This window comes from Epinephelus fuscoguttatus, linkage group LG20 (assembly GCF_011397635.1).
Source record: "Epinephelus fuscoguttatus linkage group LG20, E.fuscoguttatus.final_Chr_v1".
Lineage (NCBI taxonomy): Eukaryota > Metazoa > Chordata > Actinopteri > Perciformes > Serranidae > Epinephelus > Epinephelus fuscoguttatus.
The window spans coordinates 34,395,928-34,533,739 of NC_064771.1; the positions used below are offsets into that span (position 1 = coordinate 34,395,928).

The 137,812-nt window shown below is 41.3% G+C and overlaps 5 protein-coding genes and 1 long non-coding RNA gene across 11 annotated transcripts; 4 read left to right on the forward strand and 2 right to left on the reverse strand.

Moving 5' to 3' along the window:
* Positions 1 to 12,914: 12,914 nt before the first annotated feature.
* Positions 12,915 to 17,898, forward strand: LOC125881041 (collagen alpha-1(XIV) chain-like). Its single transcript, XM_049563949.1, has 5 exons — positions 12,915 to 12,926; positions 14,802 to 14,966; positions 15,507 to 15,653; positions 17,366 to 17,679; positions 17,773 to 17,898. Exons 1-5 carry the CDS (start codon positions 12,920 to 12,922, stop codon positions 17,824 to 17,826), a joined length of 687 nt encoding a protein of 228 aa, XP_049419906.1. The 5' UTR covers positions 12,915 to 12,919; the 3' UTR covers positions 17,827 to 17,898.
* A 1,413-nt stretch (positions 17,899 to 19,311) lies between these two features.
* LOC125881039 (scavenger receptor cysteine-rich type 1 protein M130-like) lies at positions 19,312 to 40,906 on the forward strand. The gene is made up of 9 exons (XM_049563948.1): positions 19,312 to 19,492; positions 19,748 to 20,062; positions 20,156 to 20,255; positions 37,423 to 37,604; positions 38,762 to 39,043; positions 39,299 to 39,613; positions 39,707 to 39,991; positions 40,458 to 40,540; positions 40,663 to 40,906. Exons 1-9 carry the CDS (start codon positions 19,474 to 19,476, stop codon positions 40,780 to 40,782), a joined length of 1,701 nt encoding a protein of 566 aa, XP_049419905.1. The 5' UTR covers positions 19,312 to 19,473; the 3' UTR covers positions 40,783 to 40,906.
* A 2,990-nt stretch (positions 40,907 to 43,896) lies between these two features.
* Positions 43,897 to 83,141, forward strand: LOC125881296 (scavenger receptor cysteine-rich type 1 protein M130-like). The gene is made up of 12 exons (XM_049564383.1): positions 43,897 to 43,984; positions 46,571 to 46,603; positions 49,160 to 49,192; positions 50,175 to 50,324; positions 54,808 to 54,927; positions 71,690 to 71,854; positions 72,397 to 72,543; positions 77,301 to 77,350; positions 79,723 to 79,987; positions 80,081 to 80,365; positions 81,098 to 81,180; positions 81,303 to 83,141. The coding sequence occupies exons 1-12, from the start codon at positions 43,897 to 43,899 to the stop codon at positions 81,420 to 81,422; spliced, it is 1,539 nt and encodes a 512-aa protein (XP_049420340.1). The 3' UTR covers positions 81,423 to 83,141.
* LOC125881042 (uncharacterized) lies at positions 56,804 to 61,352 on the forward strand. Of its 2 annotated transcripts, none has more exons than XR_007448190.1 (4): positions 56,804 to 56,900; positions 58,913 to 59,062; positions 59,300 to 59,391; positions 60,829 to 61,352. It is a non-coding gene; the product is annotated as an uncharacterized LOC125881042 (long non-coding RNA). The 2 variants fall into 2 exon arrangements; XR_007448191.1 differs by lacking the exon at positions 56,804 to 56,900 and adding an exon at positions 57,230 to 57,599.
* A 1,859-nt stretch (positions 83,142 to 85,000) lies between the features above and the next one.
* LOC125881356 (SUN domain-containing protein 1-like) lies at positions 85,001 to 106,049 on the reverse strand. Of its 4 annotated transcripts, XM_049564488.1 has the most exons (23): positions 105,855 to 106,049; positions 104,884 to 105,051; positions 104,498 to 104,694; positions 103,489 to 103,515; positions 103,121 to 103,366; positions 101,576 to 101,668; positions 101,151 to 101,285; positions 100,506 to 100,586; positions 100,258 to 100,377; positions 99,954 to 100,052; positions 97,880 to 97,955; positions 95,712 to 95,764; positions 95,409 to 95,632; positions 93,727 to 93,978; positions 93,366 to 93,458; positions 92,273 to 92,340; positions 91,912 to 92,056; positions 91,526 to 91,819; positions 90,588 to 90,672; positions 90,252 to 90,367; positions 89,832 to 89,999; positions 89,662 to 89,754; positions 85,001 to 86,368 (listed from the first exon to the last, which is right to left on the reverse strand). In XM_049564488.1, exons 1-23 carry the CDS (start codon positions 105,905 to 105,907, stop codon positions 86,252 to 86,254), a joined length of 3,003 nt encoding a protein of 1,000 aa, XP_049420445.1. In that variant the 5' UTR covers positions 105,908 to 106,049; the 3' UTR covers positions 85,001 to 86,251. The 4 variants fall into 4 exon arrangements, with proteins under 4 accessions (XP_049420445.1, XP_049420446.1, XP_049420447.1 ...); XM_049564489.1 differs by lacking the exons at positions 101,151 to 101,285; positions 101,576 to 101,668; XM_049564490.1 differs by lacking the exons at positions 100,258 to 100,377; positions 101,151 to 101,285; positions 101,576 to 101,668.
* A 4,113-nt stretch (positions 106,050 to 110,162) lies between these two features.
* heatr1 (HEAT repeat containing 1) lies at positions 110,163 to 135,893 on the reverse strand. 2 transcript variants are annotated; one of them, XM_049564487.1, is made up of 45 exons: positions 135,803 to 135,893; positions 134,513 to 134,671; positions 134,207 to 134,423; positions 132,248 to 132,389; positions 131,996 to 132,097; positions 131,751 to 131,891; positions 131,296 to 131,507; positions 131,056 to 131,189; positions 130,837 to 130,924; positions 130,392 to 130,493; positions 129,955 to 130,072; positions 129,725 to 129,832; positions 128,650 to 128,748; positions 128,428 to 128,516; positions 128,108 to 128,304; positions 127,679 to 127,800; positions 126,530 to 126,745; positions 125,971 to 126,145; positions 125,741 to 125,889; positions 125,403 to 125,595; positions 125,145 to 125,317; positions 124,573 to 124,737; positions 124,229 to 124,471; positions 120,300 to 120,431; positions 120,054 to 120,157; positions 119,709 to 119,855; positions 119,470 to 119,588; positions 119,246 to 119,367; positions 118,192 to 118,320; positions 117,861 to 118,085; positions 117,465 to 117,594; positions 116,984 to 117,162; positions 116,751 to 116,803; positions 116,527 to 116,650; positions 115,310 to 115,450; positions 114,913 to 115,217; positions 114,662 to 114,812; positions 114,406 to 114,576; positions 113,937 to 114,071; positions 113,220 to 113,324; positions 112,959 to 113,121; positions 112,110 to 112,255; positions 111,707 to 111,865; positions 111,352 to 111,460; positions 110,163 to 110,388 (listed from the first exon to the last, which is right to left on the reverse strand). In XM_049564487.1, exons 2-45 carry the CDS (start codon positions 134,652 to 134,654, stop codon positions 110,300 to 110,302), a joined length of 6,465 nt encoding a protein of 2,154 aa, XP_049420444.1. In that variant the 5' UTR covers positions 134,655 to 134,671; positions 135,803 to 135,893; the 3' UTR covers positions 110,163 to 110,299. The 2 variants fall into 2 exon arrangements, with proteins under 2 accessions (XP_049420444.1, XP_049420443.1); XM_049564486.1 differs by having other exon boundaries at positions 128,650 to 128,751.
* Between the last annotated feature and the right edge of the window lie 1,919 nt (positions 135,894 to 137,812).

A 137,812-nucleotide genomic window follows, 5' to 3' on the forward strand; every position in this document is an offset into this window, starting at 1 on the left:
ACAATTTCATACACAAGTACACAAATCAGCTTCACTATAACTCACAACATTCACAGACAAACACTTGTCTTTATCTGGACACATTTTCCCCACAAATACAACATGCTAATGCTTTTAGCACAAGACTATGGCATTTTACATTGTATAAATTAGCCTAGCAGCTAGCAGACTTTTCCTCCACTCATAAGAAGCCAGGGACAACAGCAGCATTTTTCAAAATTCGACTGCATTACGGATCACAAGGTTCACCAGCAAAACAACCGTCTTATACTAAACATGTTTTCCAAACAAATACAACATGCTATCATTATTAGCAAAAGCCTATGGCATTTTACATTGTATAAATTAGCCTAGCAGCTAGCACAGATTTCCTTTGCTCACATTTCAGCCAGGATAAATCACACACAGTGTGTGGAGGCTTTATTGTCTTCTTTTTTTATCTGTGAAATTAAAGTAAATAAAAGCTTTGTTTCCACTGAGGAAAATGATTCATCTTACAGAAACAGACAGGAGGTCTGCGTTGCTGCGAGGTGCAGTAACATTTCTGGGGAGGTGCACATCAGGCTACGACATAGGCTCTAAGTCAATGCAGAGTTTACACCATATGTATGGTGTAGATTCAGTGTAGAAGTATAGCTCCCTCCAACAATGCTCATGACAATCCTCAGGCTCACACTAACTCATTATTCTTACAGTCAAAGTTATTAGAATTTTCTGATCTTGTGGATTTTCAAATTGCACAAAAAGTGTTTAAAGCAAGAAATAACCTGCTACCAGGAAATATTAAAAACTGTTTAGTGACCGAGAGCGGGATTATAATTTAAGGGGATTATGTAATTTCAAAACTCATAGTGTGCGTACAACCACAAAAAGTATTTGTATTTCAATATATGGAGTGAAGTTATGTAGCAGTTCAAACTCAAGCAGTGTCCAAACATATTCCAATTCAAAATCTATTAAAATAATTTTTTTCTGTAACTAACAATGTATTAATGTCAATAATTATATATTAATTTATGGGTATGTGGGTGTATACATATATATATATATATATACATATATATATGTGTGTGTGTGTGTGTGTGTGTGTGTGTGTGTGTGTGTGTGTGTATGTGTATATATATATATATATATATATGTATATATATTATACTTTGTATAGTAGTTCATTTGTTCACTTATTTAAATATAAAAAGACAGCAGGACAAGTTGACAAGTTTTTTCTGTAACTAACAATGTATTAATGTCAATAATTATATATTAATTTATGGGTATGTGGGTGTATACATATATATATATATATATATATATATGTGTGTGTGTGTGTGTGTGTGTGTGTGTGTGTGTGTGTGTGTGTGTATGTGTATATATATATATATATATGTATATATATTATACTTTGTATAGTAGTTCATTTGTTCACTTATTTAAATATAAAAAGACAGCAGGACAAGTTGATGAAGATATATATGTAAAATTAATATCTATATATATATTTTTATACTTGCAAGACACAGATAACTGGTAATTTATGTTATACACTGAGATAGGTTTTTGTAAGACAGATAGTTGGTAATTACTATAACATAAACATGGGTTATTTTTGGGTGACAAAGTTAAATGTAATAACAATGGTATATTCAGAAACATCTTGGATGAGGTTTATCTATATATGGAAGCTATTTAATTTCATTCAGTGACTTCTGGAGAATGGGCTGTATTTAATAAGTTGATACTGATGAGTAAATGAAAGTAACTATACACTGACAATTGCTTTTCATTATTTGTAAATACTATTTTCTTTCTGTCTGTCTGCTTGTTTCTTTGTTTTTCTTCTTTTTTTACATGTTTGAAATAAATATCAAATATCATTCACAACACCCAAATGACACTTATCATTAACACTAGGTGTGTCCAAACTACAGCCCGAAATTCTAGAAATATAATGGAATATGGCCCACACTTGAAACTTGTGCATGACTGTATTGTACTTCTTAGTTTTAATACTCATCCAAATGCAGTGTAATGATTCTCTGAAGAATTAACATCAGCATCTCTCCCTCCCAGATTTCTTCCGGAGTTTGGAAAAGGAAACTTTTCCTCTGATGAGATGTCACACAGAAAGAATGATGAGTCTGTTCGGCTCAACATATGTGAGCAAACACTTTCTCTGTTAACGCTGAACAAAAGCAGACTGAGAACCAAAATGACCGACAGCCATCTCTGTGATGTCTTTTGCATCTCAACCACAAGTTTATTCCTGACCTGCCAGCCATTCTCAAAGCGCAGCATCACTGCTCCCACTGAGTGCAATGCTGTTCCCATTTCAGGTGAGTTAAAAATATTTTACACAGTATTCATGTCTTAATAAGCAGGGGTAATACAAATAGCCTATCACTAATGCATAACATCACTTCTGTCACTACTCCACTTTAGCATACCTGAGAAGTGATACTGACTTTCTTGTCTACGCATGTTTCTTGTTAACACACGGAGTAAACATCACTGTGCACAGCGCACACACTGCGCAAAATCAGCTGATCGGAACTTTCCTTACGGTGAGGCAGATTCAATCGCTCCGTGGTCAAGTGACATTTGTCCGATTATTTGGCACAAGTGGCGTCAGATCAGCCACAGCAACTGGATTGTCAGCGCCGTGGCGGATTTAAATACCCAACACAGCTGATTCTCACTGGAGTAACTTACTAACAATTATGTGCATCCCAGATAATAAGCCCAATTCAGTCAATTAAAGTTGATAACATTTTCTAACAAACGTTAATTAGTGTGTTGATAAGCCCAATAACTTACATAACAAGCTTGAAATGTACCCATCCCATTTCCCCTTATTGTTCCTCCCCCTGTACAGGGCTGTGAAGGGCATCACCATCCTGACTAAGAACAAATTTGAGGCTGCTGTTATGAGAGTCAGCTGCAAAACCTTTTCCTGAATAAATAAATGAAAATCCATTAATGTAAAGCTGTGATGGAGGCTGTTTTTTTTTAAGCATATTCAACAATAAAGCATATTTGACCAACTTTTGATTGATTTTTCTAACTTAAATACACAAGAGGTGAGGCTATATACCTCACCTCTTGGCCCAGCCCTTCGTATATTTTTTCTGTATGTGGCCCAACAGTGGACTACTTTATCCCACAGGCAGAGCTCTGACCAGAATGACCAAACAGGGTTCATCAGCACACACGGTGGTGACACACAGCTGGTTGAAAATCAGCAAAGTTTCCCTTTGAGAGCCAAAAAGTCAGTAAGTTATTTAGTGGGCATGGTTTTTGATTGACATTCTGGCAGGCAGTAACAAAAAAATGGTCACTGTAAATGATAAATATCATTTAAATGTTTGGAATGATGAATGGTAGACTAATTAATCAAAACACTTAACCTATTTTTCATTTTTCATTTCATATCTATTTTTAATTCTTCTATTTTAAGCATTATCACTTCATTTTTTCAGTTATTTTATGTTTTACTCCCACCCTTAAGCCACCTTTCTTTAAATCATAAATGGAAATTTTGTGTTGTGAATAATTACTGTAACATGGAAGATGATGAAACACAGCTCTGTTTTCATTTTATCATGACTGTTTTAATCAAATGTGCTTGAAATAAATCTTTTATTTATTCACATGCATTCACATCACCCTTTTATCAATTTTTGTTACTTCAACCCCTCATAGACAGTAATTGTGAAATGAATAAACAGGAATGTAGTAAATGTATATGTGTTACGTATGAGAGGTGATAAAAATAAAGACAGCAGACTGGACTTGACAAACTTTAAAGGAAATGTACTCATCTCTCTGCCATCTTTTATCTTCTCATCAGTGGTTTCTCTCAGACAGGAAGCTGAAGCCAAACTAACAGATTATGTTTCCACTGCAGCCTCAGAGTGTACTCTGACTGTTGTGAAACAGTGTGAAACTGTATTTTTTTTATCTAATCAGAAGTGTCTATGATGTGGATCATACATTTTCTTCAACAGTTAAAATTCCAGTTTCCCCTTTTTTTTTAGTTATCCAAGCAGAGCAGAATTTTGACACAAATGCAGAAGTTGTGCAATGGTTCCCAATTCGTCGGTCGCAGTCTAAAAGTGAGTCGCAGTTCCATTGTGAATGGACCGTAAGTGACAGTTGGAAAGTTAGAAATAAACACACTTTATTTTGAGGTACAACAAATTTCCCAGTCATAGCTTTTATTTTTAAGTGCTGTTTCCTGCTCTACAGTGAGTGAATAATAGACAGCTACTTAATAGAGAAAGCAAACAACGTCCAAGGTACCCTGGGTGTGTTGGTTGTTGACATTCTGGGACGCCGTGTCAAGTGCCTGTTACATGTCTTTTTTTTTGTTTTTTTAATTACACTTTTTACAGGAAATGTACAGTTTGCATACAGTCTCTTTCAAAGTAAACGCACTACATTGGTACAACACTGCCAATTGAAGTTGTATTCCTTCAACAACAAAAGCACATGGTTGGGTTTAGGAAAAAAGAACAGGGTTTACAATCTTACAGGAAATGAACACCGGCCTCCTGGGTGGAAGGCGGTGGTTGTTGGTTTGTTGGTGTTGACATCGGGTGCTGGCAGGGAAAGGTAAAATAGTCGTAATAACCAATAAATAACAGGCAACTATTCAGTGATCTCTTTACAGCTTTATTAAGTATAATTAAACTGTGATGCTCTCGTGTCAACTGGATCATAATAACTCACGAGGAGGGGTTATAAGCAGTCATGGTAGCTTGGGTTGAATCTATATGTATTGCCACTGGATGGTGCCCATCTATGAGAAGGACGATGACGACCCCCCCCCCCCCCCCCCCCTTTATCTGTGGTTCATCAGTTCTGAGAAGTTGCTTAACAGTTGGCTGATGATGAGATAAAAGAGGAAATATATTTGGCAGAGAACAGAGTGCGACAGACAAGAAGAGACAGACGGTCTACCCGGACATGGATTCCCTGCTGATGGTGATGCTGTTGCTGTGGAGCTCAGGTAAGACTGTGTTTTTATGATGTGTCAAAGGTGCAAAACCTGAGTGTTAAAATACTGGATTAAAGTCACAGTTCTGCATTCGAAACAAACAATCCATCCATTTTGTGTAACTGCATTCATGTAGTTAAGTATTATAACTTGTAAAAAAAATTTATAGAGGTGTGATTTTGGAAGGTTATGTATTCTTAACATGTCGATGCCCTCCTACATAACTATCTCATTAAACTAAATCAGGCCTTTTACCTGTTGTTTAAGTATCATTCAAAGTTGGTTCTAATATTGGTATTTTATTTGATAACTTTGAATACTCTGAGTTATTTTAGAAGATAAAAGTCTGCTCTAATATTCCCCAGTTTGATGGGAGGGGGGGTTCTTACAAGCTGAATTGTGATGCTGTTCCCTGAGTTAGGCCAACTTCAACTTTATTATTTATCCCAAAACACATTTGGTTTGCTTGTCACCTTTAACACACGTGTCACAAACGTACTCTGATGAACAATAAACAGCGACAGTCAATAGGTGAGGAAATAAAAGCAAGAAAATATACACTATATTTAAAAACACACACACACACACACCCACACACACACACGTACTTGTTTTCAGTACTTTGTGTGGCCCATGATATTTGAGTTCTTTGAGAGTGCCACCACGTCCACTGGAGCTATAAGGGAGCAGAAAACAAACCAGGTGGGAGTAGACAGTACAAATCTCACTTCAGAAAGTTCAAAATAAGCTTCCCTCTGCTATAGTTGAAGGAACCGTCATTAATGTCCCCACAGAAAGGGTGTTTCACTAAGGTTTGGTACACACAAGGATACAAAGACAAGCTGGATACACACACACTCTTTAAATAGCACAGTTGTTCAGTCAACACACGGGATATCTCGGTGTTGAAGTTTGCTTTGTTACATTTACCCTTTAAGAACTGTACTGCAAAGCTAGTTCAACATACACTTTAAAGAAATAACTGCTACTACTCTGTATTTGGCTCCTCCCACAGTTATGTTCAGAGGTATGAAAATATGACCCAAGTTTTAATAAACCATAGTTTTCCTTTCCAAACTGGTTTTAGCTTTGCAAAGCAGTGGTACACACATGATTCCAGAGTGAGTTCATACAGTCATCTGTTTTTTTCTCTGAGATGAGCCTGAAAATGTTTGTTTAGTTCACAGCTCTGTTCCAATCAAAATGCTGCTTTACAGTTAGGTTTCTTCTCTGATTTTCTCCTCAGGACTCTGGGCTGAAGGAAAACGCAACTCAACAGGTAAACAGAAAACAAAGATAAATGAAGTGGATGGATGGGTCAACAAGGTGTCTGACTTTGACACCAGAGATGATTTTTCACATCCTGTTTTCTGCTAATCATAAATGTGTGTTTCTTTTCACCAAAGCACTTTCTTTTTTCTTTTTTTTTTTTTTAAATCCAAACCACCATCTTTCTCTTTGCTTAACCAAGTAGTTTTGACCATTTATTCCTGTCACTGAAGTTGTCTACAAGGGTTATTTAAATGCTAAAGATGTGTCCTTTTAGAGATTTGTGGGAAATGATGTCACATCGTACAAGAAAAATGTAAATGCACTCTGCTTTCTCCAGCTGTTTTGTGTTTGACAGGACAATTATTTTGCTCTAACCAATCAGCAGTGACTCGAATATGCGTCCCGTCAAGCTTTTACTCTGGGGGTGATATGCACAATTCCTTTGGTGTTTAGGATCTTGCCTGCAGTGTTTTTGTAGTTGTTTGATCAGGCTCTCAGGACAGCCTGTAAACAGAGCTTCACAGTAATCAAGAGAAGGTAAATAGTGTGAATAACTTTTCCCAGGTGTCCAAGGAGAGAAATGGTGTAACCTCGTCAGTGTCCTTATAAGTGGTGAAGGGCCACTTTACCAAATGTGTGCTTCAAAAGTTAAACAAATATAAAAAGATTTGTTCCCAGATTAGTGACGATGGAAGTAGAAGAGCTGTAAGATGTGAAATGAGGATCTTTCTGTTTTGTGATGACCAAAATCTCAATTTGTCCTGTTTTAAATGCAGAAAATAAATTAACAAGACAGCTGATAGCTGATCTGCTGAAGCAGAGATATAGAGCTGTGTGTCATCTGCAAAGAAATAAATTGATTCCATTACAGACAGAGAAGAATGGAGCCCAATACTAAACCTTGGAACAGACCTCAAGAAATACTTTTCTGCCATTTACCTTTCATCTAGTGCTGTTCTCAGGTCACATTTACATGTACAGTATTTTGGTTTATGGCCAAATACCTGGACTTTGTCATTAGTGCTAGGCAGTAAATGTGAGTATGCTAAAATGCTAAACTAAGACGGTGAACATTTTATTTTGTATATCTGCTACACATTAGCATGTTAGCATTGACATCATGTCAGTATGGTAGTATCACTGTGCTTGAATACAGCCTCACAGAGCTGCTAACATGGCTGTTAGTCTTACTTCTGTGTTTAATCTTCTTCTAATCTTTTGCAGAATGTATCCCACAATCCTTTGTTTTCCTTCAGGTGCTCACTGTGAAACCACAGCCAAGGCTGACATCGTGCTATTGGTGGACGGCTCCTGGAGCATTGGTCGCATAAAATTTAAACTCATCAGGTCTTTTCTTGCTAGACTAGTCAGCGTCTTCAATATCGGCCCAGACAGAGTCCAGATTGGTAATATTCTTACTTCTTCTTCTTCTGTTTATACTACCACTCTTTGCACTATGTTTGGACAATTATTATTAGTTTTTTTATTATCTCAAGATTTCACACCAATATGTAAAAATATTTAAATACAGGTACAGGTGCTATATTCAAGATTTTAATCGAAGCAAATGAAAGAAGCGACAAAATCTAAAGCATGAAAACTTGGGTGTTAAGTGATGAGTTGATCTATGAGCAATGTTGTACAGTAGCTGGTCTACCTATGTTATAGTTCATACCAGAATCAACTAGAGAAGAGCGGGGCACAATCTAAGGCTGCATTCAGACCTAGAGTCGTCTCCTTTGGTCTCAATCAGGGACTAATTTTCTCACAAAGTTGCATAATTCCCTAGAGCTGGTTCGTGTTCTCACGGCAGCATTTACAAGAGGACCAGATCAAATGCCTTGTGTGAGAAAGCTGCTCTTGATTGGTCAGAATTTCCATGTGGGAAAAATCCAGGAAGTAAAGCAAACGTTGAAGAAGAGTACACTTGCAAGATAAATGTGACACTTTCTAATATGACAATGGAGGGACAACTACGCAGGTTGATTTTAGCGCTGCTCATCGTGGACTATATTGCTGTCATTGTTCATTTTAGTCAAACCATACAGTTTGAAAACGAGGCGCGGCTCCAACTAGAAAACAATGTTTTGATGCACTGGATGTGCTGAATGTGCATATTAAGGCAGTACAGGAGGAGGTGCACATTAATAATCCTCCAGGACTGTAACATCAATCAGTTTTATTTATAAAGCCCAATATCACAAATCACAATTTGCCTCACAGGGCTTTACAGCATACAACATCCCTCTGTCCTTTGGACCCTCACAGCGGATAAGGAAAAACTCCCCCCAAAAAAAACCCTTTAACAGGGGAAAAAAAAACAAACAGTAGAAACCTCAGGAAGAGCAACTGAGGAGGGATCCCTCTTCCAGGACGGACAGACGTGCAATAGATGTTGTACAGAACAGATCAGCATAATAAATTAACAGTAATCCGTATGACACAATGAGACAGAGAGAGAGAGAGAGAGAGAGAGAGAGAGAGAGAGAGAGAGAGAGAGATGCAGGTAATGACAGTAGCTTACAGCAACATTAATGAAAGTAATAATATTATAGTTATAGTTCTGGCTACTGTGGTACAATATGTTGAAAGTATATATTAATATCTGGCAGTATACATGTGTGACAGTAATCATACGTGTATAAAAACAGTAGAAGTATGACTAATGACTAATGATGGCAGCAGCAGTAGGAGGCATCTGACAGGACCACAGCAGCAGCACAACCAGAAACGTCACACTATCCAGGCACCGCTGCAATACGAGTTAATCTGAGAGACAGTGGAGCACAAAGGCTCCAGAGAAGAAGCTGAGTTAGTGACATCCAGAATGGCCGGGTTAGCAAGATGCAATAATGGGATACGAGAGAGAGAGAGAGAGAGAGAGAGAGAGAGAGAGAGAGAGAGAGAGAGAGAGAGAGAGAGAAGGAGAGAAGGTGCCCGGTGTATTATAGGGGGTCCTCCGGCAGACTAGGCCTAAGTCAGCCTAACTAGGGGCTGGTACAGGGCAAGCCTGAGCCAGCCCTAACTATAAGCTTTATCAAAGAGGAAAGTCTTAAGTCTAGTCTTAAATGTGGAGACGGTGTCTGCCTCCCGGACCGTAACAGGAAGATGATTCCACAGGAGAGGAGCCTGATAGCTGAAGGCTCTGGCTCCTGATCTACTTTTGGAGACTTTAGGGACCACGAGTAACCCTGCGTTCTCAGAGCGCAGTGTTCTGGTGGGATAATATGGCACTATGAGCTCTCTAAGATATGACGGAGCCTGAACATTTAGAGCTTTATAAGTTAACAGTAAGATTTTAAATTCAATTCTGGATTTTACAGGGAGCCAGTGCAGAGAAGCTAAAACAGGAGAAATATGATCTTGTTTCTTAGTTCCTGTTAGTACACGTGCTGCTGCATTCTGAATTAGCTGGAGAGTTTTTAAGGACTTACTAGAGCTACCTGATAACAGAGAGTTACAGTAATCCAGCCTTGAGGTAACAAAAGCGTGGACCAATTTTTCTGCATCTTTTCGGGTCAGGATAGGCCTAATTTTCGCAATATTACGCAGATGAAAAAATGCAGTCCGTGAGGTTTTTTTTAAATGAGAATTAAAAGACAAATCTTGATCAAATATTACTCCGAGGTTTCTTACGGTAGTGGTAGAGGCCAGAGCAATGCCATCAAGAGAAACTATGTCATCAGATAAAGAGTCTCTGAGTTGTTTGGGGCCAAGAACAATAACTTCAGTTTTGTCTGAATTTAACATCAGGAAATTGGTGCTCATCCTGGTTTTTATGTCTTTAAGCTAGTTATGGAGTTTAGTTAATTGATTACTTTCTTCTGGCTTCATCGATAAATACAACTGAGTATCATCCGCATAACAATGGAAATTTATAGACTGATTTCTGATGATGTTGCCTAAAGGAAGCATATATAGAATAAATAGGATTGGTCCGAGCACAGAACCTTGCGGAACTCCAAAACAAACTTTAGTACGTAAGGATGATTCATTATGAACGTCAACAAACTGAAAACGATCAGATAAATAAGATTTAAACCAGCTTAGTGCAGAACCTTTTAGGCCAATTAAGTGATCCAGTCTCTGCAGTAGAATTTGATGGTCAATTGTGTCAAACGCCGCACTGAGATCTAATAAAACAAGTACAGAGACAAGTCTTTGTCTGAAGCAATCAGAAGGTCATTTGTAATTTTAACTAGAGCTGTCTCAGTGCTATGATGCACTCTAAATCCTGACTGAAATTCCTCAAATAAATTATTAGCATGGAGAAAATCACACAGCTGGTCTGCGACTACTTTCTCAAGGATCTTTGACAGAAAGGGAAGATTAGATATTGGTCTATAGTAGGCTAACACCTCTGGATCCAGGGTGGGCTTTTTTAGTAGAGGTTTAATTACAGCTACCTTAAAAGACTGTGGTACATAGCCTGTTAATAAGGATATATTGATCATATCTAATATATGAGTGTTAACTAAAGGTAAGACCTCCTTAAGTAGCCTAGTTGGGATGGGGTCTAAGAGACATGTTGATGATTTAGATGAAGAAATCAATGTGGTCAATTCTTGAAGAGAAATTGGGGAGAAGCAATCTAAATATATATTAGGTCTTACAGCTGTGTTTGAGGTTAGATAGGTACTATCTGAGGACAGGAGGTCATGAATTTTGCCTCTAATAGTTAGAATTTTGTCATTAAAAAAGCTCATAAAATCATTACTGCTAAGGGCTAAAGGAATACAAGGCTCAATAGAGCTTTGACTCTCAGTCAGCCTGGCTACAGTGCTGAAAAGCAACCTGGGGTTGTTCTTATTGTCTTCTATTAGAGCTGAGTAATAGTTTGCTCTAGCATTGCGGAGGCCCCTCTTATAAGTTTTGAGACTGTCTGCCCAGATTAAACGAGATTCTTCCAGTTTGGTTAAATCGCCAATTCCTTTCAAACTTTCACAATATTTGTTTTAACTTACGGGTTTGAGAGTTATACCAAGGAGCAAACTTTCTTTGCTTTGTTAACTTCTTTTTAAGAGGAGCTACAGAGTCGAGTGTTGTTCGCAGTGAGCCTACGGCGCTATTGACAAAATTATCAATTCCGGAGAGGTTAAAGTCGGTATGGGAAACCTCTGTTACTGAAGGACTTGGTATTGAATTTAACGATGGAGTAATCATTTCCTTAATTTTTGCGACAGCACTATCTGATAAACATCTAATATAGTAGCTGTTGCTGAGTGGCGTGTAATTGAGTAAAAAGAAATCAAAAGTAATCAAATAATGATCCAGTAGCGAGGGATTCTGTGGAAAGACTGTTAGGTTATCAATTTCAATTCCATATGTCAGAACTAGATCGAGGGTATGGTTAAAACAGTGAGTGGGTTCATATACACCCTGACTGAAGCCAATGGAGTCTAATAATGAGATAAACGCGGTAGCCAGGGAGTCATTATCAACGTCGACATGAATGTTAAAATCGCCTACAATAATAACTTTATCTGATTTAAGAACTAAACTGGATAAAAACTCTGAGAATTCAGATACAAATTCAGAATACGGGCCAGGAGCATGGTACACTATAACAAATAAAAGTGGCTGCAAGGTTTTCCAGGTCGGATGTAAAAGACTAAGAACGAGGCTTTCAAATGAATTATAATCTATCTTAGGTTTAGGACTGATTAACAGACTAGAGTTAAAAATGGCTGCAACTCCCCCTCCTCGGCCACTGCCTCGAGGAATGTGGGTATTATTATGACTGGGAGGAGTGCATTCTCGTGCATGCTCATGTTTAACCCCAACAATGTGTCATGTGACTGCAGTTGGTTCACATTCAGATCGGGAACACCTTCTCACCACAAACCAACCGCATCAGAGTTGTTTTGCTGGGTTCACACCTGCACAAACAAATCGCACTGAGGGGGCAAACGAACTTGAGTTCCATTGAACCAAACCAAACAGGGCAGGTGTGAAAGAATCCTAACAAAACTGAGCCAGATATTACATCAGTTTCACTTCCTTTCTTTCTTTGCTTTGTTTTTATTTTTGTTCTTAATTTTTTTTTAAATCTTCCAAACAACACAGACACACACACACACAAAAACACCTAACATCAATAACAAAAATGATGAAGTAAAACAATAATCATAAATCAAATAAGGAAAAGATGGGATGATAACATGAGTGGTCGAGCTGGTCGAGAATTTAGTCATTTGTTCCATCTGTACATTTGCAAATTTGTACAGGCATTTGAGAATTCATGATACATGTATATGTGTGTGAGTGTTGGGGGTAATGATGATGACAAGACAACAACAATAATAAACAAACATCACATTTATAAAACTATGGTTGCATAGTTGCATAGATTACTGACATTATTATTAGATGCTACAGTGTTCATCTTTCCTTAATTACTGCATTTTTCTGTCTGAACTTTGTTCCATTCACAATATTGTAATTTTGTAAAGAATACCTACTGTTATTATTGTTTTTGTCATCATCATTTTAAAAGAAGGGCTGGGTCAGCCTTTTTCACATTGCTGTGTGTTTTCTGCAGGTCTGGTTCAGTATAGTGGAGACCCAAAGACTGAGTGGCACCTGAACACCCACCAGACCAAATATTCCCTGCTGATGAACACATATAATCTGCCATACAAAGGAGGAAACACTATGACAGGTGATGTAACAGGATGTTGTCTAATCCATAGCAGCCTCACACTGTGTGGGACTGTGGGGTGGGACCAGAGGCTCCAGCTGAATATTAGCCCAAAATTGGAGTCAAATATATTTACTCTCTGTATTTGGGTCAATAAGTGAATGAGTATTTTGTACAATAAATAAATAAATACATCAAGCATTTACCAACTTGAAATGCTTATACACTTTAAGAAGTTGCCCGACAGCTCATTGGACGAAACAAGGGTAACTTGCACAATTTGCAAAGCCGAATTTAATTACCACAGAAGTAATTCATCTCTGCCGAGCAAAACACCCTGCTAAATTCACCTCTATGGGGCCTCGCCAGTCCACACTGCAGGAGTGTGGTGTTCGTGGGTGAATAACGAAATCTGTGAATGAAAATTAACCAATTCCTTGCTTAGGCCTACTTGGATAGCTAAAAAGTGCCGGCCAATTAGCATAGTAGAAGACGACAGATTTAGAGAAGTCATTCGTGTTGCATCGGGAGATACCTCTTATAATCTACCCTCGAGAGGAACCATCATGTCGAGACTACACACTTTGTATGAGGACACTTGCCAAGCTGGCACACACTGCACGCAAGTACTTGTCAACCCCTGCAACCACAGTGCCCTGTGAGAGGTTTATCTCACTCCCAGGCCACATCATTCAAAAGAAGCGGGCTTCTTTATCTTCTGATAATGTAAACAAACTGGTCTGCCTCAGTAACTGGCTGAGTGCAAAGAAGGTATGAGCTAAATTGTCTCTATGGAGTGAAAAATGTTCAACATTCTGGACTTTCAGCAGCATCTTTCCGTGTTCTTTTATGTATTTGCATTGACTCTTGTGCACCTTTTTAAAATTCAACTGGCACATGAAGATGGAACACATTTTGTTATTAAGAACATTTATATTATTGTTAGTTCCTATAAGAATTTTAATGGCCTTGATGGTTCTGGTATTCAACCTGCACTTTATCCTTTAGGCCTGGGTTTGTTATTATTTCTGTCAGCAGATACAAGAAACATGCCTTTCAAGCTGAGTCACTGTTGAAAAGTTGTACTTCACAGGAGAGAAACTGTGTTCAAAGTTTAAAGAAAGCTATTAAGATAATCTTTGAATTTAAATATACATTCTTTGTGTTTATTTTGTATTAACTTCATGATTTTGCATAAATAAATATCTGTTACAAGCTTCAGACTTAAGTAGAAAAATGTGATTAAACGCAATCTGTTGATAAATTAATCGTGATTAATTACAGAAAATTGTGTGATTAATTAGTTCATTTTTTTTAATCAATTGACAGTCCCAATGTATGTGTGTGTGTGTGTGTGTGTGTGTGTGTGATTGTTTACAACATATTTACCACATAGAAGTGTATAGTGTATATATTTTGAGCAATGTGTGAATGAAATCCCCACGACAGATTATACAAAAAAACAGTGTATTTGAAAATATTATTGACAAATCATCTTGAGAAAAGAGACTTCAGCTGAAGTTGTAAAAGAACATTTTCCTGTTTGTTATAATGATTACACTGATTGCAGTGATAAAACTTAAAAAAAAAACTTACAATGGGAAAAATGGGAGAAACCTCAGGAAGAGCAACTGAGGAGGGATCCCTCTTCCAGGACGGATGGATGTGCAGTAGATGTTATGTGTGCAAATGTAGAGTAATCCAATAGAAAAGTATGCAGTAATGTGAATTATAGCATAGTATTGTTGTACAATATTAAAAATGTTGGCATTATTATGCAAATAGTGATTATAATAATAATTACTTCGTTTTTACTGGAACAAGGGGCACCTGAACTGACTCCCCCAACTTCACAACACTATGGTTTTTGATCCCTCTTTTTTTACTGTCATACAGGACTTGCTCTGGACTACATCCTCCATATAAACTTTCAATCCAAAGTGGGAATGCGAGCAGACTCCCAAAAAATTGCTGTCTTGATCACTGATGGAAAATCCCAGGATGACATATTCCTTCCCTCACAGAACCTGAAGAACGCTGGAATCGAGATCTACGCTATTGGTGACTGACTCTCACTTTCAATAATGATGAAGCAGAACAGCCTCAGAAAAATTTGTAAAATGAGGATAAGCTCTGAAACTACAATACTTATATAAGTGACATCAATATAAACTGAATGTGGTACTTCATGTTTGTCAAAATAAAAATGTTAGCTAGATCATTCCTTAAAGTGTAAAAATGACAGCATTTATCATTTATATCAGTTCATGTCTTTATGTCATGAGCACCAAGTCAGGCTAATTCAGTCTTTGTGATTTGATTATAGTAGTGGACCAAATTGAACTAAAACCACCGGCTGTCCAAAAGAAATAAAGTCAAGTCACAATCATGGGACATGCTTTAGCAGATATGAGCAGTAATGTAAAGTCCATATGATTTGTAGTGAATGGAATGAAAAATGCTCAACCATCAGTCTGGTCTGTCAATTGTTTAGTTTAGGTGTTAGAAAACCACAATTTTATGACTTTGCCAGCCGAATGGTTTTCTTTGTTTTGAGTCCCCCTTTTCGACACAGTTATTAACACTATATTTTTCTCTCAGGAGTAAAGAATGCTGACAAGAATCAGCTGAGATCCATCGCCTCCGATCCTGATGAAATTCACATGTACATTGTAAAGGACTTCTCATCTCTAAAGGACATCGTTGACGGCTTCACCATCAACATCTGTAACAGCGCTAATAGCTTAGGTAGACTGTCATCAGTGAACAACATACATGTTAGCACTACAATGATCTGCTGGTATCAGAATCAAGGTATCACGTTTTTAAAGCTGTTAATCACCTGCCAATGTTTAGGACTCTTCCAGTTAGATGTACTTGTCTTCCAAATAGCTTTAATGTCCTTTATAGGGACTTGCCAATGAAGTCACTGCAGCCAACCTCAACAGATACACACCATCCTCAACTCTCCCCAGGGGAGAGTTAATTCCAGCAAAACCATTTGCCTTTCTGTTTCAGACATCATGAAAACCCGGTTTTGGCCTGTGTGTGGTCTCTGTAATGGTGACTGAGATATTCTGCTGCCTCTCAAGGTCCAACACATCTGAGAAAGGATGTTGTAAACTGACTGGATCAGGAACAAAGTAATCAGGGCAAAATAATCTCTCAATCAACAACTTGCTCCCAATGGGTCCATGTGTCCTGTTCCTTCATCCCTATGATCCATATGGCACATACTTCCTCCATCTATGCTTGAATCTCTTCTTGAATCATGTGACCTCTCTTCTTCCCTTTGACACCTTCTTAGCAAAGTCTCAGAACACTACCCATCCCGACGTCACTATTGCAGTGATACGACTCAAATTTTGTGGGAGTCCCAGCCACAGATGCAAGAAGTGGCTGATCTGGGTGTAGACTTTGCTAAGACGGGATCTGGATAACTTCAAGCAAAACTTTCCCGTCACCTTCTTCATCCTCCAGACCATGGACCTGGACATTCCAGGTTTAAAACTCAGCTGGGCCTGGATGACATGTCTCAAGATCTGAGAGGACCCACCTGCATTAAGGCACCAATATATTCACCGTCAAGTGATCCATGAAGACTCCTCAACACTCTACCTCTGCTGACTTGACAACCAGTTTCAGAGTCATGGCAAACAGAATCACTAACACAGTGATGATCCTCTTTTCAAGCTGATGCTGTGCTGATGTTGTCATTTCAAAGATTGCTCTGAGACTGAGCAATTGTAACAATCCAGAATCACTGATCTTGTCTGGAACATGATGTGAAACTATGTATCAACCAGCTTTTTCAGTATCGAGACATTGGTTTTTGCCACAGAGCAGGAGAAGTCTAATCTGAATATGTTGTAGCTTCATTTGTTATTCTACTGTGAACAGAGTCATGACGGGTTGTGACTACCTGATAAGGAAGAGCCACACCAGAACCAGGATCAGCAGGAACCAAACATCTTACATTTTAGAGGGAAAGATTGAAATGTACAATATGGATAAGAATGTTAATAAATTAAAAGTAGCACAATGAGTGTATCCAGACATAACTTAAGTATTCATGAAAAAGTAAACAGGATGAAAGGTTGCAACCACTACTATGAGAACATTTTACAAATTAAAATTCCACCCAGCTCTGGCTCCTTGACACATCCTTGACTTGCTGAGTCTCCAGATCATCTGGAACTTTGCTCGTTCCTGGTGCAAGAACAAACACCAAACACTTCATTTAGCTGATACACTGAACAGATTATCAGCAGCTCTTAAGATTTACCGCAAGCCCACCTCCTTTTAAGGTGGTAGATCTTGTTTCTGTTCATCAGGCATTGCTGTCGTCAACATGTCATTTTTCATGCTACCACAAGATGTGGTAGAGGTGTCAAAGTCAGGAATTTTGAAATATTATAATAACTGCTATGGTATGAACTTGTTCTCTCTGTCCATCTCAGTGTTTGCCAGGCTGGTGAATGGGACTGGTCTGTGTTCAGGACGACTGGAGGTGAAGTCTAACCAGTCTAACCAGTCGTGGTCCTCAGTGTGTGAAGATGACTTTGACCAGCAGGATGCAGAGGTGGTCTGTAGGAGCTGGGCTGTGGGGCTCCTTCAGTCCTCCAGGGGGCGCTCTATGGAGAACTGGAGGCTCCAATGTGGACCAAAGAGTTCCAGTGTGGAGGTAACGAGTCTGCTCTCCTGGACTGTAGAAGCTCAGACTCTGATAATAACACCTGCTCATCTGGCAAAGCTGTTGGACTCACCTGCTCAGGTAGAAGAGGAGCTGCAGATTTGATTTGGTTCATTTCTGTTGTAATGAAACTCACTTTGTTCTTTTACTGATGACTCTCTGGTTTCTGTTCAGACCCTGTCAGGTTGGTGGGAGGATCCAGTCGCTGTAGTGGAACGCTGGAGGTGAAACGAGGAGACTGGAGACCAGTGGATGGCTCTGACTGGACTCTGAGGTCAGCAGCTATAGCCTGTGAAGACTTGGACTGTGGCTATGCTGTGTCAACAGGAATAAGAAATGAGTCCATGTCCACATCTACATGGAAGATCAATCCTGACTGTATTCAGGCTGGATATACTCTGAGGGAGTGTGTCACATCAGGTTCCTCCTCTTCCATCCTGGAGCTCACCTGCTTAGGTAAACCTGTCTGTGACATCATCTATGACTTAGTTAGAATCTCTTTATGTGGTATGAAATGCAGAGACACAGAGGTCTGCTCAGCAACATGACAGATGTGAATTATATCAATATTTGTATTGAAATCATAAATGTTGATGATAACATCTTGTAGACAGTAAATTGTGTAATTGCTTGTGTATGTGACTTCCTCATTACAGTATGTCGCCCTCCATGTGACCTAAATGTAGAATACAGGCATTGTTTGAAATCTAGGCAATGACCTGACACCAGGCTCAGCTCAGTAGGTAGTGGGGAGTGATGATAATTAACTCCCAAGTAAAATCGCATTAAATTTAGAGTCTGATGAAGGAATCTGCCATGCAAGCATTGGCAGGACAAACTGCCATGTGGCCACTGCCCTGGAGGACACCTCGCCACAAGTAGGATATACTGTGTTGTGAGTGCTTTTATTGTGTGCCGAGGCCCTTGCTGCTGTTTCACAATTCCCCCTGCAAGGCACCTGTGACGACAAAGGAAATATACTTACTAATGAATGGAGATGGATAGATCTAGTCAGCAGTCCACCTGATATGCAGCAGCTGGGTAAGATGCTCAGCTTTGCATCGAAATAATTAAAAATCCTGCTCACCTGGCAGAGCTGTTGGACTCACCTGGGGTTCTTTTCATTATGTTAACGTCCCTCCTTGCTTCCTTCACTTCCTCCCAGTAAGTATGTGTGAGAGAGATGCAAATAACAGAAATGAAGATGGAGGAGTCAAAGCTGCCAAATGAGAAATCCTTGGTTCCACAGTGTCAGTCTTGAGTGGTGTCAGTTATTGAGCCACATGTGGAGGCGCAGCATTTATCCCTCATGATACTTAATAAAAGTGGACACACGGGATACACCTGTGTTTCCTCACTCTAACATCCTCCAGAGGCCTCCTAACTCCTTGTCTCCTCAAGTTGCATGCAAGGGATTCGAAGATCCTCCATGATGGGAAAGGGGGAGCGATTTGCAGGTCACAGGAAGAGAGAGGACGTGAAGTATAAGTTAGCACAATGAAAAGCATCCCTGATCAGGTAGAAGAGGAGCTGCAGCTGTGATTCTGCTTCATTTCTGTTCTAATGAAACTCACTTTGTTCTTTTACTGATGACCCTCTGGTTTCTGTTCAGAGCCTGTCAGGTTGGTGGGAGGATCCAGTCGCTGTGCAGGAACACTGGAGGTGAAACGAGGAGACTGGAGACCAGTGGATGGCTCTGACTGGACACTGAAGGAAGCAGCTGTCGTCTGCAGAGACTTGGACTGTGGCTCTGCTGTTTCAGCAGGAATAAAAAATGAGGCCTTGCGCAAATCTGCATGGAAGATCAGTCCTAGCTGTATTCAGGCTGGACATACCCTGAGGGAGTGTGTAACATCAGGTTCCTCTTCCTCCATCATGGAGATCACCTGCGTAGGTAAGCTGGTCTGTTACATCATCTATGACAGTAATCTTTCCAAGATATGCTTGTATCAAAAACCCTGTAGTTGATCATAAGATCTTCCAGGCTGCACTCTGATGAAACTGCTTGTGTATCAGACTTCCTGAACTAATGGTTTGGGAATATGTGAATCTGTACAGTGTCTGATGAGATGTATCATGTCTGTTTCATAGTATCAACAATCACAAATAAAGATCAGTTTTAAAATTTAAATTCTGTCCCTCCCTCCAGACTCTGTCAGGCTGGTGAATGGGACTAATCTATGTTCAGGACGACTGGAGGTGAAGTCTGACCAGTCTAACCAGTCGTGGTCCTCAGTGTGTGAAGATGACTTTGACCAGCAGGATGCAGAGGTGGTCTGTAGGGAGCTGGGCTGTGGGGCTCCTTCAGTCCTCCAGGGGGCGCTCTATGGAGAAGTGGAAGCTCCAATGTGGACCAAAGAGTTCCAGTGTGGAGGTAACGAGTCTGCTCTCCTGGACTGTAGAAGCTCAGGCTCAGATAGAAACACCTGCTCATCTGGCAAAGCTGTTGGACTCACCTGCTCAGGTAGAAGAGGAGCTGCAGATTTGATTTGGTTCATTTCTGTTGTAATGAAACTCACTTTGTTCTTTTACTGATGACTCTCTGCTTTCTGTTCAGATCCTGTCAGGTTGGTGGGAGGATCCAGTCGCTGTACTGGAACACTGGAGGTGAAACAAAGAGACTGGAGACCAGTGGATGGCTCTGACTGGACTCTGACGTCAGCAGTTGCCTTCTGTAGAAACCTGAACTGTGGCTCTGCTGTTTCAGCAGGAAGGAAAGAGGACTCCTCCAACAGACCTGCATGGAAGATCAACTTTGACTGTGTTCACTCTGGATCTGCTCTGAGAGAGTGTGTGACATTATTGTCCTGGTCTTCCTCCACCCTGGAGCTCACCTGTTCAGGTAAGCCCATCAGTGACATCTGGTGCTTCTGAAAGTCAAGGATGCTTCTTTGGTAGGACGGGTCCTTCCGAGTTGAGCCCTACAGAGGCTAGGCAAGATCCCTTGACTTTGAGATGCACCAATCATCTGTGACAGCGATCTTCCAGTGTCGTCCTTCCTCTGATCTGAACTGTAAAATTATCCAGGACAATAGCATCCTGATGGGTAGAGAAGTGGGCTTATTCCCTGATGCTTCAAACTGTGGCAATCTGCCCTTTAAGCAACCTCCTGTGGTTTTATGTGAAGGTGTTGATTTCATTTCAACCAGACAGGGGCATTAGGGAGAGAATGAGCAGGCTTTAATTCATCCCCTCACAGTGACTTTAGTTAACTGATGAGTGATTTTAGGTGATTTAACGTGACTGAAGTCTAAGGTTGATGGGAGCAGCTGTACTGATGTGTGTGTCTGTGAATGTGTTTCATCAGATCCAGCAGCTTTTATCATCAGACTGGTCATCCTGCCGCTGATTCTGCTGTTGTTCAACACTGTCATCTATTTCATCTTTAAGGTACCGTACATCTCTGTTGGTTAGAGGACTGGCTCAAACGAAGCTCTTAGCCTGTGTGTGTTGAACTGAAGAGAGGAGTGATGCAATAACTCATATCTGTGTGCTGTCATGTCTCCAGACCACCAGAGGGAAGAAGCCAGGCCACAGGAGAACATCGAGGTGGATTATTACAACCTCGGTGTTTCCAGAGCTGAAGGAGGATCGGCTGAAGAGGAAGGAGCCCAGGCAGAAGAGTAGGACCTCCAAAGAGCTCATCTCACATCTAATTAGATTTCTCACCTGCCAAACATCAACTCTGAATGGAACATTTCTTTTAAATCCTTGTCAAATGGCTAAAAGAATGAAAGCAGGAAGAGATAACTAAAGGTCTCTCCTCTCAGTCTCAAGTGATAATCCAACCAGGTTTTTGGAGCCCAGTTTCACAAGGAGTCAAGTCCATTTTGAACAATTCTGCACCTTGAGATTTCGTTCAGTGGCAGTGTAGTAAGTAGTCTGACCGTTATGTTGCAAGATGGAAAGTAAGTACATGGAGGTCAGGGTGGTGGATGGACATGCAGTGCATCAGACTTTCATGCAAGAGGACTTGTCACAGACCTACAATGAACATTTGCCTTTTAATAACCAAAACAATCTTTCCCATGCCTTCACCATCATTTATTTGCAATCACCACAATTTTTTCTAATCTTTAGCAAATTTATTGTGTCCCGATGGCCATTGGAGACATGGAGTCCAGGTGGGCCTTGTTGAGGTTGTAGAAGGTCACCTGTGCCCGATGTGGTGGAAACCAAAGAATCTGCTAGTGGACATCAGTGGTGAAAAAGACCATTTAGTTGAAGAAAGAGTCTTTTCAAGCTCAATCAGGAGACTCCAGAAACGCCAGCAGGACTGCAGCGTCTGTGGTCGCTGGGGCAAAAACTGTGTGGGTGGAGTTTGGGGTAGGCCCTGGAGAAGGACTTTCAGTCAAGGTTCTGACAGATAATCAGACAGCTCAGGAGAGGGAGGCAGAGCTTAGCCCAGGCTGTTTCCAGCTGAAGAGGAGAACTGTTGACTCAGACTGAGGACATTAGATAGATAGAGATAGATAGACAGATAGTGGAGGAAACACTTAAAGGAACTCCTGAACCAGACAGATATGCCTTCTATAGAGGAGGCAGAGCTTGAAGGATCATGGGAGGCCTTGTCCATTTCTGCACAAAGTCCTTTTTATCCAGTCTCTACATATCAGTCATTATTCATAACATGAGCTTGATTTGTAGTCTCATAATACATAATGCTTGTAATCAGTTGCGCTTTGGTTGGTTCAGTTATTGATCATTAATAGCCAGTTTGAGAGTGTTCCTCATTTATTATTAGACATGGTTATCTTTGTCAGTACAGCCTATGTTTGACCATGCATCATATCATGGCTCATCTTGTATTGTTAATAAATAAATAAATATCTACATACACCCCACAATGACTTGTTTGTGTACTTAAATCTTTTAATATCAGAGTCCCTTAAGTTTTATATTAACTTATAACTTAGTTATATTTGACTATGCATCACTGTTTCTTGTATTGTAAATAAATCTCTACGGAAGTGAAAAAGTGAAAAATGTCTATCGTAGTTTGTTCAGAATCAAAGGTAACAGTTCCAAATGGCTTGTTTTGTTTGACCTACAGTCCAAAACCCAAAAGATAATTAGATTACTGTGAAATGAAACTGAGAAAAGCAACAAATTATCCTACTGGAGAAGCTGGAATCATCAACACAGTTGATGGGTGAATTACCATTGCAGTTCCAGTGGTTTTGTAGCTATTATGGCACCGGTTTATTGTACTTTAACAATTCTGTCAATTAAGTTAGAGATATGTTAGAAATTTCTGATATCTCCAAACCCAGAAACACAAAACTGACATTAACATGTTTGTTTTTTACTTCGCTGCTCGTACAGCCTGAACACTATGACAAGAATCTGAGAGAAAACAAAAACTGTCACTTGTTTCTTGATTCATGAAGCTTAACTCTGCTCAATACCAGCTAATTTAGCAAAATATATTTTATTTCTAATCTCCTGTCATGTTTAACTTACATCAAAGGTGTTTGTGTACTGTGAACATAACAGCACAATAGGAATTAAAACTTGAATTTCTAATAATCACATACAATGTTTATGTGCAATCCTTATTTACACAAACGCTACGAGCAGTCAGAGGCAGGTGTAGATTTTGTTAATAACTACGAACAGATTGGAGCTACTAATATATTGATGCCAAAATATACAGAAATTCCTTCTGCTCACATTTTATCAATGAGACCCTCAGACTTTGTGGTGGTTTTGGGTCTCTGTCATTATTATGTATGTTTTTGGCTTTTTTTTTGTCTGTTTGTAGTTTTGTTTTGTCTGTTTTGTGTCTCTGTGAGGTCATTTTGATTATCCTTGTGTTTGTTTTGCCTGTTTTTTTTTCAGTTCCTTTGAATTATTCCCTATTTTGAATTATTTGTAATATGCAGAACTATTACAGAGAAGCAGTAGTTGGCAATGAAACAATTCTTCAACAATGCTCATTAAATATATGTAAGAAGAAAATTACATGCATCAACAATAAGAATATAAGACCTAAAATAGAGCAGAAGTTAAAATTTCCGGATAAAATCTAATTTGTTTATTTGTGGGAGACAGTAATTGGGAAATTATTAACCTGTAAAGAAGAATGCAGTAAATGTATATGTGTTATGAAAAGTTATTAATATATAGACAGTCAACTGGACTGACTTTAAAGGAGATGTATCATCATCATTTCTCTCTGACAGGAAGATGCAGCCAAACTAACAGATTAGGTTACCATGGGAACCACAGAGTGTGCTTTGATTGTTGCGAAACTCTTAATAATTTTTAATCTTATCACATAGAGGCATTTGAGACTTGTCAAACATTTTCTTCAACTTAACCCTTTAAATCCAGTTTTCAGCCATCCTTGCAGAGGGCCTACAGGCACAGAGTTCTGACACAAGCTGTAGAAATCGTGCACAGAGTGGTCTAAAGTACCTTAACCCTTTCAGTCTCAGACTAAAAACTGTATTGTATTACTTCCATTTATCAGCCTCTATAAAGTCTCTCATCAGCTTCATGTGTGGATGATTTGCACATACTGACAGCTACTCTCTGGATTTATAATGGATACACACACACATAGAATTTGGGTTTGCTTAGAAAGACAGTGATAAAATGCATTTCATAAATTATAAAAAATTATACTGTGAACTCAGAAATATGAGAAGGACAATGAAGAACTAATGGTCACATAAATTCAGTGAACTCACCCTTTAATCTGTGGTTCATCAGTTCTGAGAAGTTGCTCAACAGTTGGCTGATGATTAGACAAAAGAAGAGACATAATTAGCAGAGAACAGATGACAAGTGTGACAGACAAGAAGAGACAGACGGTCCACCTGGACATGGATCCCCTGCTGATGGTGCTGCTGTTGCTGTGGAGCTCAGGTAAGACTGTGTTTTTATGATGAATGTGTGAAAGGTGCAAAACTTGAGTGTTAAAATACTGGATTAAGTCACAGTTCTGTATTTCAAACAAAAACTCCATCCATTTTCTGTAACTGCTTATCCTCTTTAAGGTCGCAAGTGTCCTGGATCCAATTCCAGATGACTTAGGGCAAGAGACAGGGTGCATTCAAAACCTCAGTGTAAAAAGTTGAATTAAACTACTGTATGTTGTAAAGTCTTGAAGGCTGCATTTTCAAATGCATCTCTGCTCTCATCTATAACTGCTTGAATATAATGGATCAGGGGCCTCATTTATAAAGCTTGCTTATGCACAAAACAGAGCTTGAAAGTGGCGTACGCCACTTACCACACAAAGGTTGTGATTGATAAAAATAAACTTGGCGGGAGAATGTGCGCACCTGTAAGCAAACTCTGAGTCATGCGTGCGCACATTTTGGTAGACACTGGGAAGTGGCGACACAGACGGCGAGGTGGAGAAGTGGAGTCAGATTTTTATTGATGTCTCACACAAATTTAATGTCACGCTATATCCACTTTAGATAAACATTATCATTGAAATTAAATCCAGCAGCCTTATTTTGCACTTGGAGTGAGTGATAATTATTTCATAAAAACGTTGTAAAATCCAACTCAAATCCTGAATTGAAATTCTTTCTAAATACGTATTTAATCCACACTGCCTCTAACGTGTCATTGTCCACTCTGTGAGCGCAGGAGGGGGAGAGGATGGCGCGACTGCATGGAATATATTTTTTTATTTAGCTAAATATTTCTAGTGCATTTATCATGTCTCGAAATACAGCCATTAAGCACAACCGTTACACTCATTTCATCAGCCCTACTTAGACATGTGCTGTTCATGACAAAACCGGCTTGAAGAAACGTGCACGTCCTCCTTTTTGCCTCCACCTATAATAAATGTGAGTCTTTATGTCGCACATCAATGTCAAACATCCTTAAATTTAAAAGCAACACATTAACTACATGCTGGTAATGGAGCAGAAATATTTGGTCTACCTTTAGATCACACCACCTTTTTTTTTGTTCTGTCACTGTCGGTGCAGTCCCACAGACACAGCTGACAGCATCAGCAGCGTTGATGTGTTGCCACTTTTTTTCGCTTTCTTTTATTAGTGATCTCACTGCTGTGGCCACCAAATAAAATCTTTCTTCACTCCTCCACCTCCCGTTAAAGGGTCTCTTGCTCAATCTCGGAGAAATTCCGTTTTTTGGTTCGTTTCTCACCCGTCGCCATGACTCACAACGAGAGAACACTGGCATGCCGGCTTATTTATATGCAGATCGCATTCATGAAGTGATTTGCATGACCATTTATGGTTGAACTAGGGCATGTCGAGGGCGGAATATGAGGCGGATCTGGGTGCGCACAACTCCAGGAGGTCTGTGATTTATACAGAGAACACTGCGTGCAAGTGTGCGTGCGCACGGTGTTATAAATCAGATTATTTTTTGGCGCACGCCATTTTCATCTTTTGGGGGCACGTCAACTTTTAGTATGAATCCTAAGCACTCTTTTATAAATGAGGCCCCAGGCCTTTAAGTATTATCTGAGTATCATTCAAAGTTGGTTAAAAAGTATTGCTGTTTTATTTTGTAAGTTTGAATACCCTTAATTGTCATTGTAGCAGATAAAAGTCTGATCTAATATTCTCCAGTTTAATGTTTTTTTTTATTTTTTCCTTATAAATTAAATTTTGATGCACTTTTCTGAGTGAAGCAAATTTTAACTTTATTAATTATTCCAATAGACATTTGGTTTGCATTTAGGCTTTAATGCATGTGTCACAAACATACTCTGATGAATGATAAACAGCAACAACCAATAAGTAGTATAAGTAGTATAGTTAAAAATGAATACACACACTCTCGTTGTCAGTACTTCGTGTGGCCCATTATCTTTGAGGTCTCTGTGAGGACCACCACTTCCACTGGAGCTATGACGGAGCAAAAAAACAAATCAGGTGGTAATAGAGCGTGAGAATCTCTATTACTCATACAGAGGGTTTTTTTTTCTTTTTTTTAATTGCTTTCGTTGTGGAGACAAGACAAACTGTCCTCACAAGTAAAAACAACAAGGTTTGGGCCACACAAGGCTACAAAGACAAGAACAAAGATACACTCTTTCAGTACCACAAGGGTTTAGTAATGTTATCACACAGGATTTCTGGATTTAAAATTTGGCTGTTGTACTGCATTATCTTTATGAGAGCTGGTCTGTAGATTTACTCTGTATGGACATTTGGAAGATTTAAAATGTCTACATTAAAACAAATCCAAATAAGGAAATTACAACACACACTGAGACATGTTTTATTTGTATACATTTATTGTGTTGTCACACACTGAAAACATTTCATTAGTGTTTTAAAGACACAGTTCTGTTACTTTTCCGATTGTGCTGCTACCACTATGGTGGTCACATGTATGAAAAAACTCAAATCAATATGCTGCTTCATATTCATGTTTCTTCTGAAGGAAAACACAAATCAACTGGTAAACAGAGACCATTAACACTTTTCATGCCATGTATTATTTTCCAGCCACCGCCAGCATTTTTGATCATACTCACTAATTTTTCAAGACCCACAAAATAATTTCTTTTATGAATATGTAAACTGTATATCCATGACACTAAAGAAGAGGCCTTCTAGTTTTTTTTTTTTTTTTTTATCAACACTTGAATTTCTTTATTCTCATCAAAAAAAACAAACATTTCGGACAAAAAGTTGAGAAAATTTTGAACAAAGAGTAATTTTCAGGATAAAACCAATTTCACATTTATATTCTTTTGTTTTTTCTCATGTCCTTACGTCAGTTTGAACTGTATAAATGAAAGTAATAGTAATAATAATGAAAACAATATTCTCTTTGAGGTGTAGCAGCGGAACACACCACGTTCAGTGATCGCTCAGTGTTCTATTGTCTCTGTCTCCTCTGTGGGTGTCTTGTCCTTGTGTCACTGTCACCATCATGGACATCCCGTTTCCCACCAAACTCGCTTTGCTTCTTCGTCCAAATCGGATTCAGAATATTGATCAAAACAGGAAATGTCAGAGTCTGAGTCCATCAACATCTCCACGGCTTGCACAACAAAAAGAAAAGAAAGAAAGTCAGATTAAATATTCCTGCCACAACAATTTTAAGACCTTTGAGGTCTTTGGGGATCACATGATTATACATGAACGCGCAGCGGACCTTGTAAACAATGGGCTGAGATCAACACAGAGAGAGGGGGTGTACAAGTCATGCTATACTCCAGATGAAATTACACTCTAGTTCTTCACATAGCAATTTTTAATTCCTTCAATCTAGAAATGATGAATTTCGCTTATTGCTCCTTTAAAAATCAAGTTTCCCCATTTTTCTTAGCTATCCAAGCAGAGCAGCTACAAGCACAGAATTTTGACACAAATGCAGAAATTATGCAATGGTTCCCAACTGGTGGGTCGCAGTCCAAAAGTGGGTCGCAGGTCCATTCTAAATGGACTGCAAGTGACACGCAAAGTTGGAAATAAACACACTTTATTTTGAGGTACAACAAATTTCCCAGTCATAGCTTTTATTTTGAAGTGCTGTTTCCTGCTCTACAGCGAGTGAATAACAGACAGCTACTTAATAGAGACAGCAAACTCCAGATACAATGTCCAAGGTACCCTGGGTGTGCTGGTTGTTGACATTCTGGGACACTGTGTCAAGTTCTGCCTGTTACATGTCTCTTTTTTTTTTAATTACACTTTTTACAGGAAATGTACAGTTTGCATACAGTCTCTTTCAAAGTAAACGCACTACATTGGTACAACACTGCCAATTGAAGTTTTATTCCTTCAACAACAAAAGCACATGGTTGGGTTTAGGAAAAAAGAACAGGGTTTACAATCTTACAGGAAGTGAACACCGGCCTCCTGGGTGGAAGGCGGTGGTTGTTGATTTGTTGGTGCTGACATCGGGTGTTGGTAGGGAAGGGTAAAATAGTCGTAATAACCAATAAATAACAGGCAACTGTTCAGTGATCTCTTTTCAGCTTTATTAAGTATAATTAAACTGTGATGTTCTCGTGTCAACTGGATCATAATAACTCACGAGGAGGGGTTATAAACAGTCATGGTAGCTTGGGTTGAATCTATATGTTAAAAAATAACTTATTAAGCTGGCTGACTCTGAATTAAGCTTTTGATCCCCTTTTGTTGAAATTGTAAATATTGTATATGTGTACTGTGAACTCACAGAATTATGAGAAGGACATTGACTAAGAACCAATGGTCACATAAATTCAGTGACCTGCTCCGCCACGTACTCTGATGAACAATAAACAGCGACAATCAATAGGCGAGGAAATAAAAGCAAGAAAATATACACTATATTTAAAAACAAACACACACACACACACACACACACACACACACACACACACACACACACACACACACACACTTGTTTTAAGTACTTTGTGTGGTCCATGATATTTGAGTTCTTTGAGAGGGCCACCACATCCACTGGAGCTATAAGGGAGCAGAAAACAAACCAGGTGGAAGTAGACAGTACAAATCTCACTTCAGAAAGTTCAAAATAAGCTTCTCTCTGCTATAGTTGAAGGGACCGTCATTAATGTCCCCACAGAAAGGGTGTTTCACTAAGGTTTGGTCCACACAAGGATACAAAGACAAGCTGCATACACACACACTCTTTAAATAGCACAGTTGTTCAGTGATGTCATCACACGGGATATCTCAGTGTTGAAGTTTGCTTTGTTACATTTACCCTTTAAGAACTGTACTGCAAAGCTAGTTCAACATACACTTTAAAGAAATAACTGTTACTACTCTGTATTTGGCTCCTCCCACAGTTATGTTCAGAGGTATGAAAATATAACCCAAGTTTTAATAAACCATAGTTTTCCTTTCCAAACTGGTTTTAGCTTTGCAAGGCAGTGGTACACACATGATTCCAGAGTGAGTTCATACAGTCATCTGTTTTTGTCTCTGAGATGAGCCTGAAAACGTTTGTTTAGTTCACAGCTCTGCTCCAATCAAAATGCTGCTTTACAGTTAGGTTTCTTCTCTGATTTTCTCCTCAGGACTCTGGGCTGAAGGAAAACGCAACTCAACAGGTAAACAGAAAACAAAGATAAATGAAGTGGATGGATGGGTCAACAAGGTGTCTCCAGCTGTTTTGTGTTTGACAGGACAATTATTTTGTTCTAACCAATCAGCAGTGACTCGAATATGCATCCCGTCAAGCTTTTACTCTGGGGGTGATATGCACAATTCCTTTAGTGTTTAGGATCTTGCCTGCAGTGTTTTTGTAGTTGTTTGATCAGGCTCTCAGGACAGCCTGTAAACAGAGCTTCACAGTAATCAAGAGAAGGTAAATAGTGTGAATAACTTTTCCCAGGTGTCCAAGGAGAGAAATGGTGTAACCTCGTCAGTGTCCTTATAAGTGGTGAAGGGCCACTTTACCAAATGTGTGCTTCAAAAGTTAAGCAAATATAAAAAGATTTGTTCCCAGATTAGCAACCATGGAAGTAGAAGAGCTGTAAGATGTGAAATGAGGATCTTTCTGTTTTATGATGACCAAAATCTCAATTTGTCCTGTTTTAAATGCAGAATAAATTAACAAGACAGCTGATAGCTGATCTGCTGAAGCAGAGATATAGAGCTGTGTGTCATCTGCAAAGAAATAAACTGATTTCATTACAGACAGAGAAGAATGCCCAATACTAAACCTTGGAACAGACCTCAAGAAATACTTTTCTGCCATTTACTTTTCATCTAGTGCTGTTCTCAGGTCACATTTACATGTACAGTATTTTGGTTTATGGCCAATTACCTGGACTTTGTCATTAGTGCTAGGCAGTAAATGTGAGTATGCTAAAATGCTAAACAAAGACGGTGAACATTTTATTTTGTATATCTGCTACACATTAGCATGTTAGCATTGTCATCATGTCAGTATGGTAGTATCACTGTGCTTGAATACAGCCTCTCAGAGCTGCTAACATGGCTGTTAGTCTTACGTCTATGTTTAATCTTCTTCTAATCTTTTGCAGAATGTATCCCACAATCCTTTGTTTTCCTCCAGGTGCTCACTGTGAAACCACAGCCAAGGCTGACATCGTGCTATTGGTGGACGGCTCCTACAGCATTGGTCTCCACAATTTTAATTTCTTAAGGTCTTTTCTTGCTAGACTAGTCAGCGTCTTCAATATCAGTCCAGACAGAGTCCAGATTGGTAATATTCTTACTTTTTCTTCTTCTGTTTATACTACCACTCTTTGCACTATGTTTGGACAATTATTATTAGTTTTTTTATTATCTCAAGATTTCACACCAATATGTAAAAATATTTAAATACAGGTACAGGTGCTATATTCAAGATTTTAATCGAAGCAAATGAAAGAAGTGACAAAATCTAAAACATGAAAACTTGGATGTTAAGTGATGAGTTGATCTACAAGCAGTATTTTAATGTTGTACAGTAGCTGGTCTACTTATGTAATAGTTCATACCAGAATCAACTAGAGAAGAGCGGGGCACAATCTAAGGCTGCATTCAGCCCTAGAGTCGTCTCCTTTGGTCTCAATCAGAGACTAATTTTCTCACAAAGTTGTATAATTGCCTAGAGTTGGTTCGTGTTCTCACGGCAGCATTTACAAGTGGACCAGATCAAATGCCTTGTGTGAGAAAGCTGCTCTTGATTGGTCAGAATTTCCATGTGGGAAAAATCCAGGAAGTAAAGCAAACGTTGAAGAAGAGTACACTTGCAAGATAAATGTGACACTTTCTAATGTCACAATGGAGGGACAACTACGCAGGTTGATTTTAGCGCTGCTCATCGTGGACTATATTGCTGTCATTGTTCATTTTAGTCAAAGCATACAGTTTGAAAACGAGGCGCGGCTCCAACTAGAAAACAATGTTTTGATGCATTGGATGTGCTGAATGTGCATATTAAGGCAGTACAGGAGGAGGTGCACATTAATAATCCTCCAGGACTGTAACATGCTCATGTTTAACCCAAACAATGAGTCATGTGACTGCAGTTGGTTCACATTCAGGTCGGAACACCTTCTCACCACAATTCAACCGCACCAGAGTTCGTTTATAACCAGACCGAGACCACCTCTTCAGGAAGGTCTTGGTCCAGTTGTTTTGCTTGGGTTCACCCCTGCACAAACAAATCGCACTGAGGTGGCAAACAAACTTGAGTTCCATTGAACCAAACCAAACAGGGCAGGTGTGAAAGAATCCTAACGAAACTGAGTCAGATATTACATCAGTTTCACTTCCTTTCTTTCTTTGCTTTGTTTTTATTTTTGTTCTTAATTTTTTTTTTAAATCTTCCAAACAACACAGACACACACACACAAAAACACCTAACATCAACAACAAAAATGATGAAGCAAAGCAATAATCATAAATCAAATAAGGAAAAGATGGGATGATAACATGAGTGGTTGAGCTGGTCGAGAATTTAGTCATTTGTTCCATCTGTACATTTGCAAATTTGTACAGGCATTTGAGAGTTCATGATACATGTATGTGTGTGTGAGTGCTGGGGGTAATGATGATAACAAGACAACAACAATAATAAACAAACATCACATTTATAAAACTATGGTTGCATATTTTGATTACTGACGTTATTATTAGATGCTACAGTGTTCATCTTTCCTTAATTACTGCATTTTTCTGTCTGAACTTTGTTTCATTCACAATATTGTAATTTTGTAAAGAATACCTACTGTTATTATTGTTTTTGTCATCATCATTTTAAAAGAAGGGCTGGGTCAGCCTTTTTCACATTGCTGTGTGTTTTCTGCAGGTCTGGTTCAGTATAGTCGAGACCCAAGGACTGAGTGGCACCTGAACGCCCACCAGACCAAATATTCCCTGCTGAGGCACACATATCGTCTGCCATACAAAGGAGGAAGCACTAGGACAGGTGATGTAACAGGATGTTGTCTAATCCATAGCAGCCTCACACTGTGTGGGACTGTGGGGTGGGACCAGAGGCTCCAGCTGAATATTAGCCCAAAATTGGAGTCAAATATATTTACTCTCTGTATTTGGGTCAATGAGTGAATGAGTATTTTGTACAATAAATAAATAAATACGTCAAGCATTTACCAACTTGAAATGCTTATACACTTTAAGAAGTTGCCTGACAGCTCATTGGACGAAACGACAGTAACTTGCACAATTTGCAAAGCCGAATTTAATTACCACAGAAGTAATTCATCTCTGCCGTATCACCTTAGAGCAAAACACCCTGCTAAATTCACCTCTATGGGGCCTCGCCAGTCCACACTGCAGGAGTGTGGTGTTCGTGGGTGAATAATGAAACCTGTGAATGAAAATTAACCAATTCCTTGCTTAGGCCTATTTGGATAGCTAAAAAGTGCCGGCCAATTAGCATAGTAGAAGATGACAGATTTAGAGAAGTCATTCGCGCTGCATTGGGAGATACCTCTTATAATCTACCCTCGAGAGGAACCATCATGTCAAGACTGCGCACTTTGTATGAGGACACTTGCCAAGCTGGCACACACTGCACGCAAGTACCTGTCAACCCCTGCAACCACAGTGCCCTGTGAGAGGTTTATCTCACTCTCAGGCCACATTATTCAAAGGAAGCGAGCTTCTTTATCTTCTGATAATGTAAACAAACTGGTCTGCCTCAGTAACTGGCTGAGTGCAAAGAAGGTATGAGCCAAATTGTCTCTATGGAGTGAAAAATGTTCAACATTCTGGACTTTCAGCAGCATCTTTCCGTGTTCTTTTATATATTTGCATTGACTCTTGTGCACCTTTTTAAAATTCAACTGGCACATGAAGATGGAACACATTTTGTTATTAAGAACATTTATATTATTGTTAGTTCCTATAAGAATTTTAATGGCCTTGATGGTTCTGGTATTCAACCTGCACTTTAACCTTTAGGCCTGGGTTTGTTATTATTTCTGTCAGCAGATACAAGAAACATGCCTTTCAAGCTGAGTCACTGTTGAAAAGTTGTACTTCACAGGAGAGAAACTGTGTTCAAAGTTTAAAAAAAGCTATTAAGATAATCTTTGAATTTAAATATACATTCTTTGTGTTTAATTTGTATTAACTTCATGATTTTGCATAAATAAATATCTGTTACAAGCTTCAGACTTAAGTAGAAAAATGTGATTAAACGCAATCAATCTATTGATAAATTAATCGTGATTAATTACAGAAAATTGTGTGATTAATTAGTTCATTTTTTTTAATCAATTGACAGTCCCAATGTGTGTGTGTGTGTGTGTGTGTGTGTGTGTGTGTGTGTGTGTGTGATTGTTTACAACATATTTACCACATAGAAGTGTATAGTGTATATTTTGAGCAATGTGTGAATGAAATCTTCCCCCCACAACAGATTATACAAAAAAACAGTGTATTTGAAAATATTATTGACAAATCATCTTGAGAAAAGAGACTTCAGCTGAAGTTGTAAAAGAACATTTTCCTGTTTGTTATAATGATTACACTGATTGCAGTGATAAAACTTTAAAAAAAAAACTTACAATGGGAAAAATGGGAGAAACCTCAGGAAGAGCAACTGAGGAGGGATCCCTCTTCCAGGACGGACAGATGTGCAGTAGATGTTATGTGTGCAAATGTAGAGTAATCCAATAGAAAAGTATGCAGTAATGTGAATTATAGCATAGTATTGTTGTACAATATTAAAAATGTTGGCATTATTATGCAAATTGTGATTATACTAATAATTACTTCGTTTTTACTGGAACAAGGGGCACCTGAACTGACTCCCCCAACTTCACAACACTATGGTTTTTGATCCCTCTTTTTTTACTGTCATACAGGACGGGCTCTGGACTATATCCTCCTTAAAAACTTTAAATCTAATGTGGGAATGCGAGCAGACTCCCAAAAAATTGCTGTTTTGATCACTGATGGAAAGTCCCAGGATGACATATTCCTTCCCTCACAGAACCTGAAGAACGCTGGAATCGAGATCTACGCTATTGGTGACTGACTCTCACTTTCAATAATGATGATGCTGAACAGCATCAGAAAAATTTGTAAAATGAGGATAAGCTCTGAAACTACAATACTTATATAAGTGACATCAATATAAACTGAATGTGGTACTTCATGTTTGTCAAAATAAAAATGTTAGCTAGATCATTCCTTAAAGTGTAAAAATGACAGCATTTATCATTTATATCAGTTCATGTCTTTATGTCATGAGCACCAGGTCAGGCTAATTTCAGTCTTTGTGATTTGATTATAGTAGTGGACCAAATTGAACTAAAGCCACCGGCTGTCCAAAAGAAATAAAGTCAAGTTACAATCATGGGACATGCTTTAGCAGATATGAGCAGTAATGTAAAGTCCATATGATTTGTAGTGAATGGAATGAAAAATGCTCAACCATCAGTCTGGTCTGTCAATTGTTTAGTTTAGGTGTTAGAAAACCACAATTTTATGACTTTGCCAGCCGAATGGTTTTCTTTGTTTTGAGTCCCGTTTTTTAAACACAGTTATTAACACTATTTTTTTCTCTCAGGAGTAAAGGATGCCAACAAAAATGAGCTGAGATCCATCGCCTCCGATCCTGACAAAATTCACACGTACATTGTAAAGGACTTCTCATCTCTAAAGGACATCGTTGACGGCCTCACCATCAACATCTGTAACAGCGCTAATAGCTTAGGTAGACTGTCATCATTGAACAACATACATGTTAGCACTACAATGATCTGCTGGTATCAGAATCAAGGTATCACGTTTTTAAAGCTGTTAATCACCTCCCAGTGTTTAGGACTCTTCCAGTTAGATGTACTTGTCTTCCAAATAGCTTTAATGTCCTTTATAGGGACTTGCCAATGAAGTCACTGCAGCCAACCTTAACAGATACACACCATCCTCAACTCTCCCCAGGGGAGAGTTAATTCCAGCAAAACCATTTGCCTTTCTGTTTCAGACATCATGAAAACCAGGTTTTGGCCTGTGTGTGGTCTCTGTAATGGTGACTGAGATATTCTGCTGCCTCTCAAGGTCCAACACATCTGAGGTTGGATGTTGTAAACTGACTGGATCAGGAACAAAGTAATCAGGGCAAAATAATCTCTCAATCAACAACTTGCTCCCAATGGGTCCATGTGTCCTGTTCCTTCATCCCTATGATCCATATGGCACATACTTCCTCCACCTGTGCTTGAATCTCTTCTTGAATCATGTGACCTCTCTTCTTCCCTTTGACACCTTCTTAGCAAAGTCTCAGAACACTACCCATCCCGACGTCACTATTGCAGTGATACGACTCAAATTTTGTGGGAGTCCCAGCCACAGATGCAAGAAGTGGCTGATCTGGGTGTAGACTTTGCTAAGACGGGATCTGGATAACTTCAAGCAAAACTTTCCCGTCACCTTCTTCATCCTCCAGACCATGGACCTGGACATTCCAGGTTTAAAACTCAGCTGGGCCTGGATGACATGTCTCAAGATCTGAGAGGACCCACCTGCATTAAGGCACCAATATATTCACCGTCAAGTGATCCATGAAGACTCCTCAACACCCTACCTCTGCTGACTTGACAACCAGGTTCAGAGTCATGGCAAACAGAATCACTAACACAGTGATGATCCTCTTTTCAAGCTGATGCTGTGCTGATGTTGTCATTTCAAAGATTACTCTGAGACTGAGCAATTGTAACAATCCAGAATCACTGATCTTGTCTGGAACATGATGTGAAACTATGTATCAACCAGCTTTTTCAGTATCGAGACATTGGTTTTTGCCACAGAGCAGGAGAAGTCTAATCTGAATATGTTGTAGCTTCATTTGTTATTCTACTGTGAACAGAGTCATGACGGGTTGTGACTACCTGATAAGGAAGAGCCACGCCAGAACCAGGATCAGCAGGAACCAAACATCTTACGTTTTAGAGGGAAAGATTGAAATGTACAATATGGATAAGAATGTTAATAAATTAAAAGTAGCACAATGAGTGTATCCAGACATAACTTAAGTATTCATGAAAAAGTAAACAGGATGAAAGGTTGCAACCACTACTATGAGAACATTTTACAAATTAAAATTCCACCCAGCTCTGGCTCCTTGACACATCCTTGACTTGCTGAGTCTCCAGATCATCTGGAACTTTGCTCGTTCCTGGTGCAAGAACAAACACCAAACACTTCATTTAGCTGATACACTGAACAGATTATCAGCAGCTCTTAAGATTTACAAGCCCACCTCCTTTTAAGGTGGTAGATCTTGTTTCTGTTCATCAGGCATTGCTGTCGTCAACATGTCATTTTTCATGCTACCACAAGATGTGGTAGAGGTGTCAAAGTCAGGAATTTTGAAATATTATAATAACTGCTATGGTATGAACTTGTTCTCTCTGTCCATCTCAGTGTTTGCCAGGCTGGTGAATGGGACTGGTCTGTGTTCAGGACGACTGGAGGTGAAGTCGAACCAGTCGTGGTCCTCAGTGTGTGAAGATGACTTTGACCAGCAGGATGCAGAGGTGGTCTGTAGGGAGCTGGGCTGTGGGGCTCCTTCAGTCCTCCAGGGGGCGCTCTATGGAGAACTGGAGGCTCCAATGTGGACCAAAGAGTTCCAGTGTGGAGGTAACGAGTCTGCTCTCCTGGACTGTAGAAGCTCAGACTCTGATAATAACACCTGTTCATCTGGCAAAGCTATTGGACTCACCTGCTCAGGTAGAAGAGGAGCTGCAGATTTGATTTGGTTCATTTCTGTTGTAATGAAACTCACTTTGTTCTTTTACTGATGACTCTCTGCTTTCTGTTCAGATCCTGTCAGGTTGGTGGGAGGATCCAGTCGCTGTACTGGAACACTGGAGGTGAAACAAGGAGACTGGAGACCAGTGGATGGCTCTGACTGGACTCTGAGGTCAGCAGCTATAGCCTGTGAAGACTTGGACTGTGGCTATGCTGTGTCAACAGGAATAAGAAATGAGTCCATGTCCACACCTACATGGAATATCAATCCTGACTGTATTCAGGCTGGATATACTCTGAGGGAGTGTGTCACATCAGGTTCCTCCTCTTCCATCCTGGAGCTCACCTGCTTAGGTAAACCTGTCTGTGACATCATCTATGACTTAGTTAGAATCTCTTTATGTGGTATGAAATGCAGAGACACAGAGGTCTGCTCAGCAACATGACAGATGTGAATTATATCAATATTTGTATTGAAATCATAAATGTTGATGATAACATCTTGTAGAAAGTACGAATTGTGTAATTGCTTGTGTATGTGACTTCCTCATTACAGTATGTCGCCCTCCATGTGACCTGAATGTAGAATACAGGCATTGTTTGAAATCTAGGCAATGACCTGACACCAGGCTCAGCTCAGTAGGTAGTGGGGAGCGATGATAATTAACTCCCAAGTAAAATCGCATTAAATTTAGAGTCTGATGAAGGAATCTGCCATGCAAGCATTGGCAGGACAAACTGCCATGTGGCCATTGCCCTGGAGGACACCTCGCCACAAGTAGGATATACTGTGTTGTGAGTGCTTTTATTGGGTGCCGAGGCCCTTGCTGCTGTTTCACAATTCCCCCTGCAAGGCACCTGTGACGACAAAGGAAATATACTTACTAATGAATGGAGATGGATAGATCTAGTCAGCAGTCCACCTGATATGCAGCAGCTGGGTAAGATGCTCAGCTTTGCATCGAATAATTAAAAATCCTGCTCACCTGGCAGAGCTGTTGGACTCACCTGGGGTTCTTTTCATTATGTTAACGTCCCTCCTTGCTTCCTTCACTTCCTCCCAGTAAGTATGTGTGAGAGAGATGCAAATAACAGAAATGAAGATGGAGGAGTCAAAGCTGCCAAATGAGAAATCCTTGGTTCCACGGTATCAGTCTTGAGTGGTGTCAGTTATTGAGCCACATGTGGAGGTGCAGCATTTATCCCTCATGATACTTAATAAAAGTGGACACACGGGATACACCTGTGTTTCCTCACTCTAACATCCTCCAGAGGCCTCCTAACTCCTTGTCTCCTCAAGTTGCATGCAAGGGATTCGAAGATCCTCCATGATGGGAAAGGGGGAGCGATTTGCAGGTCACAGGAAGAGAGAGGACGTGAATTATAAGTTAGCACAATGAAAAGCATCCCTGATCAGGTAGAAGAGGAGCTGCAGCTGTGATTCTGCTTAATTTCTGTTCTAATGAAACTCACTTTATCCCTTTACTGATGACCCTCTGGTTTCTGTTCAGAGCCTGTCAGGTTGGTGGGAGGATCCAGTCGCTGTGCAGGAACACTGGAGGTGAAACGAGGAGACTGGAGACCAGTGGATGGCTCTGACTGGACTCTGAAGGAAGCAGCTGTCGTCTGCAGAGACTTGGACTGTGGCTCTGCTGTTTCAGCAGGAATAAGAAATGAGGCCTTGCTCAAATCTGCATGGAAGATCAGTCCTAGCTGTATTCAGGCTGGACATACCCTGAGGGAGTGTGTAACATCAGGTTCCTCTTCCTCCATCATGGAGATCACCTGCGTAGGTAAGCTGGTCTGTTACATCATCTATGACAGTAATCTTTCCAAGATATGCTTGTATCAAAAACCCTGTAGTTGATCATAAGATCTTCCAGGCTGCACTCTGATGAAACTGCTTGTGTATCAGACTTCCTGAACTAATGGTTTGGGAATATGTGAATCTGTACAGTGTCTGATGAGATGTATCATGTCTGTTTCATAGTATCAATAATCACAAATAAAGATCAGTTTTAAAATTTAAATTCTGTCCCTCCCTCCAGACTCTGTCAGGCTGGTGAATGGGACTAATCTATGTTCAGGACGACTGGAGGTGAAGTCTGACCAGTCTAACCAGTCGTGGTCCTCAGTGTGTGAAGATGACTTTGACCAGCAGGATGCAGAGGTGGTCTGTAGGGAGCTGGGCTGTGGGGCTCCTTCAGTCCTCCAGGGGGCGCTCTATGGAGAAGTGGAAGCTCCAATGTGGACCAAAGAGTTCCAGTGTGGAGGTAATGAGTCTGCTCTCCTGGACTGTAGAAGCTCAGACTCTGATAGAAACACCTGCTCATCTGGCAAAGCTGTTGGACTCACCTGCTCAGGTAGAAGAGGAGCTGCAGATTTGATTTGGTTCATTTCTGTTGTAATGAAACTCACTTTGTTCTTTTACTGATGACTCTCTGGTTTCTGTTCAGATCCTGTCAGGTTGGTGGGAGGATCCAGTCGCTGTAGTGGAACACTGGAGGTGAAACAAAGAGACTGGAGACCAGTGGATGGCTCTGACTGGACTCTGACGTCAGCAGTTGCCTTCTGTAGAAACCTGAACTGTGGCTCTGCTGTTTCAGCAGGAAGGAAAGAGGACTCCTCCAACAGACCTGCATGGAAGATCAACTTTGACTGTGTTCACTCTGGATCTGCTCTGAGAGAGTGTGTGACATTATTGTCCTGGTCTTCCTCCACCCTGGAGCTCACCTGTTCAGGTAAGCCCATCAGTGACATCTGGTGCTTCTGAAAGTCAAGGATGCTTCTTTGGTAGGACGGGTCCTTCTGAGTTGAGCCCTACAGAGGCTAGGCAAGATCCCTTGACTTTGAGATGCACCAATCATCTGTGACAGCGATCTTCCAGTGTCGTCCTTCCTCTGATCTGAACTGTAAAATTATCCAGGACAATAGCATCCTGATGGGTAGAGAAGTGGGCTTATTCCCTGATGCTTCAAACTGTGGCAATCTGCCCCTTTAAGCAACCTCCTGTGGTTTTATGTGAAGGTGTTGATTTCATTTCAACCAGACAGGGGCATTAGGGAGAGAATGAGCAGGCTTTAATTCATCCCCTCACAGTGACTTTAGTTAACTGATGAGTGATTTTAGGTGATTTAACGTGACTGAAGTCTAAGGTTGATGGGAGCAGCTGTACTGATGTGTGTGTCTGTGAATGTGTTTCATCAGATCCAGCAGCTTTTATCATCAGACTGGTCATCCTGCCGCTGATTCTGCTGTTGTTCAACACTGTCATCTATTTCATCTTTAAGGTACCGTACACATCTCTGTTGGTTAGAGGACTGGCTCAAACGAAGCTCTTAGCCTGTGTGTGTTGAACTGAAGAGAGGAGTGATGCAATAACTCATATCTGTGTGCTGTCATGTCTCGCCAGACCACCAGAGGGAAGAAGCCAGGCCAACAGGAGAACATCGAGGTGGATTATTACAACCTCGGTGTTTCCAGAGCTGAAGGAGGATCGGCTGAAGAGGAAGGAGCCCAGGCAGAAGAGTAGGACCTCCAAAGAGCTCATCTCACATCTAATTAGATTTCTCACCTGCCAAACATCAACTCTGAATGGAACATTTCTTTTAAATCCTTGTCAAATGGCTAAAAGAATGAAAGCAGGAAGAGATAACTAAAGGTCTCTCCTCTCAGTCTCAAGTGATAATCCAACCAGGTTTTGGAGCCCAGTTTCACAAGGAGTCAAGTCCATTTTGAACAATTCTGCACCTTGAGATTTCGTTCAGTGGCAGTGTAGTAAGTAGTCTGACCGTTATGTTGCAAGATGGAAAGTAAGTACATGGAGGTCAGGGTGGTGGATGGACATGCAGTGCATCAGACTTTCATGCAAGAGGACTTGTCACAGACCTACAATGAACATTTGCCTTTTTAATAACCAAAACAATCTTTCCCATGCCTTCACCATCATTTATTTGCAATCACCACAATTTTTTTCTAATCTTTAGCAAATTTATTGTGTCCCGATGGCCATTGGAGACATGGAGTCCAGGTGGGCCTTGTTGAGGTTGTGCGTAGAAGGTCACCTGTGCCCGATGTGGTGGAAACCAAAGAATCTGCTAGTGGACATCAGTGGTGAAAAAGACCATTTAGTTGAAGAAAGAGTCTTTTCAAGCTCAATCAGGAGACTCCAGAAACACCAGCAGGACTGCGGCGTCTGTGGTCGCTGGGGCAAAAACTGTGTGGGTGGAGTTTGGGGTAGGCCCTGGAGAAGGACTTTCAGTCAAGGTTCTGACAGATAATCAGACAGCTCAGGAGAGGGAGGCAGAGCTTAGCCCAGGCTGTTTCCAGCTGAAGAGGAGAACTGTTGACTCAGACTGAGGACATTAGATAGATAGAGATAGATAGACAGATAGTGGAGGAAACACTTAAAGGAACTCCTGAACCAGACAGATATGCCTTCTATAGAGGAGGCAGAGCTTGAAGGATCATGGGAGGCCTTGTCCATTTCTGCACAAAGTCCTTTTATCCAGTCTCTACATATCAGTCATTATTCATAACATGAGCTTGATTTGTAGTCTCATAATACATAATGCTTGTAATCAGTTGCGCTTTGGTTGGTTCAGTTATTGATCACTAATAGCCAGTTTGAGAGTGTTCCTCATTTATTATTAGACATGGTTATCTTTGTCAGTACAGCCTATGTTTGACCATGCATCATATCATGGCTCATCTTGTATTGTTAATAAATAAATAAATATCTACATACACCCCACAATGACTTGTTTGTGTACTTAAATCTTTTAATATCAGAGTCCCTTAAGTTTTATATTAACTTATAACTTAGTTATATTTGACTATGCATCATAGTTTCTTGTATTGTAAATAAATCTCTACGGAAGTGAAAAAGTGAAAAATGTCTATCGTAGTTTGTTCAGAATCTAAGGTAACAGTTCCAAATGGCTTGTTTTGTTTGACCTACAGTCCAAAACCCAAAAGATAATTAGATTACTGTGAAATGAAACTGAGAAAAGCAACAAATTATCCTACTGGAGAAGCTGGAATCATCAACACAGTTGATGGGTGAATTACCATTGCAGTTCCAGTGGTTTTGTAGCTATTATGGCACCGGTTTATTGATACTTTAACAATTCTGTCAATTAAGTTAGAGATATGTTAGAAATTTCTGATATCTCCAAACCCAGAAACACAAAACTGACATTAACATGTTTGTTTTTTACTTCGTTGCTCGTACAGCCTGAACACTATGACAAGAATCTGAGAGAAAAACAAAAACTGTCACTTGTTTCTTGATTCATGAAGCTTAACTCTGCTCAATACCAGCTAATTTAGCAAAATATATTTTATTTCTAATCTCCTGTCATGTTTAACTTACATCAAAGGTGTTTGTGTACTATGAACATAACAGCACAATAGGAATTAAAACTTGAATTTCTAATAATCACATACAATGTTTATGTGCAATCCTTATTTACACAAATGCTACGAGCAGTCAGAGGCAGGTGTAGATTTTGTTAATAACTACGAACAGATTGGAGCTACTAATATATTGATGAATGCCAAAATATACAGAAATTCCTTCTGCTCACATTTTATCAATGAGACCTGCAGACTTTGTGGTGGTTTTGGGTCTCTGTCATTATTATGTATCTTTTTGGCTTTTTTTGTCTGTTTGTAGTTGTTTTGTGTCTCTGTGAGGTCATTTTGATTATCCTTGTGTTTGTTTTGCCTGTTTTTTTTTTCAGTTCCTTTGAATTATTCCCTATTTTGAATTATTTGTAATATGCAGAACTATTACAGAGAAGCAGTAGTTGGCAATGAAACAATTCTTCAACAATGCTCATTAAATATATGTAAGAAGAAAATTACGCGCATCAACAATAAGAATCTAAGACCTAAAATAGAGCAGAAGTTAAAATTTCCAGATAAAATCTAATTTGTTTATTTGTGGGAGACAGTAATTGGGAAATTATTAACCTGTAAAGAAGAATGCAGTAAATGTATATGTGTTATGAAAAGTTATTAATATATAGACAGTCAACTGGACTGACTTTAAAGGAGATGTATCATCATCATTTCTCTCTGACAGGAAGATGCAGCCAAACTAACAGATTAGGTTACCATGGGAACCACAGAGTGTGCTTTGACTGTTGCGAAACTCTTAATAATTTTTAATCTTATCACATAGAGGCATCCAGTTTTCAGCCATCCTTGCAGAGGGCCTACAGGCACAGAGTTCTGACACAAGCTGTAGAAATCGTGCACAGAGTGGTCTAAAGTACCTTAACCCTTTCAGTCTCAGACTAAAAACTGTATTGTATTACTTCCATTTATCAGCCTCTATAAAGTCTCTCATCAGCTTCATGTGTGGATGATTTGCACATACTGACAGCTACTCTCTGGATTTAAAATGGATACACACACACATAGAATTTGGGTTTGCTTTGAAAGACAGTGATAAAATGCATTTCATAAATTATAAAAATTTATACTGTGAACTCAGAAATATGAGAAGGACAATGAAGAACTAATGGTCACATAAATTCAGTGAACTCACCCTTTAATCTGTGGTTTATCAGTTCTGTGAAGTTGCTCAACAGTTGGCTGATGATTCGACAAAAGAAGAGACATAAATAGCAGAGAACAGATGACGAGTCCAACAGACAAGAAGAGACAGACGGTCCACCTGGACATGGATCCCCTGCTGATGGTGCTGCTGTTGCTGTGGAGCTCAGGTAAGACTGTGTTTTTATGATGAATGTGTGAAAGATGCAAAACCTGAGTGTTACAATATTGAATTAGAGTCACAGTTCTGTATTTGAAACAAAAACTCCATCCATTTTCTGTAACTGCTTATCTTCTTTAAGGTCGCAAGTGTCCTGGATCCAATTCCAGATGACTTAGGGCAAGAGACAGGGTGCATTCAAAACCTCAGTGTAAAAAGTTTAATTAAACTACTGTATGTTGTAAAGTCTTGAAGGCTGCATTTTCAAATGCATCTCTGCTCTCATCTATAACTGCTTGAATATAATGGATCGGGGGCCTCATTTATAAAGCTTGCTTACGCACAAAACAGAGCTTGAAAGTGGCGTACGCCACTTACCACGCAAAGGTTGTGATTGATAAAAATAAACTTGGCGGGAGAATGTGCGCACCTGTAAGCAAACTCTGAGTCATGCGTGCCCACATTTTGGAGACACTGGGAAGTGACGACACAGACGGCGAGGTGGAGAAGTGGAGTCAGATTTTTATTGATGTCTCACACAAATTTAATGTCACGCTATATCCATCTTAGATCCACGTTATCACTGAAATTAAATCTAGCAGCCTTATTTTGCGCTTGGAGTGAGTGATAATTGTTTCATAAATACGTTGTAAAATCCAACTCAAATCCTGAATTGAAATTCTTTCTAAATACGTATTTAATCCGCACTGCCTCTAACGTCTCGTTGTCCACTCTGTGAGCGCAGGAGGGGGAGAGGATGGCGCGACTGCATGGAATATATTTATTTATTTAGCTAAATATTTCCAGTGCATTCATCATGTCTCGAAATACAGCCATTAAGCACAACCGTTACACTCATTTCATCAGCCCTACTTAGACATGTGCTGTTCATGGCAAAACCGGCATGAAGAAACGTGTTCGCCTATTACACTTTCATCTTTGAATTATATTTCAAATTACACGTTGTATTTTGGGACAGGGATACCACTGGTTCATGCTGTAATTCAGGCCGGGTGTCTGATCAGACTAATTGCATTAAACATATAAATACTGCGGTGACCCTCGTGTGCAATTGTGCAAGATGGCACTGGCACATACTCCTTTCTGCCTCCACCTTTCATGAATGTGATTCTTTATGTCGCACATCAATGTCAAACATCCTCAAATTTAAAAGCAACACATTAACTACATGTTGGTAAAGGAGCAGAAATATTTGGTCTACCTTTAGATTAGACCACCTTTTTTTTTGTTCTGTCACTGTCGTGCAGTCCCACAGACACAGCTGACAGCATCAGCAGCGTTGATGTGTTGCCACTTTTTTTCGCTTTCTTTTATTAGTGATCCCGCTGCTGTGAACACTCGCATGCCGGCTTATTTATATGCAGATCGCATTCATGAAGTGATTTGCATGACCATTTATGGTTGAACTAGGGCGTGTAAAGGGCGGAATATGAGGCGGATCTGGGTGCGCACAACTCCTGGAGGTCTGTGATTTATAAAGAGAACACTGCGTGCAAGTGTGCATGCGCACGGTTTTATAAATCAGATTATTTTTTGGCGCACGCCATTTTCAGCTTTTGGGGGCACGTCAACTTTTAGTATGAATCCTAAGCACTCTTTCATAAATGAGGCCCCAGGCCTTTAAGTATTATCTGAGTATCATTCAAAGTTGGTTAAAAAGTATTGCTGTTTTATTTTGTAAGTTTGAATACCCTTAATTGTCATTGTAGCAGATAAAAGTCTGATCTAATATTCTCCAGTTTAATGGTTTTTTTTATTTTTTCCTTATAAATTGAATTTTGATGCACTTTTCTGAGTTAAGCAAATTTTAACTTTATTAATTATCCCAGTAGACATTTGGTTTGCATTTAGGCTTTAATGCATGTGTCACAAACATACTCTGATGAATGATAAACAGCAACAACCAATAAGTAGTATAAGTAGTATAGTTAAAAATGAATACACACACTCTCGTTGTCAGTGCTTTGTGTGGCCCATTATCTTTGAGGTCTCTGTGAGGACCACCACTTCCACTGGAGCTATAATGGAGCAAAAAAACAAATCAGGTGGTAACAGAGTGTGAGAATCTCTATTACTCATTCAGAGTTTTTTTTTTTTTTCTTTTTTTTTTTTTTACTGCTTTCGTTGTGGAGACAAGACAAACTGTCCTCACAAGTAAAAACAAGGTTTGGGCCACACAAGGCTACAAAGACAAGAACAAAGATACACTCTTTCAGTACCACAAGGGTTTAGTAATGTTATCACACAGGATTTCTGGATTTAAAATTTGCTGTTGTACTGCATTATCTTTATAAGAGCTGGTCAGTAGATTTACTCTGTATGGACATTTGGAAGATTTAAAATGTCTACATTAAAACAAATCCAAATAAGGAAAATACAACACACACTGAGACATGTTTTATTTGTATACATTTATTGTGTTGTCACACACTGAAAACATTTCATTAGTGTTTTAAAGACACAGTTCTGTTACTTTTCCGATTGTGCTGCTACCACTATGGTGGTCACATGTATGAAAAAACTCAAATCAATATGCTGCTTCATATTCATGTTTCTTCTCTGATTTTCTCCTCAGGACTCCAGGCTGAAGGAAAACACAAATCAACTGGTAAACAGAGACCATTAACACTTTCCATGCCAGAGTATTATTTTCCAGCCACCGCCAGCATTTTTGATCATACTCACTAATTTTTCAAAACCCACAAAATAATTTCTTTTATGAATATGTAAACTGTATATCCATGACACTAAAGAAGAGGCCTTCTAGTTTTTTTTTTTTTTTTATCAACACTTGAATTTCTTTATTCTCATCAAAAAAAACAAACATTTCGGACAAAAAGTTGAGAAAATTTTGAACAAAGAGTAATTTTCAGGATAAAACCAATTTCACATTTATATTCTTTTGTTTTTTCTCATGTCCTTAGGTCAGTTTGAACTGTATAAATGAAAGTAATAGTAATAATAATGAAAACAATATTCTCTTTGAGGTGTAGCAGCGGAACACACCACGTTCAGTGATCGCTCAGTGTTCTATTGTCTCTGTCTCCTCTGTGGTTGTCTTGTCCTTGTGTCACTGTCACCATCATGGACATCCCGTTTCGTCCCACCAAACTCGTTTGCTTCTTCGTCCAAATCGGATTCAGAATATTGATCAAAACAGGAAATGTCAGAGTCTGAGTTCATCAACATCTCCACGGCTTGCACAACAAAAAGAAAAGAAAGAAAGTCAGATTAAATATTCCTGCCACAACAATTTTAAGACCTTTGAGGTCTTTGGGGATTCACATGATTATACATGAACGCGCAGCCGGACCGGCTTGTAAACAATGGGCTGGAGATCAACACAGAGAGAGGGTGTGTGAAGTCATGCTATACTCCAGATGAAATTACACCTCTAGTTCTTCACATAGCAATTTTTTAATTCCTTCAATCTAGAAATGATGAATTTCGCTTATTGCTCCTTTAAAAATCAAGTTTCCCCATTTTTCTTAGCTATCCAAGCAGAGCAGCTACAAGCACAGAATTTTGACACAAATGCAGAAATTATGCAATGGTTCCCAACTGGTGGGTCGCAGTCCAAGTGGGTCGAGGTCCATTCTAAATGGACTGCAAGTGACACGCAGTTGGAAATAAACACACTTTATTTTGAGGTACAACAAATTTCCCAGTCATAGCTTTTATTTTGAAGTGCTGTTTCCTGCTCTACAGCGAGTGAATAACAGACAGCTACTTAATAGAGACAGCAAACTCCAGATACAACGTCCAAGGTACCCTGGGTGTGCTGGTTGTTGACATTCTGGGACACTGTGTCAAGTTCTGCCTGTTACATGTCTCTTTTTTTTTTAATTACACTTTTTACAGGAAATGTACAGTTTGCATACAGTCTCTTTCAAAGTAAACGCACTACATTGGTACAACACTGCCAATTGAAGTTTTATTCCTTCAACAACAAAAGCACATGGTTGGGTTTAGGAAAAAAGAACAGGGTTTACAATCTTACAGGAAGTGAACACCGGCCTCCTGGGTGGAAGGCGGTGGTTGTTGATTTGTTGGTGCTGACATCGGGTGTTGGCAGGGAAGGGTAAAATAGTCGTAATAACCAATAAATAACAGGCAACTGTTCAGTGATCTCTTTTCAGCTTTATTAAGTATAATTAAAATGTGATGCTCTCGTGTCAACTGGATCATAATAACTCACGAGGAGGGGTTATAAACAGTCATGGTAGCTTGGGTTGAATCTATATGCTAAAAAATAACTTATTAAGCTGGCTGACTCTGAAGTAAGCTTTTGATCCCCTTTTGTTGAAATTGTAAATATTGTATATGTGTACTGTGAACTCACAGAAGTATGAGAAGGACATTGACTAAGAACCAATGGTCACATGAATTCAGTGACCTGCTCCGCCACGTACTCTGATGAACAATAAACAGCGACAATCAATAGGCAAGGAAATAAAAGCAAGAAAATATACACTATATTTAAACACACACACACACACACACACACACACACACAAACACTTGTTTTCAGTACTTTGTGTGGCCCATGATATTTGAGTTCTTTGAGAGGGCCACCACGTCCACTGGAGCTATAAGGGAGCAGAAAACAAACCAGGTGGAAGTAGACAGGGCGAATCTCACTTCAGAAAGTTCAAAATAAGCTTCCCTCTGCTATAGTTGAAGGGACCGTCATTAATGTCCCCACAGAAAGGGTGTTTCACTAAGGTTTGGTCCACACAAGGATACAAAGACAAGCTGCATACACACACACTCTTTAAATAGCACAGTTGTTCAGTGATGTCATCACACGGGATATCTCGGTGTTGAAGTTTGCTTTGTTACATTTACCCTTTAAGAACTGTACTGCAAAGCTAGTTCAACATACACTTTAAAGAAATAACTGCTACTACTCTGTATTTGGCTCCTCCCACAGTTATGTTCAGAGGTATGAAAATATGACCCAAGTTTTAATAAACCATAGTTTTCCTTTCCAAACTGGTTTTAGTTTTGCAAAGCAGTGGTACACACATGATTCCAGAGTGAGTTCATACAGTTATCTGTTTTTTTCTCTGAGATGAGCCTGAAAATGTTTGTTTAGTTCACAGCTCTGCTCCAATCAAAATGCTGCTTTACAGTTAGGTTTCTTCTCTGATTTTCTCCTCAGGACTCTGGGCTGAAGGAAAACGCAACTCAACAGGTAAACAGAAAACAAAGATAATGAAGTGGATGGATGGGTCAACAAGGTGTCTCCAGCTGTTTTGTGTTTGACAGGACAATTATTTTGCTCTAACCAATCAGCAGTGACTCGAATATGCATCCCGTCAAGCTTTTACTCTGGGGGTGATATGCACAATTCCTTTAGTGTTTAGGATCTTGCCTGCAGTGTTTTTGTAGTTGTTTGATCAGGCTCTCAGGACAGCCTGTAAACAGAGCTTCACAGTAATCAAGAGAAGGTAAATAGTGTGAATAACGTTTCCCAGGTGTCCAAGGAGAGAAATGGTGTAACCTCGTCAGTGTCCTTATAAGTGGTGAAGGGCCACTTTACCAAATGTGTGCTTCAAAAGTTAAACAAATATAAAAAGATTTGTTCCCAGATTAGTGACTATGGAAGTAGAAGAGCTGTAAGATGTGAAATGAGGATCTTTCTCTTGTCCTGTTTTATGATGACCAAAATCTCAATTTGTCCCATTTTAAATGCAGAAATAAATTAACAAGACAGCTGATAGCTGATCTGCTGAAGCAGAGATATAGAGCTGTGTGTCATCTGCAAAGAAATAAACTGATTCCATTACAGACAGAGAAGAATGGAGCCCAATACTAAACCTTGGAACAGACCTCAAGAAATACTTTTCTGCCATTTACTTTTCATCTAGTGCTGTTCTCAGGTCACATTTACATGTACAGTATTTTGGTTTATGGCCAAATACCTGGACTTTGTCATTAGTGCTAGGCAGTAAATGTGAGTATGCTAAAATGCTAAACTAAGACGGTGAACATTTTATTTTGTATATCTGCTACACATTAGCATGTTAGCATTGACATCATGTCAGTATGGTAGTATCACTGTGCTTGAATACAGCCTCTCAGAGCTGCTAACATGGCTGTTAGTCTTACGTCTATGTTTAATCTTCTTCTAATCTTTTGCAGAATGTATCCCACAACCCTTTGTTTTCCTTCAGGTGCTCACTGTGAAACCACAGCCAAGGCTGACATCATGTTATTGGTGGACGGCTCCGGGAGCATTGGTCTCCACAGTTTTAATTTCTTAAGGTCTTTTCTTGCTAGACTAGTCAGCGTCTTCAATATCGGCCCAGACAGAGTCCAGATTGGTAATATTCTTACTTTTTCTTCTTCTGTTTATACTACCACTCTTTGCACTATGTTTGGACAACTATTATTAGTTTTATTATCTCAAGATTTCACACCATAATGTAAAAATATTTAAATACAGGTACAAGTGCTGTATTCAAGATCTTAATCAAAGCAAATGAAAGAAATGACAAAATCTAAAACATGAAAACTTGGGTGTTAAAGGGCCAGTGTGTAAAATGGGTTGACAACAGTGACATCAGTGGTCAAATTCTAGATTGCAGGGCTTACTCGCTCACCCCTCCCGTCGGGTAAATGACGGTGGCCTCGTATGACCAAAAGCCTTGCGCAGACATGAGTTTTTCAGGAGTAGGTCTATCTAGCGACGAGGTGAATATTTATTTAGAAATCTAAACCATGTTAGGATATTGTAATGAATCACTCACGAGCAGGAGACCAGAGTAGCATTCGGGGAAAAGGCCCGTTTATTTGAGCACTCCAAAAACTCCGGTAACACTCCAGGGGGTGGCACGTAAAAGACTCCATCCCAAACTCTGACTCTTCTAGCGTAACACACACACTTCATACACACATACTCACTTACAGTACCCAGCGGGGCAGCCCTCCCCTCTTTGCTCCACCAATCTCCAGCCCGCACACTGACTGACAGCTTACCATCCTCACCACTGCAGTAAATGTTTGGTTATAATGTCAATGTTCTGTGAGTTAATGGCATGTTTGGGATTGAATGAGTATAGGTAGGGGGGAGGGGGGTGCGGGTGTGACGGGGAAGAGGGCTGTGTGAGTGCGCTTGCTGGTGTGTGTATGAGCGAGCTGGAGGAGAGAGCAGCAATGCACAGTTGGAGTTACAGCTAAGTTGATGTTTGTTGGTTGTTTTGGCGTTGTTACGGCCAACAGTAACCTGTACTGTTCAGTAATAAACGGTGGTTTTAGCTGTACTGAATCCAATCAGCAGGGTACATAGGAGTAACGTTACTGCTATCCTATTGTCTGTTATTGACATAAGACTAAAATTTTCAGTACGTCCTGCGCCGTGATCTGCGGAGGGATACACCAGTGAGCAGGCACAGGCACAGACGTAGCCTATAAACAAAACTCAGCTGTTTATTTAGCCTAGCAATATCTCCGGACTATAGTAGCTGCAATGGACGACTTTGAATGCGATTTTGAAGAGTTTCTTGTCGCGGACACAGACCCAGAGCCATACCTGTTTGAGCAGGAGCATACAGATGAGGAACTGCAGCTGCTGCTACTCGCGTCCATTCTCACCCACACCCGTTCACACTGTGCGGAATTGGAACACAACAACACGAAATTCCGCACCGCGTCTGTACCGCACCTGTGTGTATGGTTTAAACGCGGAAAAGCGCTGTGTGAATATTCCACAAATTCGTCCCGCATTTCCGCATCACGGCAGTGAGAATGAACCTTAACAATAGAAATTTACAGAGTGATTTCTAATGATGTTACCTAAAGGAAGCATATATAGAGTAAATAGGATTGGTCCGAGCACAGAACCTTGTGGAACTCCAAAACAAACTTTAGTACGTAAGGATGATTCATCATGAACATGAACAAACTGAAAACAATCAGCTAAATAAGATTTAAACCAGCTTAGTGCATAACCTTTGAGGCCAATTAAGTGATCCAGTCTCTGTAGCAGAATTTGATGGTCAATTGTGTCAAACGCCGCACTAAGATCTAATAAAACAAGTACAGAGACAAGTCCTTTGTCTGAAGCAATCAGAAGGTCATTTGTAATTTTAACTAGTGCTGTCTCAGTGCTATGATGCACTCTAAATCCTGACTGAAATTCCTCAGATAAATTATTATCATGGAGAAAATCACACAGCTGGTCTGTGACTACTTTCTCAAGGATCTTTGACATAAAGGGAAGATTAGATATTGGTCTATAGTTGGCTAACACCTCTGGATCCAGGGTGGGCTTTTTTAGGAGAGGTTTAATTACAGCTACCTTAAAAGACTGTGGTACATACGTAGCCTGTTAATAAGAATATATTGATCATATCATATCATATCATATCTCAGGTGTGAAAGAATCCTAACACAACTGAGTCAGATATTACATCAGTTTCACTTCCTTTTTCTTTGCTTCGTTTTTATTTTTGTTATTAATTCTTTTTAAATCTTCCAAACAACGCACACAAACAAAAAACACTTAACGTCAACAACAAAAATTATGAAGCAAAATAATAATCATAAATCAAATAAGGAAAAGATAGGATGATAACATGAGCGGTCAAGCTGGCTTTATGTAAGAATTTAGTCATTTGTTCCATCTGGTCATTTGCAAATTTGTACAGGCATTTGAGAGTTCAAGATACATGTATACAGTACAGGCCAAAAGTTTGGACACACCTTCTCATTCAATGCGTTTTCTTTATTTTCATGACTATTTACATTGTAGATTCTCACTGAAGGCATCAAAACTATGAATGAACACATGTGGAGTTATGTACTTAACAAAAAAAGGTAAAATAACTGAAAACATGTTTTATATTCTAGTTTCTTCAAAATAGCCACCCTTTGCTCTGATTACTGCTTTGCACACTCTTGGCATTCTCTCCATGAGCTTCAAGAGCTAGTCACCTGAAATGGTTTCCACTTCACAGGTGTGCCTTATCAGAGTTAATTAGTGGAATTTCTTGCTTTATCAATGGGGTTGGGACCATCAGTTGTGTTGTGCAGAAGTCAGGTTAATACACAGCCGACAGCCCTATTGGACAACTGTTAAAATTCATATTATGGCAAGAACCAATCAGCTAACTAAAGAAAAACCAGTGGCCATCATTACTTTAAGAAATGAAGGTCAGTCAGTCCGGAAAATTGCAAAAACTTTAAATGTGTCCCCAAGCGGAGTCGCAAAAACCATCAAGCGCTACAACGAAACTGGCACACATGAGGACCGACCCAGGAAAGGAAGACCAAGAGTCACCTCTGCTTCTGAGGATAAGTTCATCCGAGTCACCAGCCTCAGAAATCGCAAGTTAACAGCAGCTCAGATCAGAGATCAGAGACCACAGCCTGGAGGTGTGTTTGGGGTCATTGTCCTGTTGAAAAATAAATGATCGTCCAACTAAACGCAAACCGGATGGGATGGCATGTCGCTGCAGGATGCTGTGGTAGCCATGCTGGTTCAGTGTGCCTTCAATTTTGAATAAATCCCCAACAGTGTCACCAGCAAAACACCCCCACACCATCACACCTCCTCCTCCATGCTTCACAGTGGAACCAGGCATGTGGAATCCATCCGTTCACCTTTTCTGCGTCTCACAAAGACACGGCGGTTGGAACCAAAGATCTCAAATTTGGACTCATCAGACCAAAGCACAGATTTCCACTGGTCTAATGTCCATTCCTTGTGTTTCTTGGCCCAAACAAATCTCTTCTTCTTGTTGCCTCTCCTTAGCAGTGGTTTCCTAGCAGCTATTTGACCGTGAAGGCCTGATTGGCGCAGTCTCCTCTTAACACTTGTTCTAGAGATGGGTCTGCTGCTAGAACTCTGTGTGGCATTCATCTGCTCTCTGATCTGAGCTGCTGTTAACTTGCGATTTCTGAGGCTGGTGACTCGGATGAACTTATCCTCAGAAGCAGAGGTGACTCTTGGTCTTCCTTTCCTGGGTCGGTCCTCATGTGTGCCAGTTTCGTTGTAGCGCTTGATGGTTTTTGCGACTCCACTTGGGGACACATTTAAAGTTTTTGCAATTTTCCGGACTGACTGACCTTCATTTCTTAAAGTAATGATGGCCACTGGTTTTTCTTTAGTTAGCTGATTGGTTCTTGCCATAATATGAATTTTAACAGTTGTCCAATAGGGCTGTCGGCTGTGTATTAACCTGACTTCTGCACAACACAACTGATGGTCCCAACCCCATTGATAAAGCAAGAAATTCCACTAATTAACCCTGATAAGGCACACCTGTGAAGTGGAAACCATTTCAGGTGACTACCTCTTGAAGCTCATGGAGAGAATGCCAAGAGTGTGCAAAGCAGTAATCAGAGCAAAGGGTGGTTATTTTGAAGAAACTAGAATATAAAACATGTTTTCAGTTATTTCACCTTTTTTTGTTAAGTACATAACTCCACATGTGTTCATTCATAGTTTTGATGCCTTCAGTGAGAATCTACAATGTAAATAGTCATGAAAATAAAGAAAACGCATTGAATGAGAAGGTGTGCCCAAACTTTTGGCCTGTACTGTATGTGTGTGAGTGTTGGGGGTAATGATGATGACAAGACAACAACAATAATAAACAAACATCACATTTATAAAACTATGGTTGCATATTTTGATTACTGACATTATTATTAGATGATACAGTGTTCATCTTTCCTTAATTACTGCATGTTTCTTTTTTTTTTTGTAAAGAATACCTACTGTTATTATTGTTGTTGTTGTCATCATCATTTTAAAAGAAGGGCTGGGTCAGTCTTTTTCACATTGCTGTGTGTTTTCTGCAGGTCTGGTTCAGTACAGTGAAGACCCAAAGACTAAGTGGCACCTGAACACCCACCAGACCAAATATTCCCTGCTGATGAACACATACAATCTGCCATACAAAGGAGGAGGCACTATGACAGGTGATGTAAGAGGATGTCTAATCCATAGCAGCCTCACACTGTGAGGGACTTTGGGGTGGGACCAGAGGCTCCAGCTGAATATTAGCCCAAAATTGGAGTCAAATATATTTACTCTGTATTTGGGTCAATAAATGAATAAATACATTAAGCATTTATTAGGCTATATAAATGCTTAACCAACTTTAAATGCTTATATATATATAAATTTTATTTTATTTTATTTTATTTATTTTTTTTTTTTTAAGCAATATCACACGAGAGGGAGTGATGTTGTACTGTATATCATCACGGCTGTGATTCGGTCATAGGCACGAGGCAGCAGGCAATTACAGCCGTGACGATATACAGTGCAACATCACGACCTCAAGTGCTTAAACAGCAATGCTGAGTACGGAAATGTTAACAAAAGGTGATAAAATAAATTATTTAATTATGTTACGTAGCTCTGCGGAAAAAAAAAAAACAGTTCCCCCAGTCTGTTGCCAGGCAACGCAGCACACATGCCAGGAACTCACAAGCTACTTTGTATTTACATTGATCTGCAACTGTGTAACTTCGTCCAGTTCGGCTGATGAAATGTTGGCAAACCTGGATGTTGGCACGGCTGGATTCAGCTTCCACTCTCCCTCATCCTCATCAGTAATAATAATATCCATCTTCTTGGTGTAACGCTATAGTGTCAGTTTGCGAGTGTGACAGTTGGTTAATTAACCGTTGTGTTTATATTTATAACACCTGTGAGCGGAGTGATTTTACTGTTACATGTCCCAGTGATGTACTCTATATCAGCACTCATGGAATGCCTCTCGTCCAATCAAATTACTCGGTCGGAACTAACTGTTGTATATATATATATATATATATATATATATATATATATATATATATATTTAATTACCACAGAAGTAATTCGTCTCTGGCATGTCACCTTAGAACAAAACACCCCGCTGCATTGGGAGATACCTCTTATAATCTACCCTCGAGAGGAACCATCATGTCAAGACTGCGTTACTTTGTATGAGGACACTTGCCAAGCTGGCACACACTGCACGCAAGTACCTGTCAACCCCTGCAACCACAGTGCCCTGTGAGAGGTTTATCTCACTCTCAGGCCACATTATTCAAAAGAAGCGAGCTTCTTTATCTTCTGATAATGTAAACAAACTGGTCTGCCTCAGTAACTGGCTGAGTGCAAAGAAGGTATGAGCTAAATTGTCTCTATGGAGTGAAAAATGTTCAACATTCTGGACTTTCAGCAGCATCTTTCCGTGTTCTTTTATATATTTTGTTGGGAATCAACATATATTTACCTCACACGGTGGCACCAAATATGTTGGGGTTAAATTGGCTATCGGAAATAATTAATAATTATGATTAATAATTATGTTAAATAATGTGACTTAAATAACATTAAATCACCTCGTGGGGCACCATTCCCGTAAAGGGAAAAATGATAGCCAGTTAAAGATATCAGTCTCATAAAATAGGCTAAGCTATTAATTTGGAGTTTGATTAATAATTAAATTAATGACAACAACCAAAATTAACGGTAATGCCTGAAGGATTTTGGAGCCCCGTACACTGAAAAAAATGACTTTTTGGTGCACTAAACTCTATTAGAGTAACTGTCATAATTTCTACCTTGTATTTTAAGTGAGAACTAGAGTTTCTTTGGTAAAATTAAACATTTTATTAATGTAATACATGAATTATGGGGAAAGAGTAAGTTTTATTTTGGTTTTCCTCATACTATTTAAATGTTTAATAGTTGTATGTACATAAACCTAGAAATACTAAATAAACCTTACTCTAAAAGTATAGCATCTTTTGAATTTTGGCACGCATGCACGACGCACACGCACAGTACTCTCCACCAAAATACACAACAGGACGGTCAGAAGAAAGCCTCCGGACATTGTTAACGTTACGGGATCGCAGAGCAAGGTGTAACACGCACGACAGTCATTTTGCAGGTAAGTTATTACCTTTCTCTTTTAAATTTGTGATAATATATGGGTCCGCGTGTATTTTGATAGTGAAGTAGTGTTGCAAGGTAGCCTTTACTGGTACCAACGGTAGACCGCGGTACTAAAACACGTCGGTACATATGATATAATGTTGGAGTAACGTTACTGTAGTACTACGGTAGTACTACGGTAATGTTACCTCACGGAACCACTACTGTGGGATGAGTCCAATTGCAAGAGGGTGAGTGTCCATGCGCCATTGGCGCCGCTGCAGTGGTTTGTATCCAGTGACATTACAGATATTAGCTGAGCTATTGAGTATCTTTAAAGTCCATTCTCACTGAGGGCGAATATCCGCGCGGATTATTCTCGCAGAAAAATATTAAAGTTGATTTCATGGGTTCTTATGGAAGTTTGCACACCGGGGCGGAACTTTCGTGCAGTGAAAAACGTTTCCGCCCAGACTTTGACCCCCTGTGGAATTCGCCAGCGGAACTACAGAGCTGGGCCAATGAAATTGTTTGTTTATAGTTGCGCAGACCGGGAGAGTCCGAAATCCAGTCAGGCAGGACAGTATGGGGGAAAGGTTGATAACTTCACAGCACCCCGTCCTTTTTGATAAAAGACAGGATGATTTTATGAACAGTGAATTAAAGGACAACGTCTGGCAGTCCATTGTCCAGCTTGGTGGCTGCGGTGAGAGTGGTAAGTGCTAAAGAAAGTTGATGTTGACGCTTGTTAAACGTTAGCTAGCTAGCTCGCTGCTGCTGCTGCTCTCGTCCATGTTCATCCGCACCCGTTCACACTGCACGGACTTGGAACACAACAACGTGGAATTCCGCATCGCGTCCGTACCGCGCCTGTGTGTATGGTTTGCGCGAGGAAAAGCGCTGCGCGAATATTCCGCAAATCCGCATTTCCATATCACGGCAGTGAGAATGAACCAGCAGTGAAAGTTATTATTAATTTATTTTTACTCGTAGGCTATATTTGTTCATGCTACAGTGATTTGTTTTCCAGAGAGCTCTACGTGAGAGCATTTTACTGGCATTTGCGACTAAAAATAGTTTTGTGCGAGCAAAAGAAATCATTCAGGAGCACGATGTGCGGGTACAGATTTCAACCAGCAGCAGAAACGAAAGGCGAATCCTGCCGGTTGTGGGTTGAACAGGGGTCACAGACACGGACAGGAATACGTATTACAGAGGAGAGGAATACAGAGGAGAAACGAGCCGTTCACATTTCTCTCTTTGTGGCAGGTAACAATCCACAAACCTTGCAGCACTTCAGCGATTGTTCTTTACTTGTCAGGCGAGGAGGGTGGCTGGTTGATTTTTGGTTGATTTTTATTTTATTTATTTATTTTATTTTGATCCCCCCTATGTTAATCACTTATTGATGCTGTTTTTGAAGTATGAATAAGTCAATAAGTAATTTATTCCATTGAAATATCATTGATGTATTATAGAAAAGTGATTTATCTTTTATAAATGACAAAAGGCACATCTGCCTCATTTTTGCCCAATTTTGGTACCGTGACAACACTACATTGAAGTAACGTTAATTTAACTAGCAACAGGTCAGAGGCCTGTGAATTAATGTTAACTGTTATGCATTGAGAGTGATGGAGAGATACAGATGAATGAGAAAAGTTGTTTAAGTGTAAATAAAAACACCCCAGAATAAGCGGGCGATGGTGAGTAGCAGCTAGTTAGCATGGCTAGCATCGTTAGCATGGCTGTGCCATTTGGTGTTGTGCGGACCGATACTTTACATACCAAACGTGTCCGTTTTAGTATCGATACTCATAATAAAATGTCTATATTTTCACCAGTCTAAAATTGTAAGCCAAATAAATGTTTGTTTGCGTTGATCATTGTTTAAAAAAAGCATTTGCTTGTTCATTCCACCATTGGTATCTACAGGGTTGAAAACGCCCTATACAGAATTTACCCTCCCTTCAGACTATTTGGCTAATTATTGATGTACTTATGAATCTTTTGTCCATTCACATCAAGGAGGAATTCAGGAGAATAACTACAATTCCCCTGGAGCAAACCTTCATGTGCAAACTTGACCACTACACACCAAAACTTATTACACTGATGAAAGCCAAGGGAGGTGTCGTGGGGACCAAGATGAGGCTGTTCCTGGACAGACTGAGTCAGGTGTGCTTGTTTTGCTTGTTCATATTTTTTACAAGGAGATGGACCTACTTTTTCTCTCACTCACACACACATATACATGTATACAGCACAAACCTCACACTTGGTAGACTCAATGCCCCTGCATGCTCTGGCTCCATGCACGTAAATCGCAAGAGCTAACATATGCACTTGTGTCTTCATTTGACAGTTCATTGTGTATGTATAATGGTTATGTTCATGTTCTTAATCTGTTCACAGAAACAGAGCATTGGGATGAGATGTGAAACTGTTACCCGCAGCCTTATACTGTACCTTGGCGAGAAAGAAGAGGAACTTTTGAAGACTGCTTGGTATAGCATGATTTAATAATTTTAAAATAATTTTTACTGACACGGGTTAAGAATTTAATGTTATTTAAAGTTACAATGTGTAATTTACGTGGTTGTTTATTCGCAAATATCAACTATTGCTTTCATAAATATATATTTACTAAAGTGTAATGCAATTCACATACAAATGGAAGCTTTCTCATAGGCTTAGAATGATTTCTCTATATATACACAGGCAGGGCGCGGTCTGCTGGAGGATGCCCTCTCGCGACGCCATATTTTAATACAGTGGCCGAAAGGGATATACGCGCTTCGCCTTTCGCGTTTACCTTGAACTTGCCATCACTGGAGATGGAGAAGGTGAAGTTCAATCCTGGGTGCTTCTGCGTGAACCTGCTTTGTACTTTGATGATTCTGTCGCACTTTAAATGGAGGACAACACATATGTTTTGCCCCGTAAGAGGGAAACCACGCCACCAAATAAAAGAAGAAGATCAGATTAGCGAGGACGGGACAAAACGTGAGTGAATATCAGCGTTGCTTATTCCAGGTGGAAAAAACTCCTGTGGAAGAACACTCTGGAGACGTGTATTATATTATATTATAATCGTACCAACCTATATTTGCTGCACTGTGCCGTGACTATCACATAAAACATGGTATTTTAGCATTACTGTGCTAATGTTTGCTCATGTTACCAAAACAATTGGAAATAAAACACTCCTAACATAACGTTATATCTCACAAATAACCTATATGTCACTGCTAAGCTATAACATATTGTAGCGTCCACCAGGACGTGTGGAAAGGATGACGCAGCAACAATTTATTACTGAACAGTACAGGTTACTGTTGGCCGTAACTACGCCAAAACAACCAACAAACAAGAACTTAGCTGTAACTCAAACTGTGCACTCCTGCTCTCTCCTCCAGCTCGCTCATACACACACCAGCACCCACACTCACACAGTTCTCATCCCCGTCACACTCGCACTCTGCCCCCCTACCTATACTCATTCAATCCCAAACATGCCATTAACTCACAGAACATTGACATTATAACAGAACATTTACTGCAGGGTCGCTACAATATCGTAGCATGGTTTAGATTCCTAAATAAATATTCACCTCATCGTTAGATAGGCCTACTCCTGAAAAACACGTGGATGATGCCATCTCTGTCTGCGTAAGGCTTTTTGTCCTACGAGGCCACCGTCACTTACCCGACGGGAGGGGTGAGCGCAAGTGAGCACTGCAATCTAGAATTTGACCGCTGATGTCACTGTTACTCACCATTTTTACACACTGAGGCATTAATGTTCAAGTTAAGAGGAAAGCAGACAAAGGAAGAGATATTCTTGTGTTCATTCTTCCCTGATAATGAAGTAATTTTTAATGATTCATGCAATTCTATTATTTGTTTCTCAACAATTCTTTTTTGTTGTACATTGTATGCAGGAGGACAGCTGGAGTGATGTCAGTCACCACATCCTCAAATTACTCGTCGTCCATGGTGCTGATGACGATCCAGTCGATGTATCCATCCTTGTTGAAGGCCTGTGACTATTATTGACTAGTACTGACTGTGAAAGCTTGCTCACTGCTCATGGGACTGATTTATGCCCTGAACTGGCATACCCTCCCACTTTGCGCTACACTTTTGAAGTCTTTCAAAAACTCTTGCTGGAGCTGGGTGGAGTTAAACTGTCCCCAAAAGTAAACACCTTGAAGTTGAAGTTGCTTTCCTAAATGCATGTCATGACTTTGTCATCCTAGAGGAGAAAAATGTAACATTATGCTTGGACCCTTGTTGAGGATGTAGCATGATTTATTTATTATTTATTTCCAGTACAACAGCTCTACCATAAATTCTACTTTTATGAAGCATCTACATATTGACATTGTCATAAAGGTGATAATTTGACTTTATGTTTATTACTGAAGTTGTGGTGGATGGTGCTGGTCTACTGGAGTGCATTATATTGACAGTGTTCCTAATATTTTGCCCCCTTATGTATGTTAATGGAGTGGCCAAAATATTAGGAACACTTGTCAATATAATGCACTCCAGTAGACCAGCACCATCCACTACATTTTCAATAATAAATATAATTATCACCTTTCTGACAATGTCAACAACTTAAAATGTTTTTCTTTTAAAAGGCTTAGTTAAAGTATGGTAGATTGTATGGCAGAGCTGTTGTATTGGATTGCATTACATTGCACAGATGCACTAATACTAAGTAGTGTATATTGGATGCAGTGTATGCTGTGTAATACTGTCTGTTCGTTCTTTGATGCCAGTCATGCCAATGTTAAATTTATGGCTGCCCCATAAAAGATTGGGCAATTCAATCCACAAGTGGACTTACGTTGACAGTACTTGTTTGTTGAACTGTTTAAAATGTTATTAAAAAATAAACGGTTTAATTGTATTCTAATTTAGTTGTGTGATATGTGATATATATTATATACAGTATATATATATATTAAATAAAGTATTGGTTAAATTTATTTGATAACATTTATCAAAAGAAAATTGGTAACAATTACATAATTTTAGTGAGTAATATAACTTAATGCAACCAAGTAAATTAAAATGTCAAGCACAAGAAAATAATTCAAATCTACGTATTTACTTCATAACAGTAAATACTACAGATATATAAAATTTACTTAAAATTTTGAGGAAAATGATGTTCCTGCCTGTGAAAAAACAAGTATACTTTACTTAATTTGTTGAAATAAATATAACTTAAAACTTGGATATAATTAAGTAACATTTACTTAATATCTTCACAACTGTTATGTTTTGTGGTAAGTAAAATTTACTTGATACTGGCAAGTGAGTGTTACTTGATATTGCAGCATTAAATTTTACTTAAAGCATTTGCGTGCAAATACTTACAATAGATTTTTTAAGTACATCTTATGAGTTATTTTTTTCAGTGTAGCGAGGCGTAGTACTGTTGACATTCATTCATATTTGTGCAATATTAATATCAGCATACATTTTTGGTTCACACCAAAAATCTTTGATTCCATTCTTGGACTACCCAAAAGCCTTTACATTCACCACTAGTCTGCTACAGCAGTAGACATTCAGCTGTACTTACAAACAAATACATTGTGGTGAGAATTATTTTATTCACAAAGACAAAGAAATTTGAAAGATATTGTGTAACTGACCACCACTATCTTAAGCCTCATAGTGTTACCCTAGAGTTGCCATTGCTGCTAGCTTTTCAAGTTGACCTACCCTGTAGAAACTTGTAAGATTTTGGTTCAGCATTTGAATACCACGTATTCAATGCAGTCTGGTCAAGCTGTCAAACTTTGCAGTTGATTCTATTGTTCCTATTTTCCTTTGATATTCATCACAGCATGCCGTCGGCCCTGTGACACAGAGAGTTTATGTGAGAACTGGCTCTTACTGCCAAGCATTTCAGCCTAAGTAAAGATAGAGCATAACAGCCACAGTGTGCTACCAGCCCTGTGAAGTTTTGTACCTCGCTGTTACGATCTAAGTTCCAGCTTGAGTTAATTTTAAGAAACAACTCTCTAACTGATACTGCCACGCATTTAGTTAGTGCATGTTGTTATCTTTGCAGGTAAATTTACTGTTGTAAATTCCTGTTCCTAATCTTTTGTGCCTGTTTGTATTGTAGCGACCCCTCCTCCATGCTACCCCCACAGTGAAGAACAGCACATTCTTTGTTAGGCTAGTGTACTCACAAGTTACACTCAAGAGGTGTCTGCCAACACCACCGCCAACTTAACATTTGACTTGTGCTAGGACAACCTGCTTTAGCCTTATTCTTTTAAGACCTAACAATGGAGAACTCCTGTTTAGAACAGTTTATTCATTCCATCGCACAGAGCCTAACCTCTGGCCTACCAGAACTCATCACCAGATTGAGTTTTGGGGAATGCAGGGACGAGATAAACTCTCTACTCAGCGATCCAAACAACTGCGATCAACATATTGATGATTATTTGAGAGAGACTGACAACTGTCTAGTTGACCTGCCCCAGGCAACCGAAAGGGAGAAGATTAAACTTTTGTGGAAGACCAGCTCCAAAGCTGTCCACAAGTTTATTCAGTGCCAGCATCCCAGTGTCAGAAGTAACTACAGAAAGCTCTGTCAAGCACTGAAAGAAGAATTTTCTGCCACTGCTGACGAGATTGATTCTATGGTTGCAGCTCTCCAAATTAAACATTCACATCTTGAGAATCCTAGGGAATATTATCAATCAATCAATCAGTTTTATTTATAAAGCCCAATATCACAAATCACAATTTGCCTCACAGGGCTTTACAGCATACGACATCCCTCTGTCCTTAGGACCGTCGCAGCGGATAAGGAAGATGCAGGTAATGACAGTAGCTTACAACAACGTTATTGAAAGTAATAATATTATAGTTATAGTTCTGGCTACTGTGGTACAATATGTTGAAAGTATATATTAATATCTGGCAGTATACATGTGTGACAATAGTCATATGTGTATAATAACAGTAGAAGTATGACTAATGATGGCAGCAGCAGCAGCAGGAGGCATCTGGCGGGACCACGGCAGCAGCACAACCACACACGTCACGCTGTCCAGGCACCGCTGTGATATGAGTTAATCTGAGAGACAGTGGAGCACAAAGGCTCCGGAGAAGAAGCCGAGTTAGTGACATCCAGAATGGCCGAGTTAGCAAGATGCAGTAATAGGATACGAGAGAGAGAGAGAGAGAGAGAAGAAGAAGAAGAAGAGAAGGTGCCCGGTGTATTATAGGGGGGTCCTCCGGCAGACTAGGCCTAAGTCAGCCTAACTAGGGGCTGGTACAGGGCAAGCCTGAGCCAGCCCTAACTATAAGCTTTATCAAAGAGGAAAGTCTTAAGTCTAGTCTTAAATGTGGAGACGGTGTCTGCCTCCCGGACCGTAACAGGAAGATGATTCCACCGGAGAGGAGCCTGATAGCTGAAGGCTCTGGCTCCTGATCTACTTTTGGAGACTTTAGGGACCACGAGTAACCCTGCGTTCTCAGAGCGCAGTGGTCTGGTGGGATAATATGGCACTATGAGCTCTCTAAGATATGACGGAGCTTGACCATTTAGAGCTTTATAAGTTAACATTAGGATTTTAAAATCAATTCTGTATTTTACATGGAGCCAGTGCAGAGAAGCTAAACAGTAGAAATATGAAAGTACATGTGATGCTGCATACTGAATTAGATGGAGAGTTTTTAATGACTTACTAGAGCTATCTGATAATAGAGTTACAGTAATCCAGCCTTGAGATAACAAAAGCGTGGACCAATTTTTCTGCATCTTTTCGGGTCAGGATAGGCCTAATTTTCGCAATATTACGCAGATGAAAAAATGCAGTCCGTGAGGTTTGTTTTAAATGAGACAAATCTTGATCAAATGTTACTCCGAGGTTTCTTACGGTAGTGGTAAAGGCCAGAGCAATGCCATCTAGAGAAACTATGTCATCAGATAAAGAGTCTCTGAGTTGTTTGGGGCCAAGAACAATAACTTAAGTTTTATCTGAATTTAACATCAGGAAATTGGTGCTCGTCCAAGTTTTTATGTCTTTAAGGCAGTTATGGAGTTTAGTTAATTGATTACTTTCTTCTGGCTTCATCGATAAATACAACTGAGTATCATCCGCATAACAATGGAAATTTATAGAGTGATTTCTAATGATGTTACCTAAAGGAAGCATATATAAAGTAAATAGGATTGGTCCGAGCACAGAACCTTGTGGAACTCCAAAACAAACTTTAGTACATAAGGATGATTCATTATGAACGTCAAACTGAAAACAATCAGATAAATAAGATTTAAACCAGCTTAGTGCAGAACCTTTTAGGCCAATTAAGTGATCCAGTCTCTGCAGTAGAATTTGATGGTCAATTGTGTCAAACGCACTAAGATCTAATAAAACAAGTACAGAGACGAGTCCTTTGTCTGAAGCAATCAGAAGGTCATTTGTAATTTTAACTAGTGCTGTCTCAGTGCTATGATGCACTCTAAATCCTGACTGAAATTCCTCAAATAAATTCTTATCATGGAGAAAATCACACAGCTGGTCTGCGACTACTTTCTCAAGGATCTTTGACATAAAGGGAAGATTAGATATTAGTCTATAGTTGGCTAACACCTCTGGATCCAGGGTGGGCTTTTTTAGTAGAGGTTTAATTACAGCTACCTTAAAAGACTGTGGTACACAGCCTGTTAATAAGGATATATTGATCATATCTAATATATGAGTGTTAACTAAAGGAAAGACCTCCTTAAGTAGCCTAGTTGGGATGGGGTCTAAGAGACACGTTGATGATTTCGATGAAGAAATCACTGCAGTCAATTCTTGAAGAGAATTTGGGGAGAAGCAATCTAAATATATATTAGGTTTTACAGCTGTGTTTGAGGTTAGATAGGTACTATCTGAGGACAGGAGGTCATGAATTTTGCCTCTAATAGTTAGAATTTTGTCATTAAAAAAGTTCATAAAATCATTACTGCTAAGGGCTAAAGGAATACAAGGCTCAATAGAGCGTTGACTCTCAGTCAGCCTGGCTACAGTGCTGAAAAGAAACCTGGGGTTATTCTTGTTTTCTTCTATTAATGCTGAGTAATAGTTTGCTCTGGCATTGCGGAGGCCCCTCTTATACGTTTTGAGACTGTCTGCCCAGATTAAACGAGATTCTTCCAGTTTGGTTAATCGCCAATTCCTTTCAAATTTTCACGATATTTGTTTTAACTTACAACCGTTTGAGACACACATACTTTCAGGGCAAGAATGCACCAGGCTTAGAAGAGAACCCAAGCTTCAAGTCCTTGTTCTTGCGTAACCTGCATCCTTGTGTACACACTCACGTTGTACTCATGACATGTAATAGTATCCCATCCATGTGTGGCAATACACACGTACAAGTGGGGTTGGTACAATGGTTAGATTTATAAACAACCCAATGAAAGCCAGACAACGCCACCCTGGGAATTTCGCCCAGGAAATAGTTATAGTACCAATACAAGGCACACAGGTTAGTTTTACTTGAGGCAGGAGACGTGGTTCTGGTTAAAATACAATATGCTTTATTACAAAAGTTATTAAAAATACCTAATAAAAATACCATGCATACAGGGATGTGAAGGGAAGGGAGGACACTAACAGGGCTGGAGCTTACCAGTGGAGGGGAATGGGGCAATGAGGAGGCAAGAGGGATGCCAGGAAAAGGAGCACCTCAGTCACTCGTGTCACTCACGCACGCAAACACACAACGGGGAAACCAAATGAAAACCGGGGGTTGCACAGCACACAAAAGGGGACACCACCACCAGGGCACCAAGACCACCACCGTAAGCTTCCAGCACCTGAAAGGAGAGGGGAAACGATTATTGGGGTGAACTCAAATAATCAAATCACCAATAAACAAAAATAAATACAAAGCTTTTAACAAAGGGGCAGCGACCAAGTTTACAACTTAACCAAATTAACAAAATAATTTAGCTGCCATAAATATTTAAAAACAATTTAACAAGAACAATGTACACAAAATAATCAGAATTATTCAAACAGAATATAAACAGCACTTGATCAAAATAAAGTTAACATGACATCAGATAACCAAAACAAAAATAATTGAAACTAATCAATTGAGTGCACCTCCAGTGGTGACAAAAGGAGCAAATGGGAAGCCAATGAACAAAAATGAGAAAATAAGGGAGTTAACCCCGCAGCTCACACACATAAAATATGGGCTCAGGGAAAATGGGCTGCGAACGTCAGCATATACAGTTTGTTTGTTTTAGCTGCATGAGCCTCCTATCAACGCCAGCATAGTTGACACCTGCAGAAGCAAGGCAGGAAAGCCACAGCCCAGAGGCAAGGCACGACAAATGGCAGTGTACACAAATTAGTGCAAAGCAGCAGCAAAGCACAGCAAGACAGGAGCAAAGCAAAGCAGACCCAAGCAAAGCAGCAGTGGTTCCCAGTCAGCAGCGTCACATGGCCCACCTGTCAGTGTCTGCCATAAATAAAAACAAATAAACTAAATTAATATAAAAGACAAACTAAATGTTAAGGGTGAGAGCAGAGAGACAGGTTGACATGCGCTGTACATACCGATCAGGCTGCATCAGACCGCATGCGGGAGAGGAGAGGAGAGCTTCACGCTCAGATGGCTGCAGTTGCAATCCGCGGCCGCCAATAAGCCACGTGCGCCGGAACGGAGATTCCCCGTGAGCGGTTACGTCGGCACGGTGTCCGACAATCCGACGTCTGAAACCAAACATAGCGACCAATATAATAACGTGCCGAATCAGGCGAAATCAGGTACCAAAGCAAGACAGCTACTGCCACATTACCTGCACCAGCAACGGTGGGAAGGAAGAAGTGAGGCGACCAGGAAGTGGGTGGGCCTCAGAGCCAAAGAGCGAGAGGGCGACAAGATGGGCACTGCCCTCCGGTGCTGATTGGTTAATGTGCTGAGGGGAGAGCAAGGTGGCACACTCGTCATGAGAGCAGGGATGATGCATCTCATCCTGCTACACATGCATGAGCTCAGGAAGTTGACATAGGTAGCTTGGGAAACTGCCGTCCGTTCCAAAACCACGGGGATACCAACCGAACCTGTCAGTTCAAATCCTGCAGTGTCACACAGAGCTTCTGCCCCAAAACACCACCCTCACAACAGCTCGAAGGGGGGTGTGAAAAGACCGCAGGGAGACAAGAAGCGTAACTGCTATGTCCCCCAACTGCGTCGAGATGGCCATTCACAGAACAGAAGCTGTAGAAGGCCATACTCTGAGATTCTGGCCCAGAACTATGACCTGCCAAGTGACCAGTCAGATGATGAGCACAGCATCTCTGACATGTCTGACCGCAGTTCAGACGACAGTCAGAATTTTTCAGACAGTGACAGCGCCTCTGAATGCCTCTCTGCCTCTAGCTACCGGGAGCGTTACAGCCCTGAGCCACCAGCTAAGCACAGGCACTCCAGAGCCCGCTCCTTGTTTAGTCCACCCCTGTAATGATAGTAATGCAAATGCTAATCCAAAGTACCTTGTTTCTTGCAGTTAGGTAGACTCGAGTTGCCAGCAACAGCAGCAATCTCAGTAATTCTAAACTATAATAGCCAGACACCCTGCTATTAGTTTAGGTAGCCTAAATTCTGATTGGACTGAGACACCACTGTCCAACTTTGCAGGTACACTTGGATTGTTTTTGTAAATTCTTGTCAGTTACACCCCTAGTTTCAAAACACTAGGTTAGGACACCACGTTATGACTTCACACACAGTCATACACATGCCCTTATCATTGTAGGTGACACCCTCTCTCCATCTCACCTAACACCTTCTCATAACTAACATTCCTGTTCTCACTAACATCTACTGAGAAACACAAGTTAGTTATTTTACTCCATGCCAGTGTCATTGTTGTTTATCTGGAGTTGTTCTGTAACCTGAAGGTTTTGTTTTGTACTTAGAGACTATTCTTGCTTAGCCGAGATAGATAGTACCAACAAATGCCCAGCTGGTTAACAAACTGCCCAGATGTTACAATGTGAATGGACTAACAAATGAACTTTTCAACTGTGGACTGAAGATGTGTTTGCCCTCAGGATCACACATCAAGTGCAATCCTCTGACCAAAGGGGGGATGTTGGGATTCACAGGAATCCCACCTGCATGGGTTCCTCCGAGCCGCCGGAGGACGCTGTTCTCTGCGGGACTGGCAATGATGGGCGAGGAAAATCCCTCCAGCCAGGTGAAGCAGGCGAAGGGCGACCTCTGGTGTGATCATGAAGAACTGTAGCTTGTGACTTGTCCTTTCTTCGCTCTTTCAAGCGATGGTCAGTTCTAACAGCTAATGCTATCACAGCATCAAGATCCTCAGGCAAATCGAGTGGAATCAACAAATCTTGGATAGGATCAGAGAGTCCTTTGATAAATGCATCATACAGTGCCGTGGAATTCCATCCACTATCAGTGGATAATGTGCGGAAGCGGATGGCATAATCTGAGACAGAGTCCATACCTTGCCTGATGCTGCTCAGCTCCCGTGCCGTTTCTCTGCCTGACGTGGTGGGGTCAAAAACCCTTCTCAAAGTCTCTATGAACTGGTCCAGTGATTGACAGATCGGTGAGGCATGGGACCATTCTGCCATTGCCCACGCCCTCGCTCTCCCATTGAGATAGGAGATCATGAACGCCACCTTGGATTTTTCTGTGGGGAAGGCTGATGGCAATTGTTCATAATGCATTTCACAGTTCACTGTGAATGAGGGGCATTCCCCAGACTCACCGGAGAATTTTTCGGGTGAAGCAAGGCGAGGAGCCGGGGCGTGGGGAACCGGAACCGGTGGTGCTTCGGCAGCCGCCAGAGAAGGCATGGCTGAGGAGTCTTTGGTCAGGTGAGTGAGCATCTGATGAATCTGATTAGACAGGAGATTCACCTGGGCCGTCATGGCGGACTTGAAATCCTCTTGACAATTAGCCAGCTCTTTCACGCCGCGTTGCAGGGCGGACAACTGATCCTCCTGCTGATTGAGGCGGGCGCCTTGGGAGCGAATGGCTGCCATCAGGTGGTCTGAGTCAGCTGGGTTCATGCTGGCCAGTTCGTTCTGTCACGACCGAACAAAAGGACCTGAACCCAAATGCACAACTCGACAGACAAAAAAATCAAAGTTTATTTAACACAAAATGAAAATCACTCTCGAAAGAGGAAAACCTACACTAAAGCTAAGAACAAAAAAAGATCTAGGAAATAAATGTCACAAACTGGCTCAGAGTATGTGACAATTAGGGAGTCCACACAAAAGATTTACTTAAAACAAGCCAAATTTATTAAACTAAAATTAACTTAATAATCAATGGAGTGTGTAGATCAGCAAAGTCAGTCATGAAAGCCATGCATGGGTGAGTGTCAAGTGTTCTGTGGAGGTGTTGAAGGTGCAAACCAAAACCAAAGATGCTCAGTGGATGTAAGCTGAAAGGAAGGGAGAGACCAAGTGAACAGATTAGGCAGCTTTTATAGCTTGGAAGCCCAGGTGAGCCTAATCAAGGTAACGACCCTCCCATGTCAGCCAGCTGCCTGACGAGACTGGCTGAAACATTCTCAAAGACAGTGGGAGGGGCGTCACATAGACTAAGAAACAAACAGAAAATCACTCTGAGGCTGAACTATCACTATGAAAAAACAAAACAGAAAACAAACATGAACAAAGTATCAAAATAACAAGACCTGACAATGGCAATGGCAAAATGGCATGGATACGACGCTGGTTCTCTGACACGAAGGACAAGACGAACTGGCACAGGACAAAGGGAGACACAGACAATATATACACACAGGGTAAGGGCACAGGTGGAAACAATCAGGGGCGGGGCAGACAATCAGACCAGCGGGAAAACACACAGGGGAAGGAGCAAGTTGCCTGAAACGAGAGGAGAGTTAACTTTCAAAATAAAACAGGAAATCACGAGACAACATAGACACAAGACAAACTGATTAAATTAACTTAACGTTTCTTGGTTATGACAGTGTGTGTGTGTGTGTGTGTGTGTGTGTGTGTGTGTGTGTGTGATTGTTTACAACATATTTACCACATAGAGAAGTATATAGTGTATATTTTGAGCAATGTGTGAATGAAATCTTCCCCCAAACAGATTATACAAAAAAACAGTGTATTTGAAAATATTATTGACAAATCATCTTCAGAAAAGAGACTTCAGCTGAAGTTGTAAAAGAACATTTTCCTGTTTGTTATAATGATTATACTGATTGCAGTGATATTAGGGTTACCATGAAAAATGAGATGATGATGATGATAATATTATTGTTGTTAGTATCATATTGATAATGTTATTGTAATACTTCAATTCAATTTTCAATTCTATTTACAAAGCTCATTTTCCCAAATCACATTTTGTCTCAGAGGGTTTTACAGCATATGACATCCCTCTGTACATGGACCCTAACGGGGGATAAGGAAAAATTCCCCCCAGAAAAACTTACAATGGGAAAAATGGGAGAAACCTCGGGAAGAGCAACTGAGGAGGGATCCCTCTTCCAGGACAGACAGATGTGCAGTAGATGTTATGTGTGCAAATGTAGAGCAATCCAATAGAAAAGTATGCAGTAATGTGAATTATAGCATAGTATTGTTGTACAATATTAAAAATGTTGGCATTATTATGCAAATAGTGATTATACTAATAATTACTTCGTTTTTACTGGAACAAGGGGCACCTGAACTGACTCCCCCAACTTCACAACACTATGGTTTCTGATCCCTCTTTTTTTTTACTGTCATACAGGACGGGCTCTGGACTATATCCTCCTTAAAAACTTTCAATCCAATGTGGGAATGCGAGCAGACTCCCAAAAAATTGCTGTCTTGATCACTGATGGAGAGTCCCAGGATGACACATTCCTTCCCTCACAGAACTTGAAGAACGCTGGAATCGAGGTCTACGCTATTGGTGACTGACTCTGAGTTTGAATAATGATGAAGCAGAACAGCATCAGAAAAATTTGTAAAATAAGGATAAGCTCTGAAACTACAATACTTATATAAGTGACATCAATATAAACTGAATGTGGTACTTCATGTTTGTCAAAATAAAAATGTTAGCTAGATCATTCCTTAAAGTGTAAAAATGACAGCATTTATCATTTATATCAGTTCATTTCTTTATGTCATGAGCACCAGGTCAGCCTAATTTCAGTCTTTGTGATTTGATTATAGTAGTGGACCAAATTGAACTAAAGCCACCAGCTGTCCAAAAGAAATAAAGTCAAGTTACAATCATGGGACATGCTTTAGCAGATATGAGCAGTAATGTAAAGTCCATATGATTTGTAGTGAATGGAATGAAAAATGCTCAACCATCAGTCTGGTCTGTCAATTGTTTAGTTTAGGTGTTAGAAAACCACAATTTTATTACTTTGCCAGCCGAATGGTTTTCTTTGTTTTGAGTCCCGTTTTTTCGACACAGTTATTAACACTATATTTTTCTCTCAGGATTAAACGATGCTGACAAGAATGAACTGAGATCCATCGCCTCCGATCCTGATGAAATTCACATGTACATTGTAAAGGACTTCTCATCTCTAAAGGACATCGTTGACGGCCTCACCATCAGCATCTGTAACAGCGCTAATAGCTTAGGTAGACTGTCATCATTGAACAACATACATGTTAGCACTACACTGATCTGCTGGTATCAGAATCAAGGTATCATGTTTTTCAATCAATTTTATTTATACAGCCCAATATCACAAATCACAATTTGCCTCACAGGGCTTTACAGCATACGACATCCCTCTGTCCTTATGAACCTCGCAGCGGATAAGGAAAAACTCCCCAAAAAAAACCCTTTAACAGGGAAAAAAACGGTAGAAACCTCAGGAAGAGCAACTGAGGAGGGATCCCTCTTCCAGGACGGACAGACGTGCAATAGATGTCGTACAGAACAGATCAGCATAACAAATTAACAGTAATCCACATGACACAATGAGACAGAGAGAGAGAGATGCAGGTAATGACAGTAGCTTACAACAACATTATTGAAAGTAATAATATTATAGTTATAGTTCTGGCTACTGTAGTACAATATGTTGAAAGTATATATTAATATCTGGCAGTATACATGTGTGACAATAGTCGTGTATAGTAACAGTAGAAGTATGACTAATGACTAATGATGGCAGCAGCAGCAGCAGGAGGCATCTGGCAGGACCACGGCAGCAGCACAACCACACACGTCACGCTGTCCAGTCAAAACAGAGATATGAGTTAATCTGAGACAGTGGATCACAAAGGCTCTGGAGAAGCCGAGTTAGTGACATCCAGAATGGCCGAGTTAGCAAGATGCAGTAATAGAATACGAGAGAGAGAGAGAGAGAGAGAGAGAGAAGAAGAAGAGAAGGTGCCCGGTGTATTATAGGGGGGTCCTCCGGCAGACTAGGCCTAAGTCAGCCTAACTAGGGGCTGGTACAGGGCAAGCCTGAGCCAGCCCTAACTATAAGCTTTATCAAAGAGGAAAGTCTTAAGTCTAGTCTTAAATGTGAAGGCGGTGTCTGCCTCCCGGACCGTAACAGGAAGATGATTCCACAGGAGAGGAGCCTGATAGCTAAAGGCTCTGGCTCCTGATCTACTTTTGGAGACTTTAGGGACCACGAGTAACCCTGCGTTCTCAGAGCACAGTGTTCTGGTGGGATAATAAGGCACTATGAGCTCTCTAAGATATGACGGAGCTTGACCATTTAGAGCTTTATAAGTTAACAGTAGGATTTTAAATTCAATTCTGGATTTTACAGGGAGCCAGTGCAGAGAAGCTAAAACAGGAGAAATATGATCTCCTTTCTTAGTTCCTGTTAGTACATGTGCTGCTGCATTCTGAATTAGCTGGAGAGTTTTTAAGGACTTACTAGAGCTACCTGATAACAGAGAGTTACAGTAATCCAGCCTAGAGGTAACAAAAGCGTGGACCAATTTTTCTGCATCTTTTTTGGTCAGGATAGGCCTAATTTTCGCAATATTACGCAGATGAAAAAATGCAGTCCGTGAGGTTTGTTTTCAATGAGAATTAAAAGACAAATCTTGATCAAATATTACTCCGAGGTTTCTTACGGTAGTGGTAGAGGCCAGAGCAATGCCATCAAGAGAAACTATGTCATCAGATAAAGAGTCTCTGAGTTGTTTGGGGCCAAGAACAATAACTTCAGTTTTGTCTGAATTTAACATCAGGAAATTGGTGCTCATCCAAGTTTTTATGTCCTTTAGGCAATTATGGAGTTTAGTTAATTGATTACTTTCTTCTGGCTTCATCGATAAATACAACTGAGTATCATCCGCATAACAATGGAAATTTATAGAGTGATTTCTAATGATGTTACCTAAAGGAAGCATATATAGAGTAAATAGGATTGGTCCAAGCACAGAACCTTGCGGAACTCCAAAACAAACTTTAGTACGTAATGATGATTCATTATGAATGTGAACAAACTGAAACGATCAGATAAATAAGATTTAAACCAGCTTAGTGCAGAACCTTTAGGCCAATTATGATCCAGTCTCTGCAGTAGAATTTGATGGTCAATTGTGTCAAACGCCGCACTAAGATCTAATAAAACAAGTACAGAGACAAGTCCTTTGTCCAAGCAATCAGAAGGTCATTTGTAATTTTAACTAGTGCTGTCTCAGTGCTATGATGCACTCTAAATCCTGACTGAAATTCCTCAAATAAATTATTATCATGGAGAAAATCACACAGCTGGTCTGCGACTACTTTCTCAAGGATCTTTGACATAAAGGGAAGATTAGATATTGGTCTATAGTTGGCTAACACCTCTGGATCCAGGGTGGGCTTTTTAGTAGAGGTTTAATTACAGCTACCTTAAAAGACTGTGGTACATAGCCTGTTAATAAGTATATATTGATCATATCTAATATATGAGTGTTAACTAAAGGAAAGACCTCCTTAAGTAGCCTAGTTGGGATGGGGTCTAAGAGACACGTTGATGATTTAGATGAAGAAATCACTACAGTCAATTCTTGAAGAGAAATCGGGAGAAGCAATCTAAATATATATTAGGTCTTACAGCTGTGTTTGAGGTTAGATAGGTACTATCTGAGGACAGGAGGTCATGAATTTTGCCTCTAATAGTTAGAATTTTGTCATTAAAAAAGCTCATAAAATCATTACTGCTAAGGGCTAAAGGAATACAAGGCTCAATAGAGCTTTGACTTTCAGTCAGCCTGGCTACAGTGCTGAAAAGAAACCTGGGGTTGTTCTTATTGTCTTCTATTAATGCTGAGTAATAGTTTGCTCTGGCATTGCGGAGGCCCCTCTTATAAGTTTTGAGACTGTCTGTCCAGATTAAACGAGATTCTTCCAGTTTGGTTAATCGCCAATTCCTTTCAAACCTTCGCGATATTTGTTTTAACTTACGGGTTTGAGAGTTATACCAAGGAGCGAATTTTCTTTGCTTTTTTAACTTCTTTTTAAGAGGAGCTACAGAGTCAAGTGTTGTTCGCAGCGAGCCTACGGCGCTATCGACAAAATGATCAAAGTCGGTACGGGAAACCTCTGTTACTGAGGGACTTGGTATTGAATTTAATGACGGAGTAATCTTTTCCTTAAATTTTGCGACAGCACTATCTGATAAACATCTAGTATAGTAACTGTTGCTGAGTGGCGTGTGATCGAGTAAAAAGAAATCAAAAGTAATCAGATAATGATCCGATAGCGAGAGATTCTGTGGAAAGACTTTTAGGTTAAAGCTGTTAATCACCTGCCAATGTTTAGGACTCTTCCAGTTAGATGTACTTGTCTTCCAAATAGCTTTAATGTCCTTTATAGGAACTTGCCAATGAAGTCACTGCAGCCAACCTTAACAGACACACACCATCCTCAACTCTCCCCAGGGGAGAGTTAATTCCAGCAAAACCATTTGCCTTTCTGTTTCAGATATCATGAAAACCCGGTTTTGGCCTGTGTGTGGTCTCTGTAATGGTGACTGAGATATTCTGCTGCCTCTCAAGGTCCAACACATCTGAGAAAGGATGTTGTAAACTGACTGGACAGGAACAAAGTAATCAGGGCAAAATAATCTCTCAATCAACAACTTGCTCCCAATGGGTCCATGTGTCCTGTTCCTTCATCCCTATGATCCATATGGCACATACTTCCTCCATCTGTGCTTGAATCTCTTCTTGAATCATGTGGCCTCTCTGCTTCCCTTTGACACCTTCTTAGCAAAGTCTCAGAACACTACCCATCCCAACGTCACTATTGAAGTGATACGACTCAAATTTTGTGGTAGTCCCAGCCACTGATGCTGTTTGAGTACCGCCTTGTCCTTGAGGGTGTAGACTTTGCTAAGATGGGATCTGGATACCTTCAAGCAAAACTTTCCCGTCACCTTCTTCATCCTCCAGACAATGGACCTGGACATTCCAGGTTTAAAACTCAGCTGGGCCTGGATGACATGTCTCAAGATCCTAAAGGACCCATCTGCATTAAGGCACCAATATATTCACCGTCAAGTGATCCATGAAGACTCCTCAACACTCTACCTCTGCTGACTTGACAACCAGGTTCAGAGTCATGGCAAACAGAATCACTTACGCAGTGATGATCCCCTTTTCAAGCTGATGCTGTGCAGATGTTGTCATTTCAAAGATTGCTCTGAGACTGAGCAATTGTAACAATCCAGAATCACTGATCTTGTCTGGAACATGATGTGAAACTATGTATCTACCAGCTTTTTCAGTATCGAGACATTGGTTTTTGCCACAGAACAGGAGAAGTCTAATCTGAATATGTTGTAGCTTCATTTGTTATTCTACTGTGATCAGAGTTATGACGGGTTGTGACTACCTGATAAGGAAGAGCCACGCCAGAACCAGGATCAGCAGGAACCAAACATCTTACGTTTTAGAGGGAAAGACTGAAATGTGCAATATGGAAAAGAATGTTAATAAATTAAAAGTAGCACAATGAGTGTATCCAGACATAACTTAAGTATTCATGAAAAAGTAAACAGGATGAAAGGTTGCAACCACTACTATGAGAACATTTTACAAATTAAAATTCCACCCAACTCTGGCTCCTTGACACATCCTTGACTTGCTGAGTCTCCAGATCATCTGGAACTTTGCTCGTTGTTCCTGGTGCAAGAACAAACACCAAACACTTCATTTAGCTGATACACTGAACAGATTATCAGCAGCTCTTAAGATTTACCGCAAGCCCACCTCCTTTTAAGGTGGTAGATCTTGTTTCTGTTCATCAGGCATTGCTGTCGTCAACATGTCATTTTTCATGCTACCACAAGATGTGGTAGAGGTGTCAAAGTCAGGAATTTTGAAATACTATAATAGCTGCTATGGTATGAACTTGTTCTCTCTGTCCATCTCAGTGTTTGCCAGGCTGGTGAATGGGACTGGTCTGTGTTCAGGACGACTGGAGGTGAAGTCTAACCAGTCTAACCAGTTGTGGTCCTCAGTGTGTGAAGATGACTTTGACCAGCAGGATGCAGAGGTGGTCTGTAGGGAGCTGGGCTGTGGGGCTCCTTCAGTCCTCCAGGGGGCGCTCTATGGAGAAGTGGAGGCCCCAATGTGGACCAAAGAGTTCCAGTGTGGAGGTAACGAGTCTGCTCTCCTGGATTGTAGAAGCTCAGACTCTGATAATAACACCTGCTCATCTGGCAAAGCTGTTGGACTCACCTGCTCAGGTAGAAGAGGAGCTGCAGATTTGATTTGGTTCATTTCTGTTGTAATGAAACTCACTTTGTTCTTTTACTGATGACTTTCTGGTTTCTGTTCAGATCCTGTCAGGTTAGTGGGAGGATCCAGTCGCTGTAGTGGAACACTGGAGGTGAAACGAGGAGACTGGAGACCAGTGGATGGCTCTGACTGGACACTGACGTCAGCAGCTAAAGCCTGTGAAGACTTGGACTGTGGCTATGCTGTGTCAACAGGAATAAGAAATGAGTCCATGCGCACATCTACATGGAAGATCAATCCTGACTGTATTCAGGCTGGATATACTCTGAGGGAGTGTGTCACATCAGGTTCCTCCTCTTCCATCCTGGAGCTCACCTGCTTAGGTAAGCCTGTCTGTGACATCATCTATGACTTAGTTAGAATCTCTTTATGTGGTATGAATGACACAGAGGTCTGCTCAGCAACATGACAGATGTGAATTAATATTTGTATTGAAATCATAAATGTTGATGATAACATCTTGTAGAAAGTACGAATTGTGTAATTGCTTGTGTATGTGACTTCCTCATTACAGTATGTCGCCCTCCATGTGACCTGAATGTAGAATACAGGCATTGTTTGAAATCTAAGCTCTGACCTGACACCAGGCTCAGCTCAGTAGGTAGTGGGGAGTGATGATAATTAACTCCCAAGTAAAATCGCATTAAATTTAGAGTCTGATGAAGGAATCTGCCATGCAAGCATTGGCAGGACAAACTGCCATGTGGCCATTGCCCTGGAGGACACCTCGCCACAAGTAGGATATACTGTGTTGTGAGTGCTTTTATTGTGTGCCGAGGCCCTTGCTGCTGTTTCACAATTCCCCCTGCAAGGCACCTGTGACGACAAAGGAAATATACTTACTAATGAATGGAGATGGATAGATCTAGTCAGCAGTCCACCTGATATGCAGTAGCTGTGTAAGATGCTCAGCTTTGCATCAAATAATTAAAAATCCTGCTCACCTGGCAGAGCTGTTGGACTCACCTGGGGTTCTTTTCATTATGTTAACATCCCTCCTTGCTTCCTTCACTTCCTCCCAGTAAGTATGTGTGAGAGAGATGCAAATAACAGAAATGAAGATGGAGGAGTCAAAGCTGCCAAATGAGAAATCCTTGGTTCCACAGTGTCAGTCTTGAGTGGTGTCAGTTATTGAGCCACATGTGGAGGTGCAGCATTTATCCCTCATGACACTTAATAAAAGTGGACACACGGGATACACCTGTGTTTCCTCACTCTAACATCCTCCGGAGGCCTCCTAACTCCTTGTCTCCTCAAGTTGCATGAAAGGGATTCAAAGATCCTCCATGATGGGAAAGGGGGAGCGATTTGCAGGTCACAGGAAGAGAGAGGACGTGAATTATAAGTTAGCACAATGAAAAGCATCCCTGATCAGGTAGAAGAGGAGCTGCAGCTGTGATTCTGCTTAATTTCTGTTCTAATGAAACTCACTTTATCCCTTTACTGATGACCCTCTGGTTTCTGTTCAGAGCCTGTCAGGTTGGTGGGAGGATCCAGTCGCTGTGCAGGAACACTGGAGGTGAAACGAGGAGACTGGAGACCAGTGGATGGCTCTGACTGGACTCTGAAGGAAGCAGCTGTCGTCTGCAGAGACTTGGACTGTGGCTCTGCTTTTTCAGCAGGAATAAGAAATGAGGCCTTGCGCAAATCTGCATGGAAGATCAGTCCTAGCTGTATTCAGGCTGGACATACCCTGAGGGAGTGTGTAACATCAGGTTCCTCTTCCTCCATCATGGAGATCACCTGCGTAGGTAAGCTGGTCTGTTACATCATCTATGACAGTAATCTTCCAAGATATGCTTGTATCAAAAACCCTGTAGTTGATCATAAGATCTTCCAGGCTGCACTCTGATGAAACTGCTTGTGTATCAGACTTCCTGAACTAATGGTTTGGGAATATGTGAATCTGTACAGTGTCTGATGAGATGTATCATGTCTGTTTCATAGTATCAATAATCACAAATAAAGATCAGTTTTAAAATTTAAATTCTCTCTCTCCCTCCAGACTCTGTCAGGCTGGTGAACGGGACTAATCTGTGTTCAGGACGACTGGAGGTGAAGTCTAACCAGTCTAACCAGTCGTGGTCCTCAGTGTGTGAAGATGACTTTGACCAGCAGGATGCAGAGGTGGTCTGTAGGGAGCTGGGCTGTGGGGCTCCTTCAGTCCTCCAGGGGGCGCTCTATGGAGAAGTGGAGGCTCCAATGTGGACCAAAGAGTTCCAGTGTGGAGGTAATGAGTCTGCTCTCCTGGACTGTAGAAGCTCAGGCTCAGATGGAAACACCTGCTCATCTGGTAAAGCTGTTGGACTCACCTGCTCAGGTAGAAGAGGAGCTGCAGATTTGATTTGGTTCATTTCTGTTGTAATGAAACTCACTTTGTTCTTTTACTGATGACTTTCTGGTTTCTGTTCAGATCCTGTCAGGTTGGTGGGAGGATCCAGTCGCTGTAGTGGAACACTGGAGGTGAAACGAGGAGACTGGAGACCAGTGGATGGCTCTGACTGGACTCTGACGTCAGCAGTTGCCTTCTGTAGAAACCTGAACTGTGGCTCTGCTGTTTCAGCAGGAAGGAGAGAGGACTCCTCCAACAGATCTGCATGGAAGATCAACTTTGACTGTGTTCACTCTGGATCTGCTCTGGGAGAGTGTGGAACATTATTGTCCTGGTCTTCCTCCACCCTGGAGCTCACCTGTTCAGGTAAGCCCATCAGTGACATCTGTTGCTTCTCAAAGTCAAGGATGCTTCTTTGGAAGGATGGGTCCTTCCGAGTCGAGTCCTACAGAGGCTAGGCAAGATCCCTCCTAGCATTCAGTGAACACACATTGGAACAGGCTAGTGAATGCCAAGATATGCATCACTGAAGAAGGTCTGTCTTCAATTCTGGCAAATTACTTGCAAAGAACTGTGGGTAGTTTATGCCCACTGAGGATACACACATGTATCCTTGAAAACTCTCTGAAGGAAAGATTCAGTCACTGGGAGAATTCAAAGGATCCTCAACATTGGAACAGTCCTTCAGCCAGATTCGATAGCCTCCTTAAATTCAGCCATTTAAGGAACCTTCCTTGACTTTGAGATGCACCAATCATCTGTGACAGCGATCTTCCAGTGTCGTCCTTCCTCTGATCTGAACTGTAAAATTATCCAGGACAATAGCATCCTGATGGGTAGAGAAGTGGGCTTATTCCCTGATGCTTCAAACTGTGGCAATCTGCCCCTTTAAGCAACCTCCTGTGGTTTTATGTGAAGGTGTTGATTTCATTTCAACCAGACAGGGGCATAAGGGAGAGAATGAGCAGGCTTTAATTCATCCCCTCACAGTGACTTTCGTTAACTGATGAGTGATTTTAGGTGATTTAACGTGACTGAAGTCTAAGGTTGATGGGAGCAGCTGTACTGATGTGTGTGTCTGTGAATGTGTTTCATCAGATCCAGCAGCTTTTATCATCAGACTGGTCGTCCTGCCGCTGATTCTGCTGTTGTTCAACACTGTCATCTATTTCATCTTTAAGGTACCGTACACATCTCTGTTGATTAGAGGACTGGCTCAAACGAAGCTCTTAGCCTGTGTGTGTTGAACTGAAGAGAGGAGTGATGCAATAACTCATATCTGTGTGCTGTCATGTCTCTCCAGACCACCAGAGGGAAGAAGCCAGGCCCACAGGAGAACATCGAGGTGGATTATTACAACCTCGGTGTTTCCAGAGCTGAAGGAGGATCGGCTGAAGAGGAAGGAGCCCAGGCAGAAGAGTAGGACCTCCAAAGAGCTCATCTCACATCTAATTAGATTTCTCACCTGCCAAACATCAACTCTGAATGGAACATTTCTTTTAAATCCTTGTCAAATGGCTAAAAGAATGAAAGCAGGAAGAGATAACTAAAGGTCTCTCCTCTCAGTCTCAAGTGATAATCCAACCAGGTTTTTGGAGCCCAGTTTCACAAGGAGTCAAGTCCATTTTGAACAATTCTGCACCTTGAGATTTCGTTCAGTGGCAGTGTAGTAAGTAGTCTGACCGTTATGTTGCAAGATGGAAAGTAAGTACATGGAGGTCAGGGTGGTGGATGGACATGTAGTGCATCAGACTTTCATGCAAGAGGACTTGTCACAGACCTACAATGAACATTTGCCTTTTTAATAACAAAACAATCTTTCCCATGCCTTCACCATCATTTATTTGCCATCACCACAACTTTTTTTCTAATCTTTAGCAAATTTATTGTGTCCCGATGGCCATTGGAGACATGGAGTCCAGGTGGGCCTTGTTGAGGTTGTGCGTAGAAGGTCACCTGTGCCCGATGTGGTGGAAACCAAAGAATCTGCTAGTGGACATCAGTGGTGAAAAAGACCATTTAGTTGAAGAAAGAGTCCTTTCGAGCTCAATCAGGAGACTCTAGAAACGCCAGCAGGACTGCGGCGTCTGTGGTCGCTGGGGTGAAAACTGTGTGTGTGGAGTTTGGGGTAGGCCCTGGAGAAGGACTTTCAGTCAAGCTTCTGACAGATAATCAGACAACTCAGGAGAGGGAGGCAGAGCTTAGCCCAGGCTGTTTCAAGCTGAAGAGAACTGTTGACTCAAAATGAGGACATTGTCAGATAGTGGAGGAAACACATGAAGGAACTCCTGAACCAGACAGATATGCCTTCTATAGAGGAGGCAGAGCTTGAAGGATCATGGGAGGCCTTGTCCATTTCTCTGGCAGAAGTCACGGAGGTAGTCGAAAACCTCCAGTGTGGCAAAACTCCAGAGGTGGATGAGATTCACCTTGAGATGATGAGGGCTCTGGACACTGTTGAGCTGTCTTAGAGTGCTTTCACACCCAACCCATTAGGTTTGTTTAAAACAAACCTTGGTGGGTTTGTCTTGGTTCAGCAGTTGTTAACTGATCCCAGACCGAGGCCACTTGAAAAGAAGGGTCTCGATCCGCCTCCATGGGGAGTCTGGGTCAGTTTGTCATTGATTTTACATTGTTTGATGGTAGATATGTGATTTTACCAAGAAGCTAAAACACCAGTAAATCATTCAGAAGGAAGCAATTATAATATAAGATCTGTATAATATTCAAATCATTTGGTCACCATGGTAACCTGCCAGCAACTAAGTGCAAGGATTTCCCCTATCAATCAGACAATTTGAGCAGTTCAAACTGCAGTGTGTTGTGCTTGAATCCTCCGTGTACTTGGGTAGTTCAGAAAGTCCTGAACATTCGGTACAAAGTCCTTTTCATCTAGTCTCTACATATCAGTCATTATTCATAACATGAGCTCGATTTGTAGTCTAATAATACATAATGCTTGTAATCAGTTGCCCATCAAGTCTATATGCGCTTTGGTTGGTTCAGTTATTGATCATTAATAGTCAATTTGAGTGTGTTTCTCATTTATTATTAGACATAGTTGTCCTTGTCAGTACAGCCAATGTTCGACCATGCATCATAGCTCATCTTGTATTGTAAACAAATAAAATATCTACATATACCCCCCACAAGTTGTTTTGACTTATTTGTGTGCGTAAATCTTTTTATATCACAGTCCCTGAAGTTTCCAAGAACTAGGAGAGCAACTTAGGTCAGATATAAAGGTTATGCTGCTGTGACTATTGTGTTTTTAATCTTGTTGATTAACAAATTAAATTGGGTCTGGACTGATCAGATCAGCTAACCAATCAATAAACAGATTCTAATCAAAGGGTTGTTGCTATCCGGTAAAATACTTTGCAAAGGATTCGGCCGAGGTTCTTATCCTCTCTGGGATGCATTTAAGTGACCAAAACGATCTCCCCAATAGTGGACTTCTTATTAATTTTGGAGTCACAGGATGGAGAGCGGACGAGTGAAGACGAGAAGAAGCAGAATTAACTGTATAGACACGTACCTCAAACATCCCAACAACTGTTGGGTGGATTGCCACAACACGTCCTCATACATTGGTTCGTATGATGTCCTAAAAAAATGGACACACCACAGTTTATATGATAAACTACAAATAAGCACCCCACAAATGATGTGGCGTACTCAACCTCAAGTTAGGTAAGTTTAGGATAAAGAACATGGTGACGACGTACCTTAAAATTAATTACACGGTATCAATCAAAGGTCTCCCGGGGTAAAGTCCTGTGTTTTGTGATCCATCCGCCAGGTTTAGTCAAAGTCTTGAGACGAAAATGCTTATTAGTTTTCGTCACATCTTAGTCATTTATATTCTTCATGTTTTTTGTCAACAAAAATTCAAAACATTTGTCAACTACTAGTCATGATGTTTTCCATATGTTTTCAACATCAGTTTGGTATATCTGCTTAACAGTTTCTCAAAATACTCAACTGAGAAGCAGACAGAGGGGTCTACAGTCTGTGTTTGAAGGATATATCCAGGATGTCAAACTGACTCAGCAGCAACAACAGGTTAAAAAGACAAAGATAGTTAGAAGCTAAAGCCGAACTATAGGCTACAGATCACAGTGTAAAAGTGAACCACCACATCACTGCTGATCGCCACACAAGACAATGAATATAAAGGGAAACTTTGCTGATATTGAACCAGCTGTGTGGCATCACAGGGTGTGCAGATGAACTGTGTTTGGCTTCCATGTGATGACACAAAGCTGGTTGAATATGAGGAAAGTTTCCCTGCTTCCCTTCACTGGTTCCTGTACAGCAGGGTCGGCCTTTGTTTCACTGTTATAATCATTAAAAAGCCAAAGCAGCATGTGTATACATTCAGTAGGCTATATCTTCAGTAGCTAGCTAGCTAACCCTACACTTTCCAGGGTTTGATTTTGGTTTTGGAACAGGGAAGAAACGTATATCCTTTTCCAGCCTTTCCAGGTAACGAGTATCATTACTACACGACGTGCCCCAGGCACAACATTTAACTCGAAATCCACAAAACCAGCCTGAAAATGAAGGAACGACTGCATCAGAGTCAATGAAGCACAGCTGTGTCTGAGCCGGCCTGATGCTACGTTATGATTGGCCAGTCTACATCGAGTCTGGGGCGAGACTTGTTGAAGGCTCAATTTTGTTTGCCAAGTGGAAGATAAGTAGCCGTAGGAACTTCCGGATACCTCCGACCCAGAATTGAAAATTTTCCATTTACATGCGTTTGTTTCTTCTCAGCTGCTCATACAGCCTGAATATGATGGAAATCCAAGAGAAAAAATTAAAAACTATCACTTGTTTCTTGATTCATGGCCACAGATTTACAGTTTTGTTTTTTCCCCCCAGATGATCCTGCTAACAAACAAGCTGAACCAAAAACAGAACTTCCATGGAAAAAATAAACTTCTGAAATAAAATCCTGGTAAATATAAATCTCAGTTCAGACAGCAGCTCTCACACTTTAATAAAAACTTCAAATTTCACATCTTTATTACATCCAGCTTGAAATCACATACAAAAGCACAAAAATATGTATTATGTAAAAATAAAGTGGTCCCAACACATTTTACAAGTCTTTCATAAAAAAAACAAAAAAACCAATTACCTTTCATTAAGTCAGTGAGGCTTCAGCGCAGGTGAGCCAATTAGTGCAAAAATATTTGAATTTAGTTTGAGTAGTAATTTTTTTTTACTTCCCTTTTTAACTTCTCATCAGAGCAGTGAATAATTTGTCCTTTTTTTGTAAAGGCTGTATCATTATCATTCAGTACTCCAGCTCTGAGCAGGAGTCATTATGAAAACCCTGCCTGGTGGTGCATTCAAAGACACGGCATTAAATTCAACTTCAAATGTTGCAGTGTACTTGAACGCAACAGACATTAAAAAGACAGGTTCACATATAACAAACCAAGACAAAACTCCCATGCAAGTATGTAGATTTGGAAGTTTTGTGGTGGTAACTGTTCGTCCCGTTCATCCGCTCCTCAGACTGCTTCAGTGGAAATGATGGGGGATAAAAATCCACCATCCTCCTCCTCCTGCCTGAAAATGACTTCAAAGGTTCAGAGTTCCTCCAAATTCAGATGGAAATTCTGTCTTTGTGTTACTGTTCATCAAACTTGGCTCAGCAAGGAAACAATAAATGTGGAAACAGAGACTTTGGAAGATTCCCCATTCATCTATCTCACAGGTGAAGCTTAAAATCAAAGCTTGAGAAGGGGATCCCTTCCACCACCAGTAAAGACAGGAAAAACAATTACAGCATCCACAACAGAACACATACACGAGGCCATCTGAGTAACGTATTAAGACGGACTTCACTACCTGCTCACATCTGCACTAATGCATTTAAATAATGTGACAGATAAAAGAAAAACGGTCTAAAACATGAAGGACCTTTAACACAACAAAAACTCAAAACACTTATATAAAAATATTAACCATTGACAGAAAAAAATATACATCACACAGAAGCTGTGAGTGTGTCCTCTTTCCACAGGAAACTGACGACACTCAGAGATCACGTTTGGCCTGGAGGGGACGAAGGAAGTGAGCGTCTCATTGAGTTTACAGTCACTGTGGAGTCTCAGGCACAGTTAGCAGCGAGTTAGCTGGGAGGTGACTGTGTGAAAAACAACAAGTCAATGTGTCTCTGCCATCTCTCCAAACTCTTTGTGTATTAAATAATGGGACTGAGTGTCTGCAGCGTCCTCAGGCGTCTGCTGGTGTCCCGTGCACTCTGAAGCGGTACATGCAGGTGTACTCCTGGTGCCCCCAGTTGGACAACACTTTGACCTCGATGATCTGGAAGAGTTGGTCATTCTCCTCCTGTCCGGGACAACACAGGATGTGAAAGAGAAAGAGCTGGGTGTCGTCAGCGTGTTGGCACACTTTCAGTTCAAGTTTAAATCATGTGAAGACATTTTAAAAAACATAAATTAGCAGAAAACTTTAATTAAAAGCCAAATCCCAACTAAATGTCGAGCTCCTTTTACTCGCTGGGCATGGCTGAAAATGTTGACAAATAAACGCAGGTCTCAATTAAGCCCCATTTCCACCAAGCAGATCTGGTACTAAAAGGTGGAGCTAGAAACCCTGCAGTCTGATTGGTCAGTAGAGGACGCTCACTCTGGTTTTATGTAACCTCTGTTCATACATCAGTAAACTACAACTATAAAATGAAAGAGAAAAAAATAACTTCATTCACTGGGCCGACTGCCAGCAACTTTTAAGGTGGAACGTTAACTTGTAATGTTACTCAATGCATGAGTTGATGACGTGAATCCATCAGCACACATTAAATTTCACTGTGACAACTTTGACCATCACTTTAGTTTTTATATGACACACACTTTTAGTAATAACTTTAAAAATATAGAAAAAGAGAGACTCTCACTGCAGCCTGTTCTATTTTGTTCTGAAAATGTGGGCGTGCAGCCTCGTTCTGTGGACGATAAACCTCAGCGCACTACAGGAAGGAATTACATGTTACCAATGTCCACCATCTTAAATGCGAGAGTGTTGTAAGTTTGCACTGTTCACCAGCATCGGCCTCTAACAGGTCCGACACTGGGAAGTGCACAACTTTCAGTCAAAAAGTTGAAAAAGGCCTGTAAGAAAAATAAAAATCAAAGTGCTGCCTGGGGTGGTGTCGGTGCTGAGCTGAGGCAAGATGCTGGTGGACGGTGCACCTCCAAAACATTCCATAACTCCATTTTAAACAGCGGACCTCAGCAACATATCAAACCAAGTTCCATATTGCTGTTTTCCAAGCTACTGTAGCTGCAGTCCGGTTGCTATGGTTATGGATTAACATTGAATCTGACTATTAAACACACTCCCAATCTCCGTTTAAGAAAGAACAGGGTGTAAACTAACTGGAGGGAGGCTTTTAATCTCTGTCTCGCTTGTAGTGCCCGTCCCATTTTGACGCCTGACCAAAATATACACCAGCCGACTTCAGTGATTGAAAACGGGCTATTAAGTGAAGTTTTCTGAGGCAGAAAGAGTTGAAAGATACTTGACACAAATACAGTGTTGCGAACAAGAGCTGTGTGAACCTCAGCATGTCCACAATCCTGGGTCGCTGCTGTGAACAGCATATTTTTGTGACAGTGAAGTTTTGGACGCAAGGGCACAAAAATCAGGGTGAAAATCATCCGATACTGATCTAATTTAAAAGGCTGTTTTGTTTTGTTTTTTTAAAGTAAGTAAGTAAGTAAGTAAGTCGGACCTGCTCCCAGTGAGAGTGGGACTCCGCCAGGGCTGCCCTTTGTCACCGGTTCTGTTCATAACTTTCATGGACAGAATTTCTAGGCACAGCCGAGTGGTGGAGGATGTCAGGTTCGGTGATGGGAGGATCTCGTCCCTGCTTTTTGCGGATGACGTGGTCCTCCTAGCTCCATCGAACAGTGACCTCCAGCTCTTGCTGGGAGGGTTCGCAGCCAAGTGTGAAGCGGCTGGGATGAGAATCAGCACCTCCAAGTCTGAGGCCATGGTCCTCAGCCAGAAAAGGGTGGATTGCCCACTCCAGGTCGGGGGGGAGGTCCTTCCTCAGGTGGAGGAGTTTAAGTATCTCGGGATCTTGTTCACGAGTGAGGGTAGGATGGAGCGAGCGATTGACAGGCGGATTGGGGCAGCCAGGACATGCTGAAGGGACTACATCACCCGGCTGGCCTGGGAACACCTCGGGGTTCCCTCAAAAGAGCTAACGGCAGTGGCTGGGGAGAGGACTGTCTGGGCTTCTTTGCTGAGGCTGCTGCCCCCACAACCCAGACCCGGATAAGCGGAGGACGACGAGACGACGCAACACTGATATAAAACGATAAGCTTTATTTAACATGTGTACTAATGACATTATATATTGTTATTCTATCTTATTTTTAATATTATTTTATTTGAAATACACAAAGGACTGCATAAAATCCAGATAATGGAAGACAAGACATGTTTTAGGGGAGGTCAAGAAGCCACAGCCTTATAGTGTGTTCACACCCAACGCAAAGTGAATATTGGCCTCATGTTAGTAGCGTAAATATAGCAGCTTTCAAAGCTGATGAATACTCTGCTTTAACCACTGTGCTAATGGTTGTGCAAACTAACTGGGGAAGGCAGCAAACAACTAATTTGGTTCGTAGTAGATTACAACTGACAGCTGGGATCAAGTGATATGAACACAGTGAACACAGAAGCTCTGCGCTCTGAAGCAGCGTAAACAACGACCATAACACTATTATTGTTTTAATTGTCCATGGCAGCGTTTTACCGCTTCACACCTTCCTGCTGTTCACCTTCCACAATAAAAGACATACTTCAATTACTCAGAGCATTTTGCAAAGGAGCCACCCAACAAAAAAAGCTTACATAAGTCACAAATACATATTCTCAGAACTTACCATGCAGTCCTGTGGCTTCGCCCACTTTTCTCTGAGCCCTCTCCTTTTCTGTTCTGTCTCTGTACTGACGATGAATTGTAGAGCTCCGGGGGGGCCACAGATGGTAACAATACGCTTGTCTTTACTTTATGACTCAGTTACGTCACAACAATCTCAGCCAAATCTCAATGCTGACAGGCTTTAACGACGAAGTCTCACACGAAAAATTTCAGCTCCCACAAATTTCACGTCATTCATGTCTGTTCGTGTCTTTGCGGTGACTTTGTCACTGCGCCATGAAAAATGCTCACTTTGTATTTGGTGTGAACACACCCATTATACAACAGACCTCCCTTTAACTTAAGAGAAAAAACATACAAAACAAACAAAAGGAAATAAAAGACAAAAGAACTGAACTAACATAATGCAGAGAAACACACCAAAAAAATAAACTGCACCAAAATGAGCAGAAAAACACTAATCAATGAACAACAGTCTTTTAAGAAAAAAAACCCACATGATTCATAAATATTTTATATGAATCCGATGTATTCCATTTTATTTTCATATTTCAACTTCTGCTCTATTTCATGTCTTTATGTCTTAGATTCTTGTCCGTACTTCTGTGTTCTTCTTTTCACACACACTGAAGCAGCATTGTTGGACGGAGCCTTATTCTACTTTGACTTTGGCCATTTTCCCTTTGAGGTTCTTCATGCATGAAAAATCAGCAGAAATATTACTCACAGTGACGGCGTAGGTCTGCAGAGCTTCTCCATCCTCGTCGTAGGTGTAGGTGCCCAGCAGCTTCCCCCTCTCCTGACTCTCATCATCCAGACCCTGAAAACAAAAATAAACAGAAAGTAAACATCCATCTTTCTGATACATCGGCGATGCTGCCGGGGTCGCGGTCTTACGTAGACGCTGAAGTCTCGGGGCGCGCTGTGCAGAGCCCCGCTGGGTGCCAGGGTTTTGGGGATGTGCTCTAGGGAGAAGGCGGTGGGGAGGATCGTCATGGAGAGGCGGATCACCAGGAAGCCCGTGGAGCCTCTGAAGGCCCAGCAGTTTCCTGGATGGACGTCTGGCTGCAGGAGGAGCAGGTCAGAGACACACAGCTGCAGCTTCACATTTACATGAACAAGCAGCAGGATTAAGTGGAAACGTGTAGAAATATCTGGTGAAGGTCAGTTTGTTTGAATTCTCTCATTTCAATTCAAATTATGTTTTTCTCATCCGTCATGTACTCTGGTGTGCAGAGAACGTTTGTTAGTGGGTTATTAAAAAACAACATCAACAACTGATGACATGAATTTGTTACAGGTTATTTGTTGTGTTACCTGGATCACAGCTCGAGGAGACTGAGAGAAATACCACAGAGGAAATCCGAACAGACTGAGCAGAGCGGCCTTCGTCTCGTACGTCTCCGAGCAGCGAGTGCTCAGGATGCTGCCCCCTGCAGGACGACAGAAGACAAACACCTGTCAGTTGTGGATCCCGGCTGCAGGTGGAGATTTTAGACGCCTGATTCAACCAACATGTTGGTTTGAGTCTAAACATGAGATTTGTTGGCTATAAGGAAAATATAAAATAACGCCAGACTGATCCACTAACACTTCACGAGCCAAACGTCATATTATCAGATTATTAACACACTGAGATGTTCGGTTGCTGACCTCCAGACTCCAGAGCGTAGTCCGCCAGGCCGGTCTGGTCCTGAGAAAACAGGCGCAGAGCGTTCTTCACGATTACATGCACGTCCTATTGGAGAAGAGCAAAGGGTGAACTCTCAAGAACTAAAGCAGCAATCTACACGCATGAGACCTCCGAACAACTTATTGTGTCTGCAGGATCAGCAAGTTTAATTAGACTTCTTAAAGACCTTTACAAGATAAATAAGATGTAGTTTAATATCATATTTCATGGTCACAGTTGCTATAGTATAAAGACCCTGACACACCAAGCCGACAGTCATCGGTCGGGCGACAGCCATCGGTCAAAGTTGGGTCATTGGTGAGCGTCTGCCGTCCTCGTGGGTGTGGTGTGTTCTGCAGCGTTGCCCCTCATCACCCTCGGCGTTGGCACAGCAGAGTCAATTGGTGAATGAAATCACTCTGATTGTCAGACAAACTTTTTACGTAAGGTAAGATTATTTTTTCCTTTAGCTTTCCCTTTTTGAATGACAAATACAGACTACCGCCATCTGCTGGTGTGGAGAGTTCTTTCCTCTCGTGTGTGCAGAATGTATGTGCTAGTTAACTGTCGACTGTAATTTTCGTGGTGTGTTTGTTTGCGATGCAGTGATGCAACGACGCGGCAGGGGGGGCTTTGTCGCTGCGAGTTCTCCGACGTCAGTTTGGTGTGTCTGGGCCTTCAGGGAAAGTCAGTAGAAATAATACAGCTGGGGTTTTTACTTCATACTCACATTTATTGACATTTATTTTAGTACTTGCCATTAACAGTGATAAAATTAATCACAGCAGCAGGACCCTGGTAAGCATCAGAAAATGGATGGATGAATTCTAAAAACAATTTATTAACAAACTTTAAGTACATCTGAATCTGATTCACGTCCTGCAGACTGTAAAATAAGTATCAGACCCCCCCGCCTCACCTCCTGAGTCACAAGGGCCCCCGCAGCCTCGGTGGCGTGCAGGACGGCCTCTCTGACTGACTCCTCACTGCGATGCTGCTCCAGCTGCAGGCTGATGTTCTGCAGGATGCTGAGCTCCAGAGAGGCCAGTGATGCCTGCAGGTCGGCCCCGCTGACGTACTGCTGAGACAGCCACTGGAGGAGCGACTCTGGAAGGCCAGCGTCTGCAGATGTGCCGCCCCCTGCCATCAGCTGGTTGCCATATAGCAGGACCCGAACCTCCTCACGGACTTGAGCAGAGACCTGCTCTGAAATCTGAAGAGGACACAAAGGAAACATTTGAAACAGAAACAGAATCATCTCCGCAACAAAGATTTGCCCTAAACAAACTGGGCCTCTTCTCTTACCGTCTGCTGGATACTGTCATGTAGTCTGCAGCCGTCCTGACACCCAGACAGACCCTCAACATCCCGCCTCACGTCCTCCAGAGCCGCCTCCAACCGCGTAACCTCTGCCAGCAAGGCATCATGGGACTGACGGTCCACACCACCACTAGAGAAAAATCAAAAAACAAACTACAGTCCAACATCGGAGAAGCTCTAAGTGACAGCATGTACATAGGTTTCACACCTTTATAAATAAAAGGGAAAAGAAAAGTCACACTGTCTGTACACTGGTCTGTTTCATGTTCACACCAACAAACCAAAAAAAAAAAAACCACAAACCACAGCTTTTTACAAGATGAGGAGGGAGGAGGATGAAGGTTACCTGACAGCAACAGGAAGTGTTGTCCGTGAGGGTGAGACTGTCGTAGCAGCTTCTCTCCGCTGCACTTCCTGTAAAAGCAATAAACCAAAACTGTCTACACAACACACGCTGGAGATTCTCCAATAATATAATATGATTTAAAGTAAATTAACTGTGAGAAAATGTAGCCTAAACATGATGGAAGTAGACTGAAGGTGACGAGAGTAGGCTAAATGTGATCAAAAGTATGGTAAATATAAAAAAAAAGTAGGCTAAACGTGATTATGAGTAGGCTAAACACGAGTTGAGACGTACACTAAATGTTAAGATAAACGTTACTTAAAGTGGGCTTAACGTGATTATGAGTAGGCTCAATGTGACTCAAATTAGGTTAAATGTGATTAAGTTGGCTAAACATGTAAAGTGGGCGAAATGTGGTTGTAAGTAGGCTAAATGTGATTTAAAGTAGGTTAAACATTATCTGAAGTGGGCTTGATGTGATTAAAAGTAGATTAAGTGTAATTAGAAGTACCCTAAGTGTAATTACAAGTAGCCTAAGTGTAATCAAAAGTACGTTAAGTGTAAATAAAAGTAGACTAAACATTATTTGAAGTGGGCTAGACGTGATTCAAAATAGGTATAGTGTAATTAAAAAGTAGGTTATATGTGATTAAAACTAGGCTAAGTGTCATTTAAAGTAGGTTAAACGTTATTAATGTAGGCAAAGTATGATTTAAAGTAGGCTAAATGTGATTCAGGTTTGGTTAAATGTGATTAAAAGTAGGCTAAACATTTGAAGTGGGCTAGACGTGATTAAAAGTAGACTAAGTGTAATTTAAAGTAGGCTAAATGTAATAAAATATAGGCCAGTTGTAATTAAATGTAGATTAAATGTGGTGAAAAGGGTGATTAAATGTCGGCTACATGTAATTTAACAGTAGGTTAAATGTGATTAAAATGTAGGTTAAGTATGATTAGAAGTAGGCTAAGTGTAATTAAAAGTAGTTTAAAGGCAAAGTGTGATTAAAGTAGGCTAAATGTTACTTAAAGTAGCCTAAATAGGACAGGACTGTCCAACTTAAAGTGTTTTTCTGATCCTGTTCACGTGGCGTACCTCTGCTCTGGCAGCCAGTGTCTGCAGCTGCAGCTCCAGCTGATCCAGACGAGACTCTTGACTCTGCCGCTGCAATAAATCCTGCTGTCGAGACTACAGACACAAACACAGACCCCCATCATGCTCAGTAAATCTGCTCAACTCAAAATACAAAGTATCCATACAATGTACTCATTATGCAGCAGTATTATTAATGTAAATATCTGATCGAGAGGGAAAACACTGACAGCTAACATGCTGCATGCTTCAGTACGCTTCTGAATGTAGGACTTTTACTTGGAGTATTTTCACAGTGTAGCATCAGTACTTTTACTGCAATAAAGCGTCTGTATACTTCTCCCTCCTCTGATGAGTCCAGTACCTGTTCCCTGTGCCGTCTCTCCTCGTCCAGTCGTGTCCTGATCTGGTCCAGCTGCTGGTCCAGCAGGCCGCTCATCCAGGGCTCCACAGCCTCTCTGTTGCTCTGATCGGAGACCAGCTGCTGCTGCTGCAGGTCGGAGTACAGCCGGACGACCTCCATGTGTCTCTGCTCCGCCCGCTGACCTCCAGCCTCCACATGCTCCCACAGCGCCATCAGACTCTGCTCCAGACGAACAAGCCGCGCCGACTCATCCTGTGAAGCAACAGAAACTTTATAGATCACATGAAAGACACGTAGTACACGTAGAAAACAGGATAGGATAGGTTTTTATTTTTGAAGTAAGGCTTGTTTTACCATGTTGGACAGGAAGAGAAAAACATGTGCAGGCTGCCTTTTTACGTGTTTTGGCCCGTGGTGATGTTTCTATATGCATACTGCCTCTTCTTCACTCCACCTCGTAGACTACTCTGGTCCCTGTACTGATTATTGTATGCCTTATATTTGGTAAACTGGCCATCACTGGAGGCCTATTACACTTTCCAATTTGTACAAGCTTGTTTCCCTTCCTTTACTCCTTTCCTTGCGTCTATCGCCCTAGTCTGTGCGGTGTGTCCTGCACCGTTGCCCCCTGTCAGCCCCTGTTGACTTATTTTTTTGGCCAAGTCAGCCTGTTGAATCAGTATCAGCGATGGCTGAGCCCATGGCAGTTCAGCTCAGCGCCCAAGACGAGAAACAGAAGTGAGGAAAGTAAACAAACAACTAAAGTCCAGAGGAACTGAGACCAAAACAAACTTGTTACATAAAAATTTTCCTCTTTAACAGAAACGTTTCCTGATGGTTTGTGTTGTTGTTGACTGGCGCGTGGTAAATGTGCTCTGTTCTTTCAACATTGGAATGTGTTGGTAATGTGCTAACTGGCTAACTAGCATCAAGACGGTCCTCCAGTTTCCCTTTTTGAGTGACGAATACAGACTACCGCTGTCTGCTGGTGTGGAGTTATTTCTTTTCATGCAGGTGCAGCTGTAGTCTTTGCAGTGTGTTCATGTGCAACTTTTTGACCGAGACGCAGCGACGTGAGGCAACTTTGACATTAGTTCTCTGAAGTCGGTTTGTGTCTGGGCCTTAAGTCCCGCCCACTGGAGATGAGAGCAGAGGAGTAAGGAAGAGAAGCGAGGCGAGAGGAATCAAGGCAACGGGTATTTAACAAATTGAGACATCCTTGCTTCGGAGTTGTTATTTTAAAGCAATGTCAATGTGATTATGGTCACAGCTTTGTCATCTGTCTTTTGTTTTGGCACCAAAAAGCCACGATCACAACTTCCAAAATGCTGCTGAACTCGAGGCTTCAAAACAGGAGTCTACAAACTAATGGGCGACATCACCATGGCGACAGCCATTATTTTTTACAGACAACCCAAAAACATAATTCCAAGCGGTGATTTTACTTGATAAACTAATTGATTATTTAAATTATTTTAACTAATCTTCTGTCAATTGACTAATTGGTTCTACTTAAGTGTGAAATATTCTACATAAATAAAAGTACTGTTAATAATTAATTTGTGATTATTTAAAATCACTCAGAGATGATAAAACCTGTTAAATGGACACAGTACCTGCTCTGTGTACAAATAACAGAAGACATTAAAATGTTAAGAGCTAAAACAGGGCAGTATCAGTACCTCCTCTCCTGCCGCTGCAGGAGGTCGACTGTAGAGCGGCTCCTCCACGTAGGGCTGAACCTCCCTCGACTCCTCCACAGTGCCCTCTGCTGATTGGCCCTGTGGGGACACCAAGCTGTGCATGGAGGACAGACCAGGGACATCAGAGACCAGCGTCGTCCACTCTGTGATGTTGACAGCAGGAAGGACAGACTGCAGACCAGTGGGACCGAACCAACACAGACCTGAGAGAGAACAAACAGCTGAATCAAATCTGAGCCGCTGAAAAGTCACATGAAACAGAAAACCAAGAATCAGACGTACTGAAGAGGAGCAGCAGCAGAGGGAGGAGGACCAGGAGGAGTCGGAGAGGAAACCTGCAGCACAAATAACAGTTTAAACATGAGCACAATAAATCATCTGTAGACTGAGAGGAAATCAAACATGGTGGTAAATATGAGGAATGTTTTAGAAAACACTGTCACTGTTACTTTACCTTTTCCACCTTTAATGTTTTCAAGATGTTGGAGGGTTAAATTTATACAGTTACTGTGTCCAAAAAAAACTTAAGTGTGTGTAGTAAATCGAGAGGGATCACCTGTGAGTTACAGCCTACAGTTATAACAAAGTCTTCTTTTTTTATCCTGTTACTTTGCTGGAAGTTAAGCTCAGAAGTTTCTGTCATTCTGTTTCGAAGCTATGTTAGCTAACGTAGCTTTCACAGACACTGGCAGGCATGAAGAAGAGATTTAGTCTTCTTCTATGACATCAAATTGTGGAAGCATGGTGCCTTCACTGTAGAAAAAAAAACATCAGTCCTTTTTTCTGGATTGAAGAGATAACCTCGTAAATTCACTTTATTTGATTGATTAGATTATTATGTCAATCAGAAAACAGGGGCAGAATAGGTAAACTTTTGGGGAAATAGTCTTGTTAAAGCCTGGGTAAGCAGTTACATTTTTTTTTTTGTAATTCAAATGGTCTGAGAGAAAACTGGACTTGTGCACCTTCTCTTGGCTTGGATTCAACGGTGGAGAATCTTGCACAGAAAGTTGCTATTCCAGCATTGACAACAACTGCCTACACGGAAAAGCAACCCAAAAAAGGAGGACGGACTGATCAAACAGAGTCATTATCAAAGAAGTGTTTGGGACAAAATAATGCTAATAGTTTAGCCCTATGCTAACCACAGCAAAAGGCTAACAGCTGCGGCTTCAAGTTCATGTTTATTTAGCTAACGTAAGCGAGAGCCTCAACTCACAGTGTGTCCTCCGCCTCACTTCCCGCCGCTACAGCAGCTCCAGAGACTGACCTGCCATTAGCGGCTGCAGAAACCCAAATCCAGTCAGCACAAACTCCAGCTCCAGGGAACCGAACAGCCCTGACTCCCCGCTGGATCAGCAAACTTTCTGTTGCTGCTGTTACACAGGTTAAGGCCCTGACACACCAAGCTGCCAGTTTGCTGTCGGTCAATTTTGGCCTGTCGGTCAGCATTTGTTGCCCATGTCAGTGCAGTGCGTTTCTCACCATTTGGCCCTCGTCTGCTTTTTTTTGGTCGGTTTGGCATGTTAAAACGACGGTTGAGTCATTGGTGAATGATTGATTCTGATTTGATCTGACTGTCAGTTCAGCTCAGCGCACGAGAAGAGAAATAGAGGTGAGGAAAGTAAACAAAGAGTCCAGAGGAACTGAGACCAAAATCAACTTGTTCCATAAGGTCAGATTATTTTTCTCTTTCGCAGAAACGTTCAATGACAGAGTAACATGATCTGTTCTTTTCTTTTGGTAATGTGCTAACTAGCGTCATGATGGCCTTCTGGTTTCCCTTTTTGAATGACAATTACAGACTACCGCCATCTGCTGGTGTGCAGAGTCATTTCCTCCCATGCAGGTGCAGAACGTACGTGCTAGTTGGCAGGTCAGCTGTCGTCTCTGCAGTGTGTCTATGTGCAATTTTTTTGCCTGGGCACAGACAACGTGAGGCGACCTGACAGTCAGTCTTTGTCACCGCTTGTTCTTTTATGTCGGTTTGGTGCGTCTGGGCCTTTAGACCCAGTGCTGCTGCTGGGCACCAGCTCGCTGTGACACCTGTGACTGGGGGTTTAGCACCGGCTGAATTAGAGAGACTAAAGCTGTCGATCAAGGTCCGTCTCCACAGCTGCCTCCTTCTCTCCTTCCAGGGAAGCAGTCCACAGTGGTGTGAAGCTAGGTAGAGGGAAGCGAGCAGCTAACTCTTGTCTCATTTGTGGTTTAATAAACAGAGAGAAGGAACAGGGCAAGGGAGAGGCTTAGGACAGATTTCAAATTCTGACTTTATTTTTTGTCCTCACATTACTGCCTATCCCGGCTTTAATTCACAAAACAGGGACTCTTTATTCTCAAGTGACTGCATTAAGCTTCCACAGTAAACACAACACATGGACCTGCACACACACACTGTCAAATATTCAGATTAACAATTTAGAAATAAATGAATTAAAAAACAAACTTGCCGCGTCAGGAGGAAGCCAGTGGTCATGTGACGCCATCGTGTGTTCAGCCACCTGTACACATCACCCGCTGTCTTACCTAAACACACACACACACACACACACACAAGGTTCAGAAGCCTGTTATATAATCCGATAATAATCAGATGATTTATTGAAGCCTTTCACCAGCTGAGCAGGACGCTGCAGGTCAGCAAGCAGGAAACAGAAAAAAAAAAAATCACTATGTTGTTTAAGAAAGTCAGACTGCAGATAAAACAGGGAAGACACACAGGAGAAAAACAGAGACACCAAATAAAGGAAATAATAGAACACAAGGTGCACAGTGCAGAGTCAGTGGTTTGACCCTCCTGATGTGTAAACCGAGTGTGTCTGTAGGTTGTGGATGTTATATTATGAGTAAAGACTGACTTACAGACTGACTCCGTTAATATGTGGTTCTCTACTCTTTAGAAAACATTAGAAAGGTGAAGTATGATTGGCTCAGAGCTGCAACTAATTACTTTCATTCTCAAGCTTCCAACCAGTTTCTCAATGAACTGATTAAATAATTTGCCTGGTTTGACATCTTCAAAACTTTGTATTTTATTCAACCAACAGTACAAATCTCAGTTAATCATCATTTGACAAAGAAAGAGCAGCAAATTCTCACATTTTAGGAGCTGAAACAAACTTCACTTCAAAAATGACTTAAAACAATTATCAATTATCAGAATAGTTGCAAGCAATTTGCTGTTGATCGACTGAGTGGTGACAGCTCTGGTGTTATTAAACCTTTTTGTGCACATGCCTGAGAATGAGTTTTAAAAGGTTTTGTCGCCTTGTTAATTTATTCTTATTCATTTGACTGTTCTCTTATGTTCAGTACAGATGGTAAAATCTTAATAAGAAGCTTTCTGCTTTCAACATTTTTTAAAGTTTGTCATGTGTGAGTGAGGATTCAACAGAAGAAAACAAAAATAATGAAAGGAAAATATCCCCAGCCCTGTGTTCACATTTCTGCCCTCCTAAGCCTGGAATATACTGTGTGATGTTGGGCTGTCCCAGATGACAGATGACCAGCGGTAAAGAAACGTGGCGATATCTGTGGTCGTGGCTCTTAAACGGTGGTCCTACATCACACAGTCAGAGAGGTTCAAGGATGGCTGATCAGTCTGTGATCAAAGACCGCCTGGGATAAATTCTGACAGTGACCATCTCACTGTGTGACTGCTGTTACCACTTACGTCTATTGACCAACCAATAGAAACGCAGCATGAAATGAGCCAAACAAACAGACGGACAGCAGCTCGCCATGGAGGCAAAACTAAAGCGCTAAAAGAAATGTGAGGAAAACCTTGTGATGTGTCCTCCAGCTCTGACCATGATCGTGTAAAGAAGGACGAAGCATGGAAGGAAATAGAGGCGGAGCTACAGCTGCCAGATGACACACCTAGCAGCTAACACACACACACACACACACACACACACACACACACACACACACACACACACACACACACACACCCCGAGTATAGTGCCCACAGAACTTAAGGTTATTTAATAATGTGAGCCTCTACGTTGAGCTGTACAGTTGGAGAAGTAATAACCTGTGCAGCATTCTTGTGCACTCAGTATGTACGTCGTAGCCTGTGATTCAGTAGGCGCTGTCATCGTACAGTCTGCAGACATCAAGCTTGATGTCGTTCAGTTTATTAGATCCATGTCACACAGTGTAGTCTAAAAAGACTGTTAAAATCTCACTGTGTAGGAGGCTTTAAAAGTTTCAATAACAATGTATTAGACTCAAAAATCCAGTTTTAGTCAGGTTGGATTCATTTAGTCATCGTTATATGACATGCTGTGATATAACTCTCTGCATCTTGTGGTCATTTAAAAATGCAAATCCAGAACTACAGAACCAAAAGACAAGAACAGAGCATCATCAAGACCAATCCAGTCCACCAACATTTAACGACGCAGCAAAGTAAGAAGATCCAACATGGAGCTCCGACACAAAACATGCTGCTAATCACAGAGGAAGAAGAGGAGCAGAGGAATCAGTGACTAAAGTCAATAACAGAGACACGGCGTTAACCTGCAGAGCGTCGGGCACTCCCTGAAGCTGAAAACATTTTCTTGGTCAGAGGCCAAACTGCTGAAGCTGCACTGTGAGTCAGCTGACAGAGCCACGAAGCTGAGGAAGCACATTAAGAACAAATTTCACAACAAGAAGAGATTAGAAACTTGTGCTTAGTTGACAGACACTTCAGAGAGAATTGGGAGGCTTGCTGATACTGTGGCAGTTAGTTTGTGCTACAACTATATTTACACTGCAGCCAAACAACATCTGGAAAATGCTTTTTTTTTTGCTGCTCAAAGTGAACTTTGTCTGATTCAACCTGTGAACACAGCAGCACTCCACATCAGCCCCAACAAACAGGAAGCCACTGAGGACCACGAAGATGAAGAGGAGGGGGCAGTGTGCGTCTCTGAGCGTTGTTTCTCCTGACAGTCGTCACCTGTTGGTGCCAGCAGTGCAGGAGTGTGTTTAACTGTCTGTAAATATCATCATCCAGTCCCTTCGTAAAGACCTGACAGAAAAACACCACACATGAACTTAGAGCGTGTGTGTCTCTTAATTACTCACACAGAGATCCGTTGGGGTGAAGCTCCTTCTGGCACGAGGCGGACTCCTTCAGGTTCATGACTCCACAGAGACTGGACTGAGCTGCAACAGAGAGGGCACACAGTCAGGGCCAACGCCTCACCACGTCCTCCACATCTGTCCTCTGAGCCGAGGACCAACATTGACTGCAGGGCACCGAGACAGATTTGCATTTTGCCATGGCAACAGCCAAAGTGAAGGGGAGCAGCCCATTTGTTTGGGAGGGAAACACGACAACAGGTGAGCAGAAAGACAAGGACAAGACCACAACAATTCATTCATCTGATCCAAAACGTCACAGAAGACTTTGTGGACCTGAATATTTAAAGTGTCGGTCAATTGAATTCTTCTTCTACAGAAGACCAGTATGAAACTGACAGACTAAAACAGCTGAAACAGGAAGTTAGAATGATGTCATAAAGAGAAGTCATCTGGAGGTGTTAACAGCATGTGAAGGTGAGTTAAGTCCACATGAAGAAGAAGAGTCCCTGTAAACATATGATCACCGTGTGGAGTCCCCAACTGAACAGATTTTTATTCTATGCTCCCGTTTTTGACACCAGTGTCTGTCAGGACTGAAAGCAAACAGGTACGTTCCCACTCCTTCTCGACTCTTACAGTCAGTACCTCCACGTGTGTAACCAGTCTGTGTGCTGACCAGCCTCTGAAACACCTGCCAGGTGTGTGTCAGCGCAGACACACAGCACGCTGCAGCTCTCCTCACACACAGCAGAGAGGAGTCGCACCACAGCTGCAGCACATCTGGAAAAGCCAAGAGTCAAACTTTAACAGAGATGTAGAGGGGTGCAGGTGTGTGCAGGAACCCCAGGACACCTCAGAGTGTGATCTCAGCTGCAGCCTGACTCACTGTGACAAAGAGGAAGTGATTTACAGATGGAGATTTAAACAAAACAGGAGGAGGCTCTTGGCAGATGTGCCAGGAAACAAAACTCTGCACGTGGAGTGAAGGTGAAGAAATGAACTTGAGTCTAGATATTACACCAGAGTCACAGTGAACATTTTAAAAGACACCTGTCAGTCAGATGTGCTACCTGTCACATCGTGGTGTTTCTGCAGCATCAGCTGATGAGAGAGCACAGTGAGCAGGGACACCACACAGTCCCACACGGACACCAGCACTCCTGCTGAAGAACAAAGGTACATTCAAGACAAACAGCTGATCCGAGCACAGCTGAGATCAAATCTGCATTTCCTGTAACGATCGATAGAACAGGTTATGAAACAGCAGATGGCGCTCCTGCACTGCAGCTGTAGTAATCTGAAACGAACACCAGGGGGAGCTCCTCCTTCACCACACTGTGTCAGTGACCTGTTTGACTGGTGAGGGATAGGAACGTTTATTTCTGTTAATACATTTTAAAGTCTAAAGGGCGCTCGAGTAGTTTAAGTCTTAAAATAATAAAATAATAAAACCATCTTCACTCCAGACAAACTGAAATCAGTCTGACTGACTGTCTCACCCGTCCTGCCGTCTCATGCTGTGCTCACACTACACAAGAATCAGGCTAATTTTGGGTCCGGTTCTCCCTCCTGAAAATTTCTGCAATGTTTCTGACAGTTCGCAAGTATTTGTATGCAGGGCTGCCCCTGACCAAATTGGGGCCCTAAGCGAAATTTTATTTGGAGGCCCCCCATCCCAAATGTATCATAGATACAAAATTACCGTACAACAACTTGCCATTTAACTTGACAACCTTTATTGGCAATAACAAATGTACTGTAGATACAGTAGTTTGGCTGTATGAGTCAAATAAAATAAAATAAAAAAATCAACCTGAAATAAATAAATAAATATTAAATAAAAATAACTTCAAACTGAAATAAATAAATAAATAAAACACATCTGAGTCACAAACAGCCATCAATTACTCATCAAAAGAAAGTAACTTCCACCACCTCAATCCCCCACCCTTGATTAAATACTGAAAATACTCCTGTGACTCTTTTGGACGACATGTGGACAACTCTTCACCTGCTGTAGCTCTGCAAGTGCCTGCCAGCGCACCCCTCTTATTGTTCAGATGTGGAGTGCTGTCAATCATTGCAGCGAGGCATGGGCGGTCAGGTCTCTTCTCTCCTTCCTCGAGCTGATTCTACGCGCGCCTCACGGTAGCGCATGTGCGCATCCATTGCGCATATGCGCAAATGCGTCCCCTAGCGCAAAATGTAGCCCCCCATGGAAGATGAGGCCCTACGCACAGCGCGTGTTCTGCGTTTAGGGAGGGGTGGCCCTGTTTGTATGTAACATGTACGGTTCATGTTCACACTGTCTTCATGACTTCATCCATATTTACTATTTTTTCTTCATTCATTTCCTGTAAAAGTTGCAAAAACTGACAGCTAGTTCTCCCTGCCTCGTATGTTTATCTAAAGTCATGTTTGATCGCGCCCAATATCCAGCTTTAAGAGTCGGGACTGTTTCGGAAATTAAATCACAGTTTTTGCTTTTTTTGGTTCTCTGTGTCGCTTCTGGGGGAGCTAGCAGTCACTGGGGTGGTTCTGGTGGTCCTATATGAGGGTCATGGGGTTAGTTAGCTGTTACAGGGGTCACCTCACCCGTCTCACTCTGTGCTCACCTGTCCTGCTCCTGCGGCTCCGGTCTCTGCAGTAGATGGTGGAAGTTTCCGTCTCTGCAGGTTCTGAGGGTGCTGGCCTTGAGGAGGAGGAGCAGTATGTGGACTCCTTCCTGTCTGAGTGTAGCTCACAGTCTTTACAGTAAACCCTGCTGAGTGTCTGGACCGGGTGTTTGGGACAGCGGCCATCTGAACCAATCAGAGTGCGGTCTGCCAGGATGGTGCTCTGCTCTGCGATGATGGTGCTCTCTGGAACAGACATTAAATATTAACTGACAGGAAACTATTTTCATAATCAATTAATTTATCTTTGAAATGATCAACCAAGAGAAAATAAATATATTTATTATTCATTAAGAGCATGAACTGACCTTTGGGATCAAGGTCATGATCCAAACCTGCGACAGGAAGAGGAAAAAGACTTTTTATTTTGTATGTCCTGTACCCCTCCAAAATAAAAGACGTCTCCTCACTGCAGCCTGGCTGGATTAAGAGTCTACACCCAGAGGAGGAAAGACTTAGGCCCAATCCCAATACCCCCCCTTGCCCACTACCCCTTGGCCCTCAAAATGAAGTAATGAAGGGGTAGAGGTAGAAATCTTTCCCTAGGAATTGAGACACCACTCACTATGCCACCGCGTCGGTTACGTTCACACATACGTAACTATTTTAAAACAGGAAGCTGCGAGCCATCTACATTTCCAACCGAAATCTACAATGGAGTCTCCAGTTGAGTTCATCCTACCGATAGTTTGCTGTATTCATCATGCTTCGTCTGAAGAACAACAGATGACAGGGGACTTCTGCTAGCTAGCTAATCAGCTAACATTACGAGGCAGCGTAGTTATACTAGCTGGCGTGTTATCGTAATGTGAAAATTCCGACACTTTTGCAGAACAGGACAGATGACAGACGCCAGATAGTGTGAGCTAGCTAGCTAACAAGCAACCTGACGACGGTAACGTTAGCTAGCTGGATAGCTTTCTGTCAACTCCAATCTAGACATCGTGAATAGCAATAAAAAAAAAAAAAATTGTTATACCCTTCTCTACAGTTATTCAAAAACGTTTTTACAAAGGTTCCATGTTTATTTGCCAAATTATACGTACATGTATGAACTTTTTTCCCCTGTCTCTTGCTCGGTGGTAGCCATGGCGACGTCTACCCCTCGCTGGCAAGTCAGCATCGGAAATCCCTCGCTCCAAAGGGCTAGTTTCATACCCACTACCCCTCGTTATGCCCCCTACCCCTACACGCAAAAAGGAATTGGGACACCACTACCCCTCGTGGGAACGCGCAAATGTAGGGGTAGGGCCAAGGGCCAAAGGGTAGGGCTAAGGGGGGGTATTGGGATGGGCCCTTGGAAACAAAGTGTTGTACCCCAGAAGTTGTCGACCAGCGTGGCCTCCTGTACGGAGGAGTCGTCCAGCAGGGAGGAGAGCAGGGAGGCGTCAGAGGCCACGCTGTGGAGGCTGCTGTTGAGCAGCGGCTGGCTGGTCGCTTTACGAGGAGTGTTGAGCAGGAGAGACTCTGAGCAGGAGACAGAGTGCTGCTGAGAGCGACGAGACTTTAACAACCTGCAAGAGGAGGAGGAGGGAGAGGAGGATAAAAGGAAGGAGGAAGAAGCGGGAGAAGGGGAAGAGGGTGGATGACAGAGAAAGAAGCAGCAGCAGACGGAGAGGAAAGAAGGGAGGAGAAGACGAGGAAATGAAGACAGAGTGTTTTGAGTGTAAACAGGAGCTGACGTGTACCTGTACCTCCCTCACCTGGTGCTCCTCCAGCTGGTCCCTCCCACACTGAAGGAGGAGCTGCTGTGAGGCAGACTGCGGTCCAACAGGCCGTCATCCAGTCGCAGGCTGCGTCTGGACATGATCCCCGGGAGGAGATTCTGCTGCTCCTTCTCTGAGTCCGACACTGACGAGGAGTAGCTGGAGCTGAGGAGGAGAGGGGAGGACAGAGAAGGAGGAGTATTAACAGAGTCATTTTGTGTTGCAGGTTTGGACACGGAGGTCAGACAGGGCCTAAAGACTGGGTCACTGCAGTTTATTCTGCAATTACTGTCTGCCGCTAGGGCTGGGTGATATGGCCCCAAAATAATATCACGATATTTCAGGGTATTTTTGCGACAACGATACAACAAACTAGTAAAAAATATATATATTTTATTAGAAATGTATATATAAATCAACAGGTGATTTGTCCTCCAATCATCAGGCTGTAACTTGTGACAGATTGTTAGGAGACATCACATGTGTGGAGTTTTATCACGTAGGTTTACATCACCAAAGGTTTATGACAGAATCAGAGAGGAGAGGGAGAGACACTGCTCAATTCTCTGTAATTGTTGAGGAGATGACAATAAAGAACAGATCGTTAAAAACAAAAAACAAAAAAAAAACAACACAGCCTAATCTATTGATTCTGCCAGTTTTTTTATACTTTTTGGACATTTTTTAAAAAGATACAGGTGAACAGAAGCTCACCAGGAAGTGGGAAGAACTGAAGTTTCTCCACTGACTCAACATTTCAGACAAAGACTCAGTTTGATTTTAAAATTAAAACTAACAGATAAATTGATCAGCCAGAGAGAGAGAGATCCACAAACAGACACACACTGCTCAACAAAACAAATCCCTATAATGTTATCAGACACCAGAGCCAAGCTGACCTACATACACACACACACACACACACACACACACACACACAAGAAAGAAATGAAAGTGAGGATACACACAGGTCAGTCCAGCCCCAGCTCTGCAGGTCCACGTCCTCGTCATAGACACTCATCCCAGGCAACACACATCACTGACTAACACAAACAAACACACACACACACACACAGTCACACACAGTCACACACACACACACACACACACACACACACACACAGCGAGCCGTGTGGCAGCAGCACAGTTCAAGTTCACCTTAAACCTGCTTAGACTGCTGCACACACTACTTCCTGTTAGAGCTGTGGGTCAGTGAGCAGCTTAGGCCCCGCCCACACACACCTGACACACACACCTGACACACAACTCACCGACCAAGCGACCGACTGAGAAGCAGCTGCAGGTGAACGCTGCGGGTGTGTGACAGGCAGGTGAGCGTCTGTAGAGATCACCTGCGCTGTGTTGGAGGTGAAACTGAAGCAGCCTCAGTAAGCCTCTCTGGATTACCCATCAGCCACCTCACCTTCAGCCAATTAGAGACTCTGTAGAGCTGCAGTGACCCGTGTTGCACCGCTGAGGGCTCATTTAATCATTACTGTTATTATCAACTCATCATTTTGTCCATAAGATACCAGAAAATATCTTTTATAAATACCATTATTATTTGTGTTTTGTTTTTGCTTTGTTTGTTTGTTTGTTTTCATGTTGTTGAAATTTATTTTACGTCCTTTATTTTGTTTTCGTTTTTTTTCCCTTGCATATATTCTGTTTTTCACTGGGACACTGATAAAAACCAAAATACCCAACATAATAATACTGTAAAATGAATGAATAAATAAATGAATAAATATTTAAAATAATAATAATAATAATAATAATAATAATAAAACACCAAATAATTAAAACAGATACATATGTAAAATCTATAATAACTATATTCGAAATGAATAAATAATTTATAATTATTGAACACGCGTATTAAAAATAATACATAAAATAATTAAACAAATACATATCTAAAAAGAATTACAAAATAATTAACAAATAAGTGTTTGAAATATAGAATTATATTTTAAATAAATACATTTATAATAATTACACAACAGTAGCATTAATAATACAACATAAAATAATCAAATACTATCAACTATAGGAACAATAACAATAATCGAATAAATATTTACAATATATTATAATTATATTTGAAATAAATTAATAATTTATAATAATTAAATAACAATAGTAATAAAAAAAAAAATCAAATATCTGACCAACAGTCTAAAACCCAAAAATATTCAGTCTACACTGATATAAAACTGAAAAGAAGTGGAACCAGAAAATGTTCAATATTTGTCCACTTTTTTATTATTTAAAAATTAATTAGTTGTTTAGTTCATTTTTCAGGCGTAAGCACCAAACCGCTGATCCTTCCTTTCTTGATCTTACATCATAATAACTTAAATATTTTACGGGGTTTTGGACATTTGATGACATCACATTGTGCCCAGGATGTTAGTCATTATTTTATGTTTTATAGGCTAAACAGTTAACTCGTTAATTAAGAAAAATAAATAAATAAATAAATAAATAAATAAATAATAATAATAATAATAATAATAATAATAATAATATAATAACAGTAAATTTAAAAAGGACTGTTTGTTACAGCCCTGTTTCATGCCACCTGCCAATAGCTAATCCGTGTAAATTATAATAAAAACAAAACGTAAACTGTAAAACACTAAAGTGAAAAATAAGACAGTGACACCAAATGATAAACCAAGAACATAATCATGAGATAAACTAATGTAAACAATGTCTAGCTGCAGCCCTAAATTATTAGATTATATCTGATCATTGATATTTTTTAGACTTGCAACTTTATTTATATTTTGTATTTGTGCTCTTATATTTGCACTTTTCTATTCTTTGTACTGCAACTAATGCACTACAGTTTCCTATGAGATAAATTAGGTTTTTATCTTCTTAGATTTGTTGGATGAGGAAAAAGTGGAGGTGTGTCTATAGTGAAGTTAAAATTCAGGCTGCACCTATATGGTCTATATTGTTTGTCTTCTTTTTGTGTTTCCTTTTAAGTTAATACGCTGAAGTTATTTATTTTTCATTATTTCCATCCTTTTGGACAATTATGAACAACAACAAAGATAAATTACTACTAGCTAAGAACCTTTATCAGATTAAACTCAGTCCTAACATTCAATAAATCTTCTTGAAATAACACCAGAAAAAAAAAAAAAAAAGACTTATGCCCTGTATTAATATTTTGTTTCCCTCTCTGTGTGTAATTGTGAGGATGTTTTTTACTATTTGTTTATTTATTTTTATTTATTTTAGGGCGTGTTAAATAAACAATAAACAAACTGTGGAGGAGCTCACCCACGTGTCTTCAGTCATTTAACTCCTCAGTGTAAAGGGCCCGTCAGCTCGCAGCCAATCAGCGTGGAGCTCAGAGAGATGACGTCTCAACAGACCAATGGTACTCCAAGATGGGCGGAGCCCCGCGAAAAATGAACAGTCGATTAGCTAGCGTTAGCTTTAGCTCTGAGGCCGCGGACACAGAATATAAACAGACTTTATATAAACACAGATTCAGACTTCTTACCTCCCGCTGAGCTCCCAACAAGATGGCGACTCTTTCACAGCGGAGTTTAATCCTGGAACAACCGCCAGCTACCTGCTGCTAGCTACGCACGTATCGTACAAGCTTGAAAATGACAGTTTCCGGTCTGTTTTCAGTTAAAAACGCCAGTTGGTAGCGACGTAGCGATAAAACTGTGGCAGCGTTACTCACTGCTGCTGTTTTAAAAGAGGAACATCTTCTAAATGTCGACTGACAAACTAACAACAAGACAAACAGATGAATTTAGCAGTCGGTTGCTTCGTGCTTTAATTGAAGCTGGTCAGGTTTTTATAGCGACACGCAGCAGGGATTTATCGCCCCCGTGTGGCGGGAGGTATGAATGACATCAGCGGGGGCGCTGCCAAAGATTGATAATGAGATGGTTCACCTCTGTAGAAAGCGATTTAGATTTAAAGTTGACCCCTGTTAAATTCATGTTCAGTCACATTATAGTTTTAGAGAATTTTAAGACCTAATTAAATATTATCACACAATCTAATGCATACTAAATTCTAATCTAGACAGATAACTTAACAGAAACATCTGATATGGTCAGTGTCATCATAATCAGGGGCCTAAAAAGATGTTGGCGGTTCAGAGGAAGCCGCGACACAGTCTCTGTGTTCAGCAGTGGAAGCACTCTCTAATAGAGATTTTATCAGTGGAGTTGTCTGCTGCCAGGATGAAGGAGGCAGGTTACATCATGCTGGAGGGCAGGAAGGAGGGTGTGTATGTTACTGTCTTTGTCATAACCATAGAGCTGTGTTATAGCATGTGTGATGTTATTAAAGAAAGGTCAGACAGTTTTTTTGTCAGGATTTTTTTTTCATCACCAGGAGCAACATTTAATACCAGGAAGCTTTGTGAACACGGCCCCTGAAGTGTGACATCGACGTGAAGGTGCTGCATGGAAAAACATTAGAGACTTTACACTGATAAAATTCATGTTTGTTTCGCACTTGCGACAAGTCTTCATCCAGTGGTTTAAGTAATTGTAAGGGATTCCTTAAATATAAGACAAAGGTAAGGAGAACACCTTAAATACTGAAGTGAACATATAAGGGAAATCTTAAGGGTGTTTCGTGGCCCCTGATACTGTCCATCCTGCCTCACTGGAGCAGCTGACTGCACACTAAATGAAACTGAGCCATTGTTAATGTTGTCACCTGCTGTGAAAAAGGTCCAGTATCCCATCTCACAAAATGTCCCGTGACATTTTTTGAAATCAGAAAAACTTCTTAAGATAAAAATATCTTTTTCATGAGCAGTTTCATCTTTTATATTTCGTGCTGCTCAACTACTTGGAATTTATTGTTTGGACCTCCGGTCAAAACTCCATCTGAGCTCTTCAAACAGTTTCTCTACAAGATTAAATCAGAGCTCTGACCTAAATCGATGTACAAATATTTACCTGTTGAGGTAAATCCTTTGCTGCATCTCTGCAGTGACGTCTGAAGTTCCTTCCTCCAACAAAACCTTCTTCATTCCTCCAGTTTGCTTCATGCCAACACATCACCAATCCAGTGTGTGCAGCGTGGAAATATCCTCAAGGTTTGGCAGCACCGTACCCCCTCTATGTGACCTTTGACCTCTGACCACTCCATATAAACCCTGAAATAACTTTATTCCAGTGTCTGACACACAAGAAGCCAGTGTGTGTGTTGAGATGGAAACGTACACGAGCACACTGATGACAAGGTTTAAGTTCTTCATACAAAACATTAAACACAAACGCTTCAACAAAGAAAGATGTTTATTTTCTTTACACAAGTAAAAAAGTACAAATTTCACATCAGATGAGGCCGACGGACTCGTCATGATGTTTAAAAGTTTAACGTCACACCTGCTGTGTGTGGTTACTCTGTGTACATGTTAGAAGTAGCTCTGTAGCGGTTCTCCCAGGATGTTCTCCATCTCCTGAACAACCTTCTGCACCTGCTGCTCCACCTCCTCACACTCATCTGAAACAAACACACACACACACGCGATATATTACTACCATCACATATAATAATGTGATACTTAATCCTACATTTTATCGGGATGTTTTGTTGACTAAACAAAAAGACTTGTCGACAGGTCTAAAAAGCGAAAACACTCCGAAAACAGTCAAATTTAGCACAATTTATTGTTAAGTATTTGAAACATTGTCCCAAAAAATACTGTGTGCATTCAGAGCCCTTTGAAGCCTTTAATCACAATCTTCAACGACCATGTTGGATTTTAAACACTGCTGAAGTACAAGACACTTTGCGCCGTGCGGTATGAACGTAAACCTGCACATTATCTGACAACAACTCACTTAAAGTTAACTAATAATGTAACGTCTCAAAAAAGATTCATTGCTGCTGAATTCATTTTCTAGATCAAAGTGCTGCCAAACCGCGCTGGTTTTGTGAGAGGACATCTCTCCAGTTTAAAACTCCAGTCTACTGGAGCGTTACTGCGGGGAGGGGGACTGCTGTCTGACGGCTCTGTAGCGCCCACTAGTGGCGGGCGGCTGCATGACAGTTACGCAGCCTTGTACATGAATGAAACACTAATCGGTTTAAGCGACTAATATTTCTGGTGCTGACTAGCAGAGGGACGGACGTTTAATCGTTTGTACGACTAATCGCAGGAAGTATGAGGGTCAGACACGCTGCAGCTTTAACCACCTGGAAAATGCGAGGTCGGGCACTCAGTGCTACTCGGGCCAATATGGTGCACACTGCTGTGCTCCAAAAGTTGGACTTTGTTTATCAACCATCGCACACTGAAGAACAAACGCTTGGGAACACGTGAGTGCAGCGATGGCAGCACTCTTACTTTTGAGCATTTCTTCTACATTTAAGACAGAAAAAGATCTGAGGGCACAAAAACTGCGACATGTGCTCAGCCTTTAATGTGTGTGTGTGTGTGTGTGTGTGTGTGTGTGTCCTCACCCTCCATCAGTTCAGCCAGGAAGGGGATGGTCTCCGGCAGCAGCACCACGTAGTTCTCCTTCAATTTAGACGCCAGCTCCATCAGCATCAACAGGGAGGAGAAGCGCACCTGAGGAGGAGGAAGAAGAGGAAGAGGAGGAGAAAGTAAAAAGGAATTGGAGGTAGGAAGTGAGGACGAAGAGGAGGAGAAGGAGGAAGAGGCATTTTTACATATTAATATCAGCCCACATCAACAGTGGTGGAGAAAACATTCAGATGTTCACTGCAGTAAAAGTTTGACTGCGACACAGATCTACAGAGGTAACTGAGGTGTGTGTGTGTGTGTGTGTGTGTGTGTGTGTGTGTGTGTGTGTACCTTGGAGTCGGGGTGTCTGGTCTTCAGGAGGATCTGGTAGTTAAGAGTTTTCCACTGAGAGTCATCAGCCATCGCCACAGAGAACTGACCCACACAGGGGACCAGGTGCTGAGTCACCCTCTGCTGGTACACCTGCTCCCCACCCACTGTGTTCTCAAGCTGCAGACAGACAGACGGACAGACACACAGATGGAGGACAGACAGAGAGACAGACGGAGACAGACAGATAGGTGAGTATAGTCGGGTCTCCATCCAAACGCAGCACAAACTCTAAACAAATTTACAGAAAATCAGCAAAAGAAAATACTTCAACTTTCCCTCCTCCCCAAAGTGTGTGTGACAGGTGTGTGTGTGTGTGTGTGTGTGTGTGTGTGTGTGTGTGTGTGTGTGTGTGAGCTGTGACCTGGTCGAGCAGCGGGCTCAGCAGGGCATCGGCTCGCTCTTTGCTGAGGAACCTGTGCGTGTCGTAAAGGAAGATCTTGTGGAGACAGTCGAGGACGAAGAGGAGCAGCTGACTGATCTTCTCCTCGCTGTCAAACAGGAAGTCATCTGAACAGAGACACATCATCAATAAAAAATTAAAAGAAGTTAATTTAAATGGGTAACACATTTAATTAAATCTAAATAAAATAAAATAAAAATAAAATGAAGTTAAATTTGATTAAAATTAAATAAAGTAAAACAAAAAACAAAGTGAAGTTAAATAAAATTAAGTCAATTTAATTAAAGTTAAATAAAGGAATCAAAATAAAGTCCAATGATACATATTTAAGTTGAATTAAATAAAGTAATGTAAAATATAACAATGTAAACTTAATACAATAAAGTGTAACACAATAAATTAAATGAAGTAAAATATCTTAGGATGAAACAGAATACAAAAATAAAATAAAATAGTCAAATAGAGTATAATTAAAATAAAGCAAAGTAAAAAATAATTTCAATAAAATAAAATAAAAAACATAAATAAATATATAAAGCAGGATAAAACCAAATAAAGTTAATTAAAATTAAATAATGTAAAACAAATTAAAAGAAAGAAAAACAAAATTAAATTAAATAAATTAATTTTAGATACAATAAAGCATAATGAAATATAATAAAGCGAAGTAAAATGTAATATTAATAAAATAAAATAAAGTTAAAAAAAAAAAAAGAAACAGGTAAAATCAAATAAAACCAAAAATAAAATATTAATAATAAAATAAAATTAAAAAGAATAAAAACATTAAAGTAAAATATTTTGTCTCACCTGTGTTGGAGCGGTTCGTCTGTCGCAGCAGATCAGCGAAAGGTTTCACCAGGTTTCCTGCGAACAGGACGAAGAGTCCTTTGAGTCTCTCTGCGATGAAGTCCGACAGGCGGTAGAAAGTCAGCAGGCGCTCTTTGCTGCCTGATTTACTCCAGTCCAACAGCTGCAGGAACAAACAACAACGACGACATCATGGATCAAACCATGGATCGACCGTCAGCTGGTGGAAACGCTGTGACGACAGAACGACAGTGACGTTACCTTGAAGAAGAGCGGCCTGAACGTGACCTCAGACAGCTTCATCACCATGGCGAGCAGACAGTCGATCACACGGCCTTCAATCTCCAGTGTTTTCTGCAGATCGCCCTGAAGACAGGAAGTAAAGAGTCAGCTGTGATTTAAAGGTTCCTTCTGCAGTTTTACACCTCAACATGTGCAGCAATAGAAGAAGAAGAAGAAGAAGAAGAAGAAGAAGAAGACGACTGCTCACGAGTAAACATGAATGTAAACTACGTGAATTTAATAAAACAAATCAATTAAAAACATTAAAATTGAATTAAATTAAGCTGTGAAAAATATAACAAAAAATACAAGAAAATACAAAAAATAAAATACAATAAAATCTACTAAAATAAAGAAAATTAACATAATTAAAAAAATAAAAGTCAAAGAATAATAAAATAAACAGACAATTTATATATTAATTAAAATAAAATTAAGTAAAACAAAAACATAAAATAAATAAATATTAAATAAATAAAACAAGGTATAACAAAACAAAATCAAATAATTTAATTCAATTTAATTTAACTGTGCCTTCGACTCTTCTTCTACTGTTTAGCATAAATTAATAAAAACGGATCCTGATGACGCTGATTTTTTTTTTTCTTTTTTACTGAAGTGTGTACCATTAGTGAGAATCTGAGTGGCAAGTTTAAATAAACATCAACAATAAAAAGGAAGAAACATCTGACTGACCTGACAGTGCTCGGCACGGAAGTCCAGGGTGGTGAGGAAGAAGGAGGTGAGCTCTGATTGGTGGAAGCTGAGCTGCTCTTTCTCCATGTGACTGATGTGTTCCTTCAGGATGCTCATCAGCGCCCCCAGCTGACCCTGCAGGGAAACACACGCTGTCAGCCACTGACATCACATCTGTCCTGTCAGAGTGCGCACATTCAAACACCCACACTACCGTACTACCGAGTATGCCAGGAAAAGATTCAGTATGTCCCATGTCCCATGAGGAGACATTAAGTCAGAGCGACGATGTAAACGGGTGTAAACACTGAAAACATTCTGAGTTTTCTCAAGTTGTTTGATTCTGAAGATATCAGACATAAACTTTTATAAAGGTTTTGAAAATAATTACTTGCGCAAATTCGTGTAAATAAAGTGAGATGAATCTGTCATAAAATGTGAGCAGCAGAGAAAACTTGACGTGTCCCACCTTCCTGTCGAGCACCATGCTGCTGTAGCACCTGGTGACGGTGGGCAGTAGGACCCTGGAGGGCAGCTTGGTGGCGAGGGTGCTCCTGAGGGAGGCGAGACGTGTGGACAGCTGAGTGGCAGCCGTGGACGAAGACGAGGAAATCTCTGCCAGTCGAGTCAGCCGACAGACCTGCAGGAACAGGAAGTGTCAGACTTTATTCTCCACACGTTTATGTGTGAATATTTGGAGTTGGCTCATCACTCAGGTGGCGGACCTGTGACGTGGTGTCCTGCAGGTACGGGCTGATGAAGTGCGGCAGTGTCTCAGTGACACGTTGGAGGGCGGTGACGGTGCTCAGCAGGTAGATCTCATTGGTCAGCAGCTCCTTCCTGTCGGTCAGCACGTGCAGCACCGCTGGCATCAACCTGCGCCACCCAGCAGAGATTTGATGGTAATAAGTAAAAATATTAAAAATTAAAATTCTGAATGCAGACGTCTGTTTGAAGAGTATTTCCGCTTGGTTACCTTGGTAACTGTGGGATGGCGAGGGCCTTAAGCGTGCTGACCACCTCGGCGATGCAGAGCAGCGCGCTGCCTGTCACGTTCTTCTCCTCCTCTGCTGCCGTGACGATGTCCACCGTCTGCAGCAGGACGGGGACGAACGCCTCCTGGTGGTCGGAGCCGAAGCTGCGACAGAGCAGCTTGAGGCTGTAGAGCGCCGTCTGCCGGTTGATGGCCTGCTCCGCGTCCTGCTCCGCCTCCGTCACCTTACTGTGACTTTTACCCACAATGCTCAGGAGGTCGCCAGTCAGCTGTAACAGCACCATGACCTGAGACACAGAGAGACACTCTATGAACCAATGAAGAAGAACCCAAGAGTTGAACATGATGAGACGAGAGGAATGAATGAATGACGTGTCACCTGTTGTTGGTCCCACTGCGTCCGCTGCTGCAGTTTGTTGTTCAGCAGCTCCATGGCTTTCCTCCTGACAGACGCCAGCTGATTTCCCATCAGCCCCCTCATCACTGTGATGAAGGTATCCGTGGGCAACAAGGAGTTCACCTGGGCAACAGAAGACAACGATAACAAAGGGTTTGTTGTGTTTTTACAAACTGTCAATAAAATCACTACAACTACCACCCTGTGGTTGTACGCCTCCGCACGCTACTCAAGTTTGTCTTAGGCTGCTTTCACACCTGCCCTGTTTGGTTCGGTTCAATCGAACTCAAGTACGTTTGCCCCCTCAGTGCAGTTCGTTTGGGCAGGTGTGAACACAGCAATCACACTCAGGTGCGCACCAAAACAACCGGACCGAGACCTTCCTGAAGAGGTGGTCTTGATCCGAATATATTTTGTAAGGTCACAGTGACCTTTGACTACAAAATTCTAATCAGTTTTTTCTTCGTACCAAGTGGCGGTTTGTGTTAAACTTAAAGAAATTCCTTGAGGTGTTGTTGAGATATTGTGTTTACGCGAATGAGACAAAAGCAAGGTCACTATGACCTTGACCTTTGACCACCAAAATCCAAACGGTTCATTGTTGAGTCCAAGTGAATGTGAGTACCAAGCTGTTTGAGATACTGTGTTCACAAGAATGAAATGGATGCAAGGTCACAGTGACCTTGACCTCTGACCCTTAAATTTGAGTCCAAATGAATATTCGTGCCAAATTTAAAGACAGTCCCTCAAGTCGTTCTTTAGATATCTCATTCCAGAGAATTTCAGAGAAATTCCTGAGACCTTGACCTACGACCACCAAAATGTCAGTTCATCGTTGAGTCCAAGTTAACATTTGTGCCTAATTTTTTAAAAAATTCACTCGAGCTGATCTTGAGATATTGCAATCACAAGAATGAGACAGATGAGGTCACAGCAGCCTTGACCTTTGACACCTGAACACCAAAATCTAAACAGTTTATCTTTGAATCCAAGTGGATGTTTGTGCCAAATCTTAAGAAATTCCTTCAAGGCGTTTTTGAGATATCGTGTTCACAAGGATGGGACAGACAGACAGCTGCAGCTATCTCTGGCACAGAGGGATAAAAACGACACTGCTGAAAGTGTATCTCTGCAGTTACAGGTAAGACACTATAATAAACACCTGCAGTCACTGTTCATGCTGACTGTGCTATATTTACCTTGTCCAGAACATCGTAGGCTTTATTGAGCAGAACTCTCCAGAACTTGGCGGTGGGTTTGTCGGCGTTTTCCTCCACACAGCGAGCGACGCTGTGGATGTAACGCAGGATCTCCTCCAGCAGCCTGAAACAATCAATCAATCAATCAATCAATCAGTGTGATCGTGTCCACCTGCTACTTCATGTGGAGACTCTGTTTAAAGTTTGGTCGAGGAGAAACTCACCTCTGCTGCAGCTGCTGCAGAGACTCATCGACTGCATCACCTCCGTCAGCAACCTGAAATCAAAAATCAAAATCGGGAAATGCTTTCAGATAGAAGTTCATTTTTAGGAGAGATAGGACGAAGACAGTGAAGAGGCTGAAATCAGTGTGATGTGATCACATTTCTTGGTCTTGGTCATTTCCCTGCTCTTTCTGAAACGTCACAGAACGTCTCTCGTTTTTGACGTCGCTCACCTTCCCGATGAAGCTGGCCGAGCCGAGCAGCTGAGCCATGAAGGAGACGCAGAGGAACTTGAAGTGTCTCAGTTCTTTGCTGCTGTGAGCCTCCACGCTGAAGATCAGATCCTCCACCTTCTCCTCCTCCGACTCCTCCTTCTTGGCTCCTCGCCGGCCAACAGAGCGCTTCACTGGAGCTGCAGAGGACAGGAAACATCCAGGGTCAAATACACTGAGACTTTACTGGGAGTCTTCTTTGTTCTGATATTTTGTCACAGTTCGGCAACTTCTACGCTTTTCTCAGTGGAGTCTGGCTTTGAAGACAGCTTCAGTTTCCCGCAGGAAATGACTGTCTGAAGGTAGAGTGGTGAAAATAATCTAAATGTATCATATAATTAATAAAGCACAGCGCTACACTGCTACTCCTGCCTGGTTCTCCAAACTGGGGCCGTGCCGACCGCCATCTACTGACTGTCTGATGACTCGAAGAACGTCTCACCGTTGTCTTTGTCGTCAGGAAGCTGCAGCAGGAAGTCCAGGATGTTGATGAGGGAGGTGAGCTGGTCGGTCACCTCAAACTGACAGCAGAGAGAGATCCAGAAGTCCACGTCTTTCTCCAGAGCTGCATCCTAACACACACACACACACACACACACACACACACACATGATGCTGACAGAAACACTGGTTTCATTCACTGCTGCAGGATCAATCGACGCCAAAACATTCATTTGCTTTGAACCCCTCTATCAATATATTTTAAGCAAGATATAAATTTAGACCCAGTTTATATCGATCGTGTAATGTTACTCAATGCATGAGTTGATGACGTGAATCCATCAGCACACCTTAAATTTACTGTCCTGTACTCAAAGGGTTTGGTGTTGCCACTCACCTTCTCGCTGACAGAGCTGGCCGTCTGCGTGGCGTGCAGCTTGAACAGGAGGAGCAACAGGACCCAGAGGAAGTGGGCGGGGCCCAGCGTGGTCACCAGCTGATGGAGGACGGGCAGCCGCCGGTGGTCGGGCACGTGCGGAAGAGCATCAGCAAACACGTGCATGATCCTTGTCACCACGGCGACCACGCGAGTCGAAGAGGTGCCATCAGAGAGCTGGTGGGCCTGAGGAGGAGACGTGATGAAGAGAGGGGTCACATCGAATCACGTACTTGTTTGTCCACTCTTTACTGAATATTATGGGATGGAACCCTTGAACTGTCGGTCTCACCTGGATCAGAGCAGGTATGACCATCTGCAGCGTCTTGTCAATGACTCTGAAGCTGTAGGCGTCGTCCAGACGCATTATGTTGGCTCCCATGAAGGTGAAGATGGGCATGATGTTGTGCAGGACTTTCTCCTGGAGGGTCAAACACAGAGCAGATTATCACATGATGTTCACTCAGATTATCACATGGTGTTAGCTCAGATTATCACATGATGTTTGCTCAGATTATCACATGGTGTTAGCTCAGATTATCACATGATGTTCGCTCAGATTATCACATGGTGTTAGCTCAGATTATCACGTTAGCTCAGATTATCACACAACGTTAGCTCAGATTTTCTCATGTTAGCTCAGATTATCACACGTTAGCTCAGATTATCACATAACCCAGATTATAACATGATGCTCACTCAGATTATCACTGATGTTATCTTAGATTATCACACGATGTTAGCTCAGATTATCACATGGTGTTAGCTCAGATTATCACATGATGTTCGCTCAGATTATCACACGTTAGCTCAGATTACCCCACAATGTTCGCTCAGATGATCACACGATGTTCGCTCAGATTATCACACGATGTTAGCTCAGATTATCACACGGTGTTAGCTCAGATTATCACATGATGTTCGCTCAGATTATCACATGATGGTAACTCAGATTATCACATGATGTTCGCTTAGATTATCACACGACGTTCGCTCAGATTATCACACGTTAGCTCAGATTATCACACATTAGCTCAGATTATCACACAACGTTAGCTCAGATTACCACACGATGTTCGCTCAGATTATCACACGATGTTAGCTCAGATTATCACACGATGTTTGCTCAGATTATCACATGGCGTTAGCTCAGATTATCACACAACGTTAGCTCAGATTATCACATGATGTTCGCTCAGATCATCACATGATGTTAGCTCAGATCATCACATGATGTTAGCTCAGATTAACAGATTAAACAGATTAAACTATTAGCTTGTCTGTTTGTTTGGTTCTTGTGTTTTTAATCTCATACAACACAGGAGACTGCCCACTTGTTCACTCACAGGGAAGATGGTGGCGGCGGCACCCAGCAGCAGCAGAGCGTGGTGGTGAGTCTGCGGCATGTCAGACGTTCTGATGCACTGAACCACCAGCTCCACACTGAATTTATCTTCATCCAGGATGTCTGCAGAGGACATCATATCAGGGAGAGTCTCAGTTAGTAAACAGTGATCAATAATGTTTATTTCCTCTTCTGTGGTGGATCTGTCCTCCCTCTGTGACCTACCGGGTCCCACAGCTCCCCCGTCAGGAGACAGCTTGTGACAGACATTGAGCAGACAGCTGAGCAGCAGCTGTTTAGTGTACTCCATGTTGGTCTGATCCCCAGGACTTGACTCCAGACTCCTGAGGACACAAACACACATCAGACTCCTGAGGACACAAACACACATCAGACTCCTGAGGACACAAACACACATCAGACTCCTGAGAACACAAACACACATCAGACTCCTGAGCGTTTACCTGGCGAGCAGAGAGAACAGAACCGGCACCAGCGTCTGGGCTCTCTTCAGCTTCTTCTTGTGCTGCAGCAGCTCCAGGATCAGAGTGACTCTCTGCCACGACACAGCACCCCCCTCTGGACCAGCATCACTGTCCTCCTGAGGCTTCCTGATCAGGGAAACAACTTCACAATGTCTCTTTTGTCTCAAACACACATACACACACACACACACACACACACACAGAAGCTGGTGCTACCTTGAGTCAGTGTTTGTACTGTCTGAGGTCATGATATGACACAGATCTGACAGATGAACTTTAACTCTGTGAGTAAATAAAACAGCAGATGTTAGAAATGAACGTCACCTCAGACTCATTCTGCTGCGACGGGTCTGCTGTACCGTCACGCTCACTTTGGGTTTCTCTGGCGGAGCGAGCTCATTGGCCACCAGCTGACCGTCAACTGCGATCTGTCACAGAGAAAGTTAGAGGACTGATGTCACAAACTAACTGCCAGGAAGCTGTGTCAGGAGAACACAGGAACAGACTACGCTCTCAACGTTCCTGTTTAAATCACAGATTAGTTGAGTCAGGATTTAACAGTTGTCTCACCCCTTTAAAGACGCTGCTGATGGTGTTGGTCACCAGAGGACTCCTGCTCTCCACCAGCACGTCAAACATCACCGACAGCAGCTTCTGCTGCACAGTCTCGTCTCCGAGGGCCGAGAAGAACGGCTTCGTGATCTGCAGAGAGACAATAAAGAGAGACGATGACACAACTAGTATCTTTAAACCTTCAGTACAGAAACACACCTTACAGGAGAAACAGTCCCAGTGTGGCCGTCTGCAGAGTAGTAGTTTAAGTTTTAACCACAGTTAATAGCTGGCATGTTCCTCGTCTTACCATAGTTTATATTAAGATTAATATTTTGTGTAAAGCTGGATGGCCCCTGTTGCATCCTCAGTTTCAACCCTGGTTGCTGAAGGTTTATCATTTTCATCAGTTTTACCCTCTCTTCATTCCTTGTTTTAAAACAGTTTTTATACCTTGTGTGTAGTTTTCCCCCTCCAGTTTTATCTTAATTTTTACCCCTGATTTAATCCTGGTTTAACCCTATTTTTAAACCTGGTCTAACCTTGTTTTTAATGCTGATTTGACCCTGATTTAATTGCTGGTTTAGACTTGTTTTTAAACCTGATTTAATCCCAGATTAAACCCTGTTTTAACCCTATTTTAATCCCTGGTTTAACCCTGTTTTTAATCCTAATGTAATCCCTGGTTAACCCTGCACTGACCTTGATTTAATCCCAGATTTAACCCTGTTTTAACCCTATTTAAAATCAATCAATCAATCAATTTTATTTATAAAGCCCAATATCACAAATCACAATTTGCCTCACAGGGCTTTACAGCATACGACATCCCTCTGTCCTTAAGACCCTCACAGCGGATAAGGAAAAACTCCCCAAAAAAACCCCTTTAACGGGGAAAAAAAACGGTAGAAACCTCAGGAAGAGCAACTGAGGAGGGATCCCTCTTCCAGGACGGACAGACGTGCAATAGATGTCGTACAGAACAGATCAACATGATAAATTAACAGTAATCCATATGACACAGGGAGAGAGAGAGAGAGAGAGAGAGAGAGAGAGAGAGAGAGAGAGAGAGAGAGAGAGAGAGAGAGAGATATGCAGGTAATGACAGTATCTTACAACAACATTAATGGAAGTAATAATATTATAGTTATAGTTCTGGTTACTGCGGTACAATATGTTGAAAGTATGTATTAATACCTGGCAGTATACATGTGTGACAATAATCATATGTGTGTAATAACAGAAGAAGTATGACTAATGACTAATGATGGCAGCAGCAGCAGGAGGCATCTGGCGGGACCACGGCAGCAGCACAACCACACACGTCACGCTGTCCAGGCACCGCTGTGATATGAGTTAATCTGAGAGACAGTGGAGCACAAAGGCTCCGGAGAAGAAGCCGAGTTAGTGACATCCAGAATGGCCGGGTTAGCTAGATGCAGTAATAGGATACGAGAGAGAGAGAGAGAAGGAGAGCAGGGGCCCGGTGTCTGAGAGACGGGTCCTCCGGCAGACTAGGCCTAAGTCAGCCTAACTAAGGGCTGGTACAGGACAAGCCTGAGCCAGCCCTAACTATAAGCTTTATCAAAGAGGAAAGTCTTAAGTCTAGTCTTAAATGTGGAGACGGTGTCTGCCTCCCGGACCGTAACAGGAAGATGATTCCACAGGAGAGGAGCCTGATAGCTCAAGGCTCTGGCTCCTGATCTACTTTTGGAGACTTTAGGGACCACGAGTAACCCTGCGTTCTCAGAGCGCAGTGTTCTGGTGGGATAATATGGCACTATGAGCTCTCTAAGATATGATGGAGCTTGACCATTTAGAGCTTTATAAGTTAACAGTAGGATTTTAAATTCAATTCTGGATTTTACAGGAGCCAGTGCAGAGAAGCTAAAACAGGAGAGATATGATCGCGTTTCTTAGTTCCTGTTAGTACACGTGCTGCTGCATTCTGAATTAGCTGGAGAGTTTTTAAGGACTTACTAGAGCTACCTGATAATAGAGAGTTACAATAATCCAGCCTTGAGGTAACAAAAGCGTGGACCAATTTTTCTGCATCTTTTCGGGTCAGGATAGGCCTAATTTTCGCAATATTACGCAGATGAAAAAATGCAGTCCGTGAGGTTTGCTTTAAATGAGAATTAAAAGACAAATCTTGATCAAATGTTACTCCGAGGTTTCTTACGGTAGTGGCAGGGGCCAGAGCAATGCCATCTAGAGAAACTATGTCATCAGATAAAGAGTCTCTGAGTTGTTTGGGGCCAAGAACAATAACTTCAGTTTTGTCTGAATTTAACATCAGGAAATTGGTGCTCATCCAAGTTTTTATGTCTTTAAGGCAATTATGGAGTTTAGTTAATTGATTGCTTTCTTCTGGCTTCATTGATAAATACAACTGAGTATCATCCATAACAATGGAAATTTATAGAGTGATTTCTAATGATGTTACCTAACGGAAGCATATATAGAGTAAACAGGATTGGTCCGAGCACAGAACCTTGCGGAACTCCAAAACAAACTTTGAAATGCGTAAGGATGGTTCATTGCGACGTCAACAAATTGAAAACGATCAGATAAATAAGATTTAAACCAGCTTAGTGCTGAACCTTTTAAGCCAATTAAGTGATCCAGTCTCTGCAGCAGAATTTGATGGTCAATTGTGTCAAAGCGCGCACTAAGATCTAATAAAACAAGTACAGAGCCGAGTCCTTTGTCTGAAGCAATCAGAAGGTCATTTGTAATTTTAACTAGAGCTGTCTCAGTGCTATGATGCACTCTAAATCCTGACTGAAATTCCTCAAATAAATTATTATCCTGGAGAAAATCACACAGCTGGTCTGCGACTACTTTCTCAAGGATCTTTGACATAAGGGAAGATTAGATATTGGTCTATAGTTGGCTAACACCTCTGGATCCAGGGTGGGCTTTTTTAGTAGAGGTTTAATTACAGCTACCTTAAAAGACTGTGGTACATAGCCTGTTAATAAGGATATATTGATCATATCTAATATATGAGTGTTAACTATAGGTAAGACCTCCTTAAGTAGCCTAGTTGGGATGGGGTCTAAGAGACACGTTGATGATTTGGATGAAGAAATCACTGCAGTCAATTCTTGAAGAGAAATTGGGGAGAAGCAATCTAAATATATATTAGATTTTACAGCTGTGTTTGAGGTTAGATAGGTACTATCTGAGGGCAGGAGGTCATGAATTTTGCCTCTAATAGTTAGAATTTTGTCATTAAAAAAGCTCATAAAATCATTACTGCTAAGGGCTAAAGGAATACAAGGCTCAATAGAGCTCTGACTCTCAGTCAGCCTGGCTACAGTGCTGAAAAGAAACCTGGGGTTGTTCTTATTGTCTTCTATTAGAGCTGAGTAATAGTTTGCTCTGGCATTGCGGAGGCCCCTCTTATAAGTTTTGAGACTGTCTGTCCAGATTAAACGAGATTCTTCCAGTTTGGTTAATCGCCAATTCCTTTCAAATTTTCGCGATATTTGTTTTAACTTACGGGTTTGAGAGTTATACCAAGGAGCAAACTTTCTTTGCTTTTTTAACTTCTTTTTAAGAGGAGCTACAGAGTCGAGCGTTGTTCGTAGCGAGCCTACGGTGCTATCAACAAAATGATCAATTCGGGAGAGGTTAAAGTCGGCACGGGAAACCTCTGTTACTGAAGGTATTGGTATTGAATTTAACGACGAAGTAATCTTTTCCTTAAGTTTTGCGACAGCACTATCTGATAAAAGCCTGGTTTAACCTTGTTTTTGACCCTGGTTTAACCCTAATCTAATCCCATATTAACCCTGTTTTAACCCCAATTTAATCCTTGGTTTAACCCTGTTTAAACCATGATTCAATTCCTGCTTTACAAATCCTACAAATTTAATCTGACATTAAATCCTGGTTTAACCCTGATTTTGTTTTTAACCCCGGGTTGAGGTTGTCCTGACCTGTTCCAGAGCGATGATCTGGCAGCTGGGCATGTCGGGGTGTGGCTGTGCCGAGGTCCTCAGAGCTCTGATAAACAGATCCAGACAGTTCTGGTTTTCAGCCAGCAGGGGGGCCGACGCCTCGTTGTATTTCCCCAGGACAAGGTGCATCAGCTGGGCCTCGGCCCGCAGCAGGGTGGGGGTGTCTGGGCCACTCTGCTCCAGGAGGCGATCCAGAACAGGAAGCAGCTCGGACAGAACGGACTGAGAGGTGGAGGAGAAGATACCAGATCCACATAATGAAATGACATGTGGTTCATTTGTTCTGATAAGATGTAAGTGTGCAGGTGTGTTCCTGCCCTCACCTGTCCGTTGACATTGCTTAGTGCTCGCAGCAGGCAGCCGGCGGTGTATGACGGGCAGCAGGGAGTCTGGACGCTCTGCAGCAGCTGCTGCATCGACGCCTGAAGCTTCTTCTGCTGCATCTTGGCTTTCGCAGACATACACTCCTCATGAAGCACGCCGAGGGCCTGCAGGGTTCACACCGAGAGGACAGTTTGCATGTGGAACTTCAAATGTAGCTCCGCCCATCTGGTGACACTTTTTACGTTACTACAATAACAGTTTGGCTAGAACATGAACAGACACAGTGACTGCAATAAAAAAAAATTATAATAATAATTAAAAAAATAGAAGGAGAATAACTTGATGACATCACACACATCCTGAAAGACCAGCTATGATTGGTCGTGGACCAACGTGTGGTCTGTCATGTCTGTCGGCAAGGTCACGGCAAGATTTTATGACGCAGCGACTGTCAGAACAGATGAAATGTCGTGCAGTCTGAACCTGACGTCTTGAATATTTGTCTCATAAAATTATAAGTCACTGACTGCTCTGGCTTGTCTGACTCAGTGTCAATGACTCAGCGTCTCACCTGGCTCAGGTATGACGGGTCAGCAGTGATCTCCTCTGAGGTCTTCAGAAGCTTCTCCATGATTGGCTGGAAGGGAGAAGTGTCGGCTCCTGATAGGCTCTGCAGAGCGCCGAGGGCCGCCCTCCGCACCTCCCGAACCGGCGAGGTGAGGCAGCAGAGCAACGACGGGACCACTGAGAGAGACAGACGGAGCAGGTATGATGTTATGATGAGTACCATCTTAGCTTAGCATGTTAGCATGTTGCTAAATGTTCTCACCAGGTGAGTCTGCAGCGACCAGCTCCTGCAGCGTGGCGGCCGACTGAGCGCTCAGCAGAGCTCGGCCCATGTACAGAGCCTGAGTCTGCAGGACGGCGCCCACCTTCATGTCCAGCTGGTCTCCATGGTTACTGCTGTAACCCCACAGCACGCACAGGAAGCGGAAGAGCATCGACGGGTCGCTCAGGTGAACCTGGAAAAGACGGAGAGGACGGTGATTTCTTGTTGTGAGTCCAGAAAGTGAATGAACATATTTTTCTCACATTCTTTCTTTAAAGTAAAAAAGTTACTGCTGACTCACAGCCATCGCCGTCAGTCAACAGGAAGTGACCTCATACCTGGATGAGCAGCTTCATTAAGTCTCTGAAGCAGCCCGCTGCCGGACCCTCGCCGGCGCCGCTCATGATGACACTGAAGAGACGGCAGGTGAGCCCCAGGTAACAGCAGGTGTTTGTGTCCAGCTTCTCCGGGTTCCACCACACCTCACCTGAACACACACACGCACACAACACACTGAGTGTCTCTGCAGGTGGACCCACAGCCGTCACACGTCAGGAGGGGAACTCACCTTTGAAGGAGGCGTCGGGACACCTGAGGGAGGAGATGAAGTCTCTGAGCAGCGCGATCAGGACGAAGCTGAACTCTCTGTCCAGCTGGTCACCTGGCTGCTGCTCGCACCTGCTCAGGTACACAGTCAGGGCTTCAGAGAAGGAGGACGGGGCGGCGACACGGCGCTCTGCTTCCTGTTAAAACAGAGAGAAAAAAAACAGAATTACCTCCCTGTGGTCGTATGACTCCGCCCACCAGTCCAGTGTCTCTGACAGTCTCCATCCATGTCAGTGAAAACATGGATGCTTCACACACAGAAGATCTATACAATCAGCACAGTTTCAAGATTAGAGTCACCAATTCAGTATCTGACCAAATGTCTCCCCTTCTGTTCCTGAGATATGACGTTAAAACATGATGATGTCAGAAGTCAAATAAAATTTTAAATGAGTGCAAATCAAAAGTTTGTATTAAATCAAATTCCTTTTCCAGATCAGTTTCCTTTCGGTCAGTCACAGTTTCTGTCTTCATGTGTTTTATTATTAAATGTTTGAGCTTTTGTCTTCATCTCGTCTGACCTGAGCACCAGCACCACTGGCGGCAGCGGCGTCCCTGATGACCTCCAGCAGGGGCGTCTCCAGCAGCATGTAGACCCGCTGAGCGGTGAGCAGGTGCTGGGTCTCGCTCAGCTCGCCAAGGCCGAGCAGAAGAGTCCGAGTCAGCACCAGGAAGGAGGCCCTCCATCTGAGGCCGGAGCCCCGCTGCTGCTCCACACACAGAGCCAGCTTCTCCAGCTGATGAACACAAAACACACAGACACAGCGTTTACACACAGTTGTGTTCCTTCATGTTCTGCAGAGGACGGGAATAAGATAAGAAATAAAAATAATTGAAAGACAGAATAGAAAAAGGGAAAAAGAAGAAAGAAATATATCTTTTCTAGGAACTCATGAACCAAACCAAGTTTTATTTCCTTTAAGTCATTTTTTTCCCCCTCGTGCTATGTATGTGTTATTATTTATATTGTTGTCATATCTACTTTATCATTATTTTGTAAGTTTTTGTTATTTGAGATGTTGGGATCGTGGGCTGGGCTGTGAGGGACGTACAGTAGCTACTGAAACTTTATTTGACACTTGAACTTTCCTTTTCTTTTGTTTCTATGAGAAGTAACCCAACTACTGTAAGACTGTAATTCTGACAAATAAAGACTATTAAAAAAAAGACAAAATAAGTTTGGGGAAATTAACAGGGAGAGAAATTCGAAAGGAAATTATTTATATTTTTTAAAAAAAGAATACATTCAAATACATTAAAAAAATACATTTAAATAATGAATAAACGAAATTTAAACAATGAAAAAAATGAATACTCTTTTTAAAATATACCTAAAAAGAAATAAATGCATACAAATTAACTAAAAAAATATAGATACATTTAAAAATAAAAAATAAAAATAAATGCAAAATACAGAGTTAAAAATGATTAAAAAATGATGAATAACAGATAATTAAATCCAAAAATAAATAATGGGGGAATTAATACAATAAAATAAATAAAGAAGCTGAAAATAGTCCCCAAAAAGTTACAATTTCCTCCAGTGTGTTTGATAAAAACTATAGCTAGCAGCTGTTTGAGGGAAAAACTGATGAAACTTTATATTTGTGTTTTTACAGATCTTCAGCTGGAACCTGTGGGTTTGAAAAACATTTCAAGTAACAACTCACAGCGTCTCGTTTGGAGAAGTGCTCCATGTTTGTCAGGTTTGTGGTCAACGTGGTGACGAGACGCTCGTTGGCCAAACCTACAAAGTCGGACTCAGAGCTCCTCTTCATCACCTTGTCCAGCTCTGTGTGGACACATCAAACACTGTTAGTCACAAAAGAACCTGATCAACCAGCTGAGAAATGTTAATCGGTGAGCTTTAGTTTCTGATACTACGAGGGACAAATCTTAAATCACATTACTGATAATGTACAGTGTGTTTAATGTGTGTTTAATGTGTGTTTTGAATCAACTAAACTTTACAGCACTTCACAGAAACCTTCACCGCCAACTAGTGTTGTGGAGGTGTAACTGCAGAGTGACACAGACACACCACCGCACAAGTCTAAATGCTCACAAGTTCTTTTTAGTGAAGCGGTTCTTCTCGTTACCTTGAGCCCAGTTAAGTGTGAGCGGATGTTGGGTGATGATGGAGGATCGGGCGATGCAGGAGGCGAGGCGGAGCTGTGAGGAAGTGATCACAAGGAAGGGCAGCAGCCTCCAGCCCGCCCTCTGCAGCAGCTCAGCGTCCCCCTTTCCCAGCCGGGGGTCAGACAGTAAACGCACTGCCTCTGTCAGCACTGGGAGCCTGGAGGGGAACACAGACACACTGTTATTTGCAATAATAATCCAATTCCTCATGTAAAACAATATAAAGACAATTAAAACTAGCAAGGTGCAATATCAGTAAAGAGGTGTTTGGTTCACTGACCAGTGCTCTGCCACTGACGGATCCACTCTGTGCAGCAGTGACAGTAAACAGGACACAGTGTCTTCAGGGTCCAACACATCAAACAGCAGCTGAAACAACAACAGCACACCATCACCTGTCTGCTCCTTTAAAACGCACCGTGCTGACTGGTCTGTAGGGGGCGCTGCAGCCTCCACTCCCGCACATCCACCACCATGACACTTGTTAAAGCATCTCTCTCACCTCAAGGACCTTGAGGGCAGCAGCCACGACCTCCGGCACGTCTTCCTTCAGGCGGTCCATGACGGCCTCTTTCAGGAAGTCTTCGTCCAAACTCTGCTGCTGCTGAGGAGAAACACCAGGAGAAGACGTTAGAAGAAGAAGGTGGTTTTCTCTTTGGTGCAAAGTGTTGATGCAAAAAAGGTGAAGTTAAAATGAATGAAGTTAATTTTATTATCATTATTATTTGTCTTCTCTTTGGGGGATAATCTTGCCCCAAGATGTGGTACTATCAGCAGCATAGAAATGAACACACACATTATGTTTATAATAAGGAGGAGCCTATAAATCGACTCTTTAACTGTTAGTAAACAGTATGATGTTTTTTGGTGGGCGGGGCTTAGCTGGAAGCAAAACAATTCTCCACAGACATTTGCTAGCACTAGCTAATAAGTTCTGTTGTCTTGTCTTGGAGCGCACTCTGACACACACTGGACCGTTCATAAATTCAGAGCGCTGTCTGAATGTAGCGTTGGGTTATCCAGAGCACCGCACACTCTGGACACTGTGGAGACGGAGCAGCAGAGCGCCGAGCGGAGTGAATGTGTGATTAACTTAACCATTGGTTCATTCATGTAGAAATATAACGCTCCGTCTCCGACCAGACTGGCCAACCAGCATATGGGTTGGCCAGTCTGGTCGGAGACTCACTCAGTGGATGGATGATGTCACAGGAAGCCAATCTTACAAAGGAGGACAACACAGTTTGTTTTGCTATGGAAGCTAACATTCGCTAATGTGCTAAAAAGTCAGCGTTCCAGAGAAATCCAATATTCCTCTTAATCCCTCCCCAGTTTCTGATGAGGTGGACAAAATTACCCCATTGTAACACCGGCCCTTAAAGGGTCTACAGAGAAAAGCATGGGACCCAGATTCGAGCCTTGAGGTACACCATAAGTAAGTTCATCATGCCATATAGTGAAAAATATCACAATAAATCAACACTGATTTTGGTTATATGTAGCAGAGACATCTGCTCCCAGCGTTTCTAACTTTCTCTGAACTGTCTGGAAACAGGAAGTGAAATCTGCTGGCGTACCTGCCCGGAGGTAACAATGTCCATCAGGTGCTCCACAGCTGACACTCTCACGGAAGGCAGCGGGTGTTTCAGACTGAGCAACAACGACGTGTCTGAGTCTCCCATAATCTGCACACAGAAAGACATTGATTTAAAATATTATTATTCAGAAGACAAACACTATAAGACTTTAACTTTCACTGCTGAATGCTGTCATTTTTATATACTGATAATACAATAATGTGGTGTACCTGGTGTTTTCCACTGCTCATGGACAAAGAGAGGAACTGGTGGAAAAGATGTTTCTGCTCAGGGTTGCCGACGTCCGTCACATGACCTGCGAGGACACCGTCCAGAGCTCCACAGTATCTGATGGAGGACAAGACACAGCCAATGAGTCTCACATTAAAGGGATAGTTCGGGTGTGTTGAAGTGGAATCGTACAGTCGGCACGCCTCCAGTTTGGAGAAGCAGACAGGAGCACTGCCACATAAACTAAATAATGCTGATGGCAAGGTAAAGGGGTGAAAATAAAAATATAGCGTTGACTTAAACTGATATTGATTTTTTTATGTGGTTAATTTATGTTTTGTACATTGCTTTGCTTCCTTCATCTTGTTAAGATTTAACAGTAAAACAACAATAAATCAGGTAAACTGTGGAGGCGATCTCCGTCACACAGACTCACCTGGACTCGAACAGTCGAACCAGAGGAAGAAGACGGCGGTCGAGGGCAGACAGGTTTTCAGCAGAGAGTTCAGTCTGACTCAGGTACTCGTCCAACAGCAAACTGCAGGAGCAACACAGCAACACAAACATCTGTCATGAAGAGTTTCTGTTCCAAAATGTGCAGCCTGTGTTTTTACAACATCTCAGCAGAGTCCACTTTTTAATGCAGCTGTCACACAACAACTTCCCTCTGAATGAATAAAGTTTCATTTTATTTTTTCTATGTTTTAGTGGTGGGACATGCAGCACAAAGAAACCACTGCACACTGAAATATAAAACAAAATAATAATAATAATAATAGTATTTATCATCTGTCATCTGATGCTTGTTCAGCAGCTTGAAGTCCTCCAGTCAAACTCAATTGTTAAGAAGTTGTGATGAATCAATGAAGAATTGAGTTTACCGAGCCACAGTTTGGTCCAGGCCTTTGGTCAGAGGGACAGACTGCAGGATGGACTCCAACATGCCGACCTCGTCCGGCTGCGTCTCACCTGAGACACAGAACGACAGGTAAACTCAGCCCTGAGCTTCTCTTCACACATCACACACCGTCTCAACGTTATGATGGAAATGATTCCCCTCTTATTACTCCACATCACACAGAGAGACAGTTTGAACACACCTGAGCTGCAGGTGAACACGGCGTGGATCAGGTGAGGCAGCAGGTAGCGCAGCAGAGGGCTGACATCATGAGTCGCCGCCATCGCCTGCAGCGTCGACACCAGCGTAGGCATTGAGCTCAGACGGCCAAACGCTCTGAGGGAAAACACAAACGTGAGAGGACGGGCAGGTTCTCATGACGGATCCAAGTTGGGAAAATAATAACAATAATGTCTCATCTTAATGTCGTGTCCAGTCCTACCTGGGCCCGGCGGCGCCCTCCTTCTGGTTCTGCAGCAGCACGATGAGGCAGCCCACACCCTCCTTGGCCAACACGGGCTCTTTGAGCAGAGATTTGCTGACATGCGCAGCAAGCGTGTCGACCAGACTCGCCTCCATCACCACCTTCACCGCCAGCTGGCACACGATCATGTACGTGGCGGCTTTGTAGTCCGTCAGAGACGACTTCAGACCCTGCAGTGATGACATCATCAGAGCCGAGCCTTGGTTAAAATGCTTACATACATGAGAGCTGAGCTCCTGCACTGGAATGGAAAACACTTTCTTTACTGAACAAAAGACGCCACAGATCTTAAAGGTTAAATGTTAAGCCTCAGTAGTGTATCCTCTCGTCCCTCATCGACCTTCGACGGGTGGTCTGGAGACACACAAATAGTACGGATAATGTGGTGAACGGACGAAGAGCGAGTCGGTTACCTTCTGAACGTACGGCAGCAGTTTGGAAATGATGGCGTCGGACACCTTGTCCATAGCGTCCAGAGCGGGGACGATGGAGGAGGCGTAGAAGGAGAAGATCACTCTGAGCTGGGAGCAACTGCCAGAGTGTCCCGAATACGCCTGAAGAAGAAGAAGAAGAAGAAGAAGAAGAAAACAAAGCAAACGTGTGAGACTTATGTCATTTGTTTGTACATCAGAGTGTGATGTCATGGTGATGATGTCACCTGGATGGCCTTGGTGACCATGGTGCAGATGAAGTCCATGAAGCTCAGGTCTGTGTAGCAGTGAGTGATCAATGTTCCTCTGGAGAGCGGCACGCCAGGTTTCTATGGACACAACAGCAGCAGCGTTTATAGGAAGCACTTAATATTCATGGTCAGAAACACTAAGGCTGCCCCCTGATGGTCGACCAGACGTTAGTCGACCAGAACAATAATAATAATAAACACAGTGTTAGTGTGCCGCAGCGTTCAGACCTGCAGGCCGTGCAGCCAGTTCCAGCGGTTGGTGGCGTCTTTGATCTTGAGGAGCTGCAGGACTCTGACGAACACGTTGGTGTCGTGATACGGCAGCGCGCACGCCAACAGGCTGTCGACGTTATACAGCTGGATGTGGAAGCTGAAACCCAACAGGACAACATCATGTGACAACACAGGAGCTGATCTGAAACACACCTTCTGACATCTGAAGGTTCAGTTACGCTGCACTTTGACATGAGCGTACAATGAGCGAAAAATATATAAAAAATATATATTTGATGCCAACTCTAAACTTTTGAACACTTTCAGCTTTTTTTCTTATATTACAGCTTTTACTTGAAGTTTTTCTCAAATTATGATTGATTTTTCTTTAAATATTAAAACGTTTTTATCGCCTTTGATTTTTTCCTCAAAATATCACATTTCTTATGTAAATTTTTTATACTTTTTTAATACATTTTCTATTATTTTTATGTATTATTATGTTTTCATGACAATCTACAGATTTTCTCTTTAAATATTGTAACTTTCTTTTTTAATGTTAGATTCATGTCATGTAATATTATGACTTTTATTTAAAATATATTGATTATTTTAATATTGGAACTATTTTTTCAAAATGCGCAGTTTTTCATGTAGCACTGACTTTCACTAGTCGTTACGACTTTTACTTAAAAATACCACATTTTTAGGAAAATATTTTTTATCTAAATTTTTTTCTTTAAAAATCACAACTGTTTCATACATTATAATTAATTACAAATATTGAAACTTTTTCCCAAAAATATGACATCTTGGTTAAATATTATGACTCTTTTACACAATATTACAACAATCTTTAAATATTATCACTTTGAAAGATTTTTTTCTTTAAAATGTTAAAACTGTCATGTAATATGATACGTTTTATTTAAAATTACATTTTTTTAAAGTAATACTACTTTATCTTTTAATATGAGAATTGTTTTTAAATATGTAGTTTTTCATGTCACACTGACTTTCACTTAAAATATTCATTTTTTTCTAATAATGTTAAGACTTAAATGAAATACTACATTAGTAACAAAATATTACAAATTTTGTCTTTAAATTTTACAACTTTATCTATATGTTGAAATGTTTTGAAATATTTTTTATACATTATGACAAATTAGTTTCTCTTTTTCTAAAAATTTGACATCTTTGTCAAATATTTTGACTTTTTCACACAATATTACAACTTTTAACTCAAAATATTATGATTATGTTGAAATATTATGACTTTTAAAAAACTATTACATCCATTTTCCTCAAAATGTTAGAACTGTGTCATGTTATATAATAACTTTAATTCAAAATATTAATATTTTTAAGTAATATAACTTTATCTTTTAATGAGAACTATGTTCTAGAAATATAGTTTTTCATGTCACTGATTTTCACTAGAAATATATTTTTTCATAATGTCACACTTTTACTTCACTACTTTTTTTCACAATATTACAAATTTTGACATTATTGAATTTTAAAAAATATATTACGTTTGTTTTCTTCAAAATGTTAAAACCATGAAGTAACTTTTCTTTATATTAAAATCTTTCATGTAACGTTACAAAACATGCAGTTTTTTTATTTAATACTGACTTTTACTTATATTTTTTACATTATCTTATAACATTACGACTGTTACTTGACATAGAACAATTTTAACATTTTAATTTACTTTTTTTTTTTTTTTTTTTTGTCTTTAAAAGTGCCGTTTGTTGTAATGTTGATTTTTTTTTCTTGAAATATCACAAATTGTCGTACATTATGATAAATCTTTTTTTTTTCCAGACATTGACACATCCGGCTGATAAGAAGTATAAACATAATTTAGTAGTGAAATATATGAATATTAATCTGACAGGATCAGACCTGTCACAGATATCAGTTATAATGAGCTGTAGTGATACTGCAAGACGTTAAGATGCGTACCGGTGGACCAGCCACTCAATGCACTTGTGGGCTGGTTTGAGGAGGAAGTACGGGCAGAGGCGGGTGAGGAAGAGCGAGATGCCGGCGTCCAGCTTCTCGTTGACCTCTTTGGACTGGACACTGCGCTCCAGGGTCATCGAGGCCCGGCTGAACAGTGTGTCCTGGAACTCCAGGAAGGCTGGTTCGATTCCCAGCAGCTCCTCCAGCCCTGTGCAGCCTGAAGACGAAGAGGACAGACAGTAAGGTTTTACCACAACATGTGTGGGAGTCATCTGCTGGCCATTTGGGAACCTGTCCAGGACTCACCGAGGGCGTAGAAGGTGCTTCTGTCCATGGAAGCAGCATCTTTGGGGTCGAAGAGGAGCGAGGCGACCTCTCTGCGTGTCAGGAGGTTGGGGTCGCTCTGAGGCAGCGCGAGCCTCTTCAGTTGGTGGGCCAAAGACGTCATGATGACGGCTTCTTAATCTGATGACGGACACACAAAAGTCACTCTCACATTTCTCTGGCCTTTTGTTTATATACTAAAGTCTGTTTCCTGTTACTTTCACCTGAACCCAACGTTACCCTAAAGGCTTCAGGATGCTTCAACTTGTCCGAATGAAGTCTTTAAGAAAGTCTGTTAGCATGAATGAGAATTTAAATAAACCCAATTTAACTTGAGATTGCCGAAGAGAGTAGAAAGTACACACTGAAGTTAGAAGAACTCCTCTGATTTATTGCGCATGATCCAGGAGGTTTGCCAATGAATGACAGTCAACATGTTGTTATTACCAAATCTCTCTATTATTCTTCAGCTGTCCTGAAACAAAACGCTGCTTCAGTCACTTCACAGTGTGGGACTCAAACTTTAAATCAGTGTGTTTAACATGAACTGACTCTGGTGCAGATCACATCAGGCCAAACTGCTGGTTAAAACGAAGATGTAAAGGCTCCTCTGAGAGGTTGGTACCATTAGAGTTCCTGGTTGCTATTATAACCTAATGATCCCCACTTTACTTTAGTATGAATCATAATCCTCTGGGAACTTTGGCATGTCAACTTAATGCTTTAATAACCTTTATAGCACCGTAGTGAGTGGGACACGCTTCCTAAAATAGGAAGCAAAAGACACTTCATCAAGTAATTATTATAATTTGCTATAACCGATTTGAAAAGTGGATATTTGAGAATACGAAACAGCTTTTAGAACACTTCTGTGTAGAACCTGCTCTTTCTAAAAGGCAGGAAAACATTAAAACTGCAGTTTTTCCAAGGGCGTTTGGCACGTAGATAAATCCCACACAAGAAAACGACCCCGTTGAGTGCGGTATCACTCAGATAATGATCCAGTGTGGTGACTGCAGCCAGAGGAAAGTCTTTTTATACTGTATTTACACAACTAGTTCATTTTACATCAACTAGTTAAGCTAGATTAGCGCTACTGTTTTGCTACAACACATGCTAGCTAGTTATGCTAACTTAGCGGCTTCTGAGCTCAGTAACGAAACAAAATGTCTCGCGACCAACGAAGGTGAACTCAAACACACCGGAACAATGTCATAATATTATAAATAATGTAGGAAATAAAATGATATAATGAAAATAAGAAACGCTGACCTGTTTTCTGTAAGTCCGACAAACACATGTGGGCACGTTGTGGATGATTCCTCTTCCGGGGCACGTCACGCCGAGCCAATCACAGCACAGTAAGGCGGGACTCTAGAGAACAAACTAGCCAATCACAGCACAGTAAGGCGGGACTTGACCCGAATATCTTATTTTAGTATTTTAATAAAACGAGAGAACATAATACAGACAGTTTTTATCACAGCAGATATTTATAAAAAAAAAACTATTAAAAATAATAATATTACAAAAAATATTAATTATGTTAAAAAAAATCTTTCAGAAAATAATTCATGGGGTTATATCAGTGAATAATGCTTAAAATAAATACGTTTTTCAGCATAAAAAAATATGTTTGTTTCATTAACATGTTTTAGTCACTTGACAACTTATTAATTAAAATGAATAAGTTATAATATCTTGCATAAAATATTTTAACCGCTAAATATCAATACAACGTTTGGATAAATATTAAGTTGGTTTACTTACGCTTTTTGAGGTCAGAACGAATCATATTGGTTGTACTAAACTAAATGAATTTGTCAGATGATAAAAGACTTAGAGGATTGACTTGATAATGGAACTACTTCAAAAGATGCATGGAAATTGTTACCTTATTTTTTTAAAGTTAAACCAGTACATTATTCTTTAGAGTGTAAGTTCAGTTTTATGACGATACATTTTGTCAACATCATTATCAAACTAAATCTAAACCAGAACCACCGCCCTGTGGTTGTATGACTCCGCCCACCAGCCCAGTGTCTCTGACAGTCTCCATCCATGTCAGTGAAAACATGGATGCTTCACACACAGAAGATCTATACAATCAGCACAGTTTCAAGATTAGAGTCACCAATTCAGTATCTGACCAAATGTCTCCCCTTCTGTTCCTGAGATATGATGTTAAAACATGATGATGTCACAGTCAAGCTGACCTTTGACCTTTTGACCTTCATTATTTCATCCTGTTAGACATTCGTGTCACGTTTTGTCAGAAATAGTGTGTGAATTCTTGAGTTGTGGCAAAAAATATGTTTTGTGAGGTCACTGTGACCTTTGACCTCCATCCATCCATTTACACCCACTTATGCGGGACCAGGTCGCGGGGGCAGCAGGCTGAGCAAAGCACCCTAGACGTCCCTCTCCCCAGCAACACTTTCCAAACCCCAAGGTGTTCCCAGACCAGATGAGATATATAATCCCTCCAGTGTGTTCTGTGTCTGCCCCGGGGCCTCCTACCAGTGGGACGTGCCCAGAACACCTCCAACAGGAGGTGCCCAGGAGGATCCTGATCAGATGTTGAACCACCTCAACATGAAGGAGCAGCGGCTCTACTCCGAGCTCCCTCCAGATGTCTGACTCCTCCCCCTATCTCTAAGGCTGAGCCCAGACACCCTACAGAGGAAACTCATTTCAGATGCTTGTATCCGCAACCTCATTCTTTCAGTAACTACCCAGAGCTCGTGACCATAGGTGAGGGTTGGGACGGAGATTGACCAGTATATCAGCTCCCTCTGAACCACGACGGTCCAGCGCAGCACCTGCATCACTGCAGAAGCTGCACTAAACTGCTGATTCATCTCACGCTCCATTCTACCCTCACTGTGAACAAGACAACGAGATACGTGATCTCCCTTGTTTGAGGCAGTAACTCTCCCCCAACCCGGGGGGGGGGGGGTTAGCAGCTTCCTTGTTTGCTTGTTGAACTTCCTGAGTCAACAATCAGTCCAGTCTTCTGCTGGAAGTCGTTTTGTAAACTCTCCATCACGCAAAACAAACACTGCTGTCCATGGTGCTGAAGTAACAGCATTATAGCCCCGTTTCCACCGAGCAGTACGCTACAGTTCAGTTCACTTTTTTTCTGTCTCCACAGTGAAAGTTGTGGATGGTACCAACAGAAGCGTTCCTTAGCGTCCCCATGTTTGGTCCCCCCTCTGTTGGGGTACCTAGCACACAGATCTGGTACTAAAAGGTGGAGCTAGAAACCCTGCAGTCTGATTG

What these genes read in the sequence shown, in the direction of transcription:
- LOC125881041 (XM_049563949.1), top strand. An exon ending in AATCGAGATCTACGCTATTG is followed by an intron (nt 14,967 to 15,506) that starts GTGACTGACTCT and finishes TTTTTCTCTCAG; the next exon opens with GAGTAAAGAATGCTGACAAG. An exon ending in TGTTGGACTCACCTGCTCAG is followed by an intron (nt 17,680 to 17,772) that starts GTAGAAGAGGAG and finishes GTTTCTGTTCAG; the next exon opens with ACCCTGTCAGGTTGGTGGGA.
- LOC125881039 (XM_049563948.1), top strand. An exon ending in TGTTGGACTCACCTGCTCAG is followed by an intron (nt 39,614 to 39,706) that starts GTAGAAGAGGAG and finishes GTTTCTGTTCAG; the next exon opens with ATCCTGTCAGGTTGGTGGGA. An exon ending in CCTGGAGCTCACCTGTTCAG is followed by an intron (nt 39,992 to 40,457) that starts GTAAGCCCATCA and finishes GTGTTTCATCAG; the next exon opens with ATCCAGCAGCTTTTATCATC.
- LOC125881296 (XM_049564383.1), top strand. Translation starts at nt 43,897, where the DNA reads ATGACGAGTCCAACAGACAAGAAGAGACAGACGGTCCACCTGGACATG. An exon ending in CCTGGAGCTCACCTGTTCAG is followed by an intron (nt 80,366 to 81,097) that starts GTAAGCCCATCA and finishes GTGTTTCATCAG; the next exon opens with ATCCAGCAGCTTTTATCATC. An exon ending in TCATCTATTTCATCTTTAAG is followed by an intron (nt 81,181 to 81,302) that starts GTACCGTACACA and finishes ATGTCTCTCCAG; the next exon opens with ACCACCAGAGGGAAGAAGCC.
- LOC125881356 (XM_049564488.1), bottom strand. Translation starts at nt 105,907, where the DNA reads ATGAGTGTCTATGACGAGGACGTGGACCTGCAGAGCTGGGGCTGGACT. An exon ending in ACTGGCTTCCTCCTGACGCG is followed by an intron (nt 95,765 to 97,879) that starts GCAAGTTTGTTT and finishes TTTGTGCTGCAG; the next exon opens with GTTTCCTCTCCGACTCCTCC. An exon ending in CTACGCTCTGGAGTCTGGAG is followed by an intron (nt 90,368 to 90,587) that starts GTCAGCAACCGA and finishes GTCGTCCTGCAG; the next exon opens with GGGGCAGCATCCTGAGCACT.
- heatr1 (XM_049564486.1), bottom strand. Translation starts at nt 134,654, where the DNA reads ATGACGTCTTTGGCCCACCAACTGAAGAGGCTCGCGCTGCCTCAGAGC. An exon ending in AGATCATCGCTCTGGAACAG is followed by an intron (nt 120,432 to 124,228) that starts GTCAGGACAACC and finishes GTCTCTCTGCAG; the next exon opens with ATCACGAAGCCGTTCTTCTC. An exon ending in CCTACGATGTTCTGGACAAG is followed by an intron (nt 115,451 to 116,526) that starts GTAAATATAGCA and finishes TCTGTTGCCCAG; the next exon opens with GTGAACTCCTTGTTGCCCAC.